General features: G+C 38.9%; 3 protein-coding genes across 6 annotated transcripts in view; 2 read left to right on the forward strand and 1 right to left on the reverse strand.

Moving 5' to 3' along the window:
• Positions 1-13,029: 13,029 nt before the first annotated feature.
• On the reverse strand, positions 13,030-100,882 carry tafa3a (TAFA chemokine like family member 3a). Of its 4 annotated transcripts, none has more exons than XM_027278865.1 (6): positions 96,199-96,344; positions 96,016-96,120; positions 46,625-46,737; positions 23,143-23,292; positions 22,175-22,299; positions 13,030-14,063 (listed from the first exon to the last, which is right to left on the reverse strand). In XM_027278865.1, exons 3-6 carry the CDS (start codon positions 46,734-46,736, stop codon positions 14,052-14,054), a joined length of 399 nt encoding a protein of 132 aa, XP_027134666.1. In that variant the 5' UTR covers position 46,737; positions 96,016-96,120; positions 96,199-96,344; the 3' UTR covers positions 13,030-14,051. The 4 variants fall into 4 exon arrangements, with proteins under 4 accessions (XP_027134666.1, XP_027134665.1, XP_019113702.1 ...); XM_027278864.1 differs by having other exon boundaries at positions 96,016-96,125; XM_019258157.2 differs by having other exon boundaries at positions 96,016-96,344.
• An 8,173-nt stretch (positions 100,883-109,055) lies between these two features.
• ppm1j (protein phosphatase, Mg2+/Mn2+ dependent, 1J) lies at positions 109,056-124,846 on the forward strand. The gene is made up of 10 exons (XM_010730087.3): positions 109,056-109,589; positions 116,315-116,429; positions 118,198-118,527; positions 119,484-119,596; positions 119,892-119,976; positions 120,416-120,534; positions 120,996-121,059; positions 121,441-121,548; positions 122,266-122,417; positions 123,444-124,846. Exons 1-10 carry the CDS (start codon positions 109,327-109,329, stop codon positions 123,589-123,591), a joined length of 1,497 nt encoding a protein of 498 aa, XP_010728389.1. The 5' UTR covers positions 109,056-109,326; the 3' UTR covers positions 123,592-124,846.
• A 3,002-nt stretch (positions 124,847-127,848) lies between these two features.
• The window catches only part of rhoca (ras homolog family member Ca), a 17,544-nt gene continuing 1,213 nt past the window's right edge, over positions 127,849-144,179 (forward strand). The window contains exons 1-5 of the mRNA XM_010730086.3: positions 127,849-128,026; positions 137,277-137,434; positions 140,040-140,160; positions 140,502-140,632; positions 142,439-144,179. The exon at positions 142,439-144,179 is cut by the window's right edge and continues 1,213 nt beyond it. Of these exons, the coding sequence (XP_010728388.1) occupies positions 137,279-137,434; positions 140,040-140,160; positions 140,502-140,632; positions 142,439-142,612 (582 nt within the window). The 5' untranslated portion in view covers positions 127,849-128,026; positions 137,277-137,278 and the 3' untranslated portion in view covers positions 142,613-144,179. The remainder of the gene's footprint in view (positions 128,027-137,276; positions 137,435-140,039; positions 140,161-140,501; positions 140,633-142,438) is intronic.

Raw genomic sequence — 144,179 nt, forward strand, 5'->3', positions numbered from 1 at the left:
TTGAGATAAACAGAGTTTTAGGCAGCTGATGCGCCAAAAGTGCGACCAATGTTTACCTTTTGTTATGACGATGATGATCCGTCCATAGGCTTGGCGTAGTTATGATGGCGCTCGATGGCGTATTCATGCGGGTTGATGTAAACGAAAACTTTTTTGAAAACGATGCTATGTGCACAATGTTATTTTGGAAAACAGAGGGAGGGAAATATTCGTTTCTCACCATACCTACCTGTGTAAACATAGCCTCAGTTTCTATAAGCCCCCATGTAAAAATGTCCAACTTGACAGCAACGGTCCAGAGAGAGTAAACAATGAAACAAATGTATGTCATGTTATGTCAACACTTTCCCAGATATAATACACAATAGACTTTTTCAGTTTTCAGTAAACCAGTAGAAAATCCTCAAAACAAAAGCAACAACAGGAGGAACTAACTATGCTGCCAAACCAATTCTTCACAAAACTATATTACATGCCTACAAGACAGTATTCATATGTGGGTCATATGAATACTAAGTAATTCTCTCACGCATATTTCAACAATGTGCTAATGCATGCATGTATCATAATTTCAAACAAACACCAAAAGAAGGTAGATGGACAGCAGCTTAACAGCAGAAATGTGCAGGCAGCCATCAGATGCCAAGACATTAACCACAAACAGATCTGCACCTAAAGTTACAGACATGGACAGACAGACATGTTAGCAGGTAGCACAAAGTAGCGAGTACTTAGTTTGAAGGAGAGCAGAATGCAGTTTGGAAGATCCATGGGGGTCCCAGGCTGCCAGCAGCAGGACAGGAAAACACCTCCTCAGGCCTGAAGTAGCGTTATGAGGACAAAAAAAAGAAAAAAATGCTGGCTAACAGAATTTGAGAGAGTCAACAGGAGCACCACAATCGGAAAAAAACATAGAGAAAAACACAGTTATTCCTCCACAAAACCTTCCAGAAGTGACAGACAATCAGACAGCTGGAGGAGGAAAATAAATGTGGCAGGTGTGACAAAGTATAATTGGCCAAGTCAGTTAGGCTGCAGTTAGGCATCTACCACCAGGTGCGATTTTTTATTTTTTTTTTTTACTTTTTTTAAACAAAGAATAAGGACAAAACAGGGAAAAACAACTCAAATTCAAAACTCAACTTAAAAGTATTTATACAATATTATGAGTTTACAGATAACTGCAAGCTGCAAATGCATTAATTTTTACTTATATTTACTTTGCTTTGCTAAAATTGACTTTGCTTCATTTGCTAAATTAAAAAGGGTTTTAAAAAGTTAAATAAATGAACACATTCATAATAAAAACAGACATAAGAGACATAAAGGCCCTCCTAACACCCCTGATAAAAATGACCAATATGTGCTGCAGATGTGTCACTCATATTGTCGCAGAGATAATTAATACCTTGAAAGCTAAAGTTGTGTGTAATATTAGTAGATATAAAAACATAATCTGTGTCATATCGATATACGTTATATCACCCTGTAAAATGAGTTAATGTTTCATCAGCATATCTACAATCAAACAATGGTTGTTTGCATCTACATACCCAGAGATGTTCACCGGCAACCATTGTCGAATATATAAAATATGAGGCAAAGATGTTTTGTTTTGATTTTTCTTCAAATTTCATTTCTTCAAAATGTGATTTCCAGTCATATTTAAAATAAAGTTTGAATATATGTATCATTAAAAATGTCATCACATAATGTTTTGGCCTGTATTATTCAAAAGCAATGAAGACGAAAGGAAACATGTTCCTGCTGTGTCACTTCCTCTGAAACAGATGAGTATTAATGAGTAGGAATAGAATAGGTGGAGTGGTTTTGATACTTTGGTACTGTATTGTTTGAAGGAAAAGGAGAAGAAGAAGAGCAGAACCTGAGCGACTTTGTCTATTTAAGGTATATTTAATATCCTCACCTAACGTTAGAAATTTGCCCTTGAAACTAAAAAATGATTGTCTGTAAACTCATAACATCATCAGAGTGGCTGAAACAATTTGAATAAAGACACATTTGAAAGAAAAACATTTGGGGGAACAGTCGATGTACAAAGTAATGACCTTCCTCTCCATGTCTTTCCAGCTCAAAACTCTCCTCTCCCTGATCTCTGGCGCACATCAGCTAAGTTGTCCCTTGCAAGCCTCCTGTCACACAAAATAAATTGCCTTCACTGTGAATGGGTCAAAACAACACAGAGATGTCATTATTTCACTGCAATTGATCATACCTTGGGAAACACAAGTCAATAGTTTCTATAATTGCAATGTCTCCAACCCCTCAGAGGTTCTTCCATGAGGGCTCTTTTGCCTCTTTTCATCTTCCCACTGATTACTATTTTCATGTCTCATATTTTTCCCATCCTTGAGAAGGCTGTGCATTACAAAAAGATACATTTTAATGCTTCACGGAGGATGTTTGAATGATGCATTTAAACATAATTCTTCACTCTAGTTCAGCATTTCTATTTTGCACTACAACTTGCTGAATGATCAACCTTCGACATCTGGAACACTTTCATCACGGGTGTACAAGCTTTAACTTTTGAAATATTTTGACTGAAGCACTCACTAAAGATATCTGGCCTTGGCTGCCTTTTTAACATTTTAGGTTTTAATTAGGATATAAAATTCAGACCGAAAAAAAAAACCAGCTAATAAATGTTTTAATTTTTTTAATTTAAAATCAGCAAATGTGAGCCACAAATGTGAGCCACAGCTGATGCAGTGGATTTGCATGGATAATGCATTTTTTATGAACGTTTTAACATCTTTATAGACGTATTGATTTTTTTGAAAACTCGCCTGGACATGAATTGATTTAAATGTGACATTTTGTTTTGCTGATCGTTATTATCACTAATAAATCGGGTATATATCATCCTGTTGTCTCTGACCTTTCCACACCACCAAGGTTAAAATTTAGGGGAAAACAGACACAGCATAGAGTCAGTCAATCAATCGATCTATGTAGTCATCCTTTGAAATAAAATTCCTACCCAAAGACATGAATATCACCCAATATGTTGTGGCTGGATTTTGTGTCATTGGCAGCTTAATTTAAGAAAAAAAAAATCCATAACTGTCCTCAAGGCTTTGTGTCAATCAAACCAGTGTCTTCTACCTGATCACAAACCTTCATGAATCTTCCAAAAAATCCACTGTTAATTAATCAATTAGTAAACTGACAGGAATTTAATTGCAATTTTCAGAAATGATTTATTCTTTAAGTCAAAGGTGTCAAACATTTGGCCTGACAGCCATACAAGGCCTGCCTAAAGGTCCAATATGGCTCACTGGATGACTTTTGCAATTTTTCCACTGGACAAAGGAAGATGTAAAATACTGTATTGTTGTTCAGCTCTATATAGTTGACATTAAATGTAGAAAAATAAGACATTTTGTTAAAGTTGCACATATTTTTATTTAGAGTCAGGACATCATCTGTCACCTGTTTTGTTAATTGTGCTACTGCAATAATTGTGAACGTTTTCAGAATGTACTGGTACTTCTTTAAAAGAAAGGGAAACATTTGGAGGTGTTTGTACTGGTACTTCTTTAAAAGAAAGGGAAACATTTGGAGGTGTTGTTATTTATTTATAGGTTATTATTCAATGCTGGTCCGGCCACCTCGAAAGTGTCAAAATGAGTTTTACACTTCATGTTTAAGTCATTCCTCAAAATACCAACCTTTAATGTTTAAGCTTCTGAAATGTTAAGATTGGTTGCTTTTCCCTGTTTAATAGCGTTAACTGTATATCTTTGATATAAACAGTTCACATGAGGTAAAGCGATTATGTAATTGTTAAATTAACCACAGAGCCAATTTACCTTACAGTACCTTTATGAAAAGAGTCATGTGGTGGTGCTCCAACTGTATACAGCACAGTGAAAAATGGTGGTACTGTGCAGAGAACAGCCTGAACAAAGGCAAGCGTGCTGAGACTCAGATGGAGTTTAATGAAAGTGAAATCCTGCAGTGTGGGGCCGACCAAGCCTTCTGTTAGGCCTTGCTTGTTCTGAGACTATAGGCAAAAATCTGCTGTCTTTATTAGCAAGCATTCCCATCCTTTGTGGTCCAAATATTGCTTGGTTTGATGCATCTCTCCGTGTTTGATTTTTGCTTTCATCTGCTGCAGTTGTACACATTCATTTTTAACCCAAAGAGACAGAAGTGGATTGTAAACAGCGAATATTCACAAACATCCACCTGAATATGCAGGATGATAGTGGTACACATAAAGGCACAGCAAAGGCATGAAATATGGGATCTACACACATCATCACTCCCTAATATCCTAATATAAAACACGTACATAGAGTGTATGTAATTTATTCATACCCAGGCACAAACACATAGACACATTCACACGCTACATTGTGTCAGTATCATCATTCCCTAATGCAACCATCTGCTCCACTCTGTATTTCTTTTATGCATAAAATGCTAACCAATTCTTGGCAACATGCCCTCACTCACCATCTCATATGCATCACAGCAAATTAATGAGTTACCTGAGAGAGAACATGAATAGAGCTTTTGTGGGTCTAACGGGAAATTAAAAATGGCTAACAACCCTGAATCAGCCAAAGTAATGAAGAACGCTGCTGAGGCTTTTCTGGACCATGTCAGAACTGCACCGAAACTGCCAGTACACTGAGAAATTAACAGGAGGACTTGCATGACACTTCCATAATTGGCAGGTCTAATGAGTGATAAAGGGAAAAAGAAACAAGATAGGGTGAACTAGCTAAGAACATGAAACATCACTCAGTTAAAAAGCAACAAACTATCAGTCTATTATCAGTCAATCTGATGTGAATCTGCGTGTTTTAAATGCATGATTTCAGATGTGAAGATGCAATCTATACTGAGCTGTTTGTGTCTGTTTATTTGCTACTTCACTACACACAGATCTTCAGAAGTGACACTTGCAAATACAGTATGTGTTTTCAGTTTTAGACAAGACACCCCCTGAGATAGCAGGCTTGAGATAGATACAGAGGAGAAATGCATCAAAACATGAAATATCAATAAAAGAATATGATCTGATTCATTGTTGGTTTGTAGAGTCAAACCAACAATGAATTGATCATACTAACAATTATTCCCTGTCCATTTAAAGCTTCATATAGTATATTTTTCTGAGCTCCCCTGTCGAATCAGGATTCATTAGGATGCATGTGGGAACTGTAATTCTTCATCCCCAACATATATTTAACCCTGTCTGAGTGAAGTCTGCTAAAAACTACAATGCCCAACATTTTTAGGAAATATCCCTAACATTTGAAAATGTAATTTTATTTATGTGACTACTTTTTTACGGATTGGTTCTGAATAATTGGTATTGGATGTTTCGACAATCAGAAAGAAACAGATAAAACAACTCCATATAACACACATCAGTGCAGAGATATGTGTTATCATACAGGTGATATGTATACCATTAGTATTGTGTTGATGAAAATGCTGTAAATTATTATTAAAAATAACATGTCACTTAACACATTTAACAGAAGAAGCTCATGTAAGTTGGGAAATCTAACTTCTATATTTCATCACGCATCATCCCAAAGTCTTTTGTGAACTGATATGCAGGAGGGGACTGTGAATTAAAAGGTGTCAGCATCAACACCCTTCAAGTTTCCCTTTTACACCTCCTTTGACTTCACCTCTTCTATCAGCCAACACAGTTTAATGTGAAACACAAGCCTCAGGTTGCAAAAGTCACTCTACATCTTGTCAGGACAATATTTTCACTGCCTCCTTTTCCCAGCGGCAATGACCTTCCTGCGTCTCTCTGATCTGTGCCAGCCCACAGCCACAGCCCACATTGACAGGACTGCGAAAGGCAGCCAAGCATATCTTAATCCATTCTAGCTCTGTTTTGCTCTGGCCCGGGTTTTCTAAGGTGCTGCTGGAGTTTTTTCTGCGTACAAAAAGGGCCTTTTCTCAACCAGCTGGTCCATTAGCCTGAATTGAAGAAGCTAGTCAAAGCGTTGGAATTTCAGACACCTGACAGAACCAGACGTTTTCTGTCATTTCATGTTATGTAGCTAAGCCTGACATTTTCCTCTGACCTTATCTTCCTGAAATATTCAGGCTATGTTTGTGAGAGTGTGCACGTTGTTTCAATTTGCTCTCTCGTGTAAACGCTCTTTTGTTTAATTATTAATCAGGAATAAATGTGCCAACATGCTCATCGCACATTAGAGGACGGTCTTAAGAGCAGAAAATTCATTTTTGTCTCAGACGCTGAACTCTTTCGAAAATGAATTCACACCAAATGAACCTTGCTTGCTGCAGTTAAAGTCGCTTTGAATTAATTCACACCTGCTTGCATGACTAACAAATGGTATAATTCTCTTTCAGTTTTATACTTTTTTTTACTCTTATCACTCAATTGACTTGACTTGTTGACTTGGATGCATAAATTGAATCTGAACAAATAGCTTTAAAAAGCCTAACTAGCAAAGATGTTCAAAGGTCTGTTCCCATAAATAACCACATTGCTTCATCAAGGCCCAGTACACCACGCCACAGCTGTTTTTTGCAAAGCACATAACATAACAGCTGTAGACTGATGCACTTTATATAACTCCTCTCCCATTGAGATTAAACAGCAGGATAGAGGAGGTGTTTGCACTTGAAAATGACAGCTAAAGGTGCATGTATGAGGCTGTGAGTTGCTGGTGGGTTAGGCTGTGCGTCTTTCCAGTTCCCTTCACAGATGGAGAGGAGTGCCCCAGGTAAGTGGAGACCAAGCCAGGGATATGAAACAGGGATGACCATGCCCCCACCGGAAGACAACAGAGGAACTGAGGGATTGTGGGATCTGTGCTACAATAGATAATTAGTCAGGAACATCTGTTGAAGGAAGTTCCCCTGTACCTCATGGGCCATGGATCTTAAATCACTCATTGCTTCAGAGGAGGAGAGTGAGCAGCTCGAGCTATTTACTTTGATAAATCATTTGTATTAATCACCAAGGTCCACCTGCGCACTTCCATATGTCCATGATGGGATGTTACATTAAATCAGTCTGTCTACAAGTGGCGAAAAATTAACCTTAATATGAAAAGAGAAGCTGAATTGAACATTTTAAACAGCTGAACTGTGATGATTTCCATATTTAGAAAACTTACATATCTAAGGTAAATTTGACAACAAACATACAAATTTAGTTCTTCTATGTCACTATCACAATATAATCATAATTCCAGGTAAATGCTAACACACTGATTTTTAACCTTTTAAAGTATCATCTTTGAAATGTTGAGAAACCACGTTCACTTTCTTTAGCATGTTACCATGTTACTATTTACTAATTAGCACTAAAGACAAAGTACAGTTGAGGCTGATGGGAAGGTCATAATTCGGTGGATATTTGGTAAGTCGAAGTACTAGTCCTGATGATGCTGATGCAGATGAAAAGTGGAACACAGTTATTATTATTCTTCCTGAAGGAGACATGAAGGTGTGCACTATATTTCCTGCTAATCCATCCAATACTTGTCAAGACTTTTCTTTTTCTAAAAAACAACCTCATGGGGTTGGTAAGGTTTCATCATCTGGGGACCATGAATGTCGGGACTACATTTCATGGCAATCCATTCAATAGTTGTCAAGTTATTTGACTCAAAACCATCAATGGTAAATAGACTATACCTATATACCGTATTTCTTACCACTTATAGCGCTTTTACACTACATGTCTCATTCACACACTGATGGCTTTAGCTGCCATGCAACATGCCAACTGCTCATCAGTTTTAGGAGCTAACCATTCATATGCACTCACGCACCAATGGTGAGGCCTTCCGGAGCAATTTCCAAGGACACTTCGACATGCAGAGGAGCCGGGGCTCAAACCACCGATCATCTGATTAGTCGACGACCCACTCTACCTCCTGTGCCACAGCCGCCCTCATATTGTTGCAAAGAGGGGAAAAGAAATCGGTGGGTCACCATGACTTACAAATGATCATGGTAATCCATCCATTAGTTAGATATATAGACAAGTGGTCCAGCTGCATCTTAAAGCAGAGAGGGACATCTGTAAATGTAATGGAGGATTCCTTTTAGCAGAATAACACACCATTGACCCCACCTACCTCTAAAAGAAAATATAAAAATGCTTTAATTTCAGTAGCACGATATACTAGCCCCCTCAATTATCAAATGATGCACCGGAGCTGTCACTGCTCCTGGTGTAGTATAACCTGACCATTAGCAAAGAAATTGATGCTATTTACAGCATCAAGAAATCAGGTAAATAAATAAATAAAACGCCCAGTTGCGCGCCACAAAATGAGGCCAAGGAGAAAAAAGGCAGTTAGAAATCCATCAGAATGTCATTTTGTGTGTCTCTGCCTCCCTCTCTGCCTGTCCAGATAGATATCAGCTCATTGCAAACCTCACTCCCATTAACCTGTTCACAGGTTGCCAGGAGAGGAAGTAGTATTTTTCACCTTTCTATCAACTCCCCCTGCCTGTAGACCCTCGCCCTCGTCCTCTTCTTCTTCTTCCCCTCCTTCTGTTCTGTTTGAGTAAGTTCCACAAAAGATAATTTCCTTTTCAAATTACAACGGGCCTTTTCACTGACCCGGTGGCATTGTGATAATGCAGTATGGGAGCTGAGAGTGTCTCTGATGAGGTGCTAGAGCAAATGCACTGGCCGGCACTAACGTCTTGTCAACACCATACTTGGACACAGGCACCTGCAGGATACCGCACAGCCTCAGACTTGTTGAGCAGGGCAGCTCAGTCAGATTTCTTTGGAGCCTTTTAGGCTACAGTAAAAACCCAGTATGATTAGCTGACACAGAACTTGTTAGGGCAAGTGAAGGTACAGTATGTGCTTTTATAAATAGCCAGAGAAAAAAAGAAAAAAAAGCATCAACAAGATGTGTGAATGACTTGCCGAAGCAGCTTGAAGGCTGTGTCGTGATTCATGGGCTAATCGCCTCCCAGTCCAGTCAGGCATGAGAAATAGAGAGAGGAGGAGGTGTCAGGTACAGCGAGGAATACTTTGATATTAGAATTCAAGGCATCTACGTCTTGCCTTGAGCAGGATAATCCCATTATGCCTCAGGTCACAGCAGTGCACAAAGAGAGAGAGGCACAACTCAATTCAAAATAAACTGCTTATGGATGACGAGAATAACACAAACAGCCGTCAGAAATAACATCAAACTCCGACCCAAACTGAATTAGAACATCCAATTTAGGGATGAAAAATAGCCCAGATATTGAAAAGAGAGAATAACACCATTGGATTTTAAAAAAGCGGGAAAGTTTTTTCCAGCTACACTTATACAGTTCATCTTGGATGTTTTCAAGATCGAGCAGTTTTTCATTACGGTCCGTCAGCTTTCATTATGAAATGAGAAAATCTAATTTTGCGTGGTGTATCTGACAGTTTTTTCGAAGTAATTCATCCTGTCAAGATAAAACCCTGGCAAACACACCAGATGGTGTTTTTGTAACTGAGCTCTGTTTTCAGTGTGCACATTTTGTAAAGTGCGAGACCCTTCTAGATTTAGATCTAAATGTGGACTGTGTTTTGATTATTTTTCTCCCTGGGAGAAGGAAAACTGTCACTACCAATTTCTGATTACTATCTTGTTTGATTCAGATAAGCCTACAAACAAATTGGTTGTTAGTGCTCTTCAATTTAAAATCAGTTATTCTTTATTCTAATTGATTTTTCATCATCCTCAAATAAAAATAAATAAATACTAAACTGGAAAGCTGCAACTCTAAGATACTGAAAAGTTACCCTCATCTTCGCCTTCCATTAAATATAGGTTTGGTGAGTCACATTATCCACTTCCAGTAGGATGTGTGCATCTCCCTGACCACAGCTAGAAAATACCATTTTACTAATATTTTCTATTTCAGATGGCTGACCAGAGAATTTATTCCAGGGGGGTGGTGTGGGAGGACTTTAAGAGGCTTCAGAGGGATCAGTCTACAAAACATGCAATGAAACCAGCTACTGTAGAAGCTAATAACCGACCTCAAATAATTTCATTACTGGAAAAGGTTAATGTGCAGGATGAGGATTTTTTTCTTACTGATGAGAACAAAATGAGGGGAAATTACTTTGAAGAAATAGTTTGACATTTTTGGAAATATATTTATTCGCTTTATTACTAAGAGTGTGATGAGAAGACTGATATTACCTCCTAAGCCGGTTAGGAAACTCCAAGAAGGCATGTCATGTTATTTTTACAATTCAATATAACATGTAATTTACTGACCTTCAGCAATGCTAGTAGACAAACTTTGCTGGACAAAACCAGGCTACTTGTATGGAGCTTCATATTGATCATACACTTGTAGAAAGGTGTTCAGTGCGGTACACCAAATCTTCACTGACTGTACTGAATCACTGATAACTGAATTAATCTTTCAGCAGTGGAGCACCACTTACTGGTGACTGACAGCACCGTAGTTTTGTCTTTATACACAGTGCATGAATTTCTGGTTAAAAGCTTATTAAAAGGCCACAAGCCAGAGAAACATATCATCATAGTGGGATCACTCTGCACCAATAGTTGTGCTGAGCTACTCACCTCATAAACAGAGGTCAGGTCAGGTTACTTTTGCATTGAACATAATTTAACAGCTTGAACCAGCAGCTTACCATCGGACGGAAAAAATGAACAGACAACATACTTTGTAAAGGTTCTCAGTCATCCAGGTCATCTTCCTTTGAGAGGAGTTAAATCTGGGGCAACTGGGCTTGATAATCGATTCACTGTGCTGCAGAACTGAAGAAGCCTCTTGGATGAGAGGTGAAATGTCTTCACAGATCTACAACCACTTCAACTCAAAGAAACAAACTACATAATTAAAGTTAAGTTCTTAAAACAAACTGAACAAAATTATCCGAATCAGTGAAATCATAGGTAATTTTATAGAAAAGTGTCAAATTTCTCATTTAACCCAGAGAGAAATTAAATGAACTTCCTTTAAACATCATATCAGTCATACTTGAGCTTATAGTGGCAGAGAACATGGCTGCAGTGAGGATTGCAGCGGCTACAGGTGGTCTCTGTCTGCACAACAGGTGACTTATACAGTATGTGATCCGTGACCAGTGCAAAACTCATCCCATGTGCATCCTGCCCGACTCATTGTACTGCAGAGAAAGAAACACCAGTCAATAGCATTGCACAGAATTGTCAAACCGCCAACCCTCAGATCCACACTGTGGTTTTCGAAACATGCAGAATACATTTCCATTCAACTTTTGTCAAGGTCTTTTATGGCAGAGCAACAAAACCCAGAGGAGTCGTGGTATGAAAAGATCTTTCATTATTAATAGAATATTAGCCCACATAAAGGTGAATGACTGAAGGATTGTGTTTCAACACTGCAGGGGCTGTAAAGTGCACAGAGGTTAATTCTCTGATCCAAGGGTAGATTTGTATCATTGTTTGTAGATAGAAAGGGTTTTTCCAGGGGATTGGATTCATGTCTTCCCTCTCTGTTCCTCGGAGCACTGTGGTGGATTGCTTGGTCTGATTAATCTTAATGAATTATGCAAATAGCCTTTATCTCAAATGATTTAGCAATGTTTCTGTATTGTTTTATTAATGCACTTTTGAATTACTCTGTATAATCACGTAGCCTTTCCTCAGTCGTTCGCTGTTTGTAATTCATCGCCAGCTCTTTATTAAATCCATGGTGGTCTCTGGCGAATTGCATGCAGGAATGAGAAATTAGTCATTACTGTAATTTAATGATTTCTAACCAAACAAGAGGCAACCTGGATCGCTAACCATAGCAGCCCTCCGCACACCTCCCCTTCAGCGACAGTCCCTCGGGTCTGATCTTTGGGAGCAAGCCATCTACAATTTTGCTTAATTAATTATGTTTAGTATAAAGAGCATTCTGTGGTGAATGCACTGTTTCAATTACAGACGAAAATTGACTTACAAAATATGAAATGCCACACAAAGTCGTGGTTTGTTTGGTGTCTAGACCCTCTTAGAATTGACTTAAAGCTTTCTCTGCTCCAGTGGATTCAAGTTCAGTATCAATTGTCTTTGTACAGCAGAATTTCTGCTGATGTTTGTCTTGGAGCTATGAAGCATGACAGCTATAGTGGAAAAATTACATTTTAGAAATGTCTCTTATTATCACAACAAAAAAAGCCCCCCCTATATTATATATACCATGGTTTCCTGTCCCTAAGGTGAAAATGTCACATGCAAGTGAAAAATAAATACATCTCTTTAAAAGAAGCCTGCCTCTAAGAGGGGAATGGAGCTGCGTGTTGATGTCAGTAATGATAATAGCCACAGTACATAGAATTCAAATTGGATGGATGTCTCATGGGGGCTTGGATTACACAGATTCAGATGGCTAGCATGCGACCACTATGGCTAAATAATACTTTTCAGTTATTCTTTGATTTCCGACTTTTTTTTTTTTATTACCCACCTGCTCCATGTCAGCCTGAATCCCTCAAGACCCAGAGTTATTCGGTTTGCTAACATAGAAGACAAACAAAACCAGCAAATATTCCCATCAGACAAGCTCTAAACGTTGGCCTTTTAGCGGTTTTGCATAAAAATGTTTCATTAATTAATTGAGTCATTATTAGAGGCATGGGAAGGCAGTGTTGGCTGGTCAATCTTTGATTCACCACATTAGTCCAGACTGAAATATTTAAAAAACTCTTGGATGGATCGCTGTAACATTTTGTATCGACATTCATAGTTCCCAGGGGATGAATCCTCAAGACTTTGGTTATGCCCTGACCTTTCCTCTAGCACCACCAGCAGACTTTGCTGATGCCCCAAGTTTTCAAAAGACCTATTTTCTGTAACATTTTAATGACATGCACTAACATTCCTTTTGGGATTTGTAACAGGCAGCGCCTTGGTGGAAATGATTCGGACCAATGGCTTGCATTACCTTAACACATTAAAGACAGGCTTGAATGACGGCAGCATCTAGTTTTGGTAAATGAATCAAACAGGATTAGGGTTGTGCTAGGCTGAGAGCTAATTATCAGTCTCCCTCTGGACCAGATTTCAGACGGATTTTTGTGAAGTCTGTTCATTTTAACAAACAATGTGTTGAGATTTTTCTCTTTGTATTTTTGGCCTATTTTTTGCATTTCCTGAATCATACATTTCAGTTTCATTATGAACACTGATTAGCTGTGGGATCACCTACTCCTCCTCCAAGTAATTGTGATGTGATACACAAAGAGCATTAACACAGGCTGTAAAAACCCAGATTTTACTGAACAGTGATATCCATTGAGTTAGATTTATTGAGATTATATCGACATTTGTAATCAGTGGTAGTCACCAGGCTTTGAAAACAACAGATACCATTAAAACATTTTGGCAGAACTCAGCTGTGTTGACCCTTGGTGACATGTAGTCAAACATTACATTTTTTTCTGGGTTTTTATTGTTGTGGCATCATCTTTTGTCTTTGAAAAGAAGACTTGATATCCTAATAAACTTTAAAAAGCCAAACACTTGATAGTTTCAACAAATAAAAGAAACAGAAGATATATCTGCAGCGTAAGGCTAAAAGGAATAAAAATGCTTATGATCTCGCTAGATCTTCAACACAGATATGCATCAAGAGTCCTGTGGCAAGAAAATAACACAAAAGTTTCACATCACATGGTTTTTGTTTTAAGGGTGATTTTTTTTCTTTTTTTCTGGTGTAATCCACAGTCTTTTTAGTCAATAAATATCTTCATGGTTGAGTCTTCTAGTCCATAGGAATAAAACTATAATACAAAGAGAGATTTGGTGGGCAGTAGAGTTCAGAGACAGCTACTGTTGATGCTGGATCTAAAGTCAGGAATCTTTTTGGATATGTAGTCTTATATGATGTCCTCTGGTCCTTTTCTTCCATCCTTCCAGTGGAATGTCCGTGATTTTTGTCCTTGTTGGTCCCTGGTTTCCACTAATCCTCAAAACACATGATATCCAAGTGTCCTACTGTGTTGGTCAAATAAACAAAAGTATGGTTCCAAATAAGCTCATCCTGGAAACAGACGACTATCGTGTGACCTAGAAAGAAAGAGAAGAAAGAAAAAAGTCAGGAATTAGAAGAGAATTGTGTCAGCGACATGAATGAATGCTAGGGATAAAAATGGATATGATTGATTAATGAAGACAAATGGTCATAACACAATCAAAAGCAGTTAAAAGCAGTGCTATCCGAAGAGCAATATGACACAAATCACAGGAGTGAAATCATTAACTAAGAAAAATGCTCAATTGCTTTTATGCAAGTATTATAGTAATATCATTTCTAAGAATTGTAGGCTGTAGGTATCACCTTGTTTAATTTAAATTCAATTTAAAATAAAGGTAACCTTGAATAATCTAAATTATTATATCAATTCAGTGATAAATTGTTAGCTCAATAAAATGTCATGACAGTAAAAAGTGTCAAAGTTATTCAGTTTACTACCTCTCTGGGTACGCTTCATCCCACAGTCCACAGACATGCAGGTTAATAGGTTGGCGATTCTCTAAAATTGCCCATATTCAGAATCAGAATCAGAATCAGAAATACTTTAATAATCCCAGGGGGAAATTATTTAATTCGTCTCCATGCGTCAGCCCTGTGGTGCACTAACGTGTACTGGCTACTTGTCCAGGGTGTACTGGCTCCAACCTCCCGTGACCCTGATAAGGATAAGTTGTTATGGAAAATGGATGGATGGATAAGCCATCATGACTGGTTATCCCCCGACTTTTTCTCTAGCACTACCAGCTGACTTTGCCCTGAAATTTCCTCCATTGCTATATCCCTATTGTATATAGAACGGTATGTGTGATGTGTTGATTTGATTGAGGTGTCTAGTTACACTACAATAACTATCAGATCGATTGAAATTAGGACGATTTCATTCACCTTCCCCAGTATGGAAGTAATGTAATGTTGAAATATTTTTTTTTTTTACCACTACCAGTGGATTTTGCCCAGAATTTCCTTTCCATTGATAAGGTTGCTATTTGTGATGTGTGGATCTGATTGATGTGTCTAGTAAAACTATAAAAGCCACTGGATTGCTTGTTGGGATTTTTTTTTTACATTGTATTATAATTATTTCTGTGATTTCTTAACTTTTCATGCAGCACCACCACATCAGTTCAAAATTTCAATTTATCCAATGCTCTGGTTCACAATTAAATACTTGCACAAATAATTACCACCATCCTTCGCTGTACTTTGTGTTTTCTACTAATCTACAAAAGTTGCCATGTTGCTGAAATTGCCCCTGTGCCTATAGACTCATTTACAGTATGTTTTTGTATATCGACTAATTGATTACTTGATTAATTATTTCAGCTCTACTTTAAACTGTGGCTGTATCTCATTAAAACAAACTCTTGGTGCTACACATCTAGCAATAGCCGATCTGTCAAAAGTGTGACATGCTCAAGATGTGTGTATTCCCAGTTGGCATCTTTATAATTTAAACATCTGTGGTATTATGCAGCAAAAATGAGAAGACAGTGAGCAGCTAGAAGTCAGACGTAATGCATTGTACATTATGCTCAATGATTTTCATGCAAACAGGAGGAATATTATTATTCATGATGGCATACGGCTGCCATACGTAAGTATTCTCAGATGTCTTCATGAATATTAATCTAAAAGAGTGAAAGATGCAGTTTGTACTACTCTCACTTTAAGCATAGCTCTAAATATAATCTGGGAGGTCAATGTTGTTCCTTGTTGGTTTGCCCTTTAAAAGTAGAACACAAGTAACTTTTTGACTTGCCCTCTGATGTAGGAGGGACTGTAAAACACACACACACATGCACACACACAGACATAAATAAACACAGGTGTTCCTGTGTGAATAGTACTGTCATTCAATTAGCAGTTGGCAGGGTCTCACTAGTTGAACCAACAAGGGGTTCGCCACACACAATCAGTCTTCCAAGCAATACAATTGTAATATATCGTAGAGTATGATTTTTATGCAGCTTAGAACTGCAGCTGAAAATACAGCGCTCGCTGTTTAGGGAGCCTCAATTTAATTTTCACCTCCGTATGACAATCCTCAGAAATCATGGGTGTGAGAGAGTATAGGGAAAAAAAATTTGGTGTTGCTACAGTTGCAGCAGCGGGTGGCAGAAATAGATTCACACATTCATACATTTAGGCAAATGTTTTTAGTGATTGGCTTCCACCAGCAATGTTTTGAATCTGCAGCACTGGCGCAATAATGAACCCATAAGTGCATCTAAAAGGGAATTTCACCTCATAAGTGGAAGTGATAAAAGAGTTTAGACATACAAAATGAACAAAACTAAACTAAAAAACAAATCATAATACAGCAACAGAAAGAAAAAATGTGAAGCAAAGCAAAACCTTATCAAAGCAATTAGCACGCTTTGGTGCTGTGGGTGTTACCGTGGGTGTTCATCTGTGAGTAAACACACAAAGGGGAATCAGGACAACAGAAGGCAGCTCCTGAGGGTTTGATGCTTAAGCTGCTTCAGGATAAAAGACCACACTTGACTGGTCAGCTGTAGGTTCAAAGAGCCATTGACAAACAAACTAAGACCCTACCTTTGATGGAGAGCTACTGAAGCACACAAGTGAGTACACGTGAATATGTGGCGTATACCACACTCATGATTAAAAGTAAACATCTCTGAATGTTACAATGTTTTTGTCTATTATTGAAGTATATTATTGTATGTTTCAATGTTCATCAGTCAATCAGTGTCAGCCTCTAACGATTATCCTAATGGACTATAAAACACAAATCAATCATCAATAGAAATAATTAGCTCCTCTCCAGGGGCTATCCATCAACTAAACATCTCATGATGTCTTTTAATCTTTAAAATCTTTTTATTAAAGTCTGTTTTTGGACTTTTTGATAATATATGGTTAAGAATCTAACATACAGGTTGGTCTGTTGGTTTTATTTTTACAAAAGGATCTGCATGAGTGAATGGATTGCTTTCTTGTACAGTAATTTAGAAAAAAGAGGAGAGTCTGTCTTCCCAAAAACACAAAAGTCCTGCAATTAAGTGCTGCTATTTCATCTTTGTCTATCAAATCATATACAGGTACAAGGCTGCTGGGTTGGCGGAGGGATAAAACACTCGCCCACGTTTTATGTCACCAGTACCCTCAGCTTAGTTGCATATAGCAACAAACACAGCTGGCAGCTTTTGCAGGTGGGAAGCCAGTGAGGGATTTCATCATTGTGATTTATTGGTTGGTTTGGACAGCATTGCACTTACTGCAATCTAGTCAGATACACTAGTACAGACATCTGTAGTGAGGTGGGCTACTCATAAATGAATTTAAACTTGAAACATCATTGGATTGTAAAATGACTACAAGCAGCATCTGCCCTTTTCTGTATTTCAAAGAATTTATTTTTCTTCAATGCCACCATACAATTGCATCTATGGGCTGTCCTTCACTTACAGCACAGAATGAATTTTTAGTGTAGTCCCAGGCACAGTCCAGCACTGCATAATGAGCTACTGCTTTAGTAAATCAGCAGCTACATACTTGCACATTATTGCCTCAAAATGGAGCCCGTATGGGGAAATTGGCCAGAAAGTAAGAAACAAAAACACAATGATGTAGCTCAATTTCTACAGTTTAAACTGCCAGTCAGAATACAGCATATTAAGGCTTAAACACATATATTTCACACAATTGTGGCTCAGCAAGTTTAAAGAGTATTTTCATTGCATCTTGAAAGGAAATCCACCGCTGACAGCCATCCATCACAACGCTCAACACATTCTGAACAAGCATCGTAGCACCTGTCAAGTGGAAAGGCTCTGTGGTTCTTTTGCCTTCTGTCCTCTGATTGATAGGAAGTGAAAAGCACGAGCTGGCAGGGTTATAATTTCTGACATTACCAGCAGGACTATAAAACTGGCTGCTACTGGACATGCGGAGAAAGAGGGAACAACTGGAGTTGTCCGAGAGGAGGCCTGGAGGGTTTCAAGATGTCTGATTTATTGATGTGACTTCATCATGAGGTGAAATGACACCATCATTTTTGATCAACAATGCCACCACTGGATATCAAAGAAGGAAGCTTTTACTGAATATATGAGGCATGTACTGCAACTGAGGAGTAGTTCAAGTTTTATAAATATATATAGACTTGGACTCAAGGCAATTAATGTTGTCTGGAGCCACGGGCTCTGTTATTGCTCCTAGGTCACATCACCCATGTAGGACCTACGTGAATGCAGCTTATTCAGAAGACTCTGGATTTGCATTAACTTCGTCTGTTTCCTGTTTGGTGCTGGACAGTTAAAGAACGGTCTTTTTTTAGGTTTTTCGCTAAACCCAGCTCCCCACTGTTTCTGGAAAAGTGTTGATGGGAACTGTGAGACTGAAACGAACAGCTGCAGCTGAACGCTGCTTCACAGAGGTAGGTGATATTTTTCCGTGGGTTTGTGACAATAATCAACATACATACAGTTATCTGATTCATTTTCATTCTAAAAATGTTGAGTGCAGCGTTAAATGAGGATATGACACCGTTAGCCTAAAGATCCAGTGGGTTTGTTGTCTTTTGGTTACCTTAGAAAGAACCCTTTATATCAACAGGGAGTGGGTCCTCTTCCACGGACCACACCATGTTAAGCTGTAACGTACATCAGCCCAGAATCGACAAACCTAATACTGGCTCTAGACAAAGGCCTTTTGTCTTATTTGTGCATTTCAAGGCAACCATGGGCTCTTCTTGGAAGGTGAGGTGAGGGGTGATTCAGTTGGTTGCAATCTGCAAAGTCACTGCTAGGTGGCACTAAATCCTACACACCAATCCTTAAAACCATAAACTATTTGTTTAGAAATTTCTCCTGGCTTTGAGAAGGTGCTGAATAGCATCACACTTTAAATATGCAGTAGAAGAACTTCTTCTTTGTCTTCAGATGCCGTTTAAATAGTATAGACTTACAATTTGCTTATAAAAGCATCATTTTAAGACTTTTGCTCATTTGCTTTGACTTGTGGCTTAACTGAGCTCCTGCATATTATCTTTAAAATATTAAAGAAAATGTTAGATCAAGCCAACTTTTACATTTTTAAGGATAGGTATGGATTTTTGATGTATGAATTGTCAAGTAGTTTTAAAAGTAGAGTAGTTACTTATTTCACAATGCTTGTGAACCGGAGCTCTTTCCTTAACAGAGCCCTCCATTTATTCCTCAGAATGATGTTAACTGACCAGGAAGCTTGGGTACAGACCCCTCTAGCATACACAGGCCATCCCTTGCTGGCTCTCTGTGGGAGGCAGCAGGGCCATCAGCATGGAGCGACCCCCGCTGATTCCCAAATCAAAAAAGAGTCGAGGTTCTGAAGGATTCTACTAGCCACCTGGACCCCTGCTTGTCTGTGCCTCTGTTTCTGCTTTCCCGTGGCTGTGTGAGAGGGCATGAATTATTAACCCGGCTAAAATAAAAAGCTCTGCTTCGTCCAGGCCTCCTGTAGCCATGAATAATGGAAGAGGCAGCTCAACTACAGGCGTTTGGTGAGTCAAACACTGGGCCGTGATGGATGGCTGAGGGCCTACTGCGTCCCCCCTCCTTCTCACCTACCATCCGCTTCAGGTCTACCACACCCTGAAACCCAAAATGCATGGTCCAGACAACCTCTATTAATCTCTGGAAGTGCTACAGCTTTAAGCTCTTCTGCCCTGCTTCAGCACATCCCGCTCGACGATTTGGCTTCCTGGAGGGATTTTTGTTTGTTGTTTGTTTGTCTTTCTCTTGCCTTTGCTTGCCTTTGTTTTGCTTCTCACTTGCACTGAAGTCAAGCTCTGCTCTGACCATGCATAGGCAGGACCTGACTCCAAGCCTGCTCTTTCTTACCTTTAATGCTCCAAACCACAAGGACCACAAGGATGAGATGGATTCATGTGAGCTGGATTTCATCTCAGTTCCCCAGAGGCTGCGTTTTCCAATTTGTACAAATGAACTCACGGGTGTACAATCACACTGTTTATTACAAAAGTGATAATTGATTTTCCAATTGCAAAATTGTCTTGTGCTCTATGTGTCCATATCTCATTTCTCACCTCAACCACTGACAAACTCTCATGATAATATTGTTTCTATATTTATTTTATCCATTTATAAACTCTTCTTTTCTCAACTGAAAGTTTATTTCTCATCTTTATTTTTGTATATAATTTTATTATTATTATTCAAATGAATCAACCTGACATGGGTTCCTTCAACCCTGTTATTCAGATTTTTGGGAAATTATACACTAGGTCCATGTAGAAACAAGACAAATGTCTTGTTGCATATATTAATGTGGCACATCATGTATATTCATGAATAATTTTGACATTAAATATTCTGTTTTGTAGTTAGGCTCAGTCTTAAAACAAGCTCAGCTCTCTCAGCTTGTGGTGAAAACCCTGGAAATTATCATTAATGCGATAGCCCTGGCATCATAAATAGGCATCAACCAATATGTATTTATGAATGCTTGTCACTTCAATCAAATATGTGAAACACATACAGTTTTATTGCAGTGGTCAGTCAGTCTAAAATTTTGAGTTTGACAAAGCAAATGTTGTAAATTGTCATGACACTTTATAACACTTTATAACAGCAGCTTAATGTGCAATTAATTATTGAGACATGGATCATTTTGTGCACTTTGAGCAGATTAAGTCTCAATATTGATGCTTTGAGTTTTCCATTCTTTAATAAGAATATTTTTTTAAGAAAAAAAAGGTAGCTCATCATTAAATATATTATATCAACAGTATATTAATTGTCTGCATACACTCTAGAGAAGAAATAATCAACAATATTCACACATCAGCAGCATGTTGGTTTCTGCTTTTAGTCAAAATGTATCTCATGTTTAGTTTGGATTGAGTACTCTAGCCAAAAAAAAAGAAAGAAAAAGAATTCTACATTTTTTTAAATTATACATCTTTTAGTTTTTAGCTTTTTTCCCAAAACGAACCAAAAGCTGAAACTGACAGATCATTTACTGATTGGACAGTTCTGGCGACTGTAATCCAGCATCATCACTGCTACACGTATCCATGTGGGGAATTAAAAAGCTGGAGTGAGCCATGCATCACTCTACTGCAATTCACACGTTTATTTGTCAGATCAGGTGACCTCACACAGAAATAATAGATTAACAGGATTATATGTCCAAGACCTTGACCTAACAGAAATAGTGACAAACAAGTGGAATCGAGACAAAAAGTGTAATATAACGATAATATTACTTGGACATAGTTATTGTATGGTGTGCTATAGTTTAAGTCGCTCCACTCACTGTGTATTGGAGACCTGCTAAAATAGTAGAAGACAACACACCTATGCTTTTAAACAGTTGTTTCTTTTTTTCTTTTTGAAAGTATGTCAAAATCATATACTTGCTATTTAAAAAAATGTAAAAAAAATACTGTGTTTGCTTTTAAAAACAAAGTTCACCAGAGTTTGCTGTTAAGTGGACAAAGACCTTTGTTTACAAGTGTTCCTGCTTTGCATGTTTAGTCCAAAAAACTGAACCAAACGTGAATAATTTTTTAAGCCGAACCAAGCATTAAAAAAAAAACTTTTTTAGAAAATAATATAGATACTCCTGCATGTTTTGGTTTTGGTTTGCGAGCAGCTTCACCAGAGAATCCTGCTCTATCCCACTCTGTCGCCTGCTCTCTCCACAGTTGTTCACAATTAGCTGGTGAGCTCCTTGATTGACTACCCAACCTACTTGGCTCTACCAATTTAAATAAAAATACGATAAGCTGAGTGTAAGACTTCCACAACACAACTTGAAATGTAGCTAAATAAGTAGCTGAACTAAACTCACCCCTTTCTACTGTTGTAATCGCTTCAAGAAACACTTCACTGACTCTCCCCTGTGAGTCACATCTTCCTCTCCTGCTACTCTGCTACTCTGGCTTCTCTGCTACGCTCTCATCTGAAGTTGATAAAAGAAATCTTCTCCACAGCTCTCTTTAGTTCTTGTTTCTTTGTTTTTTCAAACACTTATACAGCCCTCCATTATTCTAGGGTCACGTCCTGCTCCAACTATTATCCAAGGCCATGAATTTTTTCAGTGACTCTAATCTATGTGTGTTAAGTATAAGTATCTATTATCTGCCCACAGATATTTTGTGAATTAAACCCACCTTGGTTGTCTTAACTTTGTTTCCTGTACTGCAGCTCCATCCTTTGAGATCTGGCAGCACTTTACACTCTTCCCCATCCATGCAGGGATGCATCTGGCACCACCACTTCTGTGCAACTATGGATGCTGTCAAGAAAAAATAAAGAAAGCGTTAAAAAGCGAGGAGGAGCACTGCTGGAGGCAATTAACAGCATGCTGTTTGAAAGTGTACTGTAGCATGGTTCTGGCCCGGCTGAAGCCACAACAAGCGCCTTTGGTTTCTTTATTTATCACGGTGATTGAAGAGAACGTCTTTTGATCTCTGGCTGACGGAGGAGACCTGTCAGTCCTGCCCCGGTGTGTTTTCAGGTCTGAATTACAGGCCGCAGGTCAATGTCAAGCCGGTGAGCGTGAGCAGGTGCGTGCAGTGTGAGGAGGGTGGATGTTTGTACAGTATGTAGGAGGGGTAATAAAGCGTGCAGCAGAGGTTGGTGTGTCAAGGTCTTAAGTTGCTCTGAAGAGGCCTACAGGGGAGAAACAGCTTCGCTGACATTTCCAAAGTGAAAAGAGAACTGTCAAAAACAAGGAAGCCCCTGTCAGAGCCATTACAGTGAAAAGAGAAGATATGGATCGATTCACCTGGAACTGAGGCCACTTTTATGATATTAAATGACCTGCCTGCCTGTCTTCTTGGTCTGTTATAACCTCCACAACAGAGAAACAGGTGAACAAATAAACTGGTGGGTTATATGATTTTGAAGATTATAAATTTATCAGGATACCACAGCAAAAAAATAAATAAAATTCAACTCTGTTGTTTATTTCCTCTCCCTCTTTGATACAATAAACCTCTCACACCCAAATTATCAGTGAAATTAGTACCAGAGGCACAGTGACAGATGTGAGAGTTTTGCACCGTACCGCATTTCTTCCCCAGTCAGAAGTCAGTCTCAAATCATGACCAAAACTATGATAAGAAGCCTGACATACCGTCTACACAAGATGGAGCCGCTCTTGTTGTTCCCGCCACCTGTCCAGGGAAGCAGGAGCATTTGACAGTCTGGGATCTCTCTTCGATCTTGTTCTTGTTGCAGCATCGGTGTGCAGCAATCACCTCACAGGTTCCCGCTTTCACATGAACTGAAAGCACAAACATTCACAATGGTTAGAATGCACCTGACGGCTCTCTGCACATTCCACATTTTATGATGTTTTTCACCAAAACATTATACCAATCAATAAAAGATATTTTTGAAATGCAAACAAATCCCATGAAAAGACAAAAACCAACAGCATCAACCTGTTCTCTTTCTGACTCCACTGTCTGAGTCATTCAGCTACAATTTATTTCTTTTGAAGATGTATATCTAAAAAAACAGGTCACATCATTTAATTTTTTTTTTAAACAGCAAAGTAATTTTGTAAAACACAACTACACTACAACTACTTTAGAAAACAACAAGTAACAAATGTAGTTGTTGGAAACCATTTTCATTTGTGGGCTCATACACATTGTTGGATATTTACAGCACCAGCACTGTGTGTACATTTTATGCAGTGCCTATATTTAGTCTATGGCGCATAGGAATAAGATCAAGCTTTGGATACAAAAACAATATTTAGGAGTATCAATTCATTATTGGTTGGCTCTTTTCAGAGCTTATTCCACTCTTGTACTTGATACAAACTTGTATTTTGACCTTAGAGGAATAGAAAAATATACTTTTGCTTTCTTACCAGGAGTTATGTGAGAAGATTAATAACACTCATATCTCTTTGGTGAATATGAAGCTACTGCCAGAACCCTGTTAGCTTAGCTTAGCACAAACACTGGACACAGGAGGAAACAGCAAGTCTGGCTGAGGGTATTTGAGTAATATCTCAGCACAGTCTTGTTTCATTCCACCACAATGGCTACTCGAAATCCAGGTCATCTCCCAGGTGGAGGAGCCCGGCTTTGAACCTCAGTACAGCCGCACCTGTCTACATATCCTTGAGCAACATACATAATCCACTTACCCTCCACCCCTACCAAAGGACAAAAAGAGAAATTCACCATTGGGAACTATTAATATAGTTACATAACATCAAAAGCACACATACTTGAAAATGACTTAATTAACATCACTGAGCGGCTTATTTATGTACAAGAACATTACATTATGAATGGACACCGTTTTCACAGCTATTAAGTTAGATCAAACATCAATACTGCTCTCTAGTTTATATTCATTACTTTTCTGCATAGACTCATCACCATTCCGAGCATGTTTGTGTATTTACACGTTAGCAATCACGAGTGGATGGGTAAAAAAAAAAAAAATTTGGAAAAGTTTTGACATTCCTTTCAGATAAGCCTTAATTATGCCTGTAAAGATTTTCAATTTGGGACTTGACTTGAAAATAGATTGCAGGGAGTCTCCTTCTTCCCATTAGCCAGCAATCCAAAAATCTCATCTAACAACATTAAAAACATTTTGCTTCCAATCAATAAGGTGCTATTCACATTCCCACAAAAGGCAAGACAACAATTGCCGATTGAGTGCTTTTCACCGAGCAGAAACTTACTGATGCAAAAACAGGTCAGGCTCCGTGCCCTTGATGTGATTATCTTTAAGCCACAAGCACGCCCCCCGGTCAAAGTTAATTTCAAAAGTTGGAATAGCTTGGATAGAATATTCAAACGTTGTTTAAGAGAGCGATGTGTCTGGACAAAAGGCAATCACAAGAGGTGCAAGGAGCAAAGACAATCATTGCAAATCACCTGATTATAAGGGGAAATAAATAACTGTGTTATTGTCTGTGTCTGTGTCTAGAAAGTGCTCACTAACTTTAACCAACCAGCATTAAAAATCACAAAGACTGCAGTCTAATAGGATCATATTTCTCTATTTCTCCTACAATATAATGAATTTAGCTGTAAAAGAAGAAAGTGTCAGGCGACAGATGTCACACACAAAGCTTTTAAAACGTTCTCAACCTTGACTTCTAGTCGTGCGGAATGCTGTGCTTCATTGGCTGTAGTTTGGCCGTATGTACGCCCACTCTGATGTGGTGTGTAAAGGAGGAAAGAAAGCTACAGTGTGAGCTGCAGCTAGGTCTGGTCTGGGACTCTTGACTCATTAAGGTGCAGGAAGTGGCTGGTTGGGGCTGCCCGTGTGGAGAGAACTGCTGATTAAAACTGTAGCTGCTGACAAAGGTCGCTGACTCTAAGGCTGGACCTGAAACCACCATGCAGTGTGGACAGGATGAGGGGTCAGAGAGCAGTGTGCGGCGGTCAGCCCAAGCTGGTAACGATCCATATGAAGAAGAAACAACCATGAACTGTCTGACTAGTATTGTTGCTATGTACTGAGTGTGAGGTCTACAAGGCAATGGACCAGAGAAAGTGTTTTAAAAAACATGGGAGAGAACTAAACTGAGCTAATGAAAGTAAGAAATATACTTTACTTCACAATATTGAAGCACAAAACAAGTAAACAAAGACCACATCTTTGAATGAATAGACTTTTTTCACAGCAGCCATTTTGACATGAAATAGTAGGTAAACATAGGTGTTACCAATGATACCAATTAAGGTCCCAGTCCATTCAGGTCAAACAGAGTCAGGGTGTTGCTGTGGTGCATGTTGGCTCACTGGAAAGTCTCTGCTGCACTAAATGGAATGGGACCTTAATTAGTATCATTGGAAACACCTGTGTTGACCCTACTAGCTCATGTCAAAATGGCTGCTGTGAAAAAGGTGTATTAGGTGGAAAAATACAATTATGAAACAAACTCATAAAATACTAAACATAAATGGAATAGTTTGACATTTTATGACATTTTATATATTTCATTTTTAGCTTTCTAGACCTGGAGTTGAGATGAGTATTAAAACCAGTGTCATATCTGTCCATTGGAGCTACAGCCAGGTTAGATTAAGCTCAGCAGAACATATTGCAGCAACATTGCAACTTGTAACTTGTAAATAGATTTAAAAAAATGTGGTTTGTGTTACGTTTGGACAGAGCCAGACTTGTTTCCCTATTTGTGTGTCAAGTATTTCTGTAAGGATATATTTGGGAAAATGTGGAAAGAATACAATATAGCATATGTATGTTTCTTTCCTTTCTTCAAAATATAAAAGAAGAAGAAAAAATATGAAGAAAAATTATGAAGAAAAAAATATTTGTGTTAAGTATAAGGAATACAAATGTTTATATTGACATTTTCTTGATTATTACTCATTTTTATAATAATTATATTTAAATTGAACTGAATTGAATTAAATAGAATTGTGACTACTAAGGGTTCTTTGCTTGGAAAAAATTAATATACATTTTTTTTATAAATCATTCAATATTCATTTATTATGATAGAACGCTTTGAGTAAATTTGAGGGGTGTGCATGTTACTGCTATCTTTTTCTCACGTCCTTTTAAACATACATGAATGCATACGTTTGAGAGCAGCAGCTCTGGGCAGGTAAGAGGTCAATGTTTTGCTCAAGGACACTCTGACAATGGGGGAGGACCACTGAACCTCTGATTCTTTGGTTGTAAGACGGTCTGTCACATACCAACCACCAGGGTCACCCTGTCACCCTGTTCCCAGTACAAACCATGCTCTTTATATGACATCAATGGGAGCAACTGAGTATGTGAGACATAAAGTGTAACACATACATGTAGAAGCTATCTGTCTTCTCCATGTGATGTGTGTTTGTGTGTGTGCGTGTATCCAGGCAGCAGTGTAAATGGTTCACAACACCTGTGATCAATACATTTCTATTAAAGCACTTAGGACTAGCATCAGTTAGAATCATGAGGCCCTCCATGTCATCAAGAGGGAGAGATGAGAGACAAAGAAAGGTGAAAGGACAGAGACCACTAATGAGAACTGGCATAAGGCCCACCCTTCAGCCAATCAATACCACTCTGAAGCAAAGCACTCTGCTCTACAATCGTATTCATCGATCCCTGATTGATAAACAGCAATATGCAACCAGAACCTGCACACAGATGGAGTGGAAAACAGAGGGGAACTCACCGTCATCATCACCTACCCTTCTTTTCTAACATCTGCACCCAGACATGAGATAGTCAGTTTTAATTTATTAGGTTAGCAAATGTTATTTTATAGGCTGCCAGGTTGTCTCAAGCATTAAATGATTGCGACAGGGTAACAAAACATGGAACTTGTATCTATTTATTGGCAGTTTTACGTTGATAATCAATCATTTATTTACATGTTGGGTGCACAAATATTCTTTTAATCTGTATATGTCTTGTAAGTGTTGTGGCTCAGAGGATAATGGTCAACTCAAATATAATAATACTAATATATTCCTCACATGTTTTATAACAAAGATACTCTCTGGTGGACAAATTTCTGCATGATGCATTTACATATATTCATTCCCATTCTGCCATCTGCAGGATTCACTTTCATATTGGATAATTCACATTGTGCAAGCTTAGCACCAATCTTGGAGGTCATTATAACATCATAAACTTTCATTAAAATTTGACAGAAAGAAAATGAAACCCATGAAAACCATCTTGGTTTTCTTGTCAACTGTTCCAACAATCACCAACCCTCGTGTGGTCAAAATAAATCTTAAACCCAGAGTTCTGTCAAGTTTGAGTGACTTACGATGATCTGCGAGGTAAAATTACCGTATTTGTCGATGAAGTCTGGTGGCTTTGAGGAGAGTGATATACAGCACTTTAACAAAAAGCTCAATCTCTGCAGGGATCATTTCCATGATGTTGTCAGACACTTAGAATAACAACCCGAGCCTATCAGTGGAAAAAGACAAGCACTTTTAGTGGACGTATATTGATGGTGCGCAATTGCCCATAAGGATTACATTGCAGTCAGCTTCATGGCTGCTGGCTGCAGGCCTCTTACTCAATACTGGACCAGATTCAAAGACGTTGTCCCCATTAGTCACTTAGGCACAGAAACATGGGAAAATAGTTACCCATTAACCTTAGTTTGTTTTCTGTAACCACAATCTTTACCTAACCATAACTATCTTTAGTTTCTATATTGAAAGAAAGAATCCCCACACTTTGTTATTAAACATAACATGGAGTTCAACATCAACCGTAGGAATGATTCATTCATACACATATTTTTCCTTATCTGCTCCCAAGAGGGGATGAACAAGTGACTGGTTTGTTGTGACACTGATGTAAAACAATGGAGTAGAACATTGGTAAAATAAAGGATTCAAGGCGTTACCTTTATAACAAATTCAATGTTTTCTACAATATGGCACATGAGCACATAAATGTAATTCAACAAATGAAATGAAGGGACTACATTGGCTGTATAAAATTGGTCAAAACATTAAATATGTTAAACATAAAATGTAACTGTCTGTTTTTTTATGCAAAGGCTGGAATTAGACAAAATATCTCTTGTATGTGAAGTGTAAACAGCTGATTTAAAATCAAAAGGTTAAACCGATTAAATGGTCAAAAGCTATACTTGTTTCTGACAAGCAGTCAGTTATCCTATTTATAAAATGCCTGCATGCCGAATGCTGTGAACTCCACAGCACTGTGAATTAATGGTGGTGAACATCTAAAACTAGAAAATATAAACTTGTCATTACTTTAATGAGGGTACAGGGCATTTATAAATAAGGCTTTGCAATGCAGGAATCCTTTAAAAAAAGAAGAGCTGACAGCACTCTCGATTCAATTAGCTTATTTTACCCGTCACATTGCCTGCTGCACTCTTTTTGACTTCTTATCATGTTTTTCATGCTGGAGTTAGCTGACACGATGACAAGAAGCAGGCAGGAGAAAGAGAACCATTTCCCTTGACTCATTTATACTGTAAGATGTGTTCATGGGTAAACTTGCATTCTTACATTTGGTAGGCATTTCGTTTTCAGAAACAAGTTTTTTTTTATGTTCTAAAACTGTTTCATAAAAAAGGAGAAAAAATAAAATCATGCAAAAATCTGTCAATTCAACAGCTTCCAGTCACATTCACCCACAAATAAGTTAATGAAATGGATTCTATTCATAGCACTAATCATACATGGATGCATTTTGTTAGAAGTTGAGATTTTTACAATTAAAAGTATACCACTGATTTCAAGGTCAATCTGACAAGAAATATGTACCTTTGATGTATGAACAGTGTTTAGAAGCTGACATCTGCAAAAAAAAAAAAAGAATCCTTTATATAGGCCACATATACATTAAAGTAGGATGTAATTTGTCTTATAACTCAAAATAAGTCCAGGTACCAGCTCAGAAAGCCCTTGAGATATTCCACTAGGGACTGGACCTTATGGGGCAGTGCTTTACATTCATTTCTATACTGAAACTTGTTGCCAGTCACTGGGTAAAGTGCTCTCCTGTCGTCCTTATCAAAGAACTAATCATACAGGTTAGAACGAAGCCACAGGTTGCTTTCAGCTTCTACAGCAATCAAACAATTGATCAAACATGCAGGTGGGGAGGCAAGAACAACACACTGTTCCAACTGTCAGCATGACTTGCTGCATCAGCCTCCCCTGGCCAGTCAAGCACAAGATACAGTAATAGAATCACAACAGGGGATACATGAAAATCAGAAGCATTGTTCATATTTCATAGTAATGCTGACAGAGAGAAATACTTGGTGTGGCAAATACAATGCACAGAATGTTTAATTTGTCATCTTGACACTGGGGATGTATTCTGTAATAACAGAAAAAAATGAATCCTGAGCAGATATTAAGCTCTAAAAGAGTCTTTGATTGGGGTGAAATTACAGTAATTCCTGCAATAGAGTCATTTTCTATGTGCACCAGTTTCGGTTAGCATGAATGCAAAATTGTTTATTTCTTGAACATTTCTGAAAAAAGGTCAAATGTACCTGGAGACATATCATCTAAGACCACAGGCAGAAATATGTCTTGTTTTTAAATAAAATGTTTGAAAGATCAATATGAGACTAAATGTTCTAAAACACCATAGAAAACTGCTATAAACTAAACTATTATAAAAATATTTGCGACCCTACCTTGTTATTCATATGTACAAGAGGTTAATGTAGCCCATGTCTGTTAATTATCCTGTCCTTGTTAGAAATGTGGCAACTGCTGTGAACTGCTTATCACCAGAAACCAATGATTAAAGTTGACATCTGTAACTTAACAACTATATCAAATATTTTGTGTTACTTTTGCATATCTCTGTTCATCAGCATCGGAAACTAACAGGTTCAACCTGAGAAACCCAATCAACACTTTTCAAGAGCAGAAGTACCTTTCCAAAAACAGTAAATGTGTTGCTCCAATGTGCTCCGCTCTCACACAATGAGAGCTGGAGCCATAAATGTGCGGGCCGATATAAACCTATGACAGATAAATGTCTATCTGAACCCATGTTGGTCGATAATTAACAAACAAAAAAAATGTTGTTGTTCAAAACCTGTGAAACCTATTTCTCGACTGGGAGCAGTGATTTTACGTAGTCTCATCAATGCCGTGAGGTTGCTAGGTTAACAGCAGAGACACCAGGAAGTAACTGTTCTCACCAAGAAATAGGCCTGCACGTACCCCACCCCCCATACAACTTGTCATTTTTATGTTTGTTAGTACAGATGAAACAAACAAGATATAACCAGATAAATACTGGGCTTTAGAAGTGGATTACCTAACTGTTTACTCTAAGCAGCTACTGGCTGCAGTTTCATATTTAACATACAGACATGGGAGTAATGTCAATTTTCTCAACTAACTCTCGGCAAGAAAGATAATATTTCCCAAAGTCACATTTATGATAAGCTGAGTACCCTAAATATAATTATGAATAATTACAGCACTATAAAAACACTTCTACAACATAAAGATTCAGTATCTCTACAAATTTGAGCACAACTTAATATCTGTCTAGGTTAGTGCATCATTATGCAACCAGAAGAAACACTGATAGTCTTGTATAATGTCCACTTTGGATTGTTTAGACATAAAGGTTTGAATTCATTAAGGCACAAAGTTGTCAAATCGATGACCTGTTACATAACCTCAAACAGGGAAATACTTTGCAATGGCAAAATATTAAGTACAATATGATTTCCGTTTTTATGGACTTAATCACTTTGTTCTGAAACACACAGTCAATATGCAGTGAATCACATACAGGATTTATACTGTTACCAGCTCTGTACACTTCACACATACTCAGCGAGCCAAGATTACAGGGAAGAAAAAACATAATTGCTGAAGTGCATAACAGCTTAAACATTTTAATAATTGAACCAATTACACAGCAATTTACTTCAAGTCACTTATAAAACATACACTTATCAAACCTGGTCATCTCAAGTGAGAGAGATCAAACAAGCACACTTGGTAACCAATTAAGGGGGGCCCGAATCGAGTGTCCAAAAATGTTCAGTCGAATTAACGTCAAATCAAATGCTATTTCTTGACCACCTTGTTGATGTGAACAGACGTATCGGCCTGACAGGCATGAGCCAACAAGTCTGGCTTCAGTAGGCTTTCAGCACAGAAGGACAGAGAACAAAACATACAGTGTGTATTTTCCGTTTCAGTTCAGACTCATGCAGCGTGCTTCCAGTCTTCCTTTTTTTTTTAGTCGGGAAATGCAGAGGCAGATCAAAACACTGAAAACAGAGTCACGTCCTGGCCACAGGCCTAGACCGCAGAAACAGCAGCAGCCATAAAACCAGAGGTTGTAGGCCATACAATGGAGACACCCTATGAATTAATAATGACTCAAATCATACTGTTTGCTCTAGATACCCATAATCCATTTTCGTTGACTCAAAACCTTCCTCATGCTGAACACAACTAACTTGAGTATATTTTCCAGATCCTGTGATGCTGAAATTGCCAGTTTCACACTGCCAGAACACTCAATAAAAGGAAACCTAAGTGGTTATTTAAAATAGTTTCAGGTAATGAAAATGGCCAAGTTAAAAAGTCTATTAATGTTGAGGCAAACCAGAGACACACTGAGGTTTTGATTTATAAATCATTCATTTCTTACATAGTAATCTAATAGCTAGTGAACATACTAAAACATGAAAGGGCAGATATTTATCTCAGGAAACTTGGAACTGAGCAAAACTGAACGTAAACACTGAACGTGAACACAAAGCAATGCGGAAGTGCCAAAAACTGCAGTTACTCAAACTGCCACTTGAGGCTGGCTACAAAACAAGTCAATCTCCATAAGCCTGCATAATAAAAACATTAAATATCTACATAACTCACTCATTTAAATCATAATAAGCAGAAGCAGGACTGCCAAGATTGCAATGGCTAAAGCTATTACATTCTGAGCTTCACAATGGCTCTTCAGAAAGGTGATCTCACTGATACAACATCCACGGATTTATACATATTTATATTCATTACCTATGATACACAGGATTCATGATTCCAAATGAATGCCTATGTCACTTCACATCTGAATTTTAACCATAACTATTTTTTAGGTGATGATGTGGCAGTGTTGTGTTTACAGTTTGCTGCACTGCCCCCAACTGAACAAAATCAGTTTTCATTGAACAGAAATTATGTTAAATCCCAGCAGCTAATACAATAAACTAACCTTTTTGATGTTTACCTCATGAGGACCTTTTGTGGCTATGTAAATTATGACTAATATCTCTCACAAGCTAAGAATTAATTGTTATAAGTGGCTGTAAGAGAAAATATATATTCTGTTGAGTGGTATATTCTTCCTGTGAGTGCATCCAAACCAAGAATCAAGCCAATCATAGTCCAAGTGCTACACAAGTCTTTTGATATTATACTAAAGTAAAGCATTGCAAAGTACTGCTTGCTCATCAGTCTTTACTCTCAGGTCAGTTTCCTGGTAGCAGAATGTCTATTACTTTTTAATCTTTTACTCACTGGGGACGATCTTTACAGAGAAAGAATATAGAAACAGATGAGTGGGTTAGCACATTTCCCAAGTGTATGCTTTAGTGGTTTAGATGAAGTCCATGTCAGTACCATTCATCTGGCTGCCAAGATGTTGGAACCCAGCACTGACTGATCAATTGGAGTCCCTCAAGGAATCATAGAGCCTTATAAGTGAAAGGCTACTGAAGTTATTAAACCCAGGGACAGCAATGGCAGCAGCAGAGTGGCAGAAAAAGACTTATACACAGACTAAAAGCCTTCTGCAAAGAAAGTGTTGTCTTGACACTGTTACTCATTCTCTAGACAGTCACTGAAAATGAAATAAGGGATGTTCAGACACACCATAAGAGAGCCATTATAGTCTTTTTCTCATTTCATCACACATGATTTTCAGGCACTTTTAGCGTACAATACTATACAGTATATACATTTTTCATCATCTCGTCTTAACATTGCATGAAGACACAGTACAATACCGTGCATTTCTCTACATTTTTGTCATGATCTACTAAGTGCCTGGTTGAAAACAGGGTGGTACATGTTTGCCATGATTGTTCATCACTGTCAGTGTATTTCCAGTCACATTCAGATCTGGAAACATTGTCCAAATTTTAAAGTGTACGGCACACAAAGAACAAAACTAATAATTAAACCTGCAGCTTTAATTACCACTACAAGAAGAAGTGTCTTACTTTGGCTTATATGTTCTTGTTGTAATGTAACTAAGGAGAACTATTTGTCAAAGGTTTTTGCATTTAGAAATCATCTCTAGTGTCATTCTTGCTTGGAACAACAGCAGATACAAATATAAGAAAATACTGCGACCTAGCAAAGAAGGTGCCTTTGCTGTTGTTTTCTGCACTTCTGGGAATTTAATTAAAACAGATCTGAAGATGTGGCAAAATATGTTTTTGTTAACCAGGTTATTTTTTTCTCTATAGTCATCATAGACACATTTAGACTTTTGCAATATTGCATAGCATAAGGTCAATCTTACATGGAAGATCTGTGGGACACAAAGCAATGTTACTCGTGGCCAATCGTTTCAGCTACAAATATGTTTTGGTGGAAGTATGCTTTTCCAATCCAGGAAGCCATAGAGGCAAAATTAAGGTCCAGTTGGAAGATTGAAGAAAGACTGGAGAGAACTCCCCTGAATCAAGAACAATGGTAGTGTTGTGGATCAATAAGTGGGTATCTCATTTCTCACATGAGCATACTGTAGCATAATACACAATGATTTGTGCTTCTAATAAACTGATCAACTCTTTATCAGAATAAATCCACAAGGTACATTAAAAATTAGAAAATATTATGTTTTTTGCTTAATATTGAAATACTCGTAGTTCAAGCTTCAATAACAAGATCAAAATCTTGAGTGCTTTGTGTTGCCAAAACATGACCTTGCAAAACGCTTTGGCTGGCATGAACAGATATTGTAGGGAACCCATGAACTGGCACTTCAGACTTTGCAGATATGTCCAGTAAAATTGTTCCTTGTTATATAAAAACATTTCTGCAGCATTACATTTCCTACAACACATATTTCCTTATACAAATTTGCTGTATATGAACATTATTTGTAGTAAACATGGCTGTCGTGGTTGTCGACTTGACTTAACCAGATGCATGTTTTAAAATAACCAGCAGTGCTCAGTGGATTTTGCAATCAACAGCGCTCCATGCCTAGCTTCACCACAACTTGTGTTAGTTTCCACAGCGGCAGACAAAAGAGAAGCCGGAGATCTTCTACTCCTGTCTCCGGTCTCTCATCTGACATGCACACATGCTGGTTATCTGTCAAGCAGATGTCATGTCTGCTCTAAACGGCTGCCATCTCTTCTCTCCAACTGGATTCCCATGTTTTTCATCTTGAGCAGATTCCACTGATGCCTTTCAGACCTGAGTGACAGGCACAGTGTCATGAAACATGGGGTATTGTTAAAGTAAAATGGGTGAGGGTCCCCAGTTAAACTGTACATTTATGTAACAATGACAGAACTGGAATGATCCAAACCGCAGACCAATCTATCTTCATTAGATGGAGGAGACTGCGGTAAAGGTAGAGCAACAATCTGAAAATAAGAGCAATTGTTTGCTTTAGATATACTTATAGCTGATCATCAGAGTTGATTTTCCTCTAAATCAGACTGTCATGTAATTACATTAACAATGCTGTGAAATGAGAGGTATATTTAACCAGTTGCTCTAAATCAAACCTTGCCCTGGAAAACAATGTTATCTCGTTAGTGGCGAGGCAGCCACCGGCACTGATCCCCTGTTGAATTGCAGGCCGTCTGAGGACACTATTAAAGGAGCATCTGACCTGTCCACCCCCTGACAGCTCAATATAAATGTTCCTCTTTTTAATAGACCATCTTGCTGAAAAATATGTCGACAAACCTTTTAAAAAAGCCATTTCAGGAGAACTCCAATGGTTCCACCCATTACATTTTATGCTTCAGTCCATTCACATAAACTTGATGCTCAGCCTCGGTTGTTGTTTTTATGGTCTGATGTGGACACTCTGCATTGCACTTCATTCCTGGGGAGATGTGAGCCAGAAGGCGAAAAGTCACAGAGCGCAGGCGGAAGATGGAGGCAAGCAATTGATAGACTGCATTTTGGAAGCTTATATTTCACTTTATTCAGTCAGTATCCAGCCTTTAGTGAATAACTACCGGGCCATAGCGTAGCATTACTTTAAAAAAAAAAAAAAGAAACTACCCAAGGCTAAATGGCTGACGAGTTTCTCTCCGACTTCTTTCTCAACATTGCCTGACTACAGATGAGCACTCATAAATGTCTCTTAGGATTTATATTATCAAACTGCATGGAAAAGAGGTTTCAGGGGACAGTTATTAAGGCAAATGTGTTATATTTACGACTGGGGGCTGCAAATCTGTAATAGTAAGTACAGAGAATTAGCGTTTAGGAAGGACATTAAACTTTCCCGACATGTTCTCAGACATCTTGAAATAATACTATATGCCAATTTGGAGACAGATGTCAAGCTGTTGGAAAGCCTTCACCGGTCTTAATGACAGCAGAGTGAGAACAACCAACCCTCAGAGGGAAAAAGGAAAACCATAAGATGAATTTCAATTGATCATGACAACCACATTACATGTCTTAAAGCAAGCTGTTAGAATATTGTTCTTTTGCATAGAATGTATTTATCCAAACAAAGGTTTTTCAAAGACTGACATTGTGTGCACCCTCTTAGACCACACCAGCTCAGCAACACTCATAATGCAACAGGGGATGTAAAGAACAAGTATAATGTTGATCATGTATTTACTGTCTGCATGGTACCCAGGACAGACAATTACCACTAGATTACTTTGATACTGTAGCCTTTTGATTCTCAGGTTCTGGAGTTGAAAGGAGCATTTGTATTTCATGAATTGTAAGTTGACATTTAATCACGATGGACATCAGAGATAATGATATCCTCGGAGTAAGTCATCCTGAATATATCCTAATATTATGTGTTCAGATCTGACTGACGTCCTATAAATGCTGTGAGACACAGCATTTGATAACTGTTAAGCAGTTCTCTGTGTATATTGAATCTGTCCCTATGAAATAAAAATTAAATTACCCTTTCACCTCAGTAAGTCGTTGATTCACGGCTTACATTTCACTTTTTTGCTTTTTAATGTGCTCAAAAAGTTAAATTGACACAACTATCGATTTTTGAATACGATGATTTGAATACTGACATTCACACTTAAGGCTTCTCATGTTCAAAGGACTGATTCATAATTTATACACTATCATTTCACCTTTTGTAACTTGTAACTCAGAGCATACATAAAAAGAATTCCTTTCTCGTCTTTCTACATTTTATTTATGATTCTTCGCCTGAACTCACTATAAACTCAACAGGGGGTCTTTGCTCTTTGAAGTCTGTAATCCCCTGTGCACCGTAGGAGCTGTCCAGACATCAGGTTGTAAATATCAAAAATGTTTGATAAGATCAGATCAGTCTGTGAATCAATCACTGTAGTTAAGCATGCATCTGTAAACCCCTTACACCCTCAAACTTTCAGACAACCTGCTCAGACCATCAGTTCACACCTGCATGAAAATGCTGCATGTAGTGAACCTGATGGTGTAGATAAAATTTTTGGTGCAGGTTGCTCTGATGTAATTCTGCCCATTTCCTGATCTCTGCTTGCCATTCTTTCTCTCCTCCATCTGACTGGCTCTGCGCTAACACGTCTAAGGCTTCTCTAAGTATGGCTGCACCTGTCGGCTTCTGTTTCCATCATGATTCCCTGCCTGCTTCTCTGAAGCAATTAAACTGGCGATGATACACTCCGTACACACGTGTGAGTGCCACTCCAGAAAACACTCAGCTAGAAACCATTTGGTGAGCATTTAGTGAAACACAACTTAACTTAAGCATTAATATGTACTACTCTTTTAACCTGAGGTGGTTCATATAACGTAATAACATGTGAGCTCAAAAAAAGTCAGAGAATCAGAGAAGCAAATGTATAATCTGCAGTTCCACACTGGTATACACGATGCTACTATTCATGGACACATTTTTTTTAGATTTATTTGGTGGTTTGGAGCACTAATCAACCCTTTAAGTCATCACGTCAGCACAAATTGCAAAAATGCACCAATATTTTGATGAAGTACTGAATTTAAAGAAAAGATGCACAGCTACTGAGCTGATGCTATCCTATAAGTTTTCATTCAATGTATCATGTTTTCACCATTTTGTACATCTGACTGACATAAATAATGTGCTGGGCATGTGATTAATATTAATGAGCTCAAATGGTAATAGACATGACATCCACGTATGGAAAGAAGAAAAGAAATTGCAAATGCAGTAAAAAACAAAAAAACATAACACATAACACAACATATCTGCGTGCATGTATATATAATGGCATGACCTTTCTACTGATTTCTATATTATATGTCGATTTTGCTGTGAGCTCATTAATTTAAATTATCTGCCTACACAATTTATGTCAGCCCAATGATCATGGTCTTTATCAGGCAACATGTGCTGATTATAGTATCAGTGATAGTCAGGGCGCCCTGGTAGCTCATCTGGAAGAGCATCCAGCCCATTTACAAAAAGCTAAGCAGACCAGGTTTGATTCCAGGCTGCATGCTGCCCCCTCTCTTTCTACCCTCTTTCCTGTTGCTTAACTGCTGTCCAATCATATGCAAATAAAAAAATAATAATAAATAGAGAACAATATGTTTGAAAGCACAACAATGGCATTATTTCTCTTTATGATACATAATTTGTAACAAGTCATTAATTCCAAAGTTAATCTTATGTGGCAACATGGGTAGAACAGCCTATCATATGACACAGTCTGTGGAGCAGTGAATCACCATCACTAACAAATTAATCACCTCAAAAATTCATCAACACGGCACTAAAACATTGTGACAAAGAACGCAGCTGTAACCAATTTGAAAAAGGACTGTGCCTCCTCACATTAAACTTCAGCCAGGCATAAACCATTAATAGCAATACAATTGACTAACTTTAAAGGAGGTTGCTCTAATTACTGGGTATGGGTAAGACCCAATTACTGCCATACTGTTAGCACTTCTCTACCAATTGCATTCATCAGTTTAATTGTTATCACCAGGTTTTCCCTCGATTTCTATCAAAATCCTAAAATCCTAATTTCTTTTAGTTTCAGAATAGCTAGAGGTAACTCATAATGTGGCGAGGGATAATGGGTTTACATTTGAGCTGTAATTAGAGAGGGAATGGAGATAGAAGACTGCTGGCGTATCTGATTCTTACACAGTATGGGTCCTATCTGCCACAATAAAGCACAGAGACAGATTTGGCTCTGAGCTATTGACCCGGTCAGCGTCTGCTTGAAAGCACAGATCAGATGTGATTTGACCTTAATGTAAGCAGAGCATAGATACCGAGATGAAGTACAATTTTGGTTTATTACAAGTTGCATGTTGGCCATCTTAAGCTCCAGAAGCATGGCAACATTGTGGTCAATCAGACTAGTTAACAAAACAGTTCATTTGGATTAACCTGTAATTCCCAGCAAGAGATACTTCTACAAATGATGATTTATATTAATTAAATAAAGATAAACACAGAATAAAGATAAACACAAGTCTCTAGACACTAGGTAACACTGAAATTCTGCTAGCTCTCGCAGTAAATTTAAATGCAGCAGAGCACATATGTCACCTGCCTCCACAATCACACAATAGTGAAATTCAAATGCAATAGCTAAGTTTCAACGCATAGAGGGAGCTAGCTATGCATATTTTTTGTTCATATTATGTAGAATTACTTGGATAAATATTTTGCACAAAACTTATGCGTTTTGTAAATTAATTCCTGCAGCCACTGAATCATCACTGTGTTTACTTTGCAGTGAAAAACTTTTGAATTTTTCCATAAAGCCGCACTAAAGCATTACGATAAAGACCGATCTGACAGGGCTGTGAGGTAAGTAAGACAAAAAAAAGATTGAAAACCACTGACTTAATCTAAAACCATGTGGAGGTAAACTGAAGGAAATGTTGGTATTATTCCCTCATTGGCTATGTACCTAGTTATGACAAAGACCTTGATGAATTCTAAAACAGGTCTACAGGGCGACAGATAACACACACTTGGTTTTATCTTTACTGGCATAGGCATATGTAAACCTTTTCACACATGTTCAGGCGACGCTTATAGTCCACAGTTACCAAAATTACACGACACTGACACTTGCCACTAGATATGGAAAGTATAATTTTAGCTCATGTACAATAGGACAAAGCAGAACGATGAAGTTGGTAAGTAAACAGTGATGTTTACAACTGAAAGAAAATGGATCAGTATCTCCTGATGTTTTCTATTTTAAATGAGAGCTTACCTGATTAAAAAATCTATCTAATCATTAAATATATAGATATATACATATAGAAACGCTTTTTTTTACACATTTTTATTACCATAAGATAACACACACACAGCTTGAAAAGAACAAGCTTTGGAGTGAACTTGCTCTAAGCATGGGAATAGAACTATTGACATTCCCTGAGCACATACACTGTCCCCCCTCCCCTGCTGACTACACAACCACACACACACACACACACACTCAGAGGATACAACCAAGGCCACACGCAGCCACTCATGGCCCATCTATACAGCTGCCATTCAGATGCGTATAGCAGAGGACGTTTGATGGTTTTCTAATCTCGGTGGCTGCCACCGGGAGATGGGGCGAGCTGACCCCTGTCATCCCCACAGTGCATCTCAAACAGCCCCACATCTCCATCTCAATCTCCCTCTACTCGCTATCTCCGTCCACCATTGTGTCGTCCACCTGCTCTCCAAATGTCAGGACGAATGCTCGGCAGCCGCATCCCCGCACATCCCCAGGGTGGGTGTGACCTGTTCAGCTGCCGCTTGGTATAATGTCATGCTACCCCTGGGCAAGGGTTCCACACTGACCTGCTGTGTGGAGAGTGCAGTAGGCTGATGTATGCTACCACACAGCAGAAATTGAGATATATACAGTATATATATATATATATACATATCTATCTATACATCTATGGTGTGTGTGTGTGTGTGTGTGTGTGTGTGTATCTCCTGATGAGAAATAATGAGGTAGAAAATGCGCACTGTGTGGGTCGAGTTGATTGGGATCAAAATCTTCTCCAAAAATGTTTTCGAGTTTGAATTTATTTTCCTTAATTTGTGTCTGTGAACTAACAAATGAGGCACTAAAGAAAAAACTAAAACCACTGGCTTATTTGACAAATTATCTGATGTTTCTTTTATTGCTCACTTTTGGCCTTTCTTCCTCTCGCAGTAACTTTATTTCCTGAGTTTCTTATGTTGGTACTACTTGAGCTATTGTGTCAGTTGGAAGAAAAAATGCAAAAAAGCCTTTTTCCTCTTTACCCTTTTATTTGATAAAATAATTCAAATGTCTATTATTTTTTGACTAGACTTAGATCAAGTTTAGATCTTAATCTAGTATAGAGGGTTTTCATCAATCCGGCAGTCGCCTTATTGGAGGTACTCGGAGGGTAAACAAAGCACATGCACTGAAGTAAGTAAAGTGCCTAAAGATACCGCAGTTTCTGTCAACCTGTGTCACTCGTGTCTCTTCTTTTGTGTATTCAGTCTCTGAGTTTCTTGGTTTCCCTCGTCAGGGTGTCAGTGTATGTGTTTTACAAGTTCAGTGTCCGTTTATCAGTCCTTTCTTCCATCTTTGTGTGTGTCCCTAAATTCCTGCTAGCCTTGCTAAGTCGTTGATTTTTATTTTTTATATTATTCTGTTAGACTTCTGGTTTATCTTGGATTTTTGGATTTGGATCAGAACTACATTACTGTGTGTTGCAGTGGCAACTCATTGTTGAATAATCATTATTACAACCTTGATTCCAAAAGAGTTTGGAGGTCGTGTAGAACAAATTAAAAAAAAAAGAATGCAAGGATTTACAAAGCCTTTTTGACCTGTTCAATTTAATACAGTACAAAGAGATTTAATGTTCAAACTTTGTAAAGGTGTCACAACTTTTTTTACATTCTTCATAATCACTAAATTTGATTATTTCTACTTTGTTGGTCTGAAAAGTGATTTAACAGCATAAATTATTGAATTATCCATATAATATAATGTATATTTTGTAATGTATTGTAATGTAATTTGGAATAATGAGCTCATGTCATGAGAAACAGGACTGTGTGCAGCAGCTTAAATGTTTCTTCACTCCAAAACTCTGTTTTGGATTATTAAATATTGTGTTAACACACATTTTGAACAATCACATCATTTTGTTAGAAACAAAAATACCAACACACTGACAAGACATCATGACTATGACCAGCAGATCAAGGCGCTTTGTGGACAGTGAACTGATCTAATTAGTGCTGATATGTAAATGGAAACATTCAGTATAAATAAACACACACATTTAGCCTTATTTTTCACTTGTTTGGAAAACTGGCGAGTAAAAAGTAAAGAGGCTAACATGCAGTATAAAAATAAACTTATATTTTCAGCCATCCAGTCATTTCCCTATTAATATTTCTTTACTGACACCATGAACAAAAAAATAATGATTTTCATTGTTTAAAACACAGTGGCTAAATCTACCCCGAAGCTATTCGAAGCTGGACTGTCACAAATTATATTATTTAGAATTTCTAAAATAGTTTAAGCCTACACTAAAAAAATAAAATAAAGAGCCCCTGCCTGGTCCTCATCAAAACCCATCGAGCATAAGAAGCTCTTCAGAGCCCTTTTCCCTGCAGGCTGGCACAGAAGAACAATTCTAATTTATCGAGTAAGCATATATAAATAAAAAAAATTTGACTGGGACAATGAGGAGAAAAAAAAGAGTTAACATCAGGCAAAAAAGTATATGTTGAGTTTGCCATTAATTTGGGCTCTGGAGAATCAGTTTGTTTCTAATATGAAATACTGAAAATTGAAGGGGGGGGGGGGTTAAAGTAAATTTGCATAGAATACAAAAAAAAATCCCCTGAAGCATAAAAATCAGCTCAAGAATGAGCCATTAGTGTGCGTCACACAGTTTTTAGAAAGTCTCTACCATAAGCAAATATGGAAATATTCCACTGAATTCAAATGAGAGCCAGTGCACTGTTTCATCTTATTAATAAGGCAGCTTGGCCCCTTGTGTGCGTGTGAATATAGAATAGGACCTTGATTTAAACCCAGCGTAAACCTGAGCTCCAAAGTCATTTTGATTCCAATTTGCCGAGATATCCATGAGCCATGTGGCTTAATGCCTTATATTTAAAAATGTAACCAAGTTTACGACCTGTAAACAGTGCTGCTTAGAGCGTTCTTCATCTCAAGAAGAAGGAGCTGCCGCCATGTTGCATCAGTTGCAGCCTCTGTCGGAAATGCCTGGTTTCCTCTCTACCACATTTCAGTATTTGCCCTCATAGACATTGACCAACGAACCACAGAGAGCTTGATTACTGCTTTTTAAATAAGCTGAGTAATAAAGCTGCAATTTGACCCCATTCACATCATCAGTCTAAATCTTATCGATGGTACCACTAAAACAAATTGTATAGCCAAAAGGTACTTGTTATCATACTCGCTCTCCTCAGAACACTCTCCTCTGCCCTTCCTCATCTTGTCCACTCTTTCATGACTAGCTAATGAATGCAGATGGTGCTCTAGGGGATGCAGTGGTCTTATTACAGGGGTCTGTGTAGGCGCTGTAAGCTCAGTGTGCTCTAGTCAGGCTATGGTGAAAGGTTCAATTGCTTTGGCAAAGCCCCCACCTCAATAAACAGAGGGGCTAAAGAGGTTTGTTTATTGGGCCCACCTTGACTTGACCTCCGTAGCTCAGGGACAGACTGCGTGATTACCAAAGTGTCAGTGGAGCCTGCGGAGAACACAGCAAGACTACTTGTGTTGGCTCTCTCTCTCTCCCTCCTAATAAATCACAGAATAAGAGCACAAACCACAAGCGGGACAAATGCAAAACCAAAGAGACAGCGATGTAAGCCCGGAGATTAAATGCTTTATCCAACATGTTTGCAGTCAAACAAGTGGGATTTACTGCTCGACTGCCAGTCTACAGTCCTCAAATACATTCAGAAAATATTGATATTGATCAATGATGTGGAGAAAATGTGGACACCTGAACATTACACATGTGGTGTGATTGTTGATATCATTATATGCTGCTTTGACACTCTCAAGGCTTTCCATAAGATTTTTGGAGGCAGCTGCAGGGATTTTCTCAGATTCAGCCACAACAGCATTAAAGTAGCCGGACCCTGATGCTGGACTGGCTTGCAGTTCCAGCTCATCTCAAAGGTGTTGAATTGGGTTAAGGTCAAGGCTCTTTATAGGCCAAGCTCTTCTGCACTTACTTACTGTGAACTAATGCATCATAGGATTTATCTAGCATCTAACTAACCTTTAATATATGTGCCAACGTGAACCAATCACGGCACTGCAGATAAAACTTCATCCGGAGAAAGAAAAATATGAAAGATTTATTATGTATTCATTTGTTTATTGGGATTTTCCTACAGATGTTTGTTTCATCACCATGCACACACACCATGCCTCATTTTTATTTGTGAGTTGCATCATGGAACAAAACAGTGCACTCAGAAATTGTCTTACTAAGCATACTCTCCCCTTTGTTTTGTTTTTTTGTTTTTTACACCTGTCACTTTTGCAGTGTTAACACATTACATACACACAATCAGGCTGTAGTACGGGCAGCTTGTAAATCCTTTTTACGCTGATGTTTTACCTCGTCATAGCAAGAAACCCACAGGTGTAATTAATAACATTAACGACGGCTCTGTTGTTGTAATGCATGCAGGTAAACATGCTCCTGTCCTTGTGGGAATTACAGTGAGGTCTCACGGTGGAGTAGTCGGGGACACCCGATGTCTTTCGACCCACTACGTGCAGAGTAAACATTCCTGCCATGACATGCCAAACTATCTGCCATGAAATTAGATGGAAACCCTTGATAGTGACTGTTGGCAGTGGTGAAACGGCACTAAGGACATATAAGAAACAAAAAGTAAATCCTCCTGAGCTTTTTAAAGTCGCAGTTTAATTGATACCTGAGCACAAGTCAAGGCTAATCAATTTTTAAAAAATGGAACAATAACATATTACACTCATAACACTTCAAAATAACTGGCTTCAATGTCTCTCTACAAGTAACTCTCGAATTAAGCAACTTAACAGGGGAAATTGTGCTGTGATAGCGTTTTCCTTTTCTGTCTTCTTGGTTTGAAATGCACCTAGACATTGCCATGATGTGTTTTGTTTCATATAATGTGCATCGTCTCCATTTGCAGTCTATCCTGTCATGGCCCTGGATTTCGATGCCCTATCAGAGTCTTGTGCTGCTTGTGTTTTTGTTTTCAGCTAATGTGGAGCCGTTCCCCTCCAGCGTCTTTGTGCTGTTTGTCCTCCAGTGGAATAAGGCTCATTATATCAATGTGTAGTCACAGTATCTACCGATACACCCAGGGATCAGGCCATCTCTCCATTAAGGGAAATCTCTTTGAAAGGTCTTGTCCCCTGTCACACAAACACATACACTTAGAGCACTGGTATTATTTTTTTTTCCATGTCATGCTTCACTTGCATGTCTGCTAAACTGCTGAATTCCCATGTGCCCAAAACGCAACCTTAGAGTACATCTATGCCTTGCCGGTGAGCAGAGAAACAAAGAGACATCCGATAATTATATCAGTTTCTTTTTAAAAAGTCAGAGATGTGGTTACCTGGACTGTAAATAACTGGTTGTGGCATACTGTGACTGCTTTAGCAATTTATTCAGTGAGAGAACTCGACTGTAATCCACCCTAATCAAACTACACCACAATGTGTTATGATTTATTGATGCAGAATACATTGTATTATATATGTTATGATGCATCTTCATGTCTTTTATTGTAGTGACTTCTTGTTCAGGGTAAAAAAAAAGCTCCTATTTTTCCCAGTTTGTTTGAATAAAATTTTATCTAAAAGCAGTAAACAGAACCAGAAAGACTCCACTCACATGGCCCGTGACTAAGTGGTTGTTAGTTTAAATCTCTTGGATTCATAAATCGGCCTTCTCTCAATGGCCATTAAAGTCTATTTCAACAGGATACTTATACAGTACAGCATAATGCCAGAGTACTGTATGTATATGTCTTTCTTTGTTTCCTCTGAATGCCACTAATGTCTATTGAATATCTATCCTGCTGCTATATTTTCCACAGTCTGATGCTGTCTTCACTCCTGGGAGTCAAAAGCTGCCATTATTTTCCAATATACCGTATTTTCCGGACTATAAGCCACTACTTTTTTCCCACGCTTTCAACCATGCGGCTTATACAAAGATGCGGCTTTTCTATTGATTTTTCTTCAGCCGCCAGGGGGCGCTCTAATAGGTACTGCAAAAACGAGACAGACAGGGGGAGTCAGTGCAAAGAAGAACACGCTAGTTTTTATTCAGCACATGCAACACAACACGCACGACGAATTATTAACAGCAAATTATTTTCACACCCTCACCCCCTCATCGTGGAAAGCACGCGAAGAAGTTCGTATGATGCAGCTTTTAAGTTGAAGGCCATCGATCTGGCTATCCAGGAAGGAAATAGAGCTGCTGCACGTAAGCTTGGCGTTAATGAATCCATGGTGAGCACTTTTACTGCTGTTACAGGCACTGTTCGGAAACAATCAGTTCAGGTATATAAATAAACATTTATGGTACAAAATCTTTCTGTGTTTCCGGTAAATATCTCATTTCTTAACCTGGAAATCCGGTGCGGCTTATATATGTAATTTATCGTTTTTATTTTTTTTAACATAGTGGGTGCGGCTTATATTCAGGTGCGGTCTATAGTCTGGAAAATATGGTACATTAAAACATAAAAACTTTTTAGACTTTTCGTGGGCAATGACTGGAATCGAGAAAATTAAATGAATAAAGTAACTTTTCTTTAATCCTCAGCTGCAGTGGAGCCACTTGTTTTCACAGATTTTGGTTCTGGGCAAGATGCTTGTAGAAAAACCACAATGAGAAATGCATGCAGTGTACCTATGTGGCTTCTGTGTGATGATGCACTGGTCAGTTGTCCCCAGAGAGACACCATACAGACGGTCAGCAGTAGCGCCCTTCTGCACATGCTCTGTAGGTCCCTCTCCTGCATTCTGGAAAGAAAAAGAAAAAGATGAGAAAACATCATCAGTGGTCAGCCATATTTGCATCGCATGAATACACAGATGTGCAGGCTCGCTCGCTTGTGCTCATGCCAACAAGCTCCCAAAGCGTTGGCTTGGCAGTCAGAGGTGGTCAATTAGACTAACTCCTGGAATCACAAAGCTTGGATCTACAAAGCTTTAACTGGACACCTTTTCTGTGTTAAAGATAAGCCTACTGAGGGCCACACACAACACATGAGGCTACAAGCTGCCAGGAGTAACATATCAGTGACAGCCTTCTAGTAAAGGAACAGTATATAAGTTATTATCAAATTAAAGTTTCAACAGAATGCAAAGATGTCTAGTAGTGTTAGTCTAGTGGTAGTGTTTTGCAGAAATATCTACTGGAATTAGCATGCTAAATTATAGGCTTCGGCCCGTACTTTCTTGTAATACTGCTTGTGCCTCAAGAGGCAATAGTAAGTCACTGTAGTGTCTAGCCCATGGAAGATCTATGAAGAAACAGCATGGGAAAAGGAGGAGCTTATTGAGGAATAAACATGTCAGGTTCTTTTTAAACCTCTGATTAAAGGCCTGGTCACACACAGTCACAGCAATCAGTGGACTTGATCACGGCGGTCAAGTCAATCTGCGCTAATTGTTTTGCATGAAGTTCAAATTTTGCAAATTCGCATGGCTGAACAAAAGCAGGTGCTGAGCTTTCAGAGTCCAAAATGTAGGAAGCTATCGTGACTTATTAGCTGCCTACATAATGCAACGAAGGTGAAAATTCATACTGTGAGACTGTGAGACTTTGAATATAAGCAGCGAAACCAGAAACTTGCCAGGATAGATAAAATATTTTTGACTTCAGAGAGTCCCACAGAGTTTATTTACAGTAAAATGTATCTCCAGCTGTGACGGAGCTCAGTACTCTTGAGGACGGTTGGTAATGTTACAAATGATTTGACTGAAGGCTCTAAACTGGAAATCAGTGTGACAATTTACCTGAAGTGTAGAAAAGTACAAGAGGTCAATTAGATCCATTAGATCCCGACTGATCCTGTCGCTGTCAGGGATAATTAATAGTTCTGAATAATTAATGAAATCTCCACCACTGTGCCCAGTGTAAATGCACACAGTACGTCTCTCATTTCTGAGATGCACATAATGATCTGGCTGCTGGGTGATGACTAAAAATATTTATTAATAAACCCAAGAAGACAGAAGCCTACAAACAGCTATAAGCAATAAAGCCTGGCTTCAAATCCCAGAGTAATACTGTAAAAAAAAAAGCCTCTGTAATCTGGTGAGAGATGCTTTGTGGCTTCCTCACGTGTGATTTGTTGAAAGCGAGCATCTTAAACCAAAACAGTTGGCAACTCTATATAACCACACTGCAATTTATAATACCAATTTAAATCTGGAGACAGCGAGAACAAATGAGGTCTGGTTACACTCTTAGTCTCCATCTTTCTCTCTCGCTGTCATCCTGCTACCTGGGAGGTGAGTGATGCTGTTTGTGTGGTCTTTCTTAATGTGCTCAGCTCAGTAATCTTCATGTACTTTCAGAGGGCTGTAGTCCAGTAATACTCTCCATCACCATCCGAGAGGCCTGTGGAGAGCGGAACAAGCAATGCAATCAGTGGCTCTTCTTACTGCCAGCCAGAACCAGCCCCCTCTCTCGTGAGAAAGCAGCCACAAATCACAACTCTGCTTTGAACTCTGTTCCAGTGCAGCCACTCAAATTAGTGAAATGCTTAGTTTCATGCAAAGATTTCAACTCTTGCTTATCTGGCAGAGGCTTGCATATGTGGGAGATGCTTTTGCTGTGACTGACTTTGTACTGGCAGCCAGAGCTGTGTGAGATCTTAACAGGATGCTCTAATTCTGTACAGTATCAGCAGACAGCTGATGCAACCGGGATGTTACACACACAGACTGTAGACAAACATAGACAGTGTCTGAGCATCACCATTAGACTTCTAAAGGGGCTGTTTGGAGCCTGTGTTTGAGGTTTACACTCATTTCCATCTGGTCAGGTGTTGAAGCCAAATGATTCAGCTTTGGTTCAGCTGACTGTGATAGGCTGAGACACTTGTCAATCAAGACAAACCAATGTATGTCTAAGGCACAATATCGTCTGAAAAATCAAGTCTCAAGACAACTGCATAAGGAACATTTTTTAATTCTGAGACTAATGTAAACCCTAATGTCGAATGTGGTTTCCTGTTCAATTCAATACAAAAAATTATGTTAAACGTACCTTTCTATGGTTATGACTGCTGGTATTGCTACAGAGCATTGTTTTTCAGAGTGAATGCCCTTTTTAGTTGATATCTCAAGCATGGCCATACAAACAATGAACAATCAGGCGATGTCATATAAGGGAGGTAGCTTTCCAAGAAATGTTGTGAATGTGCCAAGAAAAGCAAGGAAGAAGAACTGCTAGCTAGTAAACAGGGTTGTAAACAATGTGGGCTTCAGATTCCAGAGTTGTTCTGAGACCATGCAAATGTTTTATGAGAATGAAAATGCAATAAAGACCTTGAGGTTGTATGTGTATTTGTTAAGAAACAGTGAAAGGAGGATCTATATTAACAAAAACACCATAAGGTACCTGCTTTATAGGCTATTTGAACAACACACTGGCTTCAACACTGAATCTGCAGAACATTACGTTACAAAACATATACACACTGCAGCATCCAGGGTAACTCAAGTGGTCCACTTGATCAGTATGTATGTCCATTGGGGACTAAACAGTTAAATGATCTCCCAGAGTTAGAAAACCCATTTTCACATGTTCTCCCAACACCTACCGCATCCAATATCAGACCAGATGATGTCCAGATGTTTTAATACACAAATACATATATGGTACTCCAAATTAAACCAGCTTCACAATTCCCCGTCACTTTCAGTTTATTACTTTTAATTTCTCCACCTTCTGTTTATCATAAAGAAATACATATCAGACCCACATTCAATATTTCATCTTCTGTTCACAATCCTATTTATTTATTTATTTGCAGTTATTGATAACAAGAAAGGGAGAAAACTAATAAATCTGCTCTGACATAAATAATTGGAATATGAGTGCATGCTGCCGTGCTTGTTGAAAATGAACTGTAGTTTAGTCTGTGACTGTTTGTGGATTTTCTGGGTGGGTGGGGGTGTTTGCAGCAGAATGCCAAGTTTTGTTCCAAACAAGATTTAAATCTACTCTAGCATCTAATATTATACTTCCCAGCTTGCGTCTAGTAGTGTTCAGGTGGGCTGTTGGAGTTAGCTAACAGGAAAATTATTTCACCTGATGGATGTGGCACTGAGACCAGGTGGCTCATCATAAAATGGTCTGATCAGGGTAAGCCTATTTCATGAGAGGTTAAGGCTGATTTTTACATGCAGGAGGCACACATTCACACATTAGTGTGATGATCAGTTTGGATATGATATTATTTTCACTGGTTTGCTCGCAACAGGACCACACATCTTTTCCAACCTGTGCACATGTTGTATCCTCTCATAAATTAACTTTGTTGTTATTTTACAACACAATTAAACCCTGTCCAACTGGTCTGACTGAGCATTTGACGACTGGCTGACTATTTCTGTGTAGTTCGATGATGTCTCCTTGTGTAAAAGCCAGATCTAGTGACTCAGCGTGGTTTGATGACGGGTAAAGAAACCACAGTCTTTCTTGAGTTGATATTTAACCCTGTGTAAAGGATATATAGGGAAGGAAAGGTGCGTTGGGACTGAAATATCTCAACATCAACATGATGAAACTTTCAACATTCATTCACTTGCCCAAATGCTATTGATCATGGTGATCACCTGACTTTTTATCTATGTTTTTTAGTGGAATGTCTTAACGTTGACTGGATGGATTGCATTGATGTTGGCTATGCACATTAATGTCACCCTCAGTATGAATAATTATAACCTCGGTAATCCTTAGCTTTTAGCTCCATCATCAAGTTTATCCAACACATTGCTAACATACTCGAAAACATCTGCCTAACATCAATATTAGCACTTAGCTCAAAGAACCACTGTGCCAAAGCAAGCGGTGGAAATGCCAAAAAAGTGTAGTTCGTCCAACGGTCACTTGGTGCTAGCTAGAGAACAAGTCAATCTCCATAAGACCCCATATTAAAATGTGAAATTTCATAGCAGAAATAAACGTGGTCGGGAAAAAAAACAGTTCGGGTGGCTTGTTTGAGCAAACAAGTGTCAGTCAGTCTGCCTCACAATCCATGTCCCAAGGTTTGGATTAGCCAGGAGGCAGAGGCAAGACTGCCAAGCTTCACAATGGCTCTTCAGAAACCTTTGGGTGATGTCATGAAGATACAGCCACGCAGAGCCTCTAGCATGTCTGTAGACGCTTGTTTAACTTCATCCAACATCAGCAAATACTAAAAAGACATCTTGCATTCTATTAGCAAATTCTGAGTTGCATAGCAACCTCGGCAACATAACACTCCTTGCATGCTTTAATCTTCTGTTGTCTCTGTTATTTGTGAGGCTCACAGCTTCTCATTGTAAAAAAACAAACAAAAAAAAAACACCTCTTCTGTGATTACAACCTAACAGATAGACATAATCGAAACATAAATGTGCACACACATACACACAACAAACTTCCCACAGAGCACCTATTGCCTTGTAGCAGCAGTGAGTAAATGGGACTACTAAGACAGAAGAGTGTGTTTACAGCAGATACATGACACAGAGTGGACGAGCTCGAGGTGGCTGCTGTGGTTGGAGGGCAAAACAAAACCGATGTTGCTGTTTATGCTAGGCGTTTTTGTTTACCTCTTCTCTAAATATGACACAAAGTTGTGTACCAGCAGTCATGCCTCGGGCCAAGCCCTCCTCAGTTACATAAACAGCTATTACACTGACAGAAAATATTCCACTGAAAGGAAAATGTAGCATATGAATATTAAGTTAAGGTCCTCCTGTAATGCTCGGACTTCAGATTTTTTTTACATTATGACACTTAACAGTTTTCACCTTTTGTTTACCCATAACTGACTTTCATTGCACATTGACTGACAGTACTATATATTTTGTATCAGCTTGTTCCTGCTTTTGTTTTAAATTCAAGATCCCATGTTTTTATGGCTGTATCATTCCATCAAATGCAGATAATATTGATATCTTGTGCATCATTTTACACATATTTTCCAAAATCCTGCCCGACATATTTGGTATCTTTTAAAAAATGTGGGATGTCCACTAGAATTTAAAATCATTTCTGTGGGTTTGACCCACAAGCAAATGCCACTGCTCGTTAAGAGTCAATGAAGCAGTCTAGCGATCTAAAACGACCAATCAAATCAAATATCTTTAATTGAGAGACTTTTTCTAAATTTACCATGCAATATTTAAATCAAACCAAATACTGAAGCACTATAGCAACTTATAATAGTTATGTTTTTGCTGGCAACTCTGCGCACTTAATACAGCAATGTCAGTAATATTCCAAAGGTCAAGTATTCATTAACCTTGCGGTTAATCTCTATAACAGATATCTGCATATGAATGCAGAATCTGTGGGAAAGGGACACCGGAAGCGTTCTGGTTTCCATTTGTAGTCTGAGTAGTATTGACCAATCATGTATGACCGGGCTTTGGTTGCATATGGGTAAACAGTCCGTGTGAAAGGCAAAAGAGACGGAGCACATTGGCCGAAATGCAATCTTGGAACCCATCGGCTATCATCTGACAACACTGTTGCCTTTATTAGCTTTTTTAAAAAATGTATCTGTATTAACAAATTTATCTGCATTAACATTAAACTAATAAAATATATATAAATCAATTCCATCTTATAATCGGAAAAAGATTATCAAGAAGGCTGGCTCTGTTCTTGAGACTTGAGGCTCTTGAGACAGTGGTGGAGAGGAGGATGCTGAATGGACATGGACAATGAGCAGCACCCTCTCCACCACACAGCGGACAGACAGCGGAGCACCTTCTCCCACAGGCTGCTACAGCTCCGCTGTCAAAGGGACAGATACAGGAAATCTTTCCTGCCAAATGTCATTACACTGTATAATAACAGCTAAAAACTATCTATCTATCTATCTATCTATCTATCTATCTATCTATCTATCTATCTATCTATCTATCTATCTATCTATCTATCTATCTATCTTTGTCAGTCAAAGACCAACTACTAGTAAAATATAATATATATATATTATAATATATATATTAATATTATATAATATATATTATTATAATATATATATTATAAATATATATATAATATAAATATATATATATATTTATAATATATACGGTATTAATATATACTAGTAATATACTGTAGTTTCAAAACATTTTATATTGAGTGGTTCAGTGCAACAATGTGTCAAAACAAACTATATGCTCGTTTAAATAAATGACAAGTTAAATCTCTTGGGTGTCCAGACTGTTTAAATAAATGACAAGTTAAATCTCTTGGGTGTCCAGACTGTATTTAATACAGCAAATCATCCCACAGTCATTTAAAGTGCATATAATCCTGTATGCAGACATAGAACACACTAATTGACATAGCTTTTGAGCATTAGGAGAATTAAGTGAAACTACCGTGCTTTTTAATGTCTGAATTAAATGGTAATTAAATTAAATTGACAATGTCAATCTAATATTACAAAGATCAGAGAGAGTCTGTGATGAGCTGCTATTTCTCTGGCTACTGAGGATTTGAGATACCTCATTTAAAATGGATGCTTACAGGAGTCTTTGTGATGATAATAAATAGTTATTCTGCTATCCTCTCCTGCATGTGAGAAGATGTCTGACATGTATTTCCATTCCTTGTTTTAAAGCAGTTTGATAGTAATGATAAGGCAATCCAAAATTCTGTTGGAGTGACTGTTTTACAAAAGGATTGTAATGACAGGATGAGCGGGAAAGCATGCTACTTAAATCCCTAGATGAATGGATTGAGGGAATGGCCATTTCCATAAAGTGATAGAATTTGCCCCAAGCGTGTTTTTGTAGCCACAAATCCCTTGCAATCCTACAGATAACTTGAAAGAAGAAAAAGATTTGCACATTACACAACTGACTGCCATGGGAAATTCACACACAACAAGTGACAGATGAGCATCAAGCAGCCTGTCAGTGACAGCTTTAACTTTGCAGGACTGATTACCTGACAAAATTATAACTTCTAGGGAATAGCACATGGCATGTAATCAAATGCTCAATTAACACGGCAGCATATGGCTCAGTTGGCAGTCAAGTACAAGATGTTGTAAGTATGTGAATACGACAGCATCATACAAGGAAAATTGAAAACCAAGGCATACTCCTCCTCATTTATGTTTCCTTTTTCTTTTTGCAGCAAAAAAATATATATATTTCTAACTATATTGTAATTAAAAATGTGTTAAACATGCAGGTTCAGGCTTATTGCAAAAAGCTAAGACAATGATTTTATATATTCATTCTCCCCTGCCAATCAACTTATTAACGACAAATTGTCAACTGAGCCTCATTATTTATAGCCACAAAGGCAGATTTTCATGCTGCAGCCCATTAACTACAAATCAAATATAATTCACATTACTGCTAACCATTTTCTAAATCATGTCACGTTTTTAGACCCATAAATCCTTTTTTTTAGCCGATTCTTACAGTTTCAGTTTGACTAAACCTCTTTAAATAGATTCCACATTTTGGCCAGCTGCAGAAATGTTGCTATAAACTCATCTGACCTGCCTTAATTTATTCGACTGTGCTCACAACAAGCTTTGCAAGCTGCTGCAATTGCGTAGCTGACTTTTTGCCCCATATTTTGCCTCCCTGGCAACACGCATGTTGCCCTATCTTGGTGGAAGTTGGTGGGGCTTTATGGAAAGACAAAACTGCAGGCAAGACATATTTTGAGCTAAAATATACTGTAATAGATTTAATTTTAATCTACATTTTATGCTTACGTACAGAGTTACTATTCTCTCAGAAATACAATAGAATTAAACATAAATATTGGATCATGTAGGTCAGTGCTCTTTGTAGTAAAAGATGAAAACACGCTGTCATTTATCATTAAGTATCAGATCTTTGTTGAGGAAGAGTGATTTTATGAGTTAGTCCATTCATAATGCAACAGTTTAGCATTTCTATTATTGTATGACATTTTATGTATATACAATTATTTCATATATGATTTGTTGTGAATATAAATGCATATAAACAGAGAAAATGGGATTCCCCTCTCCTTTTTTCTTGAGTTGAAACTTTTCCTTACTATGTATTTCACTTCTGAAAACCCACATCCCTGACTGTATACATATAAAAAAGGAAAAGATGGAGAAGGTGTATCATTTTGGAAGGAGTCCATTCAGTCAATATTATGTGGCAAAAAAAATGTGGTGCACTCAGTTGTGTTTTTCAATTAATCAGTTAAAGCTCACCCCACTGTGTTCCCAGGGACAACAGCAACAGTGCTGGGAGACCTATTATACCTCACTATTTAACAATAGCTCCTAAATATCTCATGAACAACTCGTGACTATTTTTCTGACTGAGAATTTGTGTGTGTTATAAGGATACCTGCTGTGTAAAAACCTGAGCTTCATAGTTAATTCTGGTTCAACAACATGCTGACGTAGTTATGAAAAACAGTCATAAATTTAGGGTGCAGGGGTGGAGGACAACGGCTGTGTTCCAACGTTTACTCCCCCCAGATTTAGTGTGGTGTTATTTTTGAATCGGCTGACCAGAGGAAGCCAAGTACTTAGTTCCAGAAGCCAATATTAGGCTTAGACCTGTTGGAAAATATCCTCTTGGGTGCAGAAGCAGAGGTCATCTCAGTGTAGCCAGAGTCCTCTGACACACTTGGCTAGTCCCTCTATCTCGTTCTCTTCCTCTCTATCTCTCTATCGCCCGGGCTATAGTGGTTCATCGAGGTCCACTTGCTTCTGACTCATCCTCTGTCCTCACAGCATGTTCTGTGCCACCGGACACACGGTACAACACGGCGGGGATCAGATAGCTGTCCTCCTGCATCAGCACACTGCACAGGCAGCGGGGAACAGAGGAAGGGTCAGCCACTGTAGGTTCAAATGAGTGCTGCTGGCATTAGAAGCATACACATCTTATGCAAATGTAAAGCTAAAGTGCATTCAACACACTGTACTTCTCCATCCAAGTATCACAATGAGGAAGAAATGAATTCTTGACATACTGTACAGTTATATTCATATTTATAAGTCACCACTGAGTATGTTTTAATATGCTACAGACAGATGAATGTGTCCTCTTTAAACTCCTTATACAGATGGAAAGGTGATGACAAAGGTTTTCTGGAAAATGTTGATGGAAACTTATAAAATGATATTTCAACTCCCCTATTTAGCATTTATACAGTTTCTGAACAGATATTTTATTTTGTGTTTAAAGTATTAGCCAACAACTATATCATATTTTATATGGATGTGGAAAATGATGGATTATGCTTTTAGATATATTTCATTCATTCACAATTAATTCTTCTTCACTTGACAATGAGCAAACTTGATCCGAAGGCTGTGAGATACAGCTGAAAGCTCCAGAAAGAATCTACTCAGTGTACCTCTTCATGTCACTCAAAGATTTTTTTACCAAAATACTATTTCTGCATGAACACATTTTTAAAAAACATGATTTTCACATGTTTCATATAGTAGCACACTGGATCGTTATCACTACATATGATTGCAGCATTTTTTTCTGTTTCAAACCCTTAATTTCTAGTGTGTTATAAACATTTATTAACATTTACACACCACTTATAAATGCTAAATAGCATTTAGGATTAAACTAAAATCGAATTTGTCAATAATATAAACATATTACAGCTTGTTCTATGAGTCCAGAAGTAGTCTATTATTCATTGTCAGCAGAACAGCTCCAGTTATTAACCTGGGACGTATACACAGGTTACAGTTTTTGATTTCTGGAGGTCTGAGTCTCTAATTTGAAGCTTTGTATGAGCGAGGATCTTTTTCACAAATACTGGCAGTCGCTGCCAAAGAATAATAACATGCAAAACCTAAAACCCAGTCAGAATTCAGAAACTAAATTACGGTCTTGGTTGCATTTACATTTCACTCACACAGAATTTACAATCTTGTGGATACTTTTGAGTAATTTGCATTTTAAACACTGAGACAGGTTTGCTGAGTTATTTTTCTAAATTATTTTCCCTTCAGCAATACTGTTGTCATGTCTAATATTGATTCGCTCACAAAACGCTGTCCTGTACTGTGTGTGCTTGCGTGTACCGCAGACTTAAATGAATATTCAAAACCGTGAAAAGTATTTTGACATAAACTGAATGCGTGTGCCAGGCATAAGCTGTAATAAGATCAAAGTAATACTAAGTGGATCTTCAAGCTTTATTTCCACATTTCATCCAACAATGTGCCTGCTGAAGCAGAAAATTATTCTTCTGCTTTAAAGCAATATAAGTCACTCTAGAATAAATAGTGTTCACTCGGGTCTGCATACTTGTACAATTAAGCTCAGACGACTGAGTGAGCAGATAAGAACTATCAAGAAATGAAGCCCAAGTAAAATGACTAACGACGACACTGAACCAGCAGACCAGCAAGTTCTGTGTGTGGTGTTAACGTTGCTGATGATTTTCAGGGGCAAGTGAAGTGGGAGACAATACTGTCCTATAATTTCCTCCTTACACATAAAACTAGTATTACACACAAACATCACAACCATTTTTAACCTCTCTGTCAAGATTGCTATGCCTGTATAACCCCTAATAATAACTAAACCGATAATACTAAGGAGAAGAAGAAATTTCAGAAGAAATGCACATAAAATATACATAGAATAAACATAAAACAGGAATGAAAGCCATAATTAATGGAAAAAAAACTTACTTCATGATGATAATAAAAGGATAATAGTCAAATACAATATATACAATGTATATATAACATATGAAATGCAAAACATAGAAAACATATGTGCACCTTAGTGAAGTGATAAACACCATGTGTGTTTAAAGCTCAACCTGTATACTTTTTTTTTCATAACCACTGTGTGCAGGATTAATAAAATCTATATTATCTATATTACCTTCTTACCTCTTTAAACCTCACAGATTAAAGACAGACTAAAAAATTAAGTAGAATACATATAGGAACATATGTTTTTAGTTTTATTTTAAAAATATTTAGTGAGCTGGCTTTCCTGATATCTACAGAGATTTTCACAAAGGCTGCATCCCTGATTTTGTTTTAGCAGATGGTCGTAGTGTTGAAGACAAATAGTTAGACAAATAGACAAAAAAGCAAGCAGTGTAGCTCTGTCTTTTACCATAACATCAATTCTAAAGATTACAGGAAGCCGGAGCAGAGCTAATCCTGGACTAATGTGCTCTCTGCTCTTGGTTCTGGTTAATAGTGGTGATGCAGAGGCTTGGATGAGCTGAAGTCTCAGTGGGTTTTTGGGGAAGGGACAGTAAAAACTGCATTACAGTAATTGAGTTTGCCTGAAATAAAGGCATGAATCAGTTCTTCAACATCTTTTTGATTTACAAATGGTTACACTTGAACTATGTCTCTAGGCTGAAAAATGATGTTTTCAGCATCTTGTTAATGTGTCGAAGCTTAGATCTGAATCTAAGATACCACCAACCTCAGATTTCATACAAGTAGTTAATTATCCCAGATTATGAAAGAGAACTTAAATCCATTTGTTCAAATGCACAGCCTTGAGTATTTCTTTTGAAAATGCAATATTATTATTTATAGTTAGAAAACTGCAAACAGGGGACCGTTTTGTTTAAATATTAATTTCTTCAAAAGATCTTTGAAAGCCTAAATTGGTTTACTGGTAAGAATGTTGGAAACTATTACTGAGGAAACGCCTCTGCATTGTGTAGGTGTAGATTCATGATTGCATGGATAAGCCATTTTTAACTTTGAGGAAAGTTGCAACTGAAACTGATACTTTCATGTGCTATAGACAAACATGGAATCAGGTGTTTCGTCCTGTGAATGAGACTCAACAATCAATTTTCACCAACACAAAGGGTTGATATTTGACAACCGGGGAGCACTAACACCTCCTGCTGTGTTGTGTGACCTATTCCGAGTCACTTTGTCTGTTTCCAATGTACCATTACACAAAGCAAACAGTCAGCTCTTTTTCCAATGTGACTGACCACCAACTTAAACATCACCTGGTCATTCATTCATCTTCTTTTAATGTCAGTTTCACCTTTATTGGACAGTGGACAATGAAGCATGTGACAGGACATGAGAGTCCTGCAACTGGATTCAAGGAATACACTAGGTTCCCCAAATATTTGACCATCAGACCCCATTTTAATGTCATTTTCTGTTGTCTCTAGCTTATGCAAACCTAAAAGAAAACTAATGAACTCCTAAATACCTGAATATAGTCTAAATGTTATCAGCTTAGAAATGGCTGACATGGAGCATTGGGAATAGAAATAAGCATTGGATGTGACGATTGCTCACTTTATAACATAAAAATGTGTTATAGAGCTGCACATTTTGCACAATTTGACAACTCACCCATGCATAGCTAACTAAGAGGACTGATTTGACAGATTTTTATTCCATAAGAGTGAATCTGCAACAATCAACCATCAACCACATCTGTGGGTGCAACGTTACCCTCTACACCCACTAACAATGGATGGCTCCATGTTCACTTTTATTCATTCATGCACTTCACCATTTACTGTAGTCTGATAAAGGTCAATTCCAACTCTAGAGATGAGCTGTAAAAATGAATAAATATTCTAATAATAATAATTCTAATAAAGTGAGACAGAGGTAGAATGAATGGGAGTGGAGCTCTTCTGCATTAATGGAGACCAGGGGCGATGGATCCTGAATCAGTTACAATTCAATCAGTTTTGGGTCATCGATAAGTTAGTGATTGCTCTCTGTTGGGAGAAGAGATTTTGTGTTGTTGTTCTCAGAGGCAAGAGTCACTTGTATTGTTGTGTTCATGGCCAGATTGTGGCACAGCAGAGATTTTTAGGAAAACAAACCACCCTTATCAGTCTTAGTACCACTTAAATAATGAGTCCCTGTGCTACTGCTGTTGGACTCTCTGTTCTGCATCATAATAAGTGTGAGGTCAAAAAAGAAAACTTGGAACTACTCCTACTGCACCTCATTAGCCCCCCTTTAGGACAGCAGAGTATGTGCCAGAGACTCTAAAGAGCAACACTTTGGGACTAGGTCCAGTATTTACAGGCCTCCAAGACAATATTGTACTCCACCATCTGAAAGTCCACCAATACCTTTGAAAGACTGCAAGTTCGTGCCGAATGCATTATTTACACTGGAGCAAGGCAGGGTTCCCGTTCCATTTGCTTCAGCAGAAGTAGCTTTGCATGCATTCATAAATAATAAACGTGTAGCACAACGCGTGGGAACGGGGAAAGAGTGAGCATAAAGAGAAGCCCAGTCACACAGCATGAAAGAGAACAAGGCTGTTTAATCTGGGCACGGTAAAACACTGGCCATGCAAGTGAGTCACCCATGAAGAACTAAACACTAGATGACAAAATGCAGACAGAAAAAACAACAAGGGTGCAAGCCGGCCACCAAAGAAAAACAAAATTTGCATCTCTGGAGGCTTTTGGGCATGTTGCCACTGTGCTAAACTGATCTAATCACCGTCTGGCAGGAAGAAGAAAGCAGATAAGAGGTGGCTCCAGCTGAGATGGATATTTCATGTAGCATAATGTACAGTGAGAGGCTTCCACTGACACTTATGACAACTAAGCCGAAACGCACTAAAACATAGGCTATGTTTTCATGCAACTGCCACTTATCTAATTCTCCTTCTAAGCTGCAGATGAGAGTTCCACACAGGCTGTCGTGACTGGTGCCATAAAGACAAAGAGACCTTTCGAATAGGATTAGACGTCAACCCTGACCCCTCGCCAATCTAGAGAGGATTTGCAGAACGTTTGGATTCATTTTTCATAAGAGAGTAGTTAATAAAAGTTGTTACAGCCGATAGCCCTGGGAGAGCAGCAGCCGTAATTGGATGTCTAGCTGAGTCCTCTGACATGTTTGGACAAGCTAATTCTCAGAGCAATTTAGAACTTTAGTTTTACTCCATACAAAGCTCCAACGTCATGTTGTCCTGACACACAAACATAAGCTATGTGCTGCTTTGCAAATTTCTGTCTTTTTGGATCTGAGGAGGGTTTTCATATTTTGGTAATAATAATTATGTGGATGTACAGATCAGTAGGCAGAGAAAACAGGAGAAACTTTTGATATATGATCCTCTTATATACGGGTATGTCTGCATTTTTTCCATCCTTTTGCTTTTTCTTGTTGGTTTACTAAAATATGTATCTGCACCTTCCACCAGTTGAGAGTGAAAGCATATTTTTTGCTCACCTACTGCAGGTAAGATAACCTCAAAACCTTCAATATAACATCATAAAATGAAGCAGTCAGTTTGAGGAAGTGGTTAGATTTCCAAACCAATGCAGGGCGACTCACTTCTAACCCACAAAAAGTGTTTCTATTATTATTTCATAGTATTGTTGACATTTAATTCTGATACTGAGAAAACTCTTCATACACAATATACAATATATGATTATACAAAAGTTAGTTCCAACCAAGTAATCTGAGTGGAGTGCTCATACAAAGCACAACTTCACTTGGACTTTTAACTGCGTGTCACAGGTGGAGTGGTCGTTATCTATTTTGCATTGTAATAAACTTTGCACCGCAAAGATGAACATTTTTCCACAAATAACATTTTACTTAAATTATGAATGGTCATCAAAGGAGGGAAGAAAGGAAGCCCGGATACTTCAGTGCAAACATCCAGGTGTGCTATATGACATCAACCGACATAGACAAATTAGAGAAGAGCAAAAACAAAGCTAACTAAGGCAAACAACATGAGCTTTGAACTAGTTTAAGCTGGCTATGTCTCACAAATATAAATAACATCTGGGCTGCAGTAACATGTAGACTTATAGATCAAAGCTAGAAAGCTACTGTTCAGGAAAATGATGATGTGTTGCTTGGCAACACTGCAGCCCCAATTCCCAGTGTGCTTAATTAAATAAACAAGCAAATCATAATCTGTTGTCACTTATTACTGTAAACCAATAAATGACGCTTGTAGAACTGTTGTATAAAAGCTATGTGTGATGTTATACTGAATATTAGTACACTATAGCAGCTGTTAAATTACTCATTCTTTCTACCATACAAGAATTCTAACTTGTATAATAGTAATGTTTGTTTCATTTTAGGTGACATGCATGATGTTTAATTTAGTGTGTCTATATCTGTTTTACTATGTTTTAAGATGCATGGATGCAGCGTTGTGTGTTTGCTTGCCTTTATTTTGTTTTCTCTTGCCACTATTTTTCATGAAAGTATTATCTTGTAGGACCATGTGTGCTGGACACCTTTTAATATTCATGCATTCACTACAGCCACATGATGTGTATCTACTGTGTTTCTCCTGAATTCATTCAGTCACGGGCACCAGACCTAGTTTTAAGCGCCACAGCATTCCCCAGCCTCGTGTTTCGTTACATGACTTTAATGAGCTGCATGCTTTGAAATGTGAGGAGTTTAGCGGTGCATCCTTATCATTCTTGTGTGGTAAGTGTAAAAAAGATAGTCCCTTCCAAAACATAAAAAAACAACCAAACAAATTGATGCTTCTTTTACCCTTCTGTTTTCCATCATTAAGCTGTGATATATATCTGTTGTGGCTGACTACTAAAAAATAATCTGCTTAGAGCAAACATCAACAGCTGTCTTCCTCACTGTATATGGAATGATGTGGTCTCTTGTAACTGCTGGATGTTGCTATACTATACTGCTCAACTCCTGACCACCAAAGAGAGTTTGTCTTGTGACAGCAACAGAGAGCCACAGAGGGCATAGTTAGAAGAAGAATATAATTTACAGAATCATTTAAACATCAACTCATCCCACCAAAATACATCTGAAATATGGTTAGCTCAGTGGAAAATCAGAAATCTGGTAATCCTTCAGCTGACTAAATTGGTAAAATTGGTACAACCAAAACAAACCATGCATCTATGTAAAAAGAGTTTTGCCACAGCTCAAATATTTAAATTTTGGCTAAAAATAAAATCATCGATCAAGTGTTTTGTTTACAAGACAATAAGTCATATTAGCAGACTCTGTGTGAGTTTTCTCTCCACGGGAGAAAGATCTGCAGTGTGGACTGCAGTGTCTTGGCAAGGCCCCATGTATTCTGGAAGAAGGAATAGGGAGGCAGAAGAGATGAGCCAAAAGAATCCCTTTTGAAAGCGGAGCCAGTTAAATTTTTTGACAGTCCTGTTTAATTCCCTTTTAGAGTCCCTTCAAAAGATTTAGTTCTGTGCTGCTCCTTTGTGGCTTTCCGGCATGGAGTCTTGTGTTTGTGTTTTCCGGGCACACTTCAGCCTATTTATGCAAGCTAATTTAAAGTATAAATGAGGCCGCATTTTTTGGTGAGTGTGCAGACAATTGCAAGAGGGAATAGACTTTACTGTTTATTTGTTTCACCTATAGTCACTTGAGCGAGGATGCCGTCTCTCCTGTGACTTCTTGAGAATGTGCTGCTGCATATAATTACAGATCTCAATGAAATTCATAAGTTGCGTTATATAAAGTGGAATTTGCTGCAACTATATTAAGGTAAACCATTATGTGCTTTTATATGAGAAAAAACTGCATTCCCCTTAACAAAGAAACACTTTCAGGTCACATAAAGCAAACAGCTAATATATATAATTTATAAAACAATATGTGTAATGGAAAATGTTGAGTTTGAGCAGCAAACTTTCCATCACAGCTAACATGCTGCTCACATGCCACCCTTTAGTGATAATGACTTCATCTCTGAGCATGTCAACCAGTGGTGCAGCTGAGCGGACGAAGAGCCTACGGCTCCATATGGCGCAGGATTTCCACTGTGAGGTGCACATTTATGTGAGTGGTGGTGGTGTGACATGGAGGGATATACCACTGTCTTAAATGTAAATTTTAATATTTGGCACCCTTTCATCTAGTTGAAAATGAATAAAGATGTTTTTTATTAACCAGCTGTGTCGGGTGTGTCTGTACAAGTCTTTGCATACAATGCATAGCTATATTATACCTATTCTCCCCCATTATTCTTTTCTTCTTTTGAACACAGTTTCCTTTCCAACGTATCTAAATACTGTGCATGCCTTCTTCTCTCCGGTGTGAGAGAAGCTGCTCTCAGCTTATCTTACAAACTGACTCGGGGGAATTGATTAATTCATCACTGCGAGCTGTTTTTAATTACAGTGTCAAATGATCTGTTAATGGACAAAGTGAAATCTATTACATCATTCTATATATAAGTGAGCTTTCTGCATCTAAGCCAACAATCCTCGGTCTCCAGTGGCCGAGGTCATACAGAATTACTGATATATGAAACTGTATTCGGAGGCATAAGCAACTCAGAGGCATAAGCAACACTTAATTAGCTCCGTCTCAGTCTAATCCTCCAGCCCGGACAGGGTTTGACACCACTTTACAAAAGGACATTTACTTTATTGCCTCAAGCGCCAATCAGACAGAGACATAAAATTATAATATCAAACATTAAAGTGATGAAAATGACTGATATTAAATACAGTGTTGTTTAATTCAAATAGCGTCATAAGCAGACATGGTGGTGTTCAAAATGTGGAAGGTATGCAACCTTGACATTGTGGTGAAATAATTGGTGGAGTGGTTGCCAAGCCTGCAAGGCAAGCTCAAGGCCTCAAGGTTGAAAACTGCTTTCATTGCGTTTGGCCTGAAACGAAAGCGCAGCACATATTATAATGGCATTCTACCTAACGTCAGGTGAATGTTGATATGTGCTGTGTTATCAGTTTCACTGAGACTCTTTGAAGGCTTTTCCTCAGCTTTGTACTTCATTCCGTAAATGAAAATTTAATCTCCAGATCAAGGACGGAGAGCCTCAATTATCTGTCTCTCCACAACATATGTCTAGACAACCTTCCCTTTTTTTATTTCTCCTTTGGTTTTTTGTTTATTTTTTACTTTTTGCCTTTTGAATGTGGAATCAGGTGGGGTGGGGCAGAAATGACATTTTCAATAAGAAAGATTTATGTATGCTACCTGACCCAGAAATGTTAGGAATCCTACAGCAGTTTTCTTTTCTTTTTTTTCCTTGTATACTCGCCTCAAAGGACTGAGAAGTTCTGTTTCATAAAATATGTCTTTGTGATCAACGATATGTCAAGCAGCCTTAAAAATATTCAGGAAACCTGCTCAAGTTGTTGACATGAATTATGCACTTAAAATATAACGGCACATGCATAGGTAATCCAGACATTGGTTTGTGGTCCACAAACACTTCTGAAATATGTTTCATGACAGTCTCGAGTCTTGTAGCTTCTATTAGCATTGCGGGTGAAAAAACCATAAGTCCTAAAAACCATATAAGATACTAACTTCCACTGTAAACATTCACACTGATGTATAGTAACTGCAGCAATCCCCTGAGCCAGACTGCAACATTTATGAAAACATATCAACAGAGAGTCAACACAGGATTAAGTGAAATGGAAACATGTCATCTAAGAAACAGTATGAGTGTTTTGTCAAACAACATGTTCTTTGAGCATTAAAAGCTGCTCTGAGTGGCAGTTCAGAGGCAGCATTTCGCTCTAACGACCTGACTTTGACCTGAGAGCTGAATTGGCTCAGTGGGGGCTCCAGTGATGATCTACTAACCGCCGCTCATTAAAATATTACCTTACACTGCACCACTCCTGTGAACAACACTCTCCATGCTGCCGAAACCAATTTCCACTCTTTCTCTTTCTCTGTTTCCTATCCCCTCCATCCCTTTTAACCACACTTAACACTCTTTTCCACTTACTGTTGCCCATATTCAGCAGGCCCCCCGGGGACCAGCTGGGCACATATGTCGAGAGTGAGGAGGGAATGGGAGGGGAGGAAAGGGGATGGGATGGGAGGAGAGGGGGAGGTAGTGTGTGGGCTATTAAACAAAACAGAAAAAAATAAATAAAAATAAATAAATCAGAACTCCTTTGCCTTGGATCTGTGCACGACTCTCACTAATTCCTCTAACAACTACTCTCGAAGCGCTCTTAGTATTAGCGCCTGTCCGGCCGGTGGCAGCTTCTGCAGAGAAGCACCACTCTACGTGTTCTCTTTTTAATGTAAGCTGCCAGATTAAACACAGCTCTGGGACACAGATCGGGTCAAGTATTAGGAAAGGCCTGATAGGCCCAACGGATGACTTTCAATGAAGAAGAAAGGTTTAATCAATCCAGTTTACAGAGAAGATTGTATAGCTGAGAATAGAAAAGAGGTAGCAGAGGGTAAGGTTGGGTGATATTAAATAAATGTTCAAATCCTCTAATTGATTTATTTGTTGTTGTGTCGGGCTTTTTATTGACCGGAGCACTTCAGAGCAAACACAGTTAGCCTTGTTGGAATCCATTCTGCAGTGAAAAACAATAGCTATGACAACGTTTCTATAAATACATAACTTGTGCAAGTTCAGAATAGCATCTGGGCAGGCATTCCTCTGGTGGCCTGAAGCAAATAGCGTGCAGTGCACATGTAGCAACAGCTGTGATCATTAAGTTACAGGGAGCCCTCGGGTCAGTGCACTTGTTTACACGCTGCCGAAAAACATCTTATTCATTACCAGTCCAATGTCCAATTTTCTTTATGAAGACTGGTAACACTGTATGACAGTGGATGGTCGACCATTTGCTAAACCATTGCCCAAACAGTGGTTGTCCAATCAAAGCTTAGCAATCGTAACTAGTCATGGCAGGTAAGTCGAGCTTTAGTTTTTCTTTTTCACTGCTGAATTACTAAGGAATGACTTTTATTTAACGTTTATCAGCTTTAAGATGCATCCATTAGCATGTCCAGCCAACGTTAAAAACGTTAACTAGTATAAGGCCATCATCACTCATTGTTTTTCGGGGAACATATCATGTTTAAAAAGCTTCATGCATGACTGGCACATCCGGTGTGTAGAACCTCTACACTGTATGAAAGCTGGCTTTGGTCCTGAATGCTTAATCTTAAGCTAACTATAACTCAACAGTTTACTAATTAGTGAGCAGTAAATGTTGATTTAGGACACTTGCTTATCATCACCACCTTGTGTGATCACTGACAGCTGTTAAGTTGTGCAACTGTTTTGCATCTATAAAACACAGGGCATTGCATTGTGGGGTTGTTGCCATGGAATTTTTAGTTAAATTGTAGAAAGTCATTTTGGGCCATTCTTTACTGGATTTTTGGTATGTTTACACACAAGCAAACCCCAGGCAAAGTTGCCAAACAAACCGGCTTCATCCCAAAAGCCTTTTTCTGTTGTTTTATTGCATTTTGACAAAGTGGCCACAAAACTGTTTGAGAACAGAAAGCTTGGCAGGTGTAGCAACAGTAACCTAGTGAAGTGGCGCTTAGCGATGAGTACACCTTATCATCTATTAGCTTTTAATGACTGTAAACCTGCTGTAAACATGTTGAAATGCCAACAGTTAACAAGATCAATAATGTGATAAATGACACTTCATGATTCACAACCCTGAAACGTTCTGACCCTATTTACACCTTGCATTAAAATGGGATCAGTGTCCGGATGCAGATCTCATTTTAATTCCAGGTGTAAATTAGGTGTCGGATGCAAGATAAAATTGAGTTTAACTGTGTAACGTGACAAACCATCCTGACAGTTCCATGGCAGAGTGATGACAGCTGATCTGAGCAGATGGGAAGTCAATGAAGGCTTATTTCTACATGTGTTTTTAAATCGCCTTAATGATTGACATTTGAAGCGGAGAAAGCAAAATAGTCCTTGTCAGTGTGTTTTAATGAGATGCTTCAAGGAATGAAAATAGATTCTTATATTTATATTGAAGGGTAGACACAGTGTCCTGCAGACATGTGACTCAATTCAGTCTGAAGGAAGTCCGAAGTCAGTTTTTCTTGGGCAAATCACGGTTATGTCAAATCAAGTCAAGTCTGTAGTTAAGTCAAGTCCCAAGATAAAAGACCCTTCCACCACAAGGTACTACTGATTGAGAGTCAACATATCTGTGGTTTTCAGGAATACAGCATTCCAATTTGAAGTCCCTTAGATAGCAAGTACTGTACTGCTTCTGATGAGTTGTTGGCACATTACATGGTAGCCTAGGCCATCGGTGTATGAACAGGTGAATGTGACACATATTGTAAAAGTGCTTTGAGTGGTCGATACATCAGAACGCTGTCCATTACCAGATTCTGCATTCAGTAGTTTGCCTTTTTCACATGTGATGACTGGCATGATAATGATTATGATGTGATTCATCGACCACCAGGAAGTGTTGGTAGAGGCAAATGACTGGCAGGGGAGTCATCCAGTTATGACGATGCCATAGTATGGAGCTTGACTCACAGGGTCGTCATCTAATAAAGACAATGTTTCATTTTTATTACTTAAACTGAAAACATAAGATGACAGAAAAGTCATTCACTTTAACATCCAAGCCCAAATTGAGTCTGAAGTCATTATTTTATTTTCTGTGAAGTCTTCCAAACCGTGTCCATGTTTTTGTTGTACGACAATTTCCAAGTTGATTTTTATATTTGTACTGTCAGTAATTAAAGAAAAAACCAAGTCCTTTCTTTGTTTTTGGTTTCTCTTTGATCAACCTTCTATTGTGCGACCGACTGAAATAGTCGCTGCAGTTTCACCACTTTTTTATCCAGGATTTATTTGGCCTGTGACTGTGCATGTTAATACTTTATTACAGCCTGTATGGTAAGTGGATTGTATAAGCTTGCTTAGCATAATCTCTGAGGTATAAGCATATGCACCACAGCACGCTAAACACACACATACACACACACACACACACACACACACACACACACAGCTAACAGATGTTAAACCTTCAGTTGATCCAGGGGCTTACTTACCAATTAGTTGGTGTGTTTCTTTATATATATTTTTTAAGGTGGATGCACCTTACAATCTGGCTTTTTGGAATAGGGTGCATTACCTTACGATGTGTGTCCATAAATAACATAAAGAGGGTGTGTTACAGTAGATGGCTACTTCTTTGCCCTCTTGTGTGTGCAGAGTAATCTGGATAGCAGTTTGACATGTCGTTGACTGCTGACTTTGAGCCTTTTTTTCTCGTCTCCTCATTTCCTTGCTTTTTCTCTAATCTTTTTTTCTCTTGTTGCATCCTCTCTCTCTCTCTCTCTCTCTCTCTCTCTGTCCTCCTCTTTCTCTCCTTCTCTACTTCCTTCCTCCCTGGCTGGCAGCTGTCTGTTCAGCTACCTGTGGTTACAGTATCACCCACCAGACAGCATCATGTACTGTACAGCTCACAGGAATAAGCTTCTTTTCTGGACTACTGTTTTGCAGTGGCGGTGCAGATAAGGACGAGAGATGTCTACCGTGAGAATGACCTTTTTTTCATTTTGAGAAATGCAAAAGCATTAGCATGGCTCAAGTGAATAATCTGCAGACATAAACACAGAATACATTTTATGTAAAAAAAAACAAAACAAAAAAAAACTACTGTATAATCAAGCCGAGTGCAGATTTTCTCTCCTTGAAGAAAATGAATACCTGAAATGTATTCTAAATGCTTATTCTGAGCTTATTCTAAATGTGCATGTTTTTGCTTGTGTTTTTTCAAATTTCTTTAGTTTTCTCATCAGGTTTCACACTCAGGTCCTCTTGAATTTGATCAAAGCATCTTCACCTCCTGTATTTCTCTCTTGTTGTCCCCCTGCATTCAATTCTCATGTAAAACAACATATAATCACTTTCTCCCTGGAAGTCGGCCAGATAAACAATACATAATAAACAGAATATAACACATTTGTTATGTATAAGCAAACTGAATGGCGGAAGATCACAATAACAGTAATTTGAAGTAGGAAGGGAAACAGAGAGACAAAACAAGAGAGGAATAACTGAAACTTTCTCCTCCATACAAATTTAGTCTCAAATTTTGTTTCAAATTAAAAAGTTCATTTTAACAATTAAATCTCAAATCTAGCTTCACTTTACTGTTTTGTAAAATCTTATTACCATGTTTTTATTATAAACCAACTCTTGTCTGTATGGTAAATATGAAGCTACGACCAGCTGGTTTAGAACCAAAATAGATATATCTAATTTGTTCAAGTTGTACAAAAAACAAAGGAAAACAATGAAATGAAAACATTATGTAAAGGATTATTTCTTGGTAGTACATTTCTGGAGACGCTTGTTGCCAGATGGTTGCACAAGACAGAAGTCACTTTTGTTGGCAAAGAAACAATCACATTCAGACACACAAACAACATATCACATTACATAACATTAATGTTCAGTGCTGTTAAGTAATTTTCTTACCAACCTGTTTCTCCCTGTTTCCAGTCTTTGTGCTAAACATCTCCTGGCTGTAGCTTTATATTTACAATACAGTTATGAGTGATTGATCTGATTGAACTTAATTTAGAGTTCATCTCTCCCTGGACATAATGTCTTCACCTGTCAAAAATGTCAGCTTGGTCACTGGTCCAACATTTAGTTAACTAGTTACCCCTCTAGCATCAGTTTTGCATATGCAAAGAACATAGAATTCAAAATAAAACTGAGAAAAACATTTTTTTTTTTTATTTAAATCGGTAACAGTGTGGCTTAGGCACAAAAGTACTTGGTTATGTTTAGTCAGAGGTTCTGGTTTGGGTTTGAATATATTAAAGTGACATACATAACATGAATTATGTTACATACAAAACATTACAGACATAACGTAATATGTGCATGTAAAAAGCCAGTGTTGACACCAGTAGCGTACCATCCACCACAATGGCCTTCATGTGCAGACTTTATCATTCTTAAACTTCATCACCTGACTTCAACAGCACATGAAAAGAATATGCTAGATGGTCACATCCAGGAATAATGCTAGAGGAGTACCTACAGTACAGCATCGTAGTTTGAAACATAGGGCCACTGACCAAACTGGTGCATTTGCTTTTGCAAGCAAAAAACCTGCTTACTGCTGCTAAAATCTAGTTTGTTGCAACCAAATTTGTGCTTACTGCTGCTAAAATCTAGTTTGTTGCAACCAAATTTGTGCTTTTGGCTGATATGTGTTTCCATAAAATCACTTTAAAAAGAACTTAAGACTCAGTGATTAACAGACTAATAAAGATAAACACCTCAGATGAGATTATCTTGTACAACAATCTGAACCAGAGACAAATTCCTGGCACGCTTACTGGTCGTCTCTCAGATGTTGAGCTAAGTAGTGATCTATTATTGACATTGTGCTGCAACATGATTGTCATATTGAGTTATACACAGCTCTGTTATTCTGCATTATAAAGGACCAACAACAAACACAATACAAACAGGACAGCAGCTCTGACCTTGTTGATGCTCAGGAAGAGATAGTCTCATAGAGATATGTTTCATTAAATCATACTTCATGTGCACATATTTCTTGTTGCACCCTTGTTCTCATGTTTACACAACTGTCCTAGCCTGAAGAAAAGACGTCTGAAGTATATGTTTTGATATATTTAAGATGACAAATATATTTGTTCTAATATAAATGTCAGCATACCCGCATCTTCATGACATTTATTCATAAAGCCCAAAAGTTTTATGACAGATGATACAACAACACAAATGAGTGTGGTGGGTTAACCATCTATCAGTGACGTCACAGTACTACAGGTATGACATTTAAAGGTATGTGTGGTATGGCGGGTAGGACACCGATAGAAACACACACACACACACACACGCACACACACACACACACACACACTTTGTTTACTGAGACAGGCCATGCAAGTGGAGAAAAACTTTCACATTTTCATACCAGCAGAGAAAAATGAAAGCCAATGGCTGCCTTGAACCACAAGAATTACAATTACTACCTCACGATTGGATGCCTCCACCAACCAGTCCAGACTTATATAAAACATGTAGTGAAAACTTTGTACCAATTTAATAAAAGGTAATAAAAAAATTAGGAGGATCTATTGGTCATAGACAGTATAAATATGGAGGTTGTATCCGTGACGTCAACCACGGGCTTCTGAAAACCTGTTGTGAAGTTCAGATTGTGGTGGCTCTGGCCCTTCACCATCTTGGTAGTCCTGCCTCTGCCACCTCCTGGCTAATCCAAAAATGGGCAAAGAAGTGGATCGTCGGAAGAGCTGACGGAGGCTGAATGACACCTAGGTGCTCAATCAAAGCAGCCATGTCAATTATAGGAGGTTTCAACTTGCTAATTAGCAGAATAAGAATACCCATAACTATGTTTGCATTGGTATATAATCACCAGAAAATAAGAACTATTGTGTTTTTGTTACATTGGGAGTACACCGTGTTTCTAGAACGGACAAACTCTAGATAGAGCCTTTTCCTAGCTACCATCACTTCTCCTACACACTTGGAAGGTGAGCAGTATGCATTTGGTTGCTTCAGCCTCGAGATGTACACACTGTACAAGTTATCACTATACTGACGTGTCTGATTCAAGTTCATTTATTTTTACTGAGGAGTACAGAGGACTGATAGAGAGCTTCATCACATGGTGCAACAACAATCACCTGAAGTTCAAGATCCGTAGCTCATGGTGGGATACTGCTGTGTCTATTAGTGTGTGAGCTCATTGAGAGACACAAGAAAACAGTCAAATTCTGCACTTTATGGCAGCTGCAGTGTTCCTTGACCTCCGCCTCACCAAGCAAAGACCATGCTACATCCAGCATTGGCACTGCACATAAATCATGAGGGGCAGATTTGTCTAATATGAACCTGCACACTGTTATTTTCACCCTTTAAATAATTCACTACTACATTTGTGTTCATAAGAATAAACGTGCAACTTGTTCTTCTTCATGTTTTACATGTGTTGCATGTGATCATCACTCTGTCTCTCACACACACACAGAAACAAACAAGCACATGACACACAGGATGGAAATCTACCACTTCCAACACACAGGCATCTGTTGTGTGATGATGACATCTTTCTCACACATCCTCATCTGTCACCTTCACTCTTACCACACGAGCATAAAATAAACGGGCACAAAAAAACAAAAGGAAGAATAAGTGAACAACAGATCAAGTCGGCCATCTTTTGACCAAGGACTCTGCTTCCACATTCAAAATGGTGAATATTGATTCGGTCGTTCGTGTCTGCATCTTTCTTTTCCAGTTCGTGTCAGCGATGACTAACCCTCCTCCCCTTGTCAGTGTGGTTGCAGCTTACAGTATGTGAGTGAGATGGGATAAATCAGTCTCACGACATGACACTTTATAAGGCAGTAGGTTAGAGGTGGTGATATTTTCAAGCCTTTGGTGATGAGCAATTCCTGTAGATTTTCATTTTTGTGTCTCACCATTGCATTACAGGTAAAATTTGGATTTGAATGCGTTTTGGAAGAAAAGATGAAGAGCAGAAGAAAAGAGAAAAAAGAGGTGTAGTCACCAGTTTCTCTTCTGTCTTGACTTTGAAGTGTTAGTTTCTTTTGGGGCAAAATTACAATCGGCTTGACTCTGCCCCTGATTAGCTTGCACTTGTTGCCTTTGCTGAAATAAAGGGTAAGCCAACTAGAGGCAACAAAGAGACATTTTGTTTACTTAAAACTGTCTGGGTTCTTTTACTTCAACTTTGGGAAAGTGCTGCATTTTTATTTTTGTGTTAATCCAACATTTACTTTCCTTTGAGTCATGGTTTGATTGCTGTGAACTGACCCATGAAAAGCAAAATGTACCACACATTACTCTTTAAAGTAAAATTGATTTATTTAGGAAAACTAAGTTGTATGCAGTTAGTTCCTCACTAATGTATGGCTATGAATCAAACCAAGTAATTGAGAGAGGAGAGACAGACTGACTGCTCAGACACCCATACTATCCATATTGATGAGTCATACCAACTCAGGTGGCATCAATCACTCCAGTCAGTCACAATGAGCCAGATCCCAGCAACCAAACCACCAAGAAGTTGGTTATGAGGCCTAGAGCCTGTCACAATAGCACAAATTCAGGGTGAAATATCTTTCATAGTCTTTAGTCACTAAATACTCCACTTTGTTGTTTTTGAAAACAATGCTGATGAGAGCAAAAAAGCGTAATATTGAATCGCCACACATATCAAATCAGCATTGCGAGTATCGTGATCAAATCTAGTGAATTTTCAAAATTGGAAAGTTTTAATAAGACTTATCGAAGTTTATGTGAATAAACGGGAATAAACCGTGAATTTACTAAATTAAAGGTTGAGAAAACTTAAATAAAGTTGGTGGAAAATATAAGTTAACATAACATGTTAACATATTTAAGTTAACATAATCTTGACCAAAACAACCAGATTTCATGCAAGTGCACTTGAATATCAATACTATTCCTCTATCACATGCACATAACACACTGCTTACTGCAGAACTATTGGAGGGACTACATAAAGTGAACTTGAAGTTTTAATATTATGGGGTAAATAAATTTGATGTATGGTATTAATATTTAACTTTCAAACAGCACATGAAAATGTATTTATACAGTAGATAGCTATCTGATAAGTTATATCCTCAATAAGCTATAGCTAGCATCATTTCATTGACCATGTATGAGGCTTCCATATCATGATGCTAGTTTACACCCAATTACTAAATTAACCCTAATTTCCAGTTAATTCCCATAAATTTCTATAGGAATTATGGAAATTTACCAGAACCCCCCCTCCCTTTGCAACCCTAATCAAATCAGAAGATAAGTATATTGTTCCAGCCCCACCGGGAATCACAACAATGAAAATGAACCAAAAGAATGAGCTGAAAGATGATAAAGCTCATGAATGTCTCCGGTAATCTTTCACTTGGGGTTCTTAATCTTATACAAAACAAAGGATGCAAATGTAAACCTCAGCCTCCTGGCACTGGCAAAACACACCCAGAGAAGGTGATACAAGTAACAACTTCAAATATTTCCAAAGGAAGTGAGCAAAGCAAAAAAAAAGTGATTTATGAATGTATATTGTAGAAGGCAGGGTTGATGGACAGCATCATTTCTTGTAGTTCTAACTTAATATGAACTGATCGTGTCTGTCTCTTTCAATCTCTGATTCAAACACAGATGTCTAAAAACATTATACACAAACACCCCATCAAAACCCAAACACGCTCATGAGTGACAAGACAAGTGGGCAGTGTCTTGAGTGCTGCTGGAGACAGTGTGAAGCCTCCTTATTTGACCGGTTAATAAATTGGCAGAGTATCAACAATACATCCAAGGCATCTGTTTCTCAATGAGGAGGGCTCATCCCTACTTCATCCCGCTCTGTTTTTTTTTTCTCCTTTCTATTTATTCATCATCACTTTTTCACAATCTTGTTTTTCTCCTGGAAGAGCAGCATGTTTCTAATTACCTCAGGGCTATTCATTACACATGACACCCTCCACATTGCACTGCGGAGATATTCGGAGTGCAAAAGAAAATAGGTTTTGCCTTCACACTGTGTTCTTCTGTACTGATGAAAAGGGAGATAGAGGGGAGGAAAGCTTTTATCTTTTGACAAAATGCTACGCCGGGGCATGAATATCTGCTTTTATTGTCAGACTATCTTCCGTGTGAAGAATCTGTTAAAGGGAGTTGGTCTTGCTTGAGAGAGCACAGCAAGAAAGTTTGATCTGCAGCAGTGAATCACCTGGAGGAGGCATTAACGACACAAGTGACGTGAGATAAATTAATTACGCCGCAAAAAAGGATCAAACTCACAGGTTGCATAACGTCTACACCACCACTGCACAACTGCTCTGCATTTCGATCTCCGTACAGTGGAGGACCATTTTACAAAACTCCCAACGTTCTCGACGAGTAATACTTTGTGGAAATAGTTGTGGCAATCAGACAGCCAGCTGCCTGCTTTGCTTCCAGCCAGAAATTAAATATACATATTCAATCAGCCCCCAATGGCGTGCAATATTTACCTCCTGCTAGTTAAGGCATAGCCAATACAGCTGTCGACAAGGGTAATATTGCAATTACACAATCACCCGCATGACGTGATTGCTTTGTCCTGGCTGTTCTGCGAGAGTTTTAATCTTTGTTGGTTCTGGATGAAGCAGAGCTGTACCAGAAAGTATTTTCAAACAGCTGAGCATCCGCCCCATGTACGAAGGAAGGCTCAGGGTTCGAATCCAACCTGTGGCCATTTGCTGCATGTCATTCCCCAAGTCTCAATATATTTACAGCACAGTTTAGTTTATTAAAACCCACAGAAAGACAGGAAAGAGGTTCAGCAGTGAACACTTTTGAATGTTTTAAAGGTCAAAGGATGCAAGAGGGATTTGAATAGAAAGTCTTAGTTTCAGAGACCCACTAGTGTGGCTGTAGACTCTATTTTTGGAAACCGTTACTAACATGCTCAAAAAAGAGAAGAAGATGCTGATCTTAGCATGGTACTATGTTAACCTTTGCTAATTAGCACAGAACAACAGGGGCTCATAAGAATGTCACTGATCTGTTGGTGGCACTGGAGGAAAGTTAATCAGATTTTTTCTATTGAAATGTTACAAAATTTGAGATATTTCACATTACGAATTAAAACATTGACCTTCTGATGGGGCTAAGGTCATTTATCCTCTGGAGAATATAAATATCTGCACAAATTACCAACCCGCCCAATAGCTGTTTTTCAGTCTGGACCAACGTAGTGGACTGACACCCGTAAAACCATACCACTATGGCATAAAACTGATCCTGGCACTAGCCTCTTTTTCAGGTTCACCTCTAATGGAATTACAAACAAATCTGCAACATCTGGTGCTCACAGCAGGTTAAGAATTATTGTTAAACACTATTTGCCCAGATGCATTGTAAGCCAATTAAGCTTGGGCTCAACGACTGTCCCAGGCCGCTAATGATCATTTTTAATATGTGATTGTTTGTGTTATTGTTTCCTCTAACTTTCATTTAAAGAAATTTCTAACAGTGGAAGCATAATTATGAGAAACCTGACAAAGAATAACTGTTATTTATTAATTATTTGCCAACACTGAATGGACCAGATGGTGACTTGGTGATGAAAATGAATGAAAAACCCAAGAAATATTTTTTCTTTTCGAACTATTCCAGCTGGAAAATCTTCCTTTCAGCACCTAGCAGGGATTTTAAAAAGCTGCCGGCAATGCACCATCCATGTATCATCTCCGGGCGCATTGTTTGGTGGTTTATTTTTCTTGCTTCCTGGCAAAATGTAAGTGACATGACATTTAGATATTTGCAGCTACAAACAAGTTTGATGGCAGAAAGGTTTAAAATTATGTAACAATAATAGTAAATATCAGATTTATGAGGTGTTAGTCAGAGCTGCCAGTTTTTCCACTATTAGTGCATAATGCAGTGCAAGCACAAGACATGTGGTGATTTGCGACTGTCACTTTTCTTTTTCTGGAATAGAAATACACTTGTTCCCTTATTATACCATCACGGTTTCTTTTTGCTCTCTCCACCTACACATGCAACCCCCCAGCTGAAAAGAACATGCTTGGTTCAGCAGTGAAGGTGTGATCTCGGTGCTCCTGTTTCTCAGCTGTTCGATCTCTCCAAGACAGGTTGGGGAAAATGTTCTGCACGGCCACAAAAGTATCAACTGGGCATTCTTGTGTTCACCTTGAAGCTCATGCAGCGGATAAAAACATGGCAACATTTTTAACTTCAGGCAAAAAGCTACATGCTTTTTTTCTTAACGATTGTAATTAAGGTCTGTAAAATGTTTTAGTAGTGTATCTTTCCTGGCAAAACCATCTTCGAAAGGGGAACATTTACTATTTCAGGGGAAATAAACCAGTGGTTCACCTTAATTCAATAACTCAAGCCCATAACAGTATAATCTGATTAAATTATTTATCCCTCCAATGCAAAAGCATAGCAGTAGGTTTATAATACAGCTGAGTGCTCTGGGTTTAAAAATCTGTGTTCCTGCTGGAGAGTTTCATGGGGCCGAGTATACAGGGAGTGGAGAGGTGCCCATTGAAAAATGCCCGGAGTCCAGAATTTTGTGCTTTCTTTTACCTTTTCCATTTTTATTTCTTACTGAGGAGCACATAAACATGGCATCTCAAAAATAGTTAGCTCTGGGAGAAGAGGAGTTAGAATTAAATATGAAGTTGCAGCCAAGAGATGGTTAGCTCAGCTCAGCATAAAGACTGGAATCAGGTAGACTTAAAAACAGCCCATGAGTGCAAAGCCATATATATCCAAGCTGACATTTAATTTCAGGTGTTTTCTTCACCTCAGCTTACTGTAACTGAAATTACTTCACAAAATTTTATGTTAGCTCAGAGAGACAGGTCGTTCTTTCACAATAATCTAGACAGATAAATTGGCTGGGCTCTAGTCTGCTAGATCCCTAGCTGACATGCATCAGCCACCTCTGAGACGTGCACCGGCGAACAGTAAACACACTCAAGCTCAGACCAGAGGGCCACGTGTGGGAGAAGCTGGAGGAGTGATACTCAAGAGGGCCCAGAGGGAGGGAGGCTGACAGAGCAAAGAGGGAGTGAAGAAACATGAGAGGTGAGGCAGAAAATGAAGAATCAAAAGATAGAGGCGGGGAGGAAGGCAGAAGTTTGGGGATGTAAAGGATGAAAAGGTGCCGGATTTAAGGGAGATGGAGGACGTCTGAGTGACTTGATTTATTTTAGTACAATGGAAGAGATGAGAGGAGGGAAAGAGAGTAAAGCATTGAAAAGAGGGAAAGAGAAATAAAGTGCGTGCGGCACAAAGATCTATAGCGACAGATAGAACGAACAGTAGGAGCTCAATTATCCACATTTCCTGCTGCTTCTCTCTCCGCCTGTGATTGGACAGCATGAATATATCACTTCTCGCAACAAAATAATTTGTGTTTGTTTGGGGCAATCATTTCAAACAAAGTTTAAGTTTGTATCATTATTTCACACAAAATTCCAAGCTGTTAGTGCATTGCAAACATTTGATTTGAGCGCTGTCAAAACACACAGCGCGAGCAACGCGAGAAATTAGATGTTTTAGAAAGGATTGTTCACAAACTTCCTGGGAGAAATTACGTTATTATGTGCTAATAATAACATTAATTTAGCACTCTTTCTCAATTGCTTGCATTTGGCTCTCTTGCTTGATTTTCCTTCTGTCTCTGCAAAGCCAGAGCAAACAAGACGCTCACACGTACGCAAAAACACTGAAGTTACGTTGAAAATGGCAATGGAGAGATCTAATGCATCTAAGGCTGACGGGGGGCCAGATCAATAAAGCTTTTGGATATTTTAAGAAAATGACTGAGGAGGCACGCAGACAGCCCAGAGCTGTGCCGAGCTTCAGCGCTGTGTGTATTTAGAGAGCTATTCCTGAGGGGAAGGCAAAGAGCAGCAAAGCTCAAACAGAGCCACAGAGTCATTATTTTTAGTCCTGTTTGCTGTGGGCTCGTTCAAAACGCCCTCTCTCCTCCCCAGGAATAAAGAGCAGCAGTGTGAGAAGACAAATGGAACAAACCCTGAGGAGAGTGCGCACATCAATATAAAATCAGATACAACCATAATTATAATCACTCAGTCTCATTTTTCTACAGTTGTGCAAAGTCATTATGGTGCTAGGTGTATACTGGAAGATGTCAGAAGCTGAAAATCACGTGGCTCAGTTTAGCATGGCATACATCCGAGTAAATATTTTCAAACTGCATTATACTGGACTTTGGCTCTTTGTGCTGCTGGACTTTTACAGGTCATCTGAGAGGAGGTAAGGTCTGACACTGTGGCACTGTGGGATTTCAGGGCTGAAAATGCTCCTTTATCATAGCTGATCCGCTCTACCCTGCAGGTGTTTGTGTGTGTGTGTCTGAATACACCAAAATGAATCTGAACGTTTGTATGAGGATGCCGTGCGTGTGTGCACGCCTGTATATGTCCTTGTACACGCACGCGTGTGCCACTGAGACACCAAAGACAGGAACTCATTCTGGTAGTGCTAATACAGAACAAAGCAAAGCCAGAGATGACATCTATGATCTATCACACTCAGCCACCTGCTTCCCAAAAAGAAGGCCATTTAAATGCCATATCTGCTCTAGTGCACCACCATCCGCCAACCATAAAAAAAAAAAAAAAAGAACATGAGAATACCGCAGAATATATCAAATACTCCCCATTTATATATAAAAATGTACATACAGTATGCTCACACACAAGGGAAGAACTCATTCTGAATCCTGACAACTCTTCAAAAAAAGAAAAAGCATATATAACCTAATTCTTAGTTCAAAGTAACCCTCATGGAGCCAAATGATGCATGTGCAGCTGTCATGTGTTATAGAAATGGTCGAGGATAACTTCAGAGGTCACGCAGGCTGCGCACGCCGAGAACCAAAAGCCCATTGGTCACACAGCAAAAGAGGTCTGACAAAATCTGACCAACTGTCTGTGTTTGGTTGGCTCACTGTGTGAGCCGGGCTGCACTGGTGTAATTAATGTGCTGTGCCGCTTTGTGCCAACAGGAAATGATGCAAGAAAGGCGCAGATGAACAGTTACAAACAGAGCTGCAGCTACAGTAATGACCACCAGTTTTTGTGGGTTGTTTGTTGCCTCGGCCAAAAGTTGTTGATGTTTCTCAGGTTCCGTTAGGTCCAAAAACATCTGTTAGATTTCAATGAAAGGTGGCAAAAAATGCACATCCAGGTGTAGGTGCACAATTATTTTAAATTCTTTTTTTTTTTTACATATTCAACCACTTCTTCGTGAATTCCTGCATAAATCTGGCACATCTGATAAAGTACTCTCACTAATTAACACTTATATTGCATCTCTGTATACTGTTTTTTTTTTTTATCCGTATAAAAATGAAAATGAACTAACTAGCTTCACCTTTATTTTTAACCGTACACAGGAGAGTGGTATCAATCTTCTGAACTAACTCTCTGCAAGAATATTAGCACTTTTCCCAAAAAGATTGTTGCTTTAAAATAAATGTGCAGGACTGTGCAGCCTCTTCTGAGTTATATCAATGACTCATCAACAGTATATTCAAAAACTGAGCAATTTTTGCAGGTATGTTGAATGTCAGTATACATGATTACTATCATGGTTCATTCTCCTTGTGTCTTGTGTTACTTTACTTCCTGCCTTTGTGTTTCCCATCTATTCTATCTGTTCCAGTCTGATTGGTTTCACCTGCCCCTCATTAGTTTCACCCATGTCTTGTTGACCTGTCTAGTCCCTGCACTCTTATGACCTGCGTTCTTCTGTCTTGTGTTCTGTTCTGTGGATTGTTGGACTTACCTGGACTTCCCAGCCACCTTGTTTTCCTCCCTGCTGTGAGTTAAAGTCACCTTTTTGTTCATTGCTCTTCAAGTCTGAATTTGGGTTCACCTCCTGACTTAAACATGACAATTGCATGCTCGTAAAGGAAAAAACTGATTTCAACAGTAGAAGCAAAGCAGGATACACCCCGCCTCTTCTAGCTCTTTCTTCTGTTAGTGACATCGTCACCTCCCATCATATCAACAACAAAGGGGTTCCCTGGGCTGTATAAGTGGAAGTGGACAGTGATAGTGAGATGTAAGAAATTCTCAGAGGCAACACAAAGTGAAGACAGAACAATGTCGTGCTGTGCCACACTGAAAAGTTCAAATCATAGATAAAAGCAACCATAGAGGACGACATTGTTACAGTATAAATTACACCCACAACAGGTCTACAAAGGCGTCACTACATTATGATGCTGGAGTAACATTCACAGAGAAAATGTATGTGTCTGCCTATATGTCAGCTAGTACACTGTGTCGTTGACATCATAAAGAGATTTTTCTCTTGAATTCTCATTCAGATTTTGAATATAAGGCTTAACATAGAAGGATGCCAAGACAAACCCACATATGACACATATAGCTGTTATATAAAGTCATTTAGTTACAAAAACATAGACAAAGTAGCTATATAGAGAGCTTAAAACAGAAGCAACACCTTCTGCAGCAAATATAGCATCAGTGATGTTCTGTGTATATGTCAAATTTACATACTGAGCAAGACTGAGGCATTAATATAAAATGATAAGATATAAAATATGGAGAGTGGTTCTTCTGCTAGTTTTCTCCAATCTCCCAATCTGCTAGTTTGCCTCTTAATCGAAGACTATGAAAAACAGAAGGAAGTAAAATTCTAAAGCAGAATAATTAAACCAATAATTTTTAGCCAAAGTATCCTTCAGAAGGTTACACAGACTTTTCCTTCAGTAACTCTTGGGCGAGCCACAGGCTTGTATATTAGAGAAGTGGTTTATTTAGTAATATTTTTTTAATAAACTGAACTGCACTGAGCATAGGGCTGGACAACGGCTGTGACTGTGCTGCATGCATAATGCAGTTTGAGGAGTTATTATGGACATTGTGTTATTGTTTTAGCTTTGATAATAAAATTCTTTGATCAACTCTTCTGTATCACTAATGGCAAAAAAAGAAAAATACAAAGAAACTTTTGTTGGCTCTGTTCTGTTTTTTGTTTTTTTATCTTTAATACAGCTTTATTCATTCCAGACTACAGGGAGGAGGAAAATGATGTAGATTTCCAATTTTGCACCAAAGTTTTAAAAAAACAAAAACAAAACAGTTACAGTTTGATATTTGTTAATTAAGCACCTAAATTGGTGAGAGGAAGCAAAATACTTTGCTTAATGGCCTAATATCTTGATTAAAAATGACGTTCACAATCAATACCAAGATAGCATGAAAACAAGAGGAATTGACTACTGCAACTCTGATTTTTAGATTTTTCATTTTGAAATGTTCAATATGAGTGCCATAAGAATATCTGAGACCATAAATGGTCTTGAGATAAACAGCAGTAGACAACTTTTACCAGAATAAAATTCAGTATGAAATTTAAGCAATTATAATTTCAATAATAAGTATGTCACGTATCCATGTCCAATTATCTGCTAAAACAACCAACAGCTTTTCTATTTTGAGGATTTCTGTTATTGTTGAACTGTATCAACGAGTGGTGAGATCACTTTTTGAACCTGTTTGTTGAGCAAGGGAGGCTGGCTTTGGTTCAAGGGGCCACAGTGGAGGCTGCGTGGGCTATTTTAATGAACTCCCTGCTTCAGAGTGATGAATAGGTGTGACTGAGCTCAGTGTCTGGTGCACCCCTTCAGAGGGCTCAACTACCAGGGCGCTCGTAAGCAGAGCTTTGTGCTTTCCATACACATACATAGACACAGATATTTGTGTGTATAAATGATAAACACACAGCTAATGCTTATGCATGCACATAAAAAGACAGACACACACACACACACACAATCAATGCAACAGTATTCTTGAAAAACAAATCCAAAGATTCTTGGCAGATGAGAAACGCTTGAATATCAAAGGCCATATAAACATCACCCTGACCCACACAAAACATCAGAAGACGAGTGCTAAAGAAAAGCCAACAGCTGAATAAAATAAAAACAAATATTGTACATAAACTCTCATTCATTGTCTTACTGGATGATGGCTGTTGTGATGGGTTCTTACTTGAACGCCCTATTTTCTGCCATAGTTGGAACAATTTTGATCCATTCACATGAGACGTTTGTGTACACGGGGCTTTGATTTTCACACATCAATTAGAATTTAGCAGGTTACACATCTTAAGTAGAATCTGACAACAATAGTGAGGTGATTTAGTTCTGTTACCATGTCGATGCCATGAATTTTGCAGAAAAGAAAGGCAGGAACAGTGGAGAGGGAAAAGATAACATGCAGCAAAGGGCCTTAGGCCGGACTCGAACCTGGCCAACCTCCGTGTCTGGGGAATGAACCTAATGCGAATGGCTAAAAACTGTAAATCCAAGTGGCTGCTTGAGGCTGGCTACAGAACATTTCAACCTCTATAAACGCCTGTATTAAAATGTCCAACGACACAGCAGAAATAAACATGTTTACAGCCTGGTACAAAAAAACAGTTTTGGTCTGTTTAGCTAATTTCACCATTCATGACAAGTTAGGCATGATTAACAGTGTGGCTACTTTGATTGACAAGTGGGTACCGTTACAGATTACTTAATAGAGCACCCAGGTGTCATTCGGCCCACCTTAAATCCACCGATAATTCACATCTTGCCGATATAGATTAGTCAAGAGGCGGAAGAAGCAGCACAGCCAACATGGTGGTGGCCAACGCTGCATATTTTCAGCTTCAGAACAGCGCCTCAGAAACCTCTGGGGGACGTCGCTCATGCGCTGTCCATTCTTTATTCTTTCACTGGTTTCAACCTTGGCACAAGGTACGTACGTGTTCTACCAGGTGAACTACTGGGGTACTAAGAACACATTACTTCTACTTTTTGTAGAAGGTTCTCATGGTTCTAGGTTACAAACCACATCTTGGATTCATTTAATAATTCAAACAGATCCAGGGTTGTGTCCATCGACTATCTCTACCAAAACAATTGCTCAATCATTGCTTTCTCAGTGTGATTTAGGGTGGTGAAGTCATATTCCTCATACATTCATGGACACTACACATTTACACACAAACTGTATGGAAGAGACTTGTGCATTTGTACAGATTGCTGTAATTCGACTAATAATTCAACACATGACGATAACAGCTCCTAGCATGTGACCAGGCTACTTTTAATGTGTGCTTTAATAGAAATAAACATAAGGCACACTGTGTGCACACTGAATGATGATGAAGAAACTATTATTTTATTTCTCTAGCTCAGGCCATTGTTATAACATTTAGCACATCAAAGTAACATGTTTACCTTTTGCCCTTAGTTCTCCTGCGTATCAGTTTGGCTAACATCACAATCAGAAATACTTTAATAATCCCACAGGGAAATGATTTAACATGAAGGTTTGTTAATGGTCTATCTGATCGTCTGACTGCTTGTTTGTTTAATTTTCAGCACTTATATTAGTGTGTATAATGTTATTAAAACTAAAAGAAATTACAGCCTGAGCTACAAAAATAAAATTTAGAAGTATTGACTCACTATAATTACTTATAAGCTCACATGAAACTTGTTTCTATAACTACATAAATGGTTTAAAGAGAGCACTGGTGCCTCAGTATCTGATATTTGCACTATACAGTGATGTTCTGTAGGAGGCTCTCTGACAAGAAACTAAAATGCTGAATGTATTAACCTTTATTTATCCATGGTAGACTTCATGAGCAAGTCAGGTTTAGTACAGAGATGCTGCGTTGCACATACACCAAAATGCCTGAAAGGAAGGAAGACGTATACATCACCATCGCTGCAGTCTTTTGCAGTCTTTTTTTTTTCAAATGGAAGAGACAGCTTCTATAACATATCACAGTTCATTAGCAGTGAGCCAGAACCGTTTCTTTTTCTTCCCTTTTCAGTGCAGATTAATTCTTCTCTTCATCGCAGTCAGGGTGATGTTCTGTCAGATTCGTACAGTTGTGTCATAGAACATGCTCTTTGGAAAGGACACGCTCTATCTGTAGCCAAGTCTTCTCTGGCTTTGCTCCAGCTGTGGGGAAATGCCTTCACAGCCCTCGCTGTAATGCAAATGTCCAAGTCATTGACCAGCTCTGTGGTCCCAGTGGTGTCCACAGGGCCTTCAGGGCAAGATATGCCATATCTTAACACAGGATCGCTGTCTGTCAAGTCTCACACAATTAATTCTATGGAGGCACTGCAAACTGTTAACTGTCAAGCTATAAACTCCCTCTCTTTCACCCTCTGTCTCTCACTCACTTCTTATAGACCTCATTTGCGGATAATAGGGGAAAAATGCCCTTTTTAATTATCCTGAGGATTATGAGATTCCAGTTGTTCCCAAATGCTAATACATAGATCGCAGCTGTGTATCTTTGCATAAGGAGGAGTATATTACCCTTCCATTTGGCCTCTGTTGCTGATGGCTTACAGCTGATCTTTGCACACCTCATTTGACGGGAAAATAAGAGGCTGAAAATCTGTGCATGAGAGACCTGCGAGCATAATGACTGACTAGGGAGTAAATGCCATAACATACACAGTTTATGACAGAAATTAAAGAATGGAATCAATCAGGAATTCATTTTGATTAATAAAAGGTACTGATGAGGATGATTTAGTGGTTGCGAGTCAAACTTGTGAATCAAAACTTACAATATTGATCAGAGCAAACAGTTCTTAAAGTTTGATTTAATTTACAGTAATTCAGTAGGCGCAGTTCAACTGAGAAAGTTTACTAAACTAACTTTCCAATAGTTTTCATCCAAATGTATTTGCACTTGTTGTGCTGCTGTCTTTTTTGTAAACTGGATCACAAAGGGAGGATCACAAAGATAGTTTTTTTTCTGACACTGAATGAACTTGACAGGCATGATCACAAATAAACCCGTTTCATAGATCCCAAAAGACCCATTTCAAACTCTATAGGCAACAATTTGATAGACACAAACACAACATTCAACACTCCCACAGCTTCAAAAATGTAGCCTGATCTTAACCTTGACACTTTTTTGAGTCAGTGTTCCTACTACGCACATGGTAAAATACCAATGTGTTTCAGAAAATCAATAACATTCACAGTCCTTATTAATTACAGCTGCTTTGCAGAGGTATACATGATTTCAAAACACCCACATGTTCTATATACAGCCCCCAAACAACACAGTGGAGAATTACTTATTTTCTTCTCTTTAATTCCGTTTTCTTCTTGGCTCGCTTAGCTGCTACTTTGTCAGCGAATGTGGGAGACAAAATAATTGCCTCTATATTTCCTGAATTGATTTCTTGCAGAGTTCTAATACAGTGGTCAGGCTGGCACCCAGGCATCCATGACAGGCCCTTGTACTGCAGGCTTTGTATTTCTGGAGGGAAAAACACTCGAGAGTAAAGACTTTTTTTATTTTCTACAGCTTGTTACCAATCAAATCAGAAATCCCTTGAAACAAATCCATTCATCCACCCAAAATGTAACAGAAGCACATACTAGTGGTACAGTTGATACTAAATTAACCTGAAAATATAAAATAAATTAAAGCTGAAATGAATTCAATCTGAAAACACAACGTACCAGTGATTCCCAAACTGAGGATCAGAGCCAGGAAGTCGATTTCCATTAGTTTATAAGGAATATGACTTCACCACCCTAAATCACACTGAGAAAGCAAAATCTGAAAAAATAAAAAAATCTGCTCAACGAATAGTTTATTTTTGTGAATTTTCTCAAATCTTTGCTTTTTATATCATGTTTATTCTTTTATATGTAGTTTTATCTCTTCAGGCCTCCAAAAACTATTCAAAAGAAAGTATAAAGAGAGGAGCCATCATTCATTGGTATGATATGTGCAACCTGTGACAAGGGTTGCAGTGACTAATCAACATCATAACACTTCAAAATGTTGATCTTGTAACCATAAAAGCTCAGCTACACTAAGTATTTAACTTACAGTCAACAAAGTAGCAGTGAGTTAAGAATTGGACTTTCAGTGCAACATAAACCAACAGAAACAAAGCAAGAAAAGGAGCGTTGAATCATTACTCCACTTAATGTTCACCAAAATGACATTTAATCCCACTCGAGTGCAAAATACCTGCAGGGTTCTCAATTTCTTTCCTTCATTTCACTAAAACTGTAAAAACACACCGGGCCTGACTTCTAAGGCCGGTTTCATGCTATTTTTCCAGTGTCCAAACCCACAACAAATTCCTTCTATAAAAGGACATTTGTAGCCTGCACATGCAACAGATTACAAATATACAATGACCTGCCACTTTAACAAAGGAATATGGTGTCACCAAAGCAGACAAAAAAAAAATTATATATATATATATAATTTGACCGTAGCTACAGCCAACACACAAACAAAGCTTGCACAGTTTTTGTACAATGCACGCACACTGAGGTTGTAAGAGATCAGGTTACATAAGGACCCCTCTGAACTCAACAGGCTGGCTCTTTTCCAATTAATATCAACTTTGCTGCACCGCACAGTGGTTGGTGACATTCTGCTCTTAAGTGTAAGTTTCAACAATCAGAGAGTTTGTTGCTGTACCCTCTGAATGGAAGGAAAAAAATGTAAGTTCAGCTTCTCTGCTCATTTATATTTAAATGTATAATATATCCTGTCCACTCGACCTTTCTGTCCCACTGTGCTCCTCAAAAACTTTTTAGCTGAATGAGCACCGTCAATCAGAACTGTGACCGGGATTATTACCAAAAACAGCAGAATAGTGGTTGGATGAAATGGATCCTCAGTAAATGTTGATGTCACTGCAGGAGGATCCACCTTATTGGCATTTCGCATTTTTGTTGGACTCAGCGCGTTGTCGTGGGTGTTTTGGTTTAGGTCACTCAATGGGTAGTGTATTGAATCAGCAGGTGTGAGCATTGTTAACCAATACCTTGTTACAAAAATGCTAATCTTAACCCGTAACGAAGTCATCCTTCATTTTATTGCAGGTGTGTGTGTTTTTTGTTTTTTTTTGTACTGTTCACAAAATGGTATGTGCAAACACACCACTTATGTCTCCTAACACTCAACATCTTTCCTTTCCAGAGTGTGAGCTAAGTGTCACCTCTCTGAAGCCACAGCTTTGTCTCAGCTGCAGCTGCTGATCTGTCATTTGATGCATTTTAACAGAGTTTGTTATGGAGGACTTTTGTCTGTACTCTGTAATGGATGCAAGTTAAAATGTAGAGGTACAAAATACAATTTTAAAGATAAGATATAAATGTAAGACGTTACTTCCACTCCTGCCGAACGGTCTCAGCAGCGGGCAGTAAAAACATTCAATGACCACCTGCGAGTGAGTTTGTAACACTGTCTAATGCTGTAATGCTTCCATTTTGGTTGCTGGCAGTTAGTTTTGTAACATATAAAAGCCGACGAGGCAAGAGTTTTTGTCAGTGTTGTGGACTGTGGTTGTTTTCTAGAAAGCAGAGCAGTGGAAAAAAATTTGTTTGTTCTTTTTTTGTTTTCGGCACCTGTTGCAAGTTGATGCTTGGCTTTACAGAGTCACATAACAGCTAACCAAAAATAAGAAATGTAGGAGTTCATTGTGCATTTTTTTTCCAATTAAAATTTCAAAAATGATGAGGATGAAGTAGATCATAAACTTGTGTCTGCAAAATCCTCCTGTCATCTACTCGCTTTAATGGGTAGAAAAGACAGAAAGTCTTTCTTGTAGGATTTTGCAGTCCGTAATGACTTAACTTACATTCCCTGTGGTGGATGTTGAGTATAATGACCCCTTGAAACTTCCCTTCTGGTGCAGACTGTTCTTCAAATTAGGCAACAAAAGATGAGGTAATCATCCACATATGGAGTTGAATGACAGATAATATGGGGCCCAGCAGAGAAAGAGACAGAAGAACAGAAAAAAAAAGAGAAATGTATGTTGTCTACTAAACCAATCTTGACTCCTGCGGTCTGGCCATGAACTGAGTTTTCCTTCAGATCTAACCCCTTGTCTAACATAGTTATTCCTCTTTGCGGGCCAGCAGGGTGAAGATACCCTGTGAACCCTTTTTAGCACGATTTCCTGACATTTCTGAAAAAAAAAAAAAAACTCACACCCTCCGTGTGAGAGAGGGAGGAGACGACATGCTGAATTGGCAGGGAAAGCAAGCGGAGAGTGAGAGTGCATTAGACCTCTGCCGTCAACTGAGGCATCAATTAATGAGCAGCCTGAGAATGTGTCCATCCAGACACACTCTGCACTGGGGTGCCGTGGGAGACCAGGCCAGGGCCACAGACGGCTGGGGGACATGAATAATTGAGGTCCCTGTTTTAAATGTTTAAATGAATTAGGGCCATGGGAAGAGGTGTTAAGAGATGTACAAGAGGGAAGAAGGGAATGGCAGCAAAAATACCCCCATTATGTCTCTAATCATGACACAGAAAGGTGTTCTGTGTCAGTAGTAAAACTTGCTAAGTCACGTCATTAGTGGGGTGACATAAGTGCGTGGTAAGCCCAACAAAAAACTAGCTTTGACAATTCTGTCAACGGATTTCTGTCTATGCACTAACCCCTGGAAAATAATGGCCCTTATTTTGACATGATTCAAAAACCTGCATGTGTCTTGGCTCCGGCACAACATTTTCAGCTAATTCTCTGAGTATTAAAGACAGAAAATGACATCCTACCACAATAAGCCCAATCTCAGTAACCCGGGCAGCGCAGTCTCAACAAATAATAACAAGAGGAAGCCACCTTTTTTATTTTTTTCTGGTGTGCATCATCACATGTTCAGTTATATTCAGTAACATTTTGTTCAGTAAATGGGTTATTTCTTTCTGATAAGGCATCCTATATATTATGTATAAGTCAGTAGTAGTGGCTTTATTGATTATTATTGTTACAATAAATCATGTTCTAATGGTTTATAGATCAGTTATTAATGTAGAAATGTAGAAAAAGAAATGTAGGGTTACCAGGTTGTGAAAAATGTGGTTGGCTGGTTTGTATTCTCCTCTAACATTTGTTTTGTCTCTTTAACTAACTCTTCTGTTCATCAGGACGACTTCTCAAATATTTTTTTTTTAATTCAGAAAATACAGATGAGTATTTATTGACCTACAAAAATTTACAACTACAGATTAAATGGCTTATCAGACACTGATGAAATAATCCTTTATTAATGACTTACTAACATTAGTAACCGCAGACTTGAGTGTCATGAGGGTAATGGGTTTCTTTCTTTCTCACTTTCTAATGACTCATCAAAATTGCAGTTATAAATGTTGGTCATTAATGAACAGAGTTTGGTCCAGATGCTCTTCAGCCCTCTTCTTACAGATAATTCTGGCAGCCCAAAAGTTGTTTTTAAGATTTTTGTGATTTAATAGGACAAATGCTGGTAGAGAGGAAAGCAAGGGGAGAAAGAGGGCATGACATGCAACATAGGTACGTGACTGCAATCAAACCTGGTACATTATATGTATTGTATGTGATATGTGCTTTGGTCATTAGGCTCCTGGAGTGACCCAAAGCATTCTTTTAATTAGCATATCACTGACCTATATAAAACATTAGTCAATGATTCATATATGATGCAGCCCCTCTGAAGTGTAAAATTCACTTGCAAATGTATAATAATCTCTATTTATTAAAATTCAAGTTTTAGTGTTGTTGACTTCTCCTTACAGAAATATAGCAAAACTATTTTTTCATCACTTCTCACCTTAAGTCTGTGAGGAAGATTTTTCTTTTAATATTAAATATTCAGAAAATACAGATCGAGGCCAAACCCTGCCAATCCAAAAAAAGAAATGCAAAAATATCCAATATATCCAGATCCATCTGAAAAATCAGTGCATTTGTGGGTCAATCTGTGCACCAGTGTTCTGAAATGTTAGTCAAACTTTGTGTCGTTGCCTGGGAAACTTTAGGATGTGAGAGCCACTGCTATCAGAGTCCCGTTAAATTACTGCCACGGGATACAGGTTAGCTAATGTGCTCACTGCGCTGCCTAAAAAGAGCAAAATCTGTAACAGGGACAATGTCATGTTTATACTTAAGTGTTGCAGAGGGTGTGGCTGGCTGTGCTGTTCTCAGCGATAAGGTGCAGCAATCAGCAATCACTACTTCTACAAAAGCCTGGTCAAGGCACCACTCCTTGCCAGATAATCCCGGTAAAGCAGTTTTAGGGCTGTGAAAAATCAGTCAAAATTCATAACTGCAAACTATGAATGTTCTCTATGAACCAAACTTCGAGCTAGTCGAGTCAATCTATCCTTAAATTTAACGTGTTTAAATGGGGACAAATCTTAACTTTTAGTAGAGAGAAACAGATCTCTGTGATTACTTTGTTTCAAGTCTTAGAGGCACTGAGCAAAACACATTTTTTTAACTCAAATAGGAAAATGCTGAAAAATGACAGAAAAACAACAATCAACCATCAATATGCCATCTGAAAGATTCTGAAAGAAATTCTAGCTAACACCCTGAAAGTACAGGGTTACCACATAAATCATCAATGAGCTGCAAACATGTATAAAAACAAATATAGCTGCTGAATGGGGCTTGAAGACACTCTGCACTGTGGCGCACAACACAACCCACTGCATCTGTTGGATAGAAAGGTTAGAAAGTGAAAGCAAAATTCCTCTTCAATAAGTTTACCAATTCGGAGGTCTGAGGGCTTGAAATTGGGCATGTTTACCTGCACACAGCTAGAAAATGTTCCTGCTGAATTGCTGCCAAGATTTTGAACAAGCCAAGTCACTCAATCAGGGTCTGGAAAAGTAGCCTGGCCTAGCCTTTGATATTGTAGCTGTTACTCCTTTTCAACTATTTTCTTGTCTTTGAACTACTTTGTTTTATTTGAACATATCTCTATGAGAGAGGCTTTAGTTTTGTAAAGAAAAGTATCTTTAAATCTAAAATTAAAATCAGTTGTATGACTGTTAGGTCTAAAACACAGTTTTTCTCAAGTAACTGCCATGTAAGAGCCATAGGCTACATCCTAGATCTGCATGATACCCACACTACCCACGCTACTCCACGCTAATCGTAACGATTCATACTATACTAGAAATTCTACACAACGGTACTATACTACCGGTGCCAGTTTCCGCAACATAGCGGCCACCTCTACTACTCCCTTGTAAACAAACCCACATGGCAACTACTGCAACCGAACTACAGCTGCTGCTGAATGATTGGCTGTTTGCCTGTTACTGGTGACGTCCAGGGATATGATAGGCTGTTTCCGCACTCTAGGTCTGCCCGTCTGTTTGTGTGTTTCTGCCGGCAAGAACGAACTCTGTGAAGACAGCTCCGCTTCGATAGAAACTCGCTTCAAAACAAACAACAAGCTGAAATTCTGTCTCGCCCAGACGCGCGCACGGCTTACAGTCACAAACACCAGACAACACAAACACACAGAGAAAAGGCAGGTGGATCTGTTTGTTTGTTTTTTTATAAGTAATTAAGTATTTATAACTTCTATAAATATATCGCAGTTCATAAAAATAATAATAATAGAAAAAGGCAGCAGTATCGCGATAATACCCGGAACCGTGATACTTTGTCTGGTATAGTATCGTGGTTACTCATTTTGGTATCGTGACAACTCTAATACAACCTAATTCAGTTTCTATGTTTATTAAATTATCTGGAGGCACAGTGTGTAACACTACAGCGGCTGATATTTGTACTAGCCAATTGTCAGCAGGGCGCAGAGGGTAAACAAAGCCCTACTGATTGGCAGCCGTTCCACTCCACAGAATCCAGAAACTATGGCTCAAATTGGATGCAAAAACAGCACACTTAGAATTCAATTTCTCCTCACAGATGGGAGCACCACGCACGTTGCTTATGATGTGTCTCCAGTACCTGAAACTGGGGAGTAAACAATAATAAAAATTGATACAGACCAAAAGAGGCTACACACATGCTGGTTGCTCTAGGCTTGCACTGGTTTGTGGGACAGAACTGACAGACAAGCGACCAAAAAGATGAGATATGAGGTGGTATCAGGCTCCTTCAATGTGGGTGGCTTCCTCTGAGCTGCCAGTGCACCACTGCTTCTGCTCTCTCTTTCATTTTCTCCTTCTCAGTCTCTCTCAGGCTGAAGTCCAAAGCCCATGAGAAATTAGTCACCCCGCACGCTGGTGGCGAGGGTGTTGTTGTGTACGTGTGTGATCGTGTGAGTGTGTGTTTGAAGGAAAGAGAGAGTGAAAGCAAGACGAAAGAGAACAGGCAGTGAGAGAAAACTAAATTGTTTTCCATCCCAAGGCTTATAATTCTGCTTTTTATCTGAAAACTGATGCTGGTGTGAAGAAGGGACATCAATCTAAGCATCAGAAATGTGCTGCAGTAACAGGAAATGCCTCCCTGTACTGTACAGATACAGTAGTGGCCACAAGGGGAAGGACTAAAAATAAAGGAATCTACAAGAGCCTCATACTGAGTTTGAGCCAGAGCACTCCATTGTAAAAATTTAAAAATTGTCCCGTCACTACAACGTCCCAGTGCCCAATTGTGCTCCTTAAAATCAATGGTCGGATCAATGCTGTTAGCAGGCGTCTCATTTTTTGCTTCTATAAGCTGTATCAACATATATTTTGTGAACTTAACTGGAATTATACTTCTGTAGAGATAGAGGTAAACATTTGTGCGAGCCTTCCAAATTGAAAACGTCAAACTGACCTGACTGGTTAAGCAAACATTATGTTGAGGTGCAGCCTTCTTTCCTTGGGTGTGCATTTCATCATAGTACTGCCAAGAGATCTTCTGGCACAGCATAGTCTTTTTATGAGACACTATGAGAAACCTACATTTTTATGTGTCAAAAGAACACTCTTGTATATTAGCCTTAGCTTTCTGCATGTGTAGCCTGCAGAATTATAGTTCCACCTTTAGCGAAAATACAAAATGAAATAGTTGGCTGTTGGCTGAACCACAATGTCTGTATTCTCTACCAAAGATGTTAAAACTTAAGGCTTTTTACTGTTAACAAAGACCAACACTGAGGATGTCGGTCAGCAAATATCTCCTATCGCTACCTGCGCGCGTCATTTTCCAGTCCTGTGCTTTGTAGCTAGATAACAGTTGAGCACTGACCACTAGCTAGTACTAGGAGACAGTGAATAATAGTTACAAGTTGTACCCTCTCTCTATCAACAGATGCAGAATCTGTAGATAAGGAACCAAGATTTTGGCACCAGAAGTGTTCCTGTTTCCATTTGTACTGATCAATTGCATTTGAGCAGACTTGGGTTACAATGTTCCAAAAAAGAGGAAGAACCCTTTGACTGAAATACAATCTCAGAACCCATCAGTTATCATCTGACAGTGATTTAGATTTACCATCTCCATCCATAGAAATGTGTCTTTATCGTTATTCACATCTATCAAGTTGTTAATTGGGCTGCAGAGAAAGTTTTGGCCTGGATATTAGTTATCTGTTTTCCAGACATCCAATGGCTCGGAAACATTGGCCATTGAGGCTAAATCATCATCAGACAATAGACAATGAGTTCCTAGATTCCCATCAGTTTGATTCTCAGTTAATTTAATAAACATAATCATGATCTCTGCACTTTCAGCACCAAGACTGTGATCCTCCTTGATAAAAGCTGAGTACTTTCTCACCCTTGTTTTCATCCAACATTTTCATTTATTCATTGTGATCGAAAACAGAATTTGTTGTGTCAAAATTTGTGTCTAACATAAATTCTACTGGTTTATTTTTAGAGCATTTATCAGGGTTTACAACTTTCTAAAAAGGTCTACTAATAAGCCCTCTTGAATTCCTGGACATCCTGACTCGAAAATACTCAGAATCGCTCCCTCTTTGTGTCACAGTAAAATTATATTAACACAAATGACAATAGCACAGCAGAAGACTGTATGTTCTTCATATATATTCCTCATCAGTTAATCACATCCATCAAATCAAAGTGCAAAGGAATAATGAAATGTTCTGTATGTATTTATAGTGCAAGTACATTGTGCACATTATTGAGTGACAGAGGAGGCATGTTTGAACGGATGAAAGAAAATGTTGAACTGCTGCTACCCTTGAGCTAATTCTATCATGGCAGAAAGATAACACAACTACCCTGATTTCTGTTTCTCATTCTCATCTTGTACTTTAGATCAAGGCTCAGACGTTGGCCTCAGCACAATACATTTAATGACAATTTCTTTTGAAGATAGGAGCCTGCTTTGAAGAGTTCTCAGCCCTTCAATTGCTGGGATCTGATGAAGAAACCTGATCGGCCTCTGCAATGGGTCACATAACTCTATCTCCTATTGTGTGCTTGATGAGGGGCAGGAGGGCAGAAGAAGAGCAAACCAAAATAATGTAAGCAAAATGCACAGCAGGAGAATGTCTTTAGTTAAATAAGAGAAAAAGCCCTGAACCACAGCACTCTATGAAGCAAATGAAGAGACCTTTGACATTAATTGCCAATTCTATTGCGTCCGATTGGTTTAATTACAATCACGACGGGGTTGCCTTTCTCCTGTTTTCTCAACAAAGAAATAACAAGCATAGAAAATAACAGGCTCATTTCTAAACCCTGTAATTGCAATTTTCTACTCAAATTGCAGTCTAATGATTACATGCATGAGGTGGAGCTTGACAACAACACCAGAAAAGAGTAGGAGAGAAAAAAAAACATATTTCGAAAGACCCTCAGGCATCGCAAGAGATGAAGAGAGAGAGAGAGAGAGAGAGAAATAACTCTGCCAACAAAACATGAGAGCTCCCTTACCCCAATAGGAACCAGGGTTTAGAAGTGGGCTCCTCAAAATCTGCAATTCCCCAACCTTTTCAGCGGGCCAATGGTTAAGGGCTTGGAGAATTGGGTTCCTCACTGCTGTGCTGGAGAAGGAGTTGATGAGAATTCACCGCAATGGCACAATATTGAAAGTGAAAGCTGCCAAATACTGACTACCTCGAGAAAGGGAACACAGCGATGGATAGGGGAGCAGAGAGAGAGAAAGTAGTGTTGGTAGAAAAGCCTGACACCCAAAAACCACCGCCATGGAAGAGTGGATTCCTAAGCTCTGCTGAGGCTTCTCCACTCAAACCTCATTGTCCTCAGTGTCCAGAGCATTTGAAGAGTGAGCTTGAGAAATTCCCAGGCCAAGTCACATGACAAGTCCACTGTACAAAGTTATGTTCAGAACAGACAGGACCATTTAGGCATAGAAAATGTGAGTTTTCACAAAACGTAATCTGGGAATCCAGTTGGATACATTTTAAAAGATATTAAAAAAAAACTTTTGAAAGCATGATATTGTGAATCTAAACCTGAATACACTTCTAAGAATTATGTACATCAGTGGTTCCCAATCTGGGGATCAGGGGTGATTTAAAAAGACATATTTTTGCTCCAAATTTTATTTAGAAAATACCTGTTAAGTTTTAAATCTCCTGGCCTCAACAATCAAACAAAATATGGACCCATAGTTGATGAATTCATCCAAAATTGACCAAGAATCGGATTGGATGTGATAATAAAATGTATCTTGGGAGTTGTAAAAATTGTAGTTAAAGAGTATGTCTCCACTTCGAAAATTGTGTTTTTGCCTAACAGTAGTTTAACTTTCTACGATGATGTATAAGTGTACTCCAGGGCCCTGTGACATCACTGCTGGGTGTAGTCAGAGGTAAACTGGCTTATAATGTTCAACCAGAGAGGGCAGCAAGACACTGCTTTTTAGTCTGACATGAAGTTACTCTTTAACATCTTGCCTTACTTTTTTTATGTACAAAGGCATATGCAGCCAAGAGCGTTGCATGAATATTCAAGCAGTAGAAGTTCAAATGTCAAGCACTTCTAACTAAAGAAAAATAATTTATATAATATAAATACATTTAAATCAAGGACCACGGATGTCAGAAAAGCTTTTCCCACTTATACATCTATAGAATTTGATTTAGGGTAGATATCCTTAAAACAGATTTATACAAAAAGTTTACTCTACTATTGGAACACGTGATATTAGCTGGTTTCACAACAGTCATGTGAACTTTACATGATCGAGTCCTGTAGGATCACAGTCCGTACTGCAGTCCTGTCCACTAAGGAAACAGCAGAAGGAACTGATATCATTTAATGACATCACAACACAACATTCACATAAACACCTACTTTTACAAACACTTCTGAACACGCATTCCCTCACTCCTTTTTCACACACACTCGTACGCACCCACAGCAAAACATGCACACAGCAAATCAGTATGAATAAATAAGAGATGGAGTTGTGCTTCACAGCCTAATCTCTAAGGAAAAAACAGCTTGCCGCATTGGCAAGGATCAACTGGGGCGAGTGAGAGGGACACTGCTGGCTTCCAGGAAACCAATTTGTTTGTTTATTGTCTTGGTGTTTTGTCGGCGGTTACAGTTCATTGGAGTCAGCCCATCTTGGGCATGCTCCTTTAAATGGCATCTATAAAACATGGGATGTGCTCTCCCCACATCCTCCTCCTCCTCCTCCTCCTCCTGTTCTTCCACTGTACATGACGGAGCTGCACACGAGCGTTACAATGCTGCATTTCGTTCGCTATGGTGGAGCTTTGAATTTCCCTTTAAACACCCGATGGATTCACTCCAGCAGCTTGAGTAGGTGCTTTGAGAGGTGGAACAAACTGTGCTTTCTAAACACATTAGCCTATGAACACCGCCGAGCAGCGAATCTTGGGGTGCTGAAATCGGGTGTAATCATGTAGATAGATGGCTGACTTTTTATTGTTCCGTAAAGCCAAATCTGCAAGGCTGGTGGTGAATACAGAGTTTCTGAAATGATGCAATACCCAGGATTTTATGGTTAACCCAGGGTGCAGCACTGTTATGTTCTCCGTGACAAGACACTGGGTTGTCACATGTATATAAATCCTGCATAAACAGGCATGTTTGCCATGCCCACACTGCAGGAAATGCAGTGTTACATGAAGACATTTGGAAAGGACTGTTTTCTCAACCAGCAATCTCATTGGATACAACTATCACACAGCTGTGCGTACATGCTTTTATACGCAGAGTGCAAAAACTAAAATGTATTGTTTTGTCTCATGCCTGCAAACACAAGGCAGACTCTCACATCATGCCCTATTGATCTGACAGAGTGAGCAGGAAGCTGGCAGAGAACACAAATACTGCCTGGGGTGGCTCCTTAAAACCAGAGACAAGCCTCTTATCCATGGTGTTCTCTTCCTCTGGAAATCACCTGGTGGCCCATGCATATCAAGTACTCTTTTCCAAGCCTCAGTCAGTGCTCGGCTTTCTGTTCTCTGCCATTTGTTTCAATGTGTAATGGTGGCTTTAAAAGAAACACACGCACACACACACACACAGAAATTGCAAGCTAATCTGTCAAACCTCTGCATTCTGGTTATTTTGCAGCACGTCTCTTGCACCGAAACAGTACAAGCAACCATTTTTGTTTCACCACCTGTTTGGGAATACGCATTCTCAGAGCAGTATGGAAAGGCTATGATGACAGGGTGTTTTCAAGTACAGGCACAACTATTTTCTAAGCCTTTAGCTCCATAACTAATTCCTACTTTTTACAACAGAGTGCACAAATCTTTTTCCAAGTTTTTAGTGTTCACTGTCAAATACAGTGAAACTGTCACAAGGATCTCATCTCCAGTAATCCCAGGGTGGCCTTTGCTCTGCCTGTCAGCAATACCAACCAATAACACTGCACAATAAAACCCTCCAGAACAACAGCGGGCCGCAGGCAGCTTCAAGGGCTACTGACAGCGATCTATAAAACAATATAATGGGTTGCCTGTCAGTGAGTGTGAAAGGGAAGATCTACGCCTCCTCTGACTCTCTGAGGGGACTTCAATTAATCACAGCAGAATTGTATCACCCCGCAATAGGAGTGTAGGGTTATTACCATCCCCATATTCCGCAGGATGAAATGCGATGATAGCACTAATTGAGGGAAGAGCAAAAAAAAAAAAAAAACAGCTGACCGCACAGCGCTTGTCAAGGGGATGAAGGGCGGATAAAAGAACAAGGAGATAGACTTAGATAGAAAAAGGGGGGAAAAAAATAAGAAATCAAGTGGGAGGGAGGAGAGTGAAGAGAGGAGGGGTTGTAGAAAGAGAAATATTCACATTGTTGTGTAAGCATAATCATAAATATCTACAGTGTGTGTGTGTGTGTGTGTGCAGAGCGGCTGACATCAAATACAAGAGCCAGTTTTCATTAGGGACTCCATCCGTGTCTTCTTAACATAATCCAACGAGATAACAGCATTGTACTTTTTTTAAGTCACAAACAAGCCGCTTATAGTATAGGAGCTTTTTTCTTATTCTGGAGTTGAGGGAAATCACAGTGATGGAGGACACGGCCCACGCTGTGCATTCAGCTCCAGGTCCCAATTCAGAGCAGGGATTTGACTTGGCTGCAGAGCTTTACTGTGGGGAACCATTATTATGTTTAGGGTTACCTTTATCGGGGGTAGGTGATGGAAACACTTGGATATAGAAAAGTTATTATAGATAGATAGATAGATAGATAGATAGATAGATAGATAGATAGATAGATAGATAGATAGATAGATCTGGTTCTTCACTGAATCACATAATGACTTCTCTGCATGCTGATGAGACCACACACATCCACACCATCCACCTTTTATAAATATCTTTCTAAAAAAACATTTTTTTTAAGTTTCTTTTTTGTATTTTTGCACACAGAAGAGAGTTCCTTCAGTGCTTTTGTTCACCCAGAATGAGTAGGCAGATCCCTCTGAGGGAAAACTTGTTTTTTGTCTAAGCAGTCAGAGCTGATTTCCATGATTTACTCTCTGAATCTAGACGGTATATGAAACTGGACATTTCTCAGCCTGCAGCTACACCTGCACGCCACAGTTTTGCAGCAGCTCTCCCAAGTTAATAACTATTTATCATAGTGGAAACAATCAATATCCTAATCGATAATCTTAGTTTATTCATAGGCTTTGGCTTTCGTGGCCACACGTGAGCTTTTCGGCTTTAGGATCAGCAGTATAAATTGTTTGATTTCAGTCATTTCTGTGCAATATCAACGTTACAAAATGAAACAGTCTGATGTACAAAATATGAAACATTTTCTGCTTACCTGTCGTTGTGCTGTCAGTTAATCCCCCTGAAACGTCCCTTTCATTTATTCTCCATTGTGAGCCACAAAAACCAGAAATGCCATTTCCTTGTCGCTTCAAGACGCCCTCGACAACACATAACCTAAAAGCACTGGTCTAATTGTCAAAGCTCTCCAGATGCGCAGTCCCTGAGTAAAACAAGTCTAAATTAGGGATGCTGGCTACTTGCAGGCGGTGGACTTGAAAGTCTATAAAAGTTGCTGGTCCTCCGCCTCTGACTCACAACTTCACATCATCCTCCTGAGCGCCACAGCAGCTGGACAACACACCGGTCCCAAACTCACAGTTTCTGGATTCAAGCATGATTCATTTTTTTCTCTCTCTCTCTCTCTCATTACAATCCTCCTGCTAGATTCTGGTTGCAGATGTTTTTTGGCAACGTCTTCGTGCAGTTAGAGAAATGAATTTGAGGTGTCCGAGAGATGAGAGAGCAGCCGGATTCATCTCAGTGTGTGTGTGTGTGAGTGTGAAAGTGCGTGTCTGTTGGAGGATGCTGCTGGTGCTATGCTGGTGTTTTAGCGCCACCCAGTGGACGTCTCTGATGTGGTGACAGGAAGGATGATGACAGCTGATGATAACTGGATGGTTGTGCCCCCTTGAAGACAGCAGCGCACTATTTATAGCAGCGGAGTAAAACTTGTTCCAACACCATAAATGTTCTTTAATGTTATCACGAAGTGCCTCAATGTCATTTCCAGCTTCCTTTCTGGCGTTTTCAGGTTGATTGATAGATTTAATATGACTTTTATGAATTTTTGTTTTTTTCTTTATTGAGGAGACGTGCTGTTGCAAACAAACCAAAAGATGCCAGTTTATGATGTGATCTGGTTTTGGAGAAAGTGCTTAAGCAATTTGGGGATCTGTGGATATGAATCTAAAATAGGGACTGTATGGGGGGGGGGGCTACAGCATTATTAATGTGTTTTTAACATTTTCTCTCTCACTCCTTCAATATCTCAAAATAATATATTAATTAAAAACATAACATGATGATGAACATTTGAGGGGCTTTTTATGCCTTTAATTTTCAATAGCAACAGCTTAATCACTTAATCCCCAGCCTCTGCTCAAAAATGGCATACCCAAAATGAATAGAGTATATCTCTGCAACTACAAGGGCTATTTGAATAATTTTGTTGTCATAATAAAAAAGAATACTTGTGACATTTATTCAGATGTGTAAGTATCAGAATGTCTGTCACTGGCTCAGAGTAAATTAAGATGGCACACAGCATAAATTAAAGATTTCATTTCCGCCTCATAAAAATTCACACTTTTATAACATTAATGAAAAGTGGCGAGTTGGTTGACTTTATGACACTATACAGATTTTGATATTTGATAATTAATTTGCTTGGTGTTGGAATTGTGTTTGGTGTGTGTAAATATGATGTGTTTCATGGTTTTGTTGCGGAGCCACCCCAGGGTCACCCAATTGGTGGTTAAGAGGTTGAGGGAAGAGATGCGATATGACATGCAGTAAAGGGCTATGGGACTCAACCTTGGTAGATGGGGCGCACACACACTAATAGGAAAGCTACCAGGGTGACCCAGCCACGCTTAGTTTTTTTTAATTATTGTATTATTTAAGAGTTGTTAAATAAGAACTGGGCTCAAGTCTTTTCATCCACACCCCATCATCTTCCATCTGCACATGGAAAAACGTACCGCACATGAAAACCAGCTTTTGATCTGATCTTCTCACCTAATAATTTGTGTGCAGTCCCTTACTCAGAAGTAAGTGTGTGTTCTGACATGCATTAGGCTGCTCACTGAAGTTATGATCCGTCTGTCTCTTACATTCAACTTCCGCTCTCCTCAGCCATTACTGCCTGCTCTATAAAGGCTTCCCCCCTGTAATTGTATTATCATCTCTCCATTTCTCAAGCGGTCTCTTTCGTCTGCCTCCTCCACCAACACCACCACCACCACCCCCATCCCTGAAAGTCAGAAAAGGGTGGACTAATCAATACCAACCTTTGAAATAGCCAGTGGAGATGGGAAGCAAGCGTTTGGGTTTGGATTTGATTGATTTTGGACACCCTTGGAGACTGTTATCATCATAAAGCTGAGGCCATCTACCTCATAGACAGCTTCGTAAACACACACACACACACAGGCTGGATTCAAAGGGCAGAATACACAAATCCCAGAGGACCGAATACAAAAATTGTCAGGCTATTTTCATTGACTAGTCTTAGCTATAAAATTAAAAGCAGATATGTCGACCACAGCCAGTCTTCACATCACTGCATAATTGCCTATGAATAGAAAAGTTGTTATTTTTATTCTATTTTGGTAATTTATTATTTGATTCTCAAAGTCATCAAGTTTCTTTCTTCTTCCCTTCCTGTCTCTCTCTCACACACACACACAAACTGACAGAGGAGATGACCTCATTAATCTTTAGTGCATTGTATAGACCTATCCTGTCATACCCCTGACACTGTGGTTTGTGACACCGCTCTGCTCATTAAATCATATGACAGGATGAGGTCAGCCGTGAGGTAAGGTGTCTCAAGCTGTGTGAGAGCAGATAAAGCCAGCGGCGTCGCCTTCTGTGAGAGAGCTCAACAACCAATGTACTGTAGGTGGCAGTTGAGGTGAGTCATGAGGTAATCCCGGTTAGTGAGCATTTGGCATCAAAATCTAATAAAAGTCTTTGGTTTTGCCTCCTTGAGGTCACACCGCACAGGAGCGAAAAACACATTGCACCTTGTGATTTGGCACCTCACAGAGAAAACCTCAGCGGGCCGTGTTACTTTCGGTGGCACCTTGCATAACACTCATCATCACATACTTGTCATCCTGTGATTACTTTCACTTCACACAGGGAACAAGAGTTGTGGGAGCCCATCATTGATTGCGGTGGTTTGGCTTAAAATAACAGCACCCTGCAGGGAGAAGTGCAAGCCCTCTGCCTGAACTCTCACTTGCCTTCACCGGGGAAGTGTGCTTGAAGACAGTGGGACGTCTAGCAGAAAATTGCAAGAGGAAAAAATAGGAGGCATAATGGCCTCAGGAATGGAGCTAGCCATCAATAATGCAGAGGAAGCAGCAGTTAATGCTCCCTTTAATTCAACAGGTCTGCAGACACCGAGACAGTTATTCTTCCTCCGCTGCAGATGCTCGATGAGAGGCAGCTACATCAGACTTTATGGCTTTGTGTGCAGGTCGCACTTCCAGGTCTTTCCCCTAACCTCAATCGAGATTGCAGAACCATTAAGGAGTTTTCATCAGGGGCCCGCCCTAATGGAGTTTCCAACTTCTCCAACTCGCTCAGATACCGGAGGGGAACTGTGGCAACAGAGAAAGAAATAATGCCCACACAAAGTCAGAATATATGAAGTCGATTTAGTCTGAACAGTGAGAGTACTGACAACCTCAACAAACAAAAAATAGAGCATTACTAAACAGTCGATGTTACCCTGAAGAAATTACCATATAGAACTCCTACATTAAACTTTAGCACGAATAAATCTGCCACCAAGATGAGAAAATATACTTTTTATTAAAAAATGTTCTTGTATTGCTTTTTGTTTTTCACACACTGTATGAGAGAATTCTCGAAACAACCACATTGAAAATTTGTCAAATAAATGACATACTTAATGTTTCCTAACTGATTAAAGAAATAAACAAAAGCAATATCAATGTTTTTGCACTTTTATGACTTTATGCTCAAAGACTCTCATGGCTGCTTCAATGCACTCCTCACTCCTCTTAACCAGCCAGTAGGGGCTGCAAGTGATCAACAACTGGTGCAGTTTTTAATCTTCTTTCCACTCGGTCAGCATACACGGCGGGTCACATTAGTGTCGACAGATTCTTTTGCTGACATTTTCACTTTGCAATTGACATTTCACATCACTGCTGTTTTGGAAATGTCTTAAGTTTGTCTATATCCTATCTACTCCAGTTACACCTTGATCATGTAACCTGTATTATCTCACCTTCACTTCAAAATGTTCTATGCATACATGGAGGACACAAAGCCTGCCCTGCACTCTCCGACTCACATAACCCCACATACCTGGTCAAGATCTGCACTTTTCTGAGTGCACTGTTGACAACTTTTGTTGTCAACAGTGGTGAATGAGTATTTAGAGCCTTTCTTAATAAACAGTAATAATACAAGAGTATAAAGGTTAGCTTAGTCCAGATAAATCTGATGAGATATTTTCGGGGCATAAAAGAAATCTTGCTAAACAAAAGTTTTATTCATTTTTGGATTTTTCTCTATTCTTTGCTTTATTATTTTAAATATTGGATATTTTAACCTCTTTGGACCTCAAAATGTTATTTAATTGAAACCATTTGAGAAGTTTGAGAGGGCAAATCACTGCACCTCATCTGAAACATGATAGTTAAGGCTCACATCAGACAATACAAAAGGCCACATTTGAAGGAGGATAAGGGGGATAATGATTTAACATTTTCGGACAGTCTTTCGGACAGCGTTGCTCTTGGCCGTTCTGAAAATGAAAAATGAAAAAAGACAACTAGAGAGAGAAGTTTAAACTCTGGGTACTTTTACAGTCAGACAGCTGACCAATGGTTTTAATCATTTGTCTAAAGCTAGTGTGAATATCAGGTTGTTGGTTTTTACCCTACTCTCCACCCTAGGAAGTTTCCAAAGTTTTTTGACTATCCATTGAGCAGTTCTGAAGAAGCAGCCTTGTGCCTTAAGGGGCCCAAATTTAACATTTAACAATGAAATATATTTTATAGCTTTATATGTTGTTTTATGTTCATTCTTAAATACCAAAATACTACAACAATACTAAAACAATGAAAATGGCTTCTTTCTTTGATGCCTCATTATTTGTGAGCCAGCACCTGATTCAAAACAAAAAATGTGACTGGATGAAAACCTTGTTCAAATGAAGGTTTTTGCAGTGAAGATCCGACTACAGTGCATTTATTTTGCATTGTCACACAGTAAAATATCTTTTTTGCTTTGTCTTGTTTTCTGTCCCGATGATCTGCATATCAGATGACTTGATGACACCAAAGATCTTTTACACTCTTCCAAACTATTTCCTTTGGATTCAGGGCAGTGTGCCTCAGCAGCCTCTGACAGAGAAGCAGAGGGTCATTCATCAGGAGAGAGATTAGATCCTCATCCACTGCTGCTGCATGTTGGGAGTACTTCATCTTTGCAAGGGGAAATAAAAGGTTGGGTTTTTTTTCAAACCCATCCTTCAAAGTAAAAAAAATCATTTAATTTCCTTTTATCACTTGCCAGCATGTGGTGTTGTGGACAGCTGGCAATAAAACATCTTGTACGTTTTATTGCTAGCTGTGTGTAAATACGTCATGAATATAAAATGTGCTAACATACAGGAATGTGTGTCCTTTCAACCGGGTCATAGCAGTATAATGTGCCTGTTATAACATGCAAGATAGTTGAAATCTGTTTGAAAGGTCAATAACAAAACATAATGGTGACAGCCCCTTTGTTTTCAAACTGCTCCTCATCTAGTGGTACTTTAGCTCCACCTACTGGAGAACATACAGAGGTACAAATGTCTGTCATTAAAACACACCTCATAACTGCATAACACTTCTGTAGTGTCTTTATTCACTTTATTTTGAATTTATTGTTTATTGTGAATTATTGTGAGTGTTTAAATGTTATACTGTATATTATATAATTATTTTATCATCATTGATGCATTTTAAGAAGTATAGTATAGTAGACTGGTTCCCAACCTGGGGGTCCTGGCCCCCACTAGGTGCCGCCAAAGCTTCACAGAAGAACAGGGTCTGTTTCTAAAAATATACAGATCTCATTTTATTCATTAGTTGTTACTCATTTCCATGAAGAAGACTAAATGAAATTGTTGTGGATTAGAAGAATATACAATAAAAGAGCTCATATTCATCAAAATAACAAAGTATGCCTAATTGTTAACATAAATAAAACATAATACAGACAGAGAATTCATTTTAAAAGTTGTATAAAAAGTAATGTACAAATCACTCACACAATCACAAACATCCTGCGAACATTGTGTTCACTATTTTGGTTAACTTTACATTTTATAGGTTGATCTGTGCTCGTATTGTTATGCACTGAATATAATATGAAATATAATATGTCACATTATACTCAGTGACTGAAAAGGGGTCCTGGCAGTATACTGTTTGGTATTTGAATATATCCCAGTGCATTATATTTCATAAATTCACCCTAGGTTTTGCATGTGTCATCTTAGTCTGCAATATAACAAGTGAATATAGCTGTCAAATCATGTAGTGGAGTAAAAAGTACAATATTTCACTCTGGATTGTAATTGTAAGTAGGACAAGTAGAAGAGTACTAGAGTAAAATGGAAATACACAAGTAAAACCACTGGAGCTGTCAAACAAACACAGTGGAATAAAAGTATAAAATACTAATACATAGAAAGACATCGTAATGTACTTAAGTAGGTGCACTTGAGTAAATACACTCAGTTATGTTTTACCACTTTAATAAATAAAACACAGTGAGTGCAGCTACTCTGGTCTGTAATGTGAGCTGGTTCTGCTTTCTTTTGAGTATCAGTGCAGATGACATGTAGCCCATATGACAGGGGTGAAAAGAATATTTGCATCTTTCACAACAAAGTATAATGATTTATAGTCACAAAAAAAGATAATAAAAGTTGACATTTTTTAGTATTGACGTGCTGATGGGACAGATGAGGAAGAAATGGGTCAACAATGTTTTGTTTAGCTGGTAACAGCAATTTCTAAGAGCAAAAACAATCAATAGCCTTAGTGCTTAAGCTGCAAGATGGACTGTGACCTCAAATAAAAAGGGATTATGTAACACAGTTACAAGCGACTCTTCATGTACTATTAGTGCTGCTCCTCTTTCAAAACAGGACCAAAACAAGGACTCTTGTCGAATGCCAAACTCCAGCTCCTTTGTGTTTTAATTAACTGTGTTTGTTGCTGTGTTTCAGTGATGAGAGTCAGATCATATATGGTTATCGGGCCTTCAGCACAGCACACACACACAAGTGATTAGTCAGTATGTCACTATTCAAACGATGCTGCAGTTGTGTCAGTTCACCATGTGTCTATTACTAATGTCCTGTTTGTAAGAATCCTCTCTAAACCACAAGCCATGTCTGACAGATCTGACGTCGTGTTATGAGTTTTCATTTGCTCTCCAAAGGATTATTCAGTACCTCGTTAAAAAGTCATCCTGTCTAAAGAGACTCAATGGCTTTCTCAGTGATTAATGCATTACTGACTAATGCTTTATAGACAGGAGCCTTTAATGAAAACAGCTTTAAGATTGTCAGGTTACTGTTATTTATCATCTATGCAAAGCCATTTGAGTATGTATTACATATCCTTGATATCAAATCCTTGTTTTAATATGTGCTTGGCAGTACTATGTGACATTTTTTACAACATTAGTTGGAATTCTGGCCTCACTAGTTTAACTAGAGAGACTTGCACTTGCACTTTGAGAGATACTGTGACCTTACTTGTATTACGCCAAAGGTGTACTATTAGTGCTAATAGGAGCCTATAGAAAAGGGTTTGAGCATTTATTGATTCATCCTTGGAATCAAACAACAATTTCTTCACTTGCTTAGCTCTTTAGCTCATCCAGTCAGTCCACTATCTGCGTCTGATTTTCTGGGAAAGAGCTGCATCAGTCTTACTAACATTTATAATTAAACACTTGATGGATCATTCCAAAAGCGAAAAAGATTATTAACTGAAAAAAGTAACATTTAATTAAGGATGACTTAACTTTTAAAACATTTAACACATTTAACTGCTTCACATAACGTTGTTTAATCTGTACCATTGCATCGTATTTATAAAGCCATTAAAGGTTTTGTGTATAAAATCTAACTTGACACTGTCAGAGAACTATTCGTCTATCTGCATGTTTATTATTGAAGTTGCAGTGTGCAGTGGTGTTGAACTGGGCTCCATTATCAGTGTTTCTAATGTTTTGTCAAGAATATTAGAAACAGTACAACACCACCAATAATTATGGCCTCAATGATAAACAGATTAACACCTCTGACAGTGTCATATGTGTCAGATCTGTTGTACTGGATTACACACAGAAAGTGGCCATGGAGTGTCAATGTAGTGAATTCAAATGCACACTTGTATAGTACTGTGGCTCTCATTATTCATGACTTATTATTATTAATAACTCAGCAGTCAGAGAGATGTTTCACTATCTGGCAACCCAAACGTGGTTTTTATTAAAACCTTGCAACTGATCTTACAAGATTTTAAAGTGATTAGATACCAAATGTAACTTCATGAATGTTTTTTATCACGTAAACAACAGATAAAAACACGTTATAAAGAGGTTTCTTTTAAAATATGTAAGGCTCTGATGTGTTATGGTGTGTGATTATTACATTCTGATTGTCCTTTAAGTCATAGTTGGCAAATGAATGACCATAAATCCATATATCATAACATGCTTCTACATTTCTTTTTCGGTAACTCTCACAATAAGCTCTCTCTGTCCTCTATAAATAAGTATTTCCCGTAGCTGGTGGGATTTTGCGTTGGTCGGAGGTTTTTTTTTTTTTTTTTTTTTTTTTTTTTTTTGCATATGTGTGATATTTTCAGGGCTGGCTGTGCGTCCCTGTGAAGCCCTGCCTTCTCAGATGAGATATACCCATCTGCCGGATTACAGCCTATACGCAGGCAGTGAGGCTTGTATTCTGTTTGAATGAGGAAAACATCGTGTCTGCCTGTCTGAAAGCTGTCACATGGGGCCAAAGAGGAAAAAAAATCGCTTCCTGAAATGAGCCTCGTCACAGGCTGAGTATTGTTTTGTATTGCTTTTCTTTTCTCTAACCAAACATCGCGTTCAAATTTCCGTCCGGATCTTTTTTTTTTGTTGTTGTTGTTTGTTTGGCCGTGTGTCGGTACCGATGATGATAAGCAAAGTTAAAAACGCGATGTCCACTCTGGTGGGAGGGATGATGCCACACGGACACCACCACCACCACAACCATCACTCAGGTGGCGGTCAGACCTGCGGACCGGACAGCCTGCCGCCGCGCTTCCCCTACGGCCGGCCGGATTTCTTGGACCTCACCCCGGAGCTCCTGCAGTACTCCACCGAGCACGCATCACGGCCGGTGCTCACGTTAAAGAGAGACAGCAGGCTTCCCTGGAGGACGGGATACGCAGAGTGAGTGGGTCAATGCGGTCATTGAGGAAATCATTCACATCACTATCACGTATTCAAATTTTTATTATTATCCTGATGAGTGTCAGGCCCGTGTTGCAGCAGCTCCGAGTGCACTGCAGCAGCCAAATGATGATGATGATGCCAATATGGCCTTTCTGCTGTTGTACACTTTAAGTGTTCCTCCCCTGAGCTGCTGTAAATGATATTTGGAGGACTGTGTAATCAGACAAAACGCTCTCTATCACAACACAGTGATATTTGTGTTTTAATTTCCAAGGCACACAATAGTGAAAGCAGGAAATGTCTTTCTATTGTGTTTCCTTTCATTCATGACCCTTTTGATATTTAAAAAAGCATCATAACCTCAATGACAGCTCAATATCTTCTTTTCTTTTTTGCATTTTTCATACACAAGGAGCCTCAGAGCCTTTGTTTGTCTTTAATAATTATTTTTTTTGTGGCCGCATGAAGTTGTGACTAATGGCCACTTTTTTTTTTTTTTTTGGTGTGAGCTTAGGTGCAGAACTCGTCATGTCCTTGGTTTTTACTGCAGGGTCTTTTATACTCTAATACACCTGCAGTACACTCACAAGCTGAAATACAGCAGGACCATTTCATTCACACTATTGGTCAGGATTTGCTGTTGTGGCGATCCCCGCTGAGGGAAAACACTTTCAGACATTCCACTCTCCTAGAGGGAAGGGAGAGGCGGGGAGTTATGAAGGGCTGAATAGCTCCAGTACAGTAGAGTATGTGGGCTATACCACCCCTGCCTGTCCTCCTGCACCCAGTGTGAAAACAGAAGGAGAAAAAAAATGGCTGACTCATGCGGGATGTCTCAAGGGGATGGGATCTGTGACGACAGTCGATTCAAAAGACTGAATGAGGGAGGTCAAATGAGGATGCTGTAATGTAAAAAACTGATAAAAGGGATAGTGTGTGGGAATGTGCGCAGTCATCTGCACATTATTTTGATGTAATTCACCGAAACTGTAATCACAGCATTAGCAGTGATGTTTACAACACAACCTAATCTTATCTGCTCATGCATCAGCCGTCAAAAGTCCACACCCATCAGTGTTAAGTTATCACACTGGGAGCAAATCAGTCCCTGAAAACATCTGCAAGAAACCCCGGAAATAAGGACACTGTCCACTCTGTCCACCTGCTTTCAAGCCAGCTTTCATGTGATATAATTTATAATCTTCACACAGCAACAATTGAATCTATTGGAGGATCTTTCAGCTCTGTCCCTTTTGTCTGGTGCCATTTTCTCCTACTCCTTGTGCTGTAACGACTGGAAACAATAATGGGCAAACAGTGTACAAAAGGTGGATGCTGTCCAGTTGGAAGCTGCCCCGCTGGCTTACATTCAAACTCAACTTCTCCACTTTGATTACACTTAATTAGTGTTTCTTTGCCATTCTGGTGGTAATGAGAATTCCTGGTTGTTGTTCTTGGGTTTTGGTATGTTTTCACTGGTTCTGATGTATCGTGTTTCTGCATAAGATTATGGTAGCAAAAGCTTTCATCACAACACAAACTGTGAATCCACAGTTTAAGCACAGCGCAGGTTTAGGGTGCTCGGGATAATGAGTCTAATTAATGCTGTAACACTGGTGTACGACATTGTGTCAGCGGAAACACGTGAGTGCACTTACGGTAAGCCGCTCAAAAGTGCTTTTGTCAAATGGCTATTTAATACAATTTAATATGGAGGCAAGCTTCCAGGCCCTGGCACTGAGAGCATGAGCGAGAGTGTGAGAAAGCTGCACCTAGACTCATTCTGTAAATGTTTTCATGGATATATACTCTTGTTTACAGCTCAGATAAGGGAACATATTTAAATAGCTCATACTATATATAACTTCGTATATAAGTAATTATTGCCTATGATATTATAACTCTAAGTGATGTTATTAATAATGCATGAACAAGCAGATGTTAGACGAGCACAAAAGTACAGTAGAAAAATCTTTCAACGCTCTCTGTGATCCTGAACCAAAGGGAACAGGTACAGGTACAGAAAATAAAGAAAGACTCGTTAACAGAATCAGTTAATGTTGAAAAAAAAACATGAAACATGATCCTGTTTTAAGTAATGTAGTGAAAATTAAATAACACCTCTTCAGATTCACACTTCGCACTTAATTTGCCGTAAAAGAAGTGCTATAATCCATATTTTTATAATAACAATGTATCAAATGACGATGTGAAAACAATGTGTGATATGAGAGACGTTGTTTGTAGAGAGTCTGCAGCTCCCCTCAGCTTTACAGAGCTTATAGTGAGTTTCACCTCATTGTTTCGCTGTCTGACACACAACATTACTGTTTTGGTTCATTCTCACTTCTCTCATAGCGTCAACAGGCAGCTTTTCTTAGTGAAAGAGCTCTAAAAACCTACCTGCTCACTGCTAAAGTGTAGACAGTTGGACTGAAGTTGGACTTAATTCATCAGGTGGACAGAGGCACAACTGTAAATGAATGATAATGTTGGTCCATAACTGTTATAACTTTTCTTTTTGTTCTAACAACTTAAAAGATAAAGCTAAAAATGTCAGTGTTGTCACATCACAACTTGTTTCCACTGCCCCCAGATTAGTTAGAAAAAGATGGGTTATTTCAGGTTTGTTCGTAGTTGATGTGTATCCAGAAAAACATTCTTGCTTTTTTTAAATGTTTGATTTATTGAACACGATATAAGTGGAAAATGCAGAAGAGCAGATAAACTAAAGCATCTAAGCTTTGAGGAAGTCAAAGGTGTAGACAGCCTTGAAACTTGAACACTCACTGTGTGTTACCATTAAATTCAATGCATTGTTCACATCATCCAGTCCTGACACTACTCTGTGTCCAGATCTTAAATTGATGGTGAGACACAGTTTACAAGTTACAGCATGTTGTGATTACAATACCCATTACATTATGGTCCAAAAAATATTCAATTCAATATTCAGTATCTATTTTTATTGTAATAGGGATTTGTTTTTGTCAGGTCTCGTCTATCAGTTTTCATTTCAGCATTGCACCATGTGTCTCACAAACGTGACAAGCAACTTCCTCTCCCTTAAAAGGAATTATGACTAAACTAACTCTTAAATGTTCCACAAGCTACAGATGAACACTTTGAACCAGACACACAGTGTTTGTCAAGCTGCCCACCTTCACTTGACAGCATAGTTTAGCACCAACCAGGAATTTATCTTTTTCACATTAAGTTTGTAAAAACAGCCCACTCTTTTACCTTTAAATGTGTCTGTGTTGTGAGCAGAAGGATTAGATACACACCCACAGACTAAAACAGGTTCAGCGTCTTTATTTGAAACTCTACGTTGACCTCCTGGATTGCGAAAAGCATCAACAAACACACATAAACACAAACCACAGTTACAATAGTTACACCTATATGATTTAGGACGTTTCAATTCATCATGGAAAACAATCAAGTAGTCAAAATCTCAAAGGATTAGTTCAGAGGTGTCTTCATTCACCGGATTACATGCACCACTGGTCTGCGTCTGATTTAACCACATCACTAAAACAGCATTTCCTGTGTTGCAGGGCTCCACAAGGCTTGAAGTGAATTGCAACAACCTTTAACCACAGCTCCACATTTTACTGCAGAATCTGCAACACGAAATTGACAGACATTTTTATAAAGAACTCTGACGTTTAAGGGTCCAGCAGTCGCAATAAGAGAATTCACTGGAACTCTCAACTTCCCCTTTTGAGCTGTACTTGCATAATATACTGTACAGTTGGAGGGTTCAAACAGGGAAACGTTTAGCCAAACATGACCAGTATGGTTTTCAGTCACAAGTTGTGAAGACATATGACCAAAACTCAGATACGTCGTAGAGTGAAGTCAGATTATAGGAAGGCTTGAGCTCCTGGTTTAGAATCACATCCTCCCACGGAGACAACATTATGTTCAATTATAGCTCAGTGACTGCATGTGACTGCTTTCAAGGACTAATAATTGCTGATTATTAGTCAGTGTGGTGAAACTTTTTTTACACCACAAACACGTAGACAGAAGAGACATTTACTTTCATATACAACCTAATGTTGAATTAGAGATTAATGATTTTCAGTTATAGTTAAACCAGGAAGTATTGTAACAAGGTAGAACAAGCTCAATGTACCACTAGTATGACCTTTTATTCCCTGCTACCAACATTGTTATTTTTTTTAAAAATTGAAAAAAGAAAAGACCACAATGTTTAATCCAGTGGGATGGGACAGATGCATCTAATAACAACATACAGCAATAGAGCCCAGACCATTATCAAGGACTCATCCCACCCCAGCCACATCGCATTCAAACTGTTACCCTCGGGCAGGTGATACAGGACAATGAAAACACATACAAACAGACTAAAAAACAGTTTTTATGCAAAGGCCATCACAGCTTTAAATGATCACATGAAGTAATTCATGAAATGGTGTATGTATGTGGACGTGGATGTATGCGCATCCACAAAAAGATATTCTATTCTATTCCATTCTAAAAAAACACACTTATTGGTGCCAGTTTTTGGCCTTGGCAGAATGTTTAGAGGACATCAGGCGACTTTAAAATCTTCCCTGTGCTAATAAAGGGAGTGCAGTGAAGGACACCACAGTGCCTGTCCACTGCTTTCAGCTGATTAGAAAGTGAAAGCTTTTTTTGTTTTTGTTTGGGGCAGCAGTTGCATTTTGTGCCTCATATTTGCTGCTCTCAGATATCAGAGCTTCTTGCAAGCCAGCGACCATTTTCTGCAGTGATTGTAATCAGGCCAAATATGTGGAAAGTGAGATTTTGACTCTGGATTTCTTTGTTTTTCCTTTTTCCCTCTCACTGCCAGTCCCCATTTCATTTCTTAGTCTTTTTCCCTTCCTCTTATGATCCCAGTAGTAACTGATAAATTACTAATCCGTCCTCTGCACCAGTTTCCATGGGAATCTTAATGACAAAGCTTGAATTACTAGAATTGCGCAATAGGTATTATGCTGTATTATCCAGCTAATGTGGCATTTATCTATAATTGAAGCTGAAAATGTTACATAATGTGCTAGCATGATGTCCAAACTGGGGCCCATTCAAAGTCAGCCTGAAAGGACCATATGAGTGGATGTTTGTATGCTGCAACCTGTTTACTACAAATTACATATACTTCAGATGAAAAGGATTTAGATTTTTCCTATGTTTATTCCCTACCTATTAGTTTCTTGAAACATGCTAGAGTTGTCTTGTCTGTCAGAGTGTCATTTTCAGCACCAGCAGGCAGATGTCTTCAGTGAAAGAGCTCTAAAAAGCTCGGCGCCGAACAGCAGGCAGCCACAGTTAACATAGTGGAGCATTTAGCAGCCGAAGGGCTGAATCTTTCAATCAGGAGTTGGTGCACACCAAAAAAAAGAGATAAAAGAGAGTGAATAAAGAATTTACAAAGCAGTTTTTTCCATTGTGTTAAGTCCTTTAACATGTGGGGAAGGTTAGAGCGTTATTTCCTTTCTTGCCTGCTGCAAGAAGTATATGCAGTAAGTATGTGTTACACCATACAGACTGCAATAACATTAGCGGTGTAGAAATTGTTCACTTTTATTACTCAAACAGCAGGACTGGCAAAACATACAAGTTGTCAGTGCTGCGGTACAAGGCACACACACACCAACCAAGGGCTTCCTTTGATAACAGACACTTCTTTTATGTGGCTTGCTGCTAAAAGCCACATACAGCTTATCCACCTACTGTATGAGCAAAAAAATATATAATATAATAATATGTATGTCCTGCTCATCACTGCTTTTGAGATGGCCCCAAGGTTGATCAGCAATTGGTCTCTGGGTAGTTGAAAAAGTTATCCAGGAGAGGGCATCCCCAAAATTTCCACATTTTCCTCCAACGTTCACTTTGCTTGACTGGGGTCTATTTTGGAAAGCATGTGGACAATTCTGTTAACTGTTTTGCACTGAAACTCACTCAGTAAGTTTGTGTCAGTGACTTTCTGAGGAGATACTTTCCCACACGTCCTCACTAATTTCTAATTCAAGTTCCCCTTCCTATTTCTGTTTAATAGGAAGGGTGTTTTCTTGTTTCTCTGCTTGATTTTTGTCTTGGATAAAGTATATCAATAGGGGAATCTGATATTTTTATTCCAATATGGGTGTTCAATTCATTTTACCATGCATCCTGCAAACATGGCGAGCAATTCCCTCTGCCTGAAAAGGAATTCAGAAAATGACTAGACTAATTCTTAAATGTTCCACAGATCTTGCACCAGGCCTGCAGCGTTTGTCGAGCTGCCCACCTCCACCACAGTTTAGCAGCAACCAGGGATTTCATGTTTTTCATATTAAATTTGTAAACATCCTCTCAAACAGTCCATTCCTTTACTCTCAAAGATACTAGTATTTAGCTCAATTTTCCACCACTGTTCTGCATTGGTACCTCCAGTGATTATGGCTGCAGCACACACCAAGATAGATGCTGCTAGACTATGAAACAGTGCATTACACTAAATCCATTATCCTCCATAGGCATCAGCTCATAATAAAAAACACTTAATCCCTCCTGCAGGTTCCCTCTGGGACATAACTGCATCCTGCCCCACTTTTTTTGTTTGACTCTCTCCATCTTTCTGGCTGCTATTATGTTTTCATGCGGTTAGAGAAGTGGAGAGCAAACACTATAAATCATCTGACTCCCTTCTCACCTTTCTTCCTCACTTCTTTCTCCATCAGGGTGATCAATGCGGGGAAGAGCATGCTAAACGAGGACCAGGCCTCTTGTGAGAAGCTGTTTGTGAAGAAGCCGAGCGGCAAGCACCGCAACTCCACTCTGCAGGAGGACAATGGGGTGAGCAAAGGGGCAAGCTCCCATACATCAGAACAGGAGTCAGTGAATGAGGGATGAAATGTCTGGTCAAAGGCTAGTGGTAATAATTCTAAATCTGACGTCAGTGTACTCTAAGTCCTGAAGGTGTCTGGGTGGATGTCCCCAAAGGGTATTTGAATGTCTTGCTGTGTAGCTAAAAACAAGTCAAAGCTGCACTACATTGAAAATTACATTTGTGCATGAATTGTAGTTATCTGATCCTATTTGGTATTGATGGATTCACCTTGTAATTCCCCTTTGGTCCTTGTGGGACTTCTAATGTTTCACTATGTGTACTATCATTCAAACGTCCCTGATATATCCCTCACTGTCACTTTTAATTACAAAGCATCAGAAAGTTCCAGTGGTTAAAAAATGTACACGATAATCAGTTTTTGGAATGTTTGTTGTATGTTTGTATGTTTAGCTTCAGCTGTAACAAAGAAGATTTCTAACCCCAAGTCCCCTAAAACACCTAAAAGGAAAATGTAACCATGTTCTACTATTTTCATTTTCATTTTGTGTTTCTATAAAGATTAAAGTTTAGAGAATTCGTCTTTTTCTCATTATACTTAAGATGATTTCATTTTTAAGGCAGCTATATCCAATCTTTTTCTATTAACAGCTGATCACAACAACCACTGAACACATTTTAACATCTTTTAGATCATTGTTTTGGTTGTCTATTCCTCTGTTTTAGATCACTCTCACAGCTTTCAGTATACAAGAGCTGTTTTCAGTAATCCACTGTACACTGCCTGTCCAGCACTAAAAAGCAAATAAACACAGTTGCTGGTGAACATAGCATTGCATTTAGCACTTAAAGGGCCAGATATTTCAATAAGGGTTTTGAATCAGATTGTGCAGTAGTTTTGTCACAGTGATTCATTTTCTTAACATGCACTCACGCACATACACACACACGTGACTTTTTGCCCTGTTGAACTGGCGTTTTGTACTATGATTGGGTCTATAGAGCAAAGGCCAAAGACCAAAAAGTTTCTCAGTGACAGTGTAGTCCTGTAATCTTTCTAAACACATTTACCCTTCAGGTCAATACATCTGTTTTAGACCTACTTCCCTCCTGCGTGCACACACACACACACACACACACACACACACACACACACTCACATACACGTCCTTCATGTGGTGTAAATGAATTACATCATCGCTTGTTGCACCCTTCCCCCACTTGAGTATAGCATCAGAGGGGTAAGCCTGTTCATCTGTTAGTTAGTCAGTCAGGCCAACTCTGCTTGTAAACATGCCTGCAAACACAAAAGGTGGCAACGCCTCCCCATCACCCATTACATCATGGTAGATCAGCGAAAGCCCTTGGATGGGGAGACTTTTCCTTGTGTAGATTCTGCAGTAGGACATTCAGATTTTCACTATTAAGTTAATGACTTCAGCTCCATACTTTTTTATTTCTTTAACTATTCCATATAAATCATGAAAAGTAAAGCTCACAATGGGGTTTTCTCCCGCCAACTTCCCCCTAATATGAAAAATATTAGAGGGAAGTTGGAAGAAACATATTGCAGTATTACAAATGTGACCAGCTGTAGGGTTAGGGTTAGCCTGTAAACCCTCACAAATCTGTGACTTCTGCTCAGAGTTGTAATCTCATGGGAGATTTTTAAACCATAACCATAGAAATTATTACTTCTCTTTCGATTTTTATGTTAATACCACTGTTTTTACTACATTTATTTTATATATTCTTATGCTCGTATTCATTTTTTAGGATGGTACGGGAATTCCTCTCCACTTCTGGGGCGTCTTTGATGGACATGCAGGTTCTGGAGCCGCCATCATGGCCTCCAAGCTTCTTCACCGCCTCATCAGAGACCGCTTGGGAGAAATCTGCCACTTGCTAGAGAACCCCACCAGTGTTCCTCCTATCTGCCTGGCCAAGAACGGCAGCCCGTACCAGGCGGAGACAAAGAAGGGAGCCGCACAGGAACCAGAGGACCCAGATGCTATCAGCGACTCGACAGTACGCTTTCACATGGAAAAGGTTGTCAGCCTGGAGAGCCTGGTGATGGGCGTCATAGAGACCGCCTTTTCACAGATGGTGAGCAGATGATTACTGACAACCTGTGTGAGAAAACAAGAGAACAGTGCTTTGCATATTTCAAGCTGTACGACATGTGCACAAGGCACATTTGTATCTTCAAACAGCAACATACAAGAAAACACTTTAGATGTGCTATTTTAGTCACCTTTCTCTCAAAGCTTTTGTAGCCTTGTTAGCTTTGTGGCTCAAAGCATGGTCTCTTGGCCGATCAGTCAGTTCATCACTTCTAGATTGAAATATTTCAACAATTATTGGATGGATTTCAATAAAATTCAATCCAGACATTCATGGTGCCCAGAGGCCGAATTCTACATTTATAGTTCCCAGATATTAAATCCCAATAACTCCGTAATCAAATGGTATTTCCCCTAGCACCACTATCAGATTCACATTTATGGTTCTGAGTAAAAGATCTAACTATTGGATGGATTGCCATGATATTTGGTGCCAACATTCATGCCCCCATCAAGATGAATTGTCTGAATGTCTGCAAAACTAATGACATTCATCAGCCTCAGCTGTACTTTGTGTTTACTGCTCATTATAGGATGCTAACACTAAGATGGTGACGGACTAAGCGTTTTACGTCCTAACATGAGCAGAATAACATTTCTGTTCTTTAGTGCAGCCTGCCAAGACAGTCATTTCTTTTTTACCTTGATGTCTTCCTGTTTGTGGACGAGTATCTAAACCTCAAACAGGCTGAATCTGCTCAGCCTCGTGCAGTCAGTAAACTAAAAAGTCATATATTTTATTATGCAACCTGTCTGGTTTAGATGATACTGATAATAATACACACCCTAGATAATGTATTCTCCAAAGCCTCCTTGATTCTCTCCATTAGCGCTGCTGTTTTGTTTTGATTATGAATATGTATGAAGAAAATAATGAGTTATTCTGGGTGAGGACAGGCAAAGTGTACTCTTAAATCTCTGTCTCTGTCTTTATTTCAGGATGACCTAATTGAAAAGGAAAAAACATCGTATGCCATCTCGGGTGGGTGTTGTGCCTTAGCTGCTATTCATTTGATGGGGAAACTCTACGTAGCCAATGCTGGAGATAGCAGGTAAGAAAATGTAAAGAAATGTTACACTGTAACTCACAGAATAAATAAAATATAATATAATATAATATATATAATATAAATAATATAATATAATAATAATATAATATAAGTGTAGTAACCTACACCAATGTAGACTGTGTGCTCTGTGTACTCTGGGGAAATCTTCTCAGACATAGTAGCTTCTTGTGCCCCCTGGGGTTCACTTTGCATACTGCAGCATCACTTGAGCTGTTTGTATAAAATAAGGCTCTGTCTGTGGCTCACTCCTGTCTCCCCTCCCTCTTTCTCTCTGCAGGGCCATAATCATAAGAAATAATGAAGTTATTCCCATGACTAATGAATTCACACCTGAGTCAGAGAGACAGCGGCTACAGTATCTGGTATTCTTCTATCTTTTACATCTCACATGGCAAATACAATTATTTTACCAACAGACACTTACATTAACAGTGTGTTCAAGAGGATTTTATAATCTTGTGAGTGCATCGTAAGCTATAAAAAAATCTTTACATGCATGGTAAGGCAACATGAGGAAGAAGGAAGAAATCCTCTATCACGCTGAAAGGAACTGACGTTCATCAGTTGCCTGTTTTAGTAGCGGGTTGTAATTCTGAGTCACAGAGTGGGTGGATGATGCTTGCTGCTAAAACAGGGAGCTGTTCAGTACACAGCATCTTGTACTGCAAGCAGTGTGCTAACCGTGCAATCTCAAAGCTGTTCCTTGTTTCTTGAGTCGTGACAGATATTTAGCGTTTAAGTAAAGCTTTTTTTCACTCTGTGACTTTGAAGAGACCTGATCTATTTTGTGTGTCCCTCCAGGGCTTCCTGAGGCCAGAGCTCCTGGGTAACGAGTTCACTCACATTGAGTTCCCTCGTAGGATCCAGCACAGTGAGCTGGGCAAAAAGATGCTCTACAGAGACCACAGCATGACTGGCTGGTAAACACAGAGATCCTTTTTAATCACATCTCTCACAGTTAATCATTTTTCGTGAATACTTTGTCTTACAATTGCTCAGAACAGTTGTGTTTGTGCTACAAGAATGGATTTCCAAACAGGATCAACTAGCTATGATTTTAATTACCAATAAATCAGTAATATTCTGGAAACATTGTTTAGTCTATGAATTATCTAAAAGAGTAAAAACTGTCCCAGAGCTCAAGTTGACTTGCTCAAATAATATGAAAATACATCATGTTCAGTTCACAGTGACAAAAAAACAGAAAAAACATTTTGAGAAACGACTGTAAAACAAATACATTTTGGAAATTTTTGCTTAAAAAATGACATAAACATAACATAAACAACAATGTTCAGTCTAATTAAGACTGAAGATTGTTGCCAAATAATTTTCCAAAGAGTTTCAGTAACTTCATTGTTTGTTGGTTGTTGTGTTGCAGGGCTTATAAGACAATTGTTGAAGATGATCTGAAATTCCCACTGATATATGGAGAGGGAAAAAAGGTAAGAAACACAGGAAAAAACCCTGTATTGTACTCGATTTTCAGCCTTTTGTTGAGAAGGTGCTGACAGTTTCTACTTTGTAATGATTTGTAATCATATAATCATAACATGTACATATTGCACATTCAATCTTTGAGTCTGTATGCAGATTAATACAATTATGAAACGTTATATGAGTTGTTTGTTAAATTGTGTCTGCCCGGGTACAAATGAGATCTGCTTAACATTTTCATTATAGTCTGAGAGAACATGGTCTTCACATAATAACACCTCTTAAGTGGATTTTCCTAGAACCAGAACAATAACGTTCATTATTGTGTCTGTGTGTGTGTGTGTGTGTCTTTACTTTATGTGTGCGCCTGTGTGAATGTGTGTTGGTAGGCACGTGTCATGGCGACAATCGGAGTGACCCGTGGCCTTGGAGATCATGACCTGAAGGTGTACAACTCCAACATTTACATCAAGCCCTTCCTGTCATGCGTCCCTGAGGTGAGTGTGAGGAGTCAGAAGCAGATCTGCTTTTCGGAGTTAAAGTGTTGCCTTAGCCAATTTTGGGATGCATTTAAACATCTGGTCCTGGACTTTACACTGCAAACAATGCCGTCTCCAGAGATCTAATAACCCAAATTAACTTCAAAGATTCATTGATTTCCTTCACATAATAATCCCCAACTTTTAAATACATCTTTGTTTTCAAGATCAGATTCATTCTTCAGTTTATTAAAAGGGTTCTTAATTAGCTATGTTAGGTTCATGTACACGGGACTGTCAGACAGGCAGTCATTTAAATCATTTTCAAGAAAGGTTACAAGTGCATGCAACCCTTTTTCAGTATCTTGCCACTCCTACAGCACTTTAGTTTTTTTTATGGAGTTAAAAATACTTACTGCTTGTCTAAGATTATTTTTCTCAGTTCCTGTTCAAGCACTTCTCAGCTCAGCTTTACAAGAATATTATCGGGCCTCTATTTCTTGAACCTGAACATTTCACACTTGCTGTAAGTGATTTAAAAAATAGGAATAACCATGAGCAGCTTAACTGCTCCAAATGGAGGTTATGACCCTTGCATGGCAGCATACATTTGCTAAGCTTCTAGTACTAAACACTCAGGCACACAACTGAGTGCTGTCTTAATTCAAAATAGTTTAAAAAAAAATCATGACAGCATGATAAATAAAAAAGAAAAATAATGTCTTTCTGTCACAGGTGATGGTTTATAATCTGGATGAAAACAAACATGGCCCAGACGACGTCTTGGTCATGGGTACAGATGGATTGTGGGATGTGACGACGGACAGGGAAGTGGCAGATGCTGTGTCAGCCTACTTATCCTGCTGTGACCCCTCTGATCCCATGAGGTATGCAGTCTGCCAAATAATCCTTTACATTGGGATTTTATTCTTAATATGTTCTGTCACATGAATGTGTTCAGGAAACATGAACATGAAAGCTGTAGTCATAAATCCATTTGTGAACCGTTGTACTAAAAATGTCCACTAGGTGGTGACAAATACTTAAAAGTTGAGTCCAGTTTGTCAGATTTTGGGGCCTCTATTGACAGAATATGGCATAAATTGAATATGATAAACATAACTATGTTATCATGAGTGTATAATCACCTGAGAATAAAAATCATTATGTTATTACCTTAGAATGAGCATTTCATATCAACAGACACCGCAGATCCTCTTCCATGGAGTCTACCATGTTGAACCACCATGTTTCTACAGTAGCCCAGAACAGACAAACTAAACACTGACTCTAGATAGGGCCTTTTGTTGCCTGTTTCACGGCCACCATAGTTAGAGGGCGAGGCAAGTGGGCTGCAATCAGGAAGTACACTGCTGTAAGCCACTAAATGCTACACACTGGTCCTTTAATGTATATAGTATTTACAGTAGATAGTGTACGTTATAGCTTCAGCTGAGTAATGTAGTTATACACGTGTTTCAGTGCAGTGTCCAGTGTTTTCTATAAACATAACTTCTTCTAACATAAACATATATCTTATATCTACTTACAGTTACATTGTAGTGTGTTATAAACCATTTATTAAATGTTTATATACTGTTTATAAATGCTAATGAAATTAAAAAGGGTTCTCCAATCCTGTTCAACTAATTATTCAATTATAATTGACTGTTTGCATTATTGAAGTCTGCAAAAATTAATGTGTGTGCTACGGTCCCTTTAAAGTGTTTCCTTAAATTAATTGAAATTAATTAATTAATTTTAATGACCACTGCACAAAAAGTAAGCTTTGTTTTCACCGATATACTGACTTGAACATGAATCTGTATTTTATGTGTGTTGTGTAATTTATTATATTATTATATATATAGTATCATTATATTGTAATAACTATTTTGTTGTGTGTTACACAGGTATACGCTGGCCGCCCAGGACCTGCTGATGAGATCACGAGGAGTCCTTAAAGAGCGCGGCTGGAGGCTACCCAATGAAAAACTCGGCTCAGGGGATGACATCACTGTGTTTGTCATTCCACTTGCGGGCCATGAGTCAGAGACATGACAAGGTGCTGCAGCGACCGCTATGACTTTGGGGTCCTTCCAAGCTCCTTAAACCCTGGACTGACGGAGGAGGGAGGGCGTCTGGGGCGGGAAAAGAAAACACCTTTGTCATAGAGAAGACTCGGGTCTGAGCAGCACCTTCATCAACCCACTTGACTGGACCGAGTCCCAGCCTGTTTCGCTTCAACCCAGTCATGTAACAAAAGATTTTCAGTGATGTTATAAGTGAAGTCACACTCTTTTTTTTTCACAGACCTACTGTTTGTGACGGTTGCCAGTGAGAATTAAACTCTTGTAGTATTTCTGTTTCCTGTTTATGTTCAAGGCTGAACTGCTACTCAATCCTTTAACTGGATTGTTCATTTTCATGTCATGATCTAAATGTGACTCTGTTTTGTAAAAAAAAAAAAGGAAAGAAAAAAGTCTCCTGCAGTTTCACAATCATGTCTTGTTTGCAGTGGAATGTGTGCGGAAACCAAAGAGATGCCGTTGTGGCATAAGGATGGAAATCTGTAAAAAAAAAAAGAAAAAAAAATCATTAGATTCATGTCTGTACATTAAAGAAGCATGTAGGAAGTAAACCTTTTTCAGCACTGGACCCAAACAGAATCAGTTGAGTCTTTATTGCTGTACTTCCTTTCTTAATGATGAATGAATGACGACACCCATGGCACTGTTGCACATGCTCTGTAGTAGCCCGCTGATTTGTGATATGTTTTTATTGAATGTGCTCATAGATGTTTTGTTTTGTTTTTGACAATAATGAGAACAGAGGGTTACACTTGTGTTTAGTACAACTAAGAAATTAATGAAGGAACACCAACATTTGTTTCATTTAACTACATGTTTTCATTATTTAACCCTCGGAGGAGAAAGTAATTTGTTGTCTCGGTATAGTAAGATGTGATAAGCTTCACACATATGCCTTATTAGGAAATGAAAAGGGACTCAAGAGTTTTTTTCTTCAGATGCACTAAATTTGATCCTTGTAGAAGTTGAAAAGAACATTGTATGCCCTTAAATGTACTTGTATACCTCTTTTGTACCATTTCTGTTATGTCATGTTGTTAATTAGATTATCCATATATTTTTAAAGACAACTTTGGTTGTAAACAGTATCAGATATTTTATTTTTATGTTTCTATCCATTACTGTTTGTTTAGAAAGATGATGTTTCCTAGAATGTGAGCTACCAAAATGTGAGGTAGAGGGATAATGTGTACCAGTTTAGAAATAAATCAGATTTTTCCCATTTGCTTTGAACTTTTGAATGTTTATTTGAACTCAGTCCTGTATCCTGTAATAGTTACTGAAAACATGTGAAAAGACTTTGAACGATACATGTGGAGTTAGAGGTTAACAGTTAACAGTTTTTCATCAGTTTTCAGTCCAGGATTTTGTGGGTGGTCCTAAAAGCTGACTCGATGACACACTGAGTATACCCCTGCACCCCTAGCAGAGAGACAGAGATTAATTCATCTCGCTCAGAGTGTTTCAAAGTTAGTCATGTCATTTTCTGAGCTCCTCTGACATTTTTCAGTTGCTTCAAAACTGCTGGTTGGCTGCTGCCACGGTAGGACCCCGGAGCTGAGAATACTGCTCATTTTTACACGGTTTTGACACCTAATTTCATAAAGTTGTCAATATTTGTAATCATTGAAATTTGGCTGGGTGGTTAATAACACTTTCTTCTTTGGTCTGATGAACTCAGAACACGTATTTATTCTTACTTTACACTGACTTTAAAATATACCTTTCCTTATTCTGCCTTCTTGCATCAGCATTCAACATTATCAAATTATTTCCAAAGAATACAATTTCTCTGTATATTTTCATTGAATTTCAGGAGGTAAGTTTCCAAAATATATATGAACTTTTTGATCAATGTGAAAGTTATATTTCATAATGACATGAACCTTAATAATAATTATTTAAAGTTTAGCTTGCAACAAAATGTTATGGAACTCCAATATCAAAATTCAAATAGACTCATTTGAGTTTTTTAAAAGGGGACAGTTGCATAAAAAGTGAGCATAATATATATAAATTCGTCTCTGAGACCATGAGCAGATGTATGCAAGTGTATTTTTCTAGTGCAGACTTCTGAAACATGTCATTACTTGAAATCAGGGAACACCCTGAAGTATCAAGCTGTTAAGAGTGTTTATCCGAGCAATTAGAGGCGCCAAGCAGAGTATTAGGGTTAAAGGAATTTACAGCCATTTAGAGTCATTATGTAAGCTTACTACAAGGTGCGAACATCTTGCATAATACTACGATAACTTAAAGAACTATTGAGATACTTTTTTACTGACTGGTTATGTAAAGGTTCTCCACAAAATACACTTTTGAAGCAATGAAAGAACTCAACTTTTGCAGAATGGAGCCTTTTATAGTGATCATTATTACTGTTGCATTAACATGTAAGCAGCATTTTAATGTAGCTGTTGAAATGGAGCTCATTTTAACTGGTTTATATACTGTTGGGGAATCGAACGTCCACTGTTGCCTGCTTTGTGTTGGTGTGTACAGACTGTGATCGATTGATCTCAGTGTACTTTTTTACAAGCTTTTCACATATTTTGTAAGTGAAATCTTTATTTGTAAAGTAACTTATCCAAAATTTAAAGTAGTGAAGTAAGCTATCATATTAATATTTGTTCTTGTTTCATGTTATAAAATCACTTTAAGATCAGATAAACCATGTTTAATCATTTAGTTACATTTTAGTGCTGGATGTCCAGTTATGGTCATATTTGAGATTAATCATCACACCTCGCAGTCCGCAGGAAGTGATTGTCTGTGCAAATAATTATATGTGAATGTTTTTTCTTTCTCTCTCTGGTGAGATCCACACCCATCCCTCCTGTTGCACGAGTCTTCTTGTACTACGGATGATGTCATCCTTGATCGGAAAGGGGAGGGGGGCACCTGGGCGACTCCAGCAGCTGCAGCAGCTCCGTCAAGTGGTGACAAGTAACCATGACAACATCGGAAATACAAGCACTAGCCTTCAAAATTAAAGTGTAAACTTTAATGTCACTAATGGAGAAGTGTAGAAAGCAAAAACAACTTTATTTTATTGGTGTTGTTTGATTATTACACCTTTTGTGACATCAATTATTAGGTCATTTCTGATTTAAATATTTATTTATATATATATATATATATATAGAGAGATATATATATATATATATATATATATATATATATATATATACACACTGTAACACAGGGCTCTTTTTCTGATTTATGCTCAACAGATTTTTATTTTAAAAAATGATATCATGTCCTGCATCAGTGTTACAAACAAACCCATTTGTTCTGGTGCTACAGGGTCACTGAGGGTCAACAAACACAGTACAGAAAAAGGATAAAGGTGGAATGAAAATATTTGCTGTTGTCCTGTTGCCTTCGAGTTCATATCAAGTTGAATGCACACAGCACACTATAGATGGCTGCTTCATTTGTACAAAGACCCTACCAGTTCTCCTCTACTCATCTAGCCTATCCCAGCTGGGATTGGGCGAGAGGCGGTGTACACCCTGGACAAGAAATACAGACATATTGTATATGGATTTAAAACCTTCTTTCATATTTGATATATTGACTTTTGCAGTATTTGTTTTTTTTCATTTTCTCATGTCTTTATTGTCATGCATCAGAATACTACAGAATGCTGTTAATTTACCAAATTTAAAGTAAATTAAAAAAAAGAAGACAGAAAAAAACTTGCTCTGTAACATATAGGATTGCTTTGAGTTCCAGAAAGTATTTTTACAGATGAAATTATTAACAATAACAATAATGGTGGTGCAATGGTTAGCACTTTCACCTCACAACAAGGTCTGGTGCCTTTCTGTGTGGAGTTTGCATGTTCTCCCAATGTCTGCATGGGTTCTCTCCGGCTACTCCCCACAGTCCAAAGACATGACTCTAAATCGCCTGTAGGTGTGAAAGGTGTGAATGTGAGCATGAATGGTTGTCTGATTCTATGTGCCCTGTGATGAGCTGGCGGTGTACATCACCTCTTGTCCTAAGTGAGGTGGGATAGGCTTAAAAATGCTAGAAAATGAATGGATAATAATAATAATGTATATAGTAGTAGTAGTAGTAGTAGTAGTAGTAGTAGTAGTAGTAATGAATGCAGTACTCTGGATGCTCTGAACTACTCAAACTTGAGGACCATGATTGTAACCAGCGCCTTTTATTTTGAAAGTCCAGAGCGGAAGCGCCGGTCCGTTAGCTTAGCTTAGCTTGTCGCTGGTGTCGGTGGGAGGATCCTGCTCGCCTGCCCCGTTTCTCAGCAGCAGTCTCTCCGTAAAATTAGCGGATACTGCAACAAAGAAGTGTGTATGTCTGTGTTTGTCACGACCAAGAAGAAAGAACAAGCGGGAAATAATATTTATAAAAACCTCTCATCTGGCTGCTGGCAGGTAATTATCAAACGGAAGCTGTAGTTTGACTAAATATTCAAATTTGACACAAGTCGACGGTCTAATTATAGCTCACTTACTTGGGTGAGAGGACAAGGTGGTGGCTTGTCTTCACACGGGCTTAGGTAGTAGTTTCACCCCCGTGGTTTTAATAAGTGTGTCCAGGGTGGCTGTTTAGTTGTCAGGGCGTGTTTCTGTGCAACTGTTGATAGCTTCATTGTTGTCGGTGTGGACAGTCTGTCCAACTGCTGCGACCTCAATAAGCAGCTCCGCATGGCAAATCTCCTAATGAGACATTTCTGTTCCTGGGAACACTTTTTAATTTCCTCATTATGAAGACTGCCAGCTTCTCCAAACACAACAACACTTGTGGAGGTGTGGGCATGACTGAGTTATTTAGGCTGAAGTTATGTCCAAGAAAGCTCTGGGAGATAATTCAGTAGTTTGGATAGAAGGAGGTGCCACTCATGATGTCTTAAGAGTCACATACATTTATACATTTTTATATATATCTATATCTATATCATATATCTATATATATCTCTTATACTATATATTAAATGTATTGTAAATTCAGCATATATGGTGGCATTCATGCAAAATATGTTCTCGATGCACTTGCAAATAAATGTTGACAGCAAAACTAAGTGCTGAAACATGTTTATGGTAATATAGTTATTGTTTTAGGTAGTTTATGAAGCAGAAAATGCCAGATATTCTCCAGCTGTGTCATTATAAATGGAATATCTTTTGTGTTTTAAATAAATTGTTGGTTAATCTTTGTGCGAGTAATCTGTGCATCACTTCAATTCAGTTAATAATCATTTCATCACTTGCATGTAGTTAGGAGCTGAATTGATCAACAGGAAATCTGCATAAATTGGTTGTTTTAGTAGATTTTGGTGGCGAAATCTGCATAAATTGGTTGTTTTAGTAGATTTTGGTGGCTGAAATGCCAAAACTCTGGTTGCAGCTTTTCTTTTAAGTCTCCTATGATAGTAAGCAGACTGCCTTTGGCATCTGATGGACAAAATAAGCTGTTTTAACACGTCGCCTAATGCTGTCCTCGTGCAATTGTGATCTGACATTACAGACCGAATGAATAATGGATTAAGGATGAAAACAGTCAGCTTGATCGATCATGAAAGTAATCATTAGTTGCAGCCTTTGAGGAGATGGACTTGTGTCCAGGTTCAGGAGATCTGGTGGGGTCCTCTCAGAAAGCTAGTCGGCCCCCTACTTCATGACCGGAGTTACTGAGCAGAAGTGAGTCATGAGGTGTCGGCTCTCTCATGTGTAGGTGTATCCTCTGCCTCTTCCTCTGAGTTTGGTCATCACGCTCCAGCTGCCACCAGCTGATTCGACTCACTCGTCTTGCCCTACTTCCTCTCAATAGACTTTTAGAGCAGGAGTCTCTGTGGGTGTCTCCCTTTAACATACAATTTACGTTTTTATATCTCTTTATACATCCATGGCTGCTTGATGGACCATGGATGCACGTCATTCATTTGAACACTGTCCAGTCTATCTGGTGTTTAGACAAGCTCTTGTGATGCTCTTCTGATAGGCCTAGTCATAGTGTCAAGGATATTGTCACCACCTGAACTTAAAGGAATAGTTTTATAAAATACGCTGGTTTTCTTGCAGAGAGATGAGAAGATTGATACCACTCTCATCTCTGTAAGGTCAATGTGAAGTTTAGCTTACCTTAGCATAAAGACTGTAAACAGGGGGAAACAGCTAGCCTGGCTCTCTCGAAAGGTAACAACACCCACCTACGAGCACCTGCAAAATTCACTAATTGAGTTGTTATATTTTGTTTGTTCAATCAGTAGAAATCTGGAGTGTAAAAACTACATGTTTCAGTTTTGTGGGTGGGTTATTGTGGGTTTATAAAGAATGCCGTCACTCTGCTTTGCTGCCAATTTGTTCCTGTTGCCACTCGTAGCACTGCAACAAAATCTCCTGTCACCGCAAAAATGGCATCTTTAAAGTCCTTTTCTTTCAAAACACATTAAATATGTTGGAAAATAGTTGCTGAAAACATGTGAAAAGACTTATATTACATTACTATTACTGAAATGTAGAGTTAGACGTTCAAACTGTTTTTCACCAGTTTTCAGTTCTCAGTTCGAGACTGCATGACGCATTGAGGTGAGCATACCCCTGCCCCCCTTACACAACGGTATAAAAGTCTTCAGCGCAACACTTGCGAGCAACTCACAGCGAGCTATGCCCTTAACACCCCGAAAATGCATCTTCCCTGGATGCCAGAATTTGCACAACAGCTCCGTTACTTATTTCAATTTCAAAAAAAGAAGTGATGAAAAAGAAGTGGATCTCCATATTAATGGAGACCTGAAAATAATACAGTAATTACAGTAACGTTAGGGCACTTAGTGCACAGTAATGTGATTTTACATCGTGTACTATACATGATCACGTTAGGGTTTCTCATGATTTTCATGCATGTTATCTAATGTCAGTGCATGTAACGTTAGACTGCTCTCGTTTCCTGAGCAGAATCCAGAGGAAAATACACCGGTAACGGGACACGGGACGTCTCTTAAATGCAACAGCAGCTTGTGGGATGTAGTCAGATTGGAGTTTACGTGTGTCGGTAACACGCACACATATGAGAGACACCTGCCTGGGTGTGACCACCTGCTGGGTGCGCCGTGCTGCCGGTGATCCCCCCCCTCAGAGATTCATTCAACTCGCCCAGTGTGGTTCAGCGGACACGTCCCCACAGTCCCGGAGCTGAGAGTACTGCCCATGTTTTTTAGGCTGAACTACACTATCTCTAATTTCATAAACTTGTGGTTATTTCTAATCATTCAAATTCAATAAGATTGTCACTGTGTCATATTAAGTGATTATAGAGTCACTAATTCGTGACGTGGCCAAAAGACACGACAGACTACATGTTCCTTCATGACCAATCACCACTTGCCGTCTTCCATTACCTGCGTGATGTCACTGAGAAGGAGGTACTAAAATCTGGCTTGCTGGAACAACAATGTAATCAAACAGTGGCGGTGTGTGTGATACCGACTGTCTGACTGTGTACTGAAGAGAGAAAAGGAGATGGTGGCCTTTCTTCATCATTCCTGGTTCGTTTTGCAACGTTTACAGTTGTGCAGGAAGAGTGTTGTGGGCTCTTGCACAAATACATTGTGGAATTTGTCGTTGAGAGCAAATAAAAAATTCTAACGTTAGCCTTTTTGTCGGGGCGTAAGGCGTCCCAGATGTGTCCTTGGCTGGCGTCCACTATGACATACTGGACAATATAAAACAACTGATCGTTGCCCATTGTCTTTCCCAAATAGATCCGACACCCTGCGTCTGCCGGATGGGGCTATGATCAGGCTGATGTTGTGTTGTCTGACCCTGACATTAATGGGACAGTAACTTCCTTTATCGGGAGGTTGCCAGGAAGTCAGCTGAGATTTGTTTATGCTAAGCTAAGCTAACTGGCAGCTTGCTGTAGCCTCATCATAAATATGAGTGGTGAAAATCTCGACAAGAAAGCAAATAAGTGTGTTTCTAACATTTCCTCTGTATGGATAAAGAGGTTTTTGTCCTCAAGGGGCCTTAAAGAAGATGTCATACCTGGTTTTATTTCTTGGGCTGGCTGACTGTTGGGACATTTGATCATTTCCATGGGTGTACCGGTAATCCCATGAGTAAGAGCTGGTGTGTTTGTAACATACGCCCAAAGAATGTGAGAGGCTGATCTGATCTGCTGCTGTGTATATTCCTGCTGTTGTGTAAGAGAGCTCAGCACTCACATTTCAGTTTTATACACTTGAGTCTGCAGCTCATACTCGTGCAATCTCTCCGCTGCATCTATAAACTTGATCTAAAACAGCCCGAAGCTTTTTGTTGATTGTTTTTCGAGTTGTCACCCGAAGTCTGATCCTCCATCTGATCTGATGTCTGCGATCCCCTCTCAGACTTAGTCTGATAAGATGTTTTTTTTATGGCAGATTATGGTTGTGTAGACAGACTGTTTCCCTGGCTGCTTTGCTCTGTCACGGGCACAGCCTTTACCAGTTTATGAACTTTGGCCCATTTCCTAGACAGACAGACAGACAAACTCGCGGAAGTGAAGCAAATTCTTGCATGCTTTTAGTTTTTTAGTTTTTGGGTTTTTTCTTTTAGCTTGTGTCTCTTGTGAAAAATAAAAAAAAACACCCATTCCTTCTTAGAAATGAGTTGTAATTGAGGTGCCAAACCTTGCTGTAGGGCATTCGTGTTAAAATCCCTAAAGTATGTTAAAAGTACTTTTTTATTTCATTCTGCAGTAAAATAAGTTTTGCATTGTTCCGTAGAGGTTTACTCTTTGGCTCGACTTTCTGGGTAAATGTTTACTGTGTACAGTTAAAATCCAGCCCTGGTTTTATTGCTCTGTTAGTTATGAATCTTTTACAACCAGAATTTGTCTGAGCCCCTTGACAACTCCTATGTAATGGCAACACAAAAAAAACAAAACACGGAAATAACTCTTCAATGTTGATAGAAGCTGTTCTGTAACTCTGGTCTTTTTGAGTCTAATGTAGGGTATCAAAAAGAGATGCAGTCCTGGGAAGCCTGTTATATGAGCATCATACCCATTTCCTGTAATACTTTGCAGGACCTCGGAACATAAAAGTCATCATCATCTCCAAAAAAAACAGGCATTTATTGGTTGGATGTTTGCCTGTGTATGTTCTGCATCGTTGTTGATTGATTGTAAAGTCATATGAGGATTTAAAGGCAGCTCCCCCTCATTGGTCAAGGTCACGCTCTGCTCCGTGCTAACTCTGTGATCAGCATGTTACATAACTCCTGTTGGCCCCTAAGCCTCTGACAGCCTCCTTAGAGAAAGAGAGAAGAAAGAAGCGGTGTGTTCAGTAACCCGGGACATTGCTCGAATAGTTGTAGGAAGTAATGGTGTTTAGCTTTGCTGAAGTATTTTAATGGTTCCTCGTGTTTTGGTTGGCTCAAGTTTTGTGTGTGACGCTTTGTCTTCTTGTTTTTAGGATGATGATGTGAATCAACTGAATCTAATAGATAATTAAAGCTAAATAAAAAGAAAATCTCCAATATTTGCATTTTTCTTGTGTCATGCTAGATCATTTTGCATCTTTAGATCTGTAACTCTAATTTACAATATGAGAAAGTGAAATCACTTCTTGGTTGAACTTGCTTACAACTTTAACCTTTAGGGAGAGAGAGGGAGCCTTTGTACATGGGTGTATACTCATCATATGAGCTACCAGGGCACCCCAGAAGTCTAGTTTTAATTAATTTTTATCTATCATGGCTCAATTTATTTCATGACACTGAGCATGATACAGAGCAGGTCTAGACTGTATCTTTATCAATTCCCACCATGAACGAGCACAGATCTGTTTTAGTAACAGATCTGTAAATTTGAAGTGCAGCACAACTCTGAAAAGTTATCCAGCAGGAATTAGTGTATCTTCTGTGGTGGCGAGTATAACTATAAATATAACACTTACCCTTCAAAGTAATCCACCAGGAATGTGGTCATGTATGTGATTGGCCAGCACAGTGCCTTGCTGGATAATGCAACGATACGTGACAAAACTGGAGCCGGGTTCAGCATTATTACTGGATGATCCTCAATCATATGAATGGACCACTTCTTGAAGACTGGTAATAGACCACTAATATTTAAATAACTCATATCACGGAATAACTTCAGTCGGTTCAGCATCCAGTTTGTCTCTTTGATGCTTTAACCTGAAAGTATCTCTGTTTTCCTGCCGTTATAGTCGGTCCTCCGTCAACTCCGGAATGATTGAAGCCTTTATAAATTTTGCTCTAGCATTGCATCGCTAGATGAAACTCAGTTGTGTAGTGTCTGCTCACAGTGACGGGTAAACAAAAATGTCTGCATGATGAACAGAGTGATGGTGAAGTGGAGCTGACGGCACAATGTTGACATGTTTCTGCTTTACTGTCACAGCTTTGTGTGGATGGTTAATCTCTCAGCGACACCTTTTTGCTTTCATTTAGCAGTGTGGAGATCTAAGGCGAGCCAGCTGATACTGGTCCCAGATGATAAGTGGTGCCCATTCACAGGTGGCGATTGAAACAGGACTCGGTCTTTGATATGGATGTGGAGAGGATAAATGGTTTCTCTTGGCTGAAACATGATAAACAGGCCTGATGTGAATGACAATATTAGTGAAATCTGTTACTACTGGAAACCACCTATACTTCCTCTTCAGTTGTTTATATCATTAGTATTCATTAGCGCCTAAATTGAGTGCATCAGTCACAGGTAGCATTCAACACAGTTTGTGACTATATGGAGCATTTTTACGCATAGTTTGCCAAGATGTTCCTTCCTGGGCTCTCAATATCACTCCCACTAAGCACAGGTTATTATAGAGCAAAGAGAGCGCCTGTGTATGTGTGCATGAATGTGTGAGTAAGCATATGTGCGTGCTTGCATGTGCTGCGTTGCCTCTGGCAGCCCTCTCCGTGTCCCGGCTCTGCTGAGGCCTGTCCAAACAGAACTGCAGCCAAAAGCTCCTCCCAGGCTTCGCAGAACAGGAAGTGGATTGTTTTGTTTCACGGGGTTAGCCTCTGAGGCCCCAGTGCTGCTGTCTCCCACTTGTTTGGCTTTGAACCTATCATCTAGTTCAGACCATAGTCTCTGAAAATCATAAAGGTTACCGGGCAGTTTCTCTAGAATCAATATTCATGCCAGTTTTTAACCCACTTATAAAAGGAGAGAGTGGAAGCAGTCTCTGTTCTCATGAAATATTTTGTTTTCTTGAGTATGATCTCATATCAGTTGAAGCATTTGCAGCTGTAGCTGAAGTGAGTGGTGATTTTTTTTTTTTTTTTGGTTGTCATTGTAGAGTATATTTAGGGGGTTTGCTTGCAGGGGGTCTTTCTTTATATATTACACATATAGGAATAACAGGATTGAGCACTGTTATCTGCCAACAACAGCCTAAAGTCAAACACTTGAAGTTGAAAAACTTCAAGTGTAACTGAACACGGTGCACCAGAGAGAGTGAGCCTTTAAGCAAAAAGAAGAAAATGTGAACAAACTATCACCAGAATTTCCATAAGAAGAAACAAGTAACCCAAGATTAATAAAACTGTCAATCAAGTAAACGCCCAAAAGTTCCAATACGGCAAGTCTTAATTATCCATGGAAACTGGGTGATCATTTCTTCTCTTGTGAACTTCTTTTTCCTTTTTAGTCTTTCCTGGGTTTCTTTTCTCACTTTGCAACTCAACCCATTTATTCATATTCTACTGTACCTTTACAGAATATGTATAAATGTAGATATTTATTAGCTTTTTGTCCGTTTATAGGTCAATGCACATTTCCCTGCCACTTACTGTAGTGACTGAGCGACTGATTGTTTGACATTCATACAATACCCTCAGTATTTACATCTTTGCCACAGTGTAATAATTAGCTTCTGAATGTTAAGTAGAGCTGCAACAATTAATTGATTAGTGGATTTTTTATTTTATTTTTTTTTTTGAAAAAGAAATACCCAAGTTCTCTTGTTAGTGTCTCAGATGTGAGGATTTGCTGCTCTCCTTACTCATGTATGACTGTTGGCTGGCCAAAACAAAACAATTCAAGACTTTGGGCTCAGATGGACATTTTTTCCATTTTTTTGCTGGCCAGTCTTCATGCAAAGTCAACCTAACTGGCTGTTTGCGGTAGCTTCATATTTACTTACTTTATAGATATGAGTGGCATCAATCTTTGAGCATTTGGCTCTCTGCAAAAAAGCAAATATTACTATTCCTTTAGTAAAATCCATGTAATCTTTTTCATTCTCTTTGTTAATGTAAGCTCGGCTGTTATACGCAGTATTAATGCCATACTGACCAAACGTCGAGAGTTTATTGACTCGTTACGACACTTAGACTAGACAAATGTCGGCAGGTATTAGCTTTAAAATATCAGAGGATTTAGATAATCATTTTGCACAAATCTGTTTGAGTTATGGCAAAAAAACATCAATCCGTTTTCTCGATGATTTTTATGGTTTGATGCGACTTAACTGAAAAGTTTGGCGTCGCTCTGCATCCAAGCAGAGATTAAAAGCAGGCGAGACTCGACTCAAAAGTTTTGCCAGCAGCACTGAAAGATTAATTTCCCCTGATAAGTGAGTGCCCTCGTGAAGAGGATTGCTGTCAAGACTGTCTGGCAGAAAGTGGATGAGGTGAGGAGCCAAATGACTATATGCACAGCTGCTCCCAGGCAGCAGGGCTCCAACTCATTCATCAGCCGTGCTGCTAAACCCGTCCCCGCACAGCCTGCACCAGCCAAACCAGTCCTCACATCTGGGATTATTACATTAATGTGTCTTTAATGGTTCAGTTGGTTCAGTGGATTCAGGAGACCAGCAAAGCTTCACCCTTGTAAACATCCATCTTTGTCTGACTTGTGTTTTGGTGGGAAATTCTGACATGGCATTTGTTTTCTTCACACACATGCTCACAAGTCTCTAAACCCCATGAAAGCAATTACAGCTTAACACGGTAATGGCATATTGGCTGGCTCCTTGCTCCTGTAATGCAGGGTACTTTTGAGATAATTAGGATACTGTCTGCTATCAGGGTACTCCTGAAGAAGCATCTGCAAGATCAAAAGCAGGGTAGTGTTTTTTTCTGCTTTAGGACACCACCAAGTACTTCACCAGCTGCTCTGATTTCCTGGAAGCTTTTTCTTTTCCACACATTTCAGAGAGAAACAAACAGGACGGAGTAGGCCTGATAGCACATTCCTTCATGTCCCAACTCGTCTCAGCAACCCCCTCCTCCCCTCCACTATCTTACTCCTCGTCTTAATGCAACTTTGTAGTCTATATTTGGCATTTGGGATTCAAGGTTTGTGACTGCATTCGTCTGTGACAACATGCAGATCAAAGAGCGCTCTCTAAGGTTTAATGTGATGCAGTACTGTCAGTCAGAGATGTCAGAGTGGTCTCTTTGGAGGCACACAGCAGGAGCTGAAAAAGTTTTTGTACAACACACGGCGTTCTTGATTTTTATCCTGCGCTCCTGTGATCTCGACAAATAATTTAAATATCTGTCGTGTGGAATACACGAACAGATGACAAAGTGTGACTTTTTGGTTTGACTCGCTCCTGCAGCGCGTCAAGTGAAATCTCCTGTCACGGTGGGCAAAAAAAAAGTTTTCAGGGTTCTACTTTTTAATCTACTCTTCTAAAAGAACTTTTTGTTTCCCCAACAGAGATGGCAACCATTCGGAAGAAACTGGTGATTGTCGGGGATGGAGCTTGTGGGAAAACATGTCTTCTCATTGTTTTCAGTAAAGACCAGTTTCCAGAAGTCTACGTCCCAACGGTGTTTGAAAACTACATCGCTGATATCGAGGTTGACGGAAAACAGGTTTGTATATTTGACACATAAGTAACCAGCTGGGAAGTAGTGTAACGTCTGTCATCATCTGCATAGAAAGTCTTTGTGTGTCATAAACCAACTAACTACTATCCTTGAAGTAGCCATATGAATGGCCTAATTGATTCTTGGCTAAGCCATGTCTGTCAGGCTTCTCATTCTCACATGGCACATGGTTTGCTTTAATTCCTAGTCACCTTTGAAACAGTGCTTCCTTGATTTCAGACGATAGACAAAAATAGCTTCTCACTTCTGGCTGAGGATTTTGCTGAAAGGACAGCTGTCGCTACCAGATCGAACAAGCTACGTTACTAATCAAATAATAGCTCGATCGGTCCAAAAAATGTGTTCAGCTGTAAAGCAATGTAAAATATGGTTCTCAAACCACAAACCACCCATAGATTAGGGTCTCCAAATAGCAACATTATGACAGGCGATAAACTACAGCGGTATTGTTCAGCTACAGTTTATGGCAGGTTTGTTCCTAATAAGATTTCTTATTATTGATGGTTCCTGAACAGAATAAGTACAAGAACCAGAGCTAATTCAGTGAATAAGGGATACTCCACACTTTTCTGCCTATTATTTATCTTGTTTTGAGGCACGATTTCAGTGTTTTTTTCATTTTACCTCTGCTTACCATCTTACCATCACATTTTACAACTTTACAACAGGTCATGGTTGTATGGGCATACCATGTGCATACCATCACTGTTGCGGGCTGTTGCGGGCTGATATTGAAACAAAATCTTACAGGAAATGCAAAACTTTCTCAGTCATCATTGGATGGAAGTTGTGCCATAGTTTAAGAACCAAAAGATGTACTTACATCTGTACATATTGTGCTCACTCTGAAGTTGCACATCCCAGATATAGAACTCCATAGTTATTTTGACATTGTTTGGCTCGTTCGCTTACATAACTGTAAGAACAAAAAAATAGATTCAGACTTTTTTGTATTAAAACTTTTCATTTTTAACATTATGGGAGGTTACTCTTTTAGAAAGACAGCTCCAGTAACTTTGGCTGCAATTGCTGCAGTGTAAAAAGTCAATAAACACAAAGACAGAGGTGCTAACATTAATTAAACTATGATGGCATCTATGGTGACACGGTGATGTGCTATTTCTTTCACACAGGACTTGCAACTCCACAATAATCTGACATGATCAGTTATTGTTGGCAGAAACTTTTTGTTCCTTTATGGGAATTTGTGACAACACTAACTAATAAAATATAATGGTGGATGGTAAATAAAGTGTACTATATAGTAAACATTATTGTTGTTGTTTATGAATGTTTAAGTCCTCCTCCCAAGTGTGTGTCAAGGCGAGTTGGTCCATGAGGGTTGAGTCTGAGCCACAGATGGCTTGTTATGTCAAAAGATTTTGTTCTCAAGCTGACGGCCGCTACAGGATCACCACTTGGCAAAACAGGAAAGGACTCTACTTCCCAGCTTCCTGTTCAGACAGGGAACGTTGATGTCTTCTGGCAATCCCCCACCTCCACTATGAGGACCCCCCTCCTCCTTCTCTGTCTCATTTCCTGTTCTGGGGAGCAAGGAGTGGTTAACTGTTGTGTTCTGAAGAGAAAATCTAAAGTTAGGGAGACATCATGTACATCAGTCTGGAGGGAGATCATTTTGATAAAGATATGAGCACGACCCCTTTAGGTATCCCCCCTGCAACTTTCAAAAAGGTGGCCACCCTGTATGAATTATCCCATCACAGAAGCAGCTGGATTGTGTTCTCAGTTTCTACCCCCCCCTCGAGCGTAAAAAACATTTTCTTTCTCCCACCTTCAATGCATTGGGCAGACTCTAAAAATAGCTGTTTTTCCCCTCTTTCTTTTCCTCCCAAAACATCTGCAGCTTACAACAAGTCCAATGGGAACATAACTGCTCCGGATGCTCATGCAATCTCAACAGTGTTCAGCCACCACCCACCCTCTGCCTCTGCAAACCTCTATTTTTGGGACTGTTGACTGATGCTTGTGCTCTCTGTGGGCACAACAGAATCTATTGTCTTTCAGTAAAGTTCCAGTATTTAAAAACTTAGAAACTTTTTCCCCCATGAACACAGTGAGTCAGCCGAAGAGCTGAGAGCCGAGTGAAGACTGGCTGTTAATGCCTGTACAGGGACAGAAGGTATCCGGTTTGATGCTTGCTAATCTCCCACTTTCCCTAATTGAATTAATCAGTGGTGTGATGGGATGAGGCCAGTCCCCGAGTTCATTTGCACAGCACTGACAACATAACAGACTTATGAAGCTGATTAGGTCAGAGCTGCAGTGGTGATGAGAAATATCTAAACACTGAATTCTCCTCAAACAAGGAAAGCAGCTCTGGTAAAATATCAAAATCTTCAGTTTTGTGGCAAGAGGAGAAAAGTTTCCTGATGTCTACATTATTCACCTCCTGGTATTAAAAGCATTTTCAGTCATGCGCACCACATACCTCATATCTCATACTTGTCGTGTTGTGCTTACTCTGGGAAGCTAATTTGCAGTTTTGGTGTTTAAGTGTTCAACATGACACAGGCAAATCATGTGTGAATTATGTTTGTCCACTACTTCTTACAATGTTTTCTTTCTTTAGGTGGAGTTGGCACTGTGGGATACTGCAGGCCAAGAGGACTACGACAGGCTGAGGCCTCTCTCCTACCCTGACACACATGTCATCCTCATGTGTTTCTCCATCGACAGCCCCGACAGTTTAGGTAAGGAACCACACTGACGTATAGAAGCCCTTTTTTGTTTGTATAATCTATATTTAAACAAGTTAGCAGTATGATTAGTGATATGTTTATTTTTGCAGAATTAAGACCATTCATATCAGCTAAGCAAGCTGTTTTCTAAATGCCTTAATGGACTTGATGGGAAGTAGGATTAGTGCAGCCAGAAACATCTTTGCCTCAAGCAGTCTGCAGAGCAATCCATCTTGAGAAGTGTTCTGTGCCGTGACTCTGCACTGCCTGTCCTTTTGTTTTTTTATATACTCCTCTCACCTCCCCTCAATCTCTCGAGTGATTCAGCTCTCTTCTTGTCTCTCCCGGGACAGAAAATATCCCTGAGAAGTGGACGCCGGAGGTAAAGCACTTCTGTCCCAATGTCCCCATCATACTGGTGGGGAACAAGAAGGACCTGAGGAATGATGAGCACACACGGAGGGAGCTGGCCAAGATGAAACAGGTACAAAAGCCTCTGAGGCACAGTGACCATGGGTTGGGCTACAAGTATTAATTCTCAAGCTTCAAAGGCCTGAGGGTGAAACATTTCAGTTTAGCTGAGCAGAAGGCTTCTAATGTGACGATATACAGTAATTTAAGTAATATGAGTTTGAAGGTGGGCAGCAAGAATGTTCCTGGTTTGAACCCCTGAATCTTTCCCCGTCTGCGTGAGTTCTCTCTGGGTACTCTGGCTTCCTCCCACAGTTCAAAGACATGCACTTAATAGGTTAATTTATGACTCTAAATTTCCTGTAGGTGTAAATGTGAGTGAGAATGGTTGTTTGTCTCTATGTGCCCTGCGGTAGGCTGACGACTTGTCCAGGGTGTACCCCTCCACTGGCCCAAAGTCTGCTGGGATAGGCTCCAGCCTCACCATGACCCTGATGAGGATAAGCAGTTACAGATAACTGATTGAGTTTGAAGGCTTATCACGCTCTTAAACACAAAGCACGGGGGTTTATAATCCCACGAGACAAAGCTATCCTGGTTTTATCATCTATACATACATTTACAAACTTATCTAACAGGAAAGTGGGCTTTCCCTCAGTGCTGCTGCCTTGTGTTGCATCAAAAGTTGAGCTGTGGCCTTGCTTCAGACATGTTTTTGTTGGGGTTTCCAGATGGTGCCATAAAGGATATCAGTCATTGAGAATTAGTCGAGTCAGTTTTATTTATATTGCTCAAAATCGCACATTTTCCTCAAAGGGCTTCACATTCTGCTCAACATATGACAACTGCTGTCCTCTGTCCTCAACTCAGGAGGAATGACACAACAAAACAGAGAAACCTCAGGAGGAGCACCGGAGGAGGGATCCCTCTGCTCCCTCCAGGACAGACTTGCAATAGATCTTAATAAGATATAAAAAGACTAGACAGAAGTAACAATTGTGAAATTATTTAGAATATATAGAGAGAAGCAGAATGTAAAAAATCTGCAAAAATAAGAAAAATATCGAGCAGCAAAAAGATTAAACATGAATCGAAATCCCCTCCTGTTTATTTTTGCCTGTTTACCACTGAAAGTCACCCCCCCCCCAGAGAACAAACAGTGACAGCACTATGAACAGGCTGTTAGCGGCCTTTCAGTCACACTACAATGACAACAACATGTTGGTTTACTGTGTCACAACGTGCCACTATGTCCCACTCTCTGTCTGTCTCCAGGTCCAGCTGATAATAGCGACATGTTGACAAAGCTCTTTCAGACGCCACCGTCAGCTTTTCCTTTCTGTAGAAATCAGGAGCCGTTCGACAAAGAGTAGCACTAAGTCATCAGTTCAAATGTTTTGGATTTTACATGGTCACGCAGATATTGTTGCCTTTTGAAATATGTGAGCTGTGATGTAGCTGAGAGAGTTAGTGATGTGTTTGATCAGTTTGTCATAATTTCAAGATTATTTGGTTTTGTAAAAGACTTTTATAGCAGAACTATTGTTGTGGGTGGACTGAACATGTTGCGATTAACCATTTTCATGATTGATTATTCAGTCAACCATTAATTGTGTTTATGGTGTGTAAGATTTAAGATCAGAGCCCATGGGGATGTTTTCTGTTTGCTTGTTTTGCCAGTCTCAAAATGAAAGAAGCTGAAACTTGATTATATTTGTAATATTTCCTTTAAATTTGGAAAAACCAAAAGCTTATTTAAACTCATTTGACGTTTACATGTTCAGCTTTTTGTTGGAATGCAGAGTAAAGTGGCGGTAGCTGCTATAAGATAGTGAGGAATGACGTTCCAGCACTGACCATCTCTGATCTAACCATGCAGGAGCCAGTGAAGACAGAAGAGGGCAGAGACATGGCCAGCAGGATCAGTGCTTTTGGATACTTGGAGTGCTCTGCCAAGACCAAGGACGGCGTGCGGGAAGTGTTCGAGATGGCCACTAGAGCGGCGCTACAGGTCCGCAAGTGCAAGAAGAGAAGCGGCTGCACGCTGCTGTGAGCAGTCCACACGTCATCAGATCAACTGACCCAACAGGAGAAAAAGAAAACACGAAAAAGGACTGGCCTTTTACCAAATGGCATCTTCGTACTGTATCTCGCATTTCACGATAACAGTCAGGCAGATGAAACAAACCGAACACAGGAAAATAAGTTTGTCTTTATTACAGCAGTGTTTAGAAGTTGATGTTTAAAGTTTCTTTTTTTTTCAAAAATCTGTCTTTACACATCATTTTCCTACTTATTTTTTCTTTATATTTGTTAATTAGGCCGTGATAGATATTTGTATGCAATATTGTTCTTCACAAGCTTGGGCGAGCAGCGTCCTTCTTAGCTTGTGTCAAGTCTCCATGAGTAATGTCTTATCCAAACACTCCAGACTGTCATGTTAGTATCAGCTCTGTTCATCCTTGTAGTCGTGATAAGAGAATGAAAGTTGATATCTTTTTTTAACATAAGTGCTAGTGCCTTTTTAAGTTTTTACACCACTATCTATTTCTCATGTTTTTCAGCTAGCTTACATTTCAGCTGAGGGGCCCCCTCTGTTGTACTGTAGCTCATTTTACACACTGTTTGTCATTGTGAAACCTGATCAAAGCCATAACTAAGGCTTTCAGCACGGTTGACAACTCGTCAAGCACAACAAATGGCTGCTTGTGCCATTTTTGTTGCCGTGAAACAACAGCATTCCCTCGGGGTTGGCCATACTCACGGAGGATAAACAAGTTGGCTGCCTGTCAACAAAGGAGCGAGCTTCACATTCTTTATGAGTATCTGCTTATTCACATACATCCCTCTTAACTATCGGTAATCTGTGCAGTGGACCAGGACGGGCAGATGAGGACTGGCCAATCAAGACACAAGCCAGTATGACTCAACTATGCACAATGGCTGTTAGGACCAACAGGGAGATGACACAGCTGAAAGAGAAATGAAGGCCAAGGCCTGGTGAAAGCTCCTTTGTTTGTTTATTGTGAGTAACTGAGTTCAGCTCTTGTTCTGCTACGATGCAAGAGGGCCGGCCACACCCGCTGTTGGAATTCATGTGTTGAACGAGTTAGCCCAGTGGCGAAAAAATTATGTCTCTTTTAGTCATTGCGTGTGGACGTTTCCAGTCGGATGACATTCTTTACATGTTTTGAAAGGAGCTGAATTGTGTGTGTGTGGTTGTGTGGTTGTGTGTTTGTGTTTTTTCCCCTCCCGGTGCCTTCTCTGTTCTGCTGTGCCTTTTTTTTTGTTTTTGGTTGTTCTCTCCCAGACCAGATAGACCAGATCCTCTATGTCAACCGGTCAACCACTGACTGACAAGGTCAAGAGCGACCTTTCTGATATGTTTCACAAATCGTGGATCTTTAGAATTTATCCAAAAATGCAGGCTTGATTATTGCAAAATGTGTTTGCTAAATTTCCAGTCCTAGTCATAGCATGAATATTAAGATTTTACCTATAAATGCAGTCTCATTGTTATCTTGGCAGATAAGACAGGTTATACCGATTGGTGTCGAGTTTTGCATCAAGAATGAATCATGGGAACATTACAAAAACATCTGTCTGCAACCATGAAGGTT

Source organism: Larimichthys crocea, chromosome VI (assembly GCF_000972845.2).
Source record: "Larimichthys crocea isolate SSNF chromosome VI, L_crocea_2.0, whole genome shotgun sequence".
In the NCBI taxonomy this organism is placed as follows: domain Eukaryota; kingdom Metazoa; phylum Chordata; class Actinopteri; family Sciaenidae; genus Larimichthys; species Larimichthys crocea.

Excerpts from the sequence above, each read along its gene's own strand:
- tafa3a (XM_027278865.1), bottom strand. The coding sequence starts at position 46,736 with ATGCAGGAGAGGGACCTACAGAGCATGTGCAGAAGGGCGCTACTGCTG. Across the intron at positions 23,293-46,624 it reads ATCACACAGAAGCCACATAG|TTCATGTGAAAGCGGGAACC; the intron begins GTACACTGCATG and ends TTGTGCTTTCAG. Across the intron at positions 22,300-23,142 it reads GGCTCCATCTTGTGTAGACG|CATCCATAGTTGCACAGAAG; the intron begins GTATGTCAGGCT and ends TTTTCTTGACAG.
- ppm1j (XM_010730087.3), top strand. The coding sequence starts at position 109,327 with ATGATGATAAGCAAAGTTAAAAACGCGATGTCCACTCTGGTGGGAGGG. Across the intron at positions 119,977-120,415 it reads GACAGCGGCTACAGTATCTG|GGCTTCCTGAGGCCAGAGCT; the intron begins GTATTCTTCTAT and ends GTGTCCCTCCAG. Across the intron at positions 121,060-121,440 it reads TATATGGAGAGGGAAAAAAG|GCACGTGTCATGGCGACAAT; the intron begins GTAAGAAACACA and ends GTGTGTTGGTAG.